Source organism: Pieris napi, chromosome 2 (assembly GCF_905475465.1).
Source record: "Pieris napi chromosome 2, ilPieNapi1.2, whole genome shotgun sequence".
Classification (NCBI taxonomy): Eukaryota; Metazoa; Arthropoda; class Insecta; order Lepidoptera; family Pieridae; genus Pieris; species Pieris napi.
Genome location: NC_062235.1, coordinates 8144365 through 8270427, shown reverse-complemented (window position 1 = coordinate 8270427; position 126063 = coordinate 8144365). Strand labels below are relative to the sequence as shown.

Sequence of the window (126063 nt, the reverse complement as noted above, 5' to 3'; positions counted from 1 at the left end):
AAGCCCCAACAGTTATTATTTTTCTAAGCTATTTTAGTATTTTTGAAACAAGAATCTTTATGACATTAATTGGTAAAGTTCTGTTATAAACCTAAGTGTTTAGAGACACTAATTGCTAAGTTCACAGTTTTTTATATAATAAACCTCTGAGTTAATAGTTTTAGGTTTACAAATTTAACTATTTACACAGCATGTAATTTCGCTAGGGATTTACTTATATACTTAGCTTAACTTACTTTTTTATGTTCATTCCTTATCTAACTACAACTAAATCTGATGGACTCTTTTCAAATTCTTTGCCCATTCTATTTAACAGACACTACAATGTAAAGTATATATAGTAGACCGGCCAGATCAATTAATAAACCCACACGTGCGATGACGCGGGGCTTTTAATATTTACCAGAGCTTAATGTTTGTAAAATTTAACAAATTTGTAAATTAGGATTTATTCAGAACAGATTCATGCCTCAATATATATATATGGTCACGAACACAAAATTGGACCTAAAGGTGCGAGTTGAGATACACAAAAAAATTGGTTATAATATAATGTAAAATAGGTGATTTGACATTTCCACTGACAAAGCTTACAAAAATTGTGGCGCTTCTAGAATAACATTAATTGCGGTTGGTAGCGAAGCATGACTCCTACACTTACGATGAAACCACGCTTGGGTGGGGTGTATACTGTATAAGTATACAAATAATATTATTGCTAAAGCAATAAATAACGCAGAATGTACATCCAAAATCAATTACATAGATTAAAATTTATAATGGATGATCCCACCCAATCCTGTTTGGCATTTGGCTAGTATACATCCAGGCGATTTTACATAATATCTTTACTACGAAAAAGATATGAGTTTGAACATCCTTTCATGATTGTGAATTTAATGTATATTAGTTATATTAACTTGTGAAATGTTTATTTTTTTTTAATCTTGCCACTTTTTGAATACATACCTACTAGACCTATCTTCTTCTTTTAGTGCCTCTCGATTACTGGAGGTTGGCCATCAGTACTTGACCTATACAGTATACAATCATTATAATCTCAATTCTTAGTATTTTCAAATTGCTGGTAAGGTCAAAAATACTTTAAGGTTCTAAGGCCTTTACTTATAGGTAGGCTTAAGTTTCTGTATTCGTTTTATATTTAATCAGTTAAAATGTGTATTTAATTGTTTGTATTCTATAGTTTTATATCACTATTTGTGTGAATAAATGATTATAAAGATTAGTTTTTTTATTAATATTGCTTATTATATTAACTACATAAATATTTGGTAGAATCCAGCATCACCACATCAATGACTTATAATGAAGATGACAGGTCTTCCCGTGAATAAAACAAATAAAATAAAACCATTTATCATTTATTTCAATCACATAAAATCAATCAACATTTACATAACCACAATTATTGTGGTAATTATCGCAATTATTCATTCACACTTAATGACAAATAAAATAATACTAAAACTGAACACATGTTTGGTAAATTTTAATTCCACCTTAAAGCCTTGTTGGACACAAGTGGACGGCATAGTACCCTACCAGCCTGAGATCAAATTTACATTTGCCGTACCTTTATTTTCTTGGTGATCAAAAAATTGTTAACCAATATAGAAAAACACCTTGTTCTTATTATGGTTAAACCTGATCATAATTATTAATATAAGTTCTTTATGTTTCTTAGTGTAATTTTAAAGAACTATATTAACTCATGACCTTATTCATGCAGTGCCAATACATGATAAACAACAATATGGTAATACATGCCTTATATGTATGAATACGATTTTAGTAAACTTATACTAGCAACCTACTAACACCAGCTAACTTAGTTTAAGGGGCATAGTAATCAGATCATATTTTTTTTTTACTTTTGGTTGTGTTAAGTCATCTGTAACTGTTTATATCATTAATGATTTTTCAAATTTAAAGCTGATACAACTTTATTAGCGAGAAAAAACCATACAGCTTAAAATGAACAATGTAATATAACATTATATGATATACCTGAAAATAAATTGCTATATATAATAAAAGATCTATTAATTATCACACTCCCTGTATGTAATCACACACTTATACTTCCCAGAAGTCATTACTATTAAATGACTAGGTCACTCACAAACTTTTAAGTGTTTAAAACAGTGTTTCAAATGTAGTGCAAGTGTACCAAACAGTAAAATCCACAAAGTGTAAAATACATTTTTCTTCACCTCATTCCCAACAATTGTTATAAATTTTTTGAAGCAGACAAACTACATAATTGTTTTCTCGTACTTTGTTTCTTGAAAGCAAATTTCAAAAAGGAAATTTTCAGATACATTTTTTTCTAAAGATGTCTTCAAACTTTCTTAGATTTTATATCACAATTGTCGTCCAGAACAAGGTAGAAATTAGTAATATGTGCTTAAAATTTTTAGTAATTGTACATGAAATAATATCACACATTTTTAAGTTTTGTACTTGAAGGAATACAAGTACTTAATAATTTAGTGCCAAAACAAATAAAATTTATGATTCAATTGTTGATTCCTCCATTATAGGCATAATCAGCTTTGTTATGCATCACAAGATGGTTGTCAACAAAGTAGAAACTGTCTGAGCAAGTTTCAAATGGGGCAGCAATCATTTCTTCAACTGAAATTAAAAAATACACTTTATAAACATTATATATTTGTCCCATATGTCTCAAGTTGGGAATTTAATAAGAATGTCTATTTCTACAATGAATTTTTTCCTTAAAAGGTATGTAAGTAATCAGTTTTCTGTTCCTAACATATCTAGGCATATCAGGTTCACAACACTTTAATTTAAATTGTATGTGGTTCTGTTAGTAGCCATACATAATTATTTATTTAGCATAAATTATTAGTCAATTATTGAGTTCTTTAGAATTTAACTCAGTCAGACAGTAATTCAGTAATTAACAGAAGTGTAAAATTTATCATATTTTATAGGATTAGGAAATAATTATCCTAGTTGTAACTAAATGTATACTACAGCTACAGTTCATATTGCTAATGTAGAACAGAAAGTCAATATCTATTACAATAAATAAAATTTTACCAAGATCATGTGGAAGAGTAGGAAACTCATAAATATGTTCACAGGTATTTCTTGAAAATGGAATACAGAACCCAAATTCAAAATCAAATGTTTTCAGTAGTGTATCCCGAAAGAAATGCTTTTCAATCATTCTGAAGTGATTAACTGGTCTTGCCCCAACAGTAAATTCAACTCTAAAAAAGAAAATTAATTTTAATAACTTGTATTTCTTTGACCTACCTATACCATACACTCAAAATTTAACTGTAAATAAACATGATAAATAAAAATATTTATGTCAAGTGATTTTTAAATAATTTCTACACTATTACATGTCATGATCTCAAGTCTAAATCTTACCCTTAGTGACTAGGGATCCTTAGGCACTGGTATTTAAATCTGTTAAGGTTTAAGGTGCCCTACAAGGGTACTAGCCTAATGCCTGGTGACAAAGCTGCTGGTTTATACTTTATATTCTTTAAAGAAATATACAATCTTGGTCCTAACTACTTACGTGGCACCAACGGTTCGCAACTTTAAAAACTGCGGCGTAAATTGGTATCGTACGAACCGCCCGGCATTGGGGTCCAACGGATCGTCAGATCCATCTTCACCGCCCTCATTATCAACACCGAAGTCTGTTGGGGGTTTAGCAATCTCGAAAAGAACCGTACCCGTTTCCAAATCACGAATTTTAAATCTCGTAAAATCTATATCGTATACGTTTGCTTCAGGGCTACATAAGTAGGTATCTGTAATTTTGTCTAGCTTCAAAACATCATCTGGTGTAACTTCACTAAGGATTTCATCTCTACTTGCTTCAACAAGGGATATTGATTCGCATTTGTTTCCTACCAAACTCATTTTCAACAAAAAAAAATTGAGAGCAATAAAAACAATAGTAACTTAAAACATATTTTTATAATTAATTAGGCTTTTTGCTTGATTTATTTATGGTAAATCTAAACGGCATAAATTTTAAATTTTTATATAAAATTCGAATTGTTTAAGCCAACTGAACTAAATAATTTGGCAAAAAAATCGACCCTACAAAATATACTTGATTCAAAAACCGAAATTATGACGTTAGTCGTTAATCGATAGGAAGTCCTCTCACCTCCACAGAACACAAATACCTAATTGCTCACCTCTGTCCTAGCCAGAAATAACCACAGATTTAGTAGAGGGAATTTCAAGTTTATATAAGTATTGACTTTGGTAGTTATTTTTTCGAATACTCTATGGCCTAGGGCTTGAGACAAACTCTCTATTCGATATTAAAGAAAGTAGTTACGTGACAAAGCGTGTATTAATATCATTCCAATACAAAACCGATTTAGCGTTAGTGGATGGTGTTTACAAAAAATTAACACGTTTCCTGTCCCAATACAAAAATGCAAAATTGGCCGATAAGTCCAATAGGTTTTTTTTTTAAATTTTTTATAGTCATGTTATGGTAGCGGTAGTATAAAGTATGCGCTACACGGTATGAAACGGCGGTTTGAAACTTTGGTTTCAAACCGTGTGGATAGTTGTTTTATGCCAAATTTCGTTTAACCTTGGTATGCCCTTGGCAGCACGCTTTGCGTTGCAAACTGCGACCAAAACCGTTGGTTTGAAACCGTCTAGCCGCTTGTTTAAAACCACGCGTTCGGCAGTCGTGCTGCGGCGGCGAGGGTAGACGCACGCGACGACGACGTTCTTCACAATGGCACAAGAAGCAATTAATGAACGTGAAGTTATTACAGAATTGCTCGAATTATACAGAGAATTGCCATGTCTTTGGGATAGGGATGTGAAAAAAAAATCTATTTTTTTTACGTGATTTTTATATTTAAAATAATCGATTATTTTTATAATTGAAATCAATCATAGTCGATTTTTTATCTGCCACCTCCCGACATTATGTCTGGAATTTTATAACCCGGACCTCGAACTATTAGGGATATTCGATATACAACGATGTTTACAATGCGATACATTGAATCCGATTCTTTGAAGATGTATTGTTTTTTTGTAAAACATCGAAAGGATGATAAAACTATAACTTAAAAGTAAAATAAATTTATTCAGCAGCAAAAGACTACATACAATTAAAAATACAACAAAAATACTGCAATGTGCTACTGAAAAGGCATACACTCAGCATTTATCAAATTTCACCTAAAATCTATCAAAACGAAATTTAGTTAATTTCGATTTTGATTATTCTTAAACGTTAATTTGTGTTTATAATTTCAATTGTTTACTTTTAATTAAAAAAACCATGAAAAATAAAAAATTAAGGGTGTTTATTTTGAAATTGATTCAAAAATTAGGAAAAAATCGATTAATAAAAAATCGATTTTTTTATGCAGAATGTCCATCCCTACGGAGACGTCTTATCAGCGCAACGTTATTTTGGACACTGTTGGTTTTAAACCGTGTAGCCGAAAAGCGCAACTCGCTTTTATTTCGTTTCAAACCGCCGTTTCATACCGTGTAGCACATGCTTTAATTTAATTTTAAAAAAAACCGGATGTAGGCTTTATTTACCTGAAGAAACACACACGGTTCATGAGCGAAGGGAGACACTTTGCTTCTGCACGTTCATGAAACACATGTGGTTCAGAGGACTTTTTTTGATTTTCAAAAGTATTTGTATGTGTAGATACTTTATTATTATTATTTATGTATTTTTTACGACATTTACACGCAAAAAACGTTTTGTTTATGCTATTTCCAAAACAAACATAATAAGAAATAGTTCAGAAATAATTTGTATTAATATATGTATTAATATTTTTTCGTATGTCCTGGCGTTATTCTTTACTATATGATCACGTCCAGTGGAATTATTCGCTTTAGACGTTGTATATGTCTCCTGACGCACATATGGCTCAGGAGCGTATTAATGCTTTTCAAGCGCACGTTTCCTGAACCAGATGTGGTTAAGTGGACAGTGAACGTGTTAAGGCCCAGGGTAATATCTTTTGTAATTTGTATTGTATCGCTGATACCGTAGTACCGAGAGGTGTTTACGCCGGCCTTTTCTCTCGGCCTTCACCCTCTGTCTTCATTGCCGATGAGTAGGGATGTCTAACGATACAAATTTAATGACGAAGAATAAGTGAAACCTCTACCTTATATTCCATAATAAGCATATGTATATTACGTTTTATTTTGATAGAGTAGATTAAGAGATAAAGTCTAAATCATAGAAACCGTGATCAAATAACAAATTTTAGCTTTAGTTCTTGTTCAACATTATTTGTCATAGGTTTTACTAGGCTTTATAAATTAATCGTAATGTAATTAAAACAAAACTACTTTAGAATAAATGACAAGTATAGTTCATAATATATATCATAGTTTAACAATGTTACAAATCGATTTGAACGCATCTCTAGCGTTGACGCAATTTCCGTTTAACACGATAGGTTGAAGTCTGAATTGAAGCATGCGCATTGTCATTTTCAGTCATTGAGTGGTCAAAGATTCATTGTTTTACAATTTACAATTATTACATTTATCAAGATAAAATAGGGCGAACGCTCAAGTGTTGAACTGTGATAAGTTAATTCTAGGTGTTAGTGAATTATCTAATGTGCATATAAGTGAAAAGTATAATATCAATATGCTTATCAAAGAATAGTAAGTATTGTAAAGGTTATATGCTCTAATTGAGAAAATAAATCGATTTTTAACAGTCAGCAAAAAATTTAGAATTGCTTTCGCAAGTGATATCATGAAAAAAATTGTTTTATACGGCTACCATCTTAAACCAGATTAAAATATAAGTACAGTGTCTTTTAACGTTTGGCTAAACTCGACAAATAATATGTACAACATTTTAAACATATGTATTGTAAGCAACTAAAAAAACGTCTTATAACTCTGATGTTCTTAAAAGTATTCTTTCTTTTTCAGTCGTGTTACACTACCATTAACAGTTGAAGAGGTAAGATTTTTACCAATTACTTAGGCTTAGCAGTTTTTTCCAGATTTCTGATTAAAATAAGTTTAAGAGTTTTCCAATTTGATTTCATACATAATTATTATTGCGCCTGCACCTTACGTGGCACAAAAAAATGTATATTTGCAGAAATTAATCATTTCAGTGATTCCACATTTAAAGTTTGGATAAGATAATGCAGTTCTAGCTAGTCACCTAAAGTAAACTACATCCTGATTTTAAAAAAATTCAGTGAGAGGAGGATAAAAAGTAGAACCTTCCAAAGAAGCTTGAGTAATTCATACTTTAATATTTATTATACAATAATTCATAATAAAATAAAATATCTATACATATTACATGTTATTTAAACATAACATAAACTATTAAACCTTAACTATGTCCTGTTTATTTTGATGGCTAAAACCACCACAAACCAATAAAAAAATATTGTGAATATAATAATTGTAAACCATTCTTATTTTACAATTTAATTTTGCATGTAGATTAGACCCAGATTACAACTTTGACATAATCTGCTTAATACTTATATATATAAAGTATATTATTTTTGTATACCTAAGTATAAAAATATTCTTAAACTTGAATGCATATGGACACTTAGTACTGGATCTCTATAAAAGTGGAAGAGTCTAGTGGGCTAGTGGCCAACATCTTGAAAGATTAGATTGGTTATGTAAGTACTCTTGTATTGATTTTCACATCTTAACTGTTTTAGAATATGTATTTTGGGATACAGTAATTAATCAGTATAAGATATGGAATTATATCCAAATATTAAAAGACTTAAGTTTACTTAGAAATATAAGAAACATAAAAAGCACAGGTTCTCATGTGCGCTTAAATTGTAAAATGAGAATGTTTTACAATTAATACACTAATAATATTTTTTTAAAGTGCAGTATCCTCTCAACTTATTTTAGTAACTATCTATATTGTTGGACTACAAATTGGCATAATTAAATGGCCTACATGGAAGTTTTTGCATATCTTGATTTTTTATTCATGTAAAGTTAATTAACATTGTAGTTTGTTAAGCTATTTTACACTTTGGGCATGAGGGTCTCTAGTTATTTGGTTATCACAAATCCCTGCAGTAAACCAAAAATTTTTTTTTTACATGAACTATTACGCACTACGCAGGTACTAATCTAAACTCTCCACGAGAAGCAGCCACTTAATTATTTAATATTTTGATTCTTCTTAAAATAGTAACCATGATTTATCAAGTGCAAAAGAAATTTACATAATAATATAGTATATAATGTATTGACAAGAATAGGAGAAATATAAAGTTCTTAACGAATTTTTAAACTTAATTCGTCTAGTATTGTCTCTAAGGTAATTAAGATTTTCCTGATTTAATCACAAAATAGATCAGAAGCAATTTTAATTATGATTATAAAATATGCACAATACAGGTTGATTCTTTTAAAAAATACTGAGTATTGTCTATCCTCTGCATTCTTTGACAATTAAGAAGTAGTTCAGTAAAGTGATGCTTTGATTAGACGCGACTTCAAAATTGTCTATTGACAAAGTTGAGTCTCATAGTCGCGGAGTAGGCTACTGCAACACTCGGTCAAGGTTGTAAGCTCCGCGAATGATATGACCCACATTCAAATATAATTAAGCAATTTTTGTAAATTGTTGACGATAAACCTGACTTCTAAGCTAAGATGTAGCAGAAGCTTTTTCTGAGAAAATAAATCATTAAATGAATACGTAGTCGCTTAATGGTAAAGTTTAGAGGTAAAGTTTTGATTTTTATGTAGTTGTATGCATATCCAAGACTCAATGTTAGTACAGTAAAAAGAAGTTAAATAAGTTATTTAAAAAAATTTCTCTTATGTAAAACCTATTTGGTAAGCAACATAAGTTCTATTCTGTTTCTTACACTTTGGACGTAATACAGACCTAGCCCTAATATTTCCTTATTACCCCTTCCCCTGTCATTTCTAAGTATTATATTACGAGTCTAGACCAGTGCCGATAATTTTTGAAACCTAAAAAAATTACAGTAGGATGAAACCCATTAGAAAAGCAGGGGAATATGATCAAAATTAAAGGAAAAATAAATTACGGTCGATCTGAGGTCGGGAAGGGGAAGGGGGGGAGTTTTAAGGGTAAAAAACGGTTTATCTCGATTTCCGGCAAAACTACAAGTCCTATTGAAGAAAGTTAAATGGCAAAGTTGGAGGTAATAAAAAGATCTAAAACTTTTGTATTCACACATTTTTCACATAACCTCAAAATTTATGTGAAAAATCCAAAAAACCAAGTTTTTGGTTTTTTATTTTTATCTTTAACAAAAATATATTTTTTTTAACGAAATTTGGTGAAAACTTACATTTTTTATGTCCCAAATACACTGTAATTTATTTGATTAAAAATATTTATTTGTTCACCTTATTTTGAATTAATATCGAAAAAACACCCTAATTTTCAATCGAAAATTCTGACGTCAAAATTTCAGCTTTTTTCAAAAAGTTGGTGTGCTTTCAGTTCTTTGAAATCTCTACTTTCCTATGGTAAAAAAATATATATATATTACCATAGTAAATCTTCTCAGAAAACGCAAAAAATCGTATGCAGTAACGCCCAGACCTGTCATCCCCTTCCTTACTTCTCTATGAAATACGAAAATTTTAGCCCATCTAAAGGCTAATTTTTTTTTTTAAGTCACTCAGGTATATATAAGTTATCTTAAAATAGTAATAAATAGGCATCTAATTATAATTTAAAGAAGATTCATAGAGAAGTAGGGAAGGGGATGACAGGTCTGGGCGTTACTGCATACGATTTTTTGCGTTTTCTGAGAAGATTTACTATGGTAATATATATATATTTTTTTACCATAGGAAAGTAGAGATTTCAACGAACTGAAAACACACCAACTTTTTGAAAAAAGCTGAAATTTTGACGTCAGAATTTTCGATTGAAAATTAGGGTGTTTTTTCGATATTAATTCAAAATAAGGTGAACAAATAAATATTTTTAATCAAATAAATTACAGTGTATTTGGGACATAGAAAGGTAAGTTTTCACCAAATTTCGTAAAAAAAAAATTTTTTTGTTAAAAATAAAAAAAAACCAAAAACTTGGTTTTTTGAATTTTTCACATAAATTTTGAGGTTATGTGAAAAATGTGTGAATACAAAAGTTTTAGATCTTTTTATTACCTCCAACTTTGCCATTTAACTTTCTTCGATAGGACTTGTAGTTTTGCCGGAAATCGAGATAAACCGTTTTTTACCCTTAAAACTCCCCCCCTTCCCCTTCCCGACCTCAGATCGACCGTAATTTATTTTTCCTTTCATTTTGATCATATTCCCCTGCTTTTCTAATGGGTTTCATCCTACTGTAATTTTTTTCACTTTTTATTTATTTTAAAGGCTATCTGCACTGGTCTAGTCGTAGGACGTGTGCTTTAAAATTTATTTATTTTATTTTCCATATTTCCTATTTTTACAGGAACTTAATACTAATACAATAGAAAGTTATTAGTATAAAAATTAAACTAAACACAATATAAACAAAACTTAAAACCTAAACCTTTTTATATCTTATTATAAATAATGCAATTCTTGTGAATTTAGCCAGGGTGCAATTAAATATAGCCGTCTCACAAGCAATATATTAGGGTGCGCAAGACGCGTAAATGGTGCTTCTCTGATTAAATTTAAATGTATTCTCAATGTAAAAAGTGATTTGATTATTAAATATTGTATTAGGTTGAAAATTAAGGGTTGTATGTATTTTTGTTTGATGTATCATAAAAAAAATTAAAATTTCGTCCAAAAATTAAAAATAAAATGTTAGGGTACGAAAAATAGATAGTTGCCGATTCTCAGACGTACTGAATATGCATATAAAATTTGATAAAAATCGGTCCAGCCGTTTCAGATTTCTGCTTCCACTGGTTTCGGTCCAGCGCGTCTCTTATGACAGACAGTGAACGTACAGTTTTGAAGACGATGAGTCTTTCACTTGATCGGTCCATCTGGTTGGTGAACGGACACGTGATCTTTTGCCTTCTGTGTTACCAACCACGATCAGTTTCTCCAAGTTATCGCCTCTGCGCATTGTATGGCCGAAAATAAATATATAGATATACTAGACAGGCGAGTCTGTATGCGGAGTTGGGTGAGGTCGATGTATTGGTGCGCTTCGTAATCGACGGTATTCTGAGCATTTGTCGCCAGCACCTCTTCTCAAATCTTTATATTAGTATGTATTATTATGAAATCAATAACTAACGGAATTAAAAAAAAAATATAATACTGCAATTACTAAAAAAATACGTAACTTAAAATTCAGAGAAGTCGTAATATATGCTCTGAGATTTAATGGAAAGTCTCTGGTCTAAAGTTCAGTATACATAATTTATGTGACGATATAAAGTTTAGTGTAAGAAGTAATCGAAAAAATAATTATATAAAAAAATATTTTTAATTAACATTATACATTTAACATAACATGCTTGAAACTTGTTTTGTCATCTCAATATTATATACCTAATGTATGGATATGATGACCATGGATTCGTCACTGCCGACCGTTACCAACTTAAAATTGTGTTGATATCTCTTTCTGGGTCGGTAGCTCATGTCTGATGTAGTTCTGGCGCGAATAATTTTCCTTCGCCAATTTCAGTCTTGCGTTTCTTTTACAACTGTGTATAATTTTTGATACACAATTGTAAAAGGACGACGAGTCTTTCACTTGAACAGTCAATGTTGGCGAACGTTCACGCAGTCCTTTGCTTTCGGTGTTGCCAATCATGATGAGCTTCTCTAGGTTGTCGCCGCCCCTACGCATTGTGTAACCAAAGTACGAAATGATGCGTTGTCGGCATATGGCTGAAAACGGGTTTTAATATGGGTGGGTAAGGATCGATGCATTGGTGTCTTTAGCGGTCCACGGTATTCTTAACATCTTTTAATATATACATTATGAATATGAATTATAAATTATATTAATTAATATAAATATATATATATATTATGTTTAAGTGTTTACAAAATATTTTCATCCACAAGACACAGTTGCGTTTTATGCTAAAAAAGCAACAACTAATTTTACGCCAACGTTTTTCACCAAGGCGCTTTCTATAGAAAAATATTATACGATTTTTAGCAGTTACGATTGCCCTTTTTGTTGTAGAACAGGAATAGCAATTTTTACTTAACAATAGTAAACATTTATAGATAGTTTCTTATAGAAAATAACTTAATTATGATTAGCGACGCCATAGCTAAATAGATGCTAGGCGTTTCTAGGCAACAGTAGGATTCATCACTAATGAATACTTTTGCTATTCTGTAAAATTATTCAAAATACTTTTGTATGAACGCAAATATTCGATCCTAAAAACTTACAGACTTGGTAACAGAAGTTCGAAAAATAATAAATTACATAGCTCTTTACAATCACGTACATAAAAAACTGTTATAAACTTTTTTTATCCATATTATTCTTATTTTTTTATTCAGCTATACTGTGGTTACGCAGACATCATAACGCTTACTTATTTTTTTCTACAGTATCAAGTGGCTCAGCTATTCTGCGTAGCTGAGGTATCAAAAAACGAAACCGGTGGAGGCGAAGGCATAGAAGTAATTAAGAATGAACCATTCAAAGACTACCCCTTGCTTGGTAAGTAACATGTTTTTCAAGGTTTGTAACACAAAGATATGATCCCCAAACGCATACTTGAAGATGTTTTTTACGTAATTACAATTTTGAAACGTTTTAGATTAAAAAAATCTAACTCTTTTATTTGAAGAATTTATGCTTCGAAATTTTAAAAATTAATACTATTTTTATGCAGGCACTTTCGGATGTTTGCTCGTTGGTACATAGTATATTATGAATTTTATTTGAAGGTTGATTTTTTTAGGTTATTTGAATATTACAAAATTATAAAGTGCGTCATAATTCGCTATTAATTATTGCTTACCTTGATAAATATTTCCTCATATTATTTTATTATGTTCTACCTCATCATAATTATTTTTAACTCCAAAAATATTTTTTGTGTAACACTTAAAATGTTTTCAGTTGCCTAAATAAAAAAATGCTGATTTCAGGATTCAAGTAATGTACTTAAGTCAGCAGTGTAATAATAATACAAAACAATAACGTATTACTTGGTTGCCAAAGCTGTAAATAAAACGATGTATACTAACTTTAATTATGATTTGGTCTAATGACATTGCTTGGTGAAATCCTGAAGGGAATTGAAGCACATTCGAAACAAAATCTGCGACCTTTCACAGGGGAATTATTTTTTTTTCTGAAATAAGAAATTGTACTTATATTGTATTTAAGTGTCTTGTTATCTATAAAATATAATCACTGGATATATATATAAGCTTATAGCTTTTAATAAATAAAAATATTAAAAAATAAAAATTTCGACTTTCGACCCATATTTGCAAACAAATTACTCTATGAGCAAAGCAATATAAGTAATAAAAAAAATGTAGTTCTTATCATACTTATCGTCGTCTTATCGTAAATGTATGTTGTATCAAAAATTACTTTATAATAATATGATATGTCATATCATTGTCTTTATTGCAAATTATTATTATCAGTAACCGGTAAAGTTTTACTAGTACTAAATAATTATCATAGATATGATAAAATATATATATATCTTAAATTAGAAAATTGCTTAAAAATAAAAATAATAAGACACCATGTGACTATTCACTCCAATTTTGACTTTAAAACTATCTAGTTCTTTCAACATCAGCTGATGGTGGCTTGCGAGCACGGAATACTGAAATTCGGAATAGCTGTTGAATTTACAGCGTAAGTCAATATAGTAACACGCAAAACTAATATCAGCGACTTTCTAGTGAATACAGAAGGCAAGGCAACCAGCTCAAAGACTGTAGAAGTTAAAGCCTTTGAAACTGAATCCTGCTCCACTTGTCCTCCTTGTGTGGATGATGGTAAAATTTTCATAACATACAGTAGTAATCGGTAGATGTACAAAGCTGTAATTAGAGAAGAAAATACAATTGGAATTACGATTTAATTACTTGATGCTATAAACACGACATTGTATTTTGATTTAAATTATACAGTAGATAATATATATTTGATATAAAATATTAATACAACAGTAATTAGACCCATTGAAATAAGAATAATTTCAAATGTTAAAGGTTTGATGAGAGCGAGCTTAGCAACACTTCTAACTTTAGAATGCGTCGATAGAGTAGTAACCTTCATGTATAGGTAATTGTTGAATCCCATCGTATATGGTATTTCGGTATGTAATTTCGTTATAGTTGTCAAAATGTCTGTAGCGCTTAAGTCGCTATTGGGAGTTACATGGTTCCGGCCCAGGAGTCACTCTTATTGTACGATAATGAATTTGTTAGGCCTCAATTGGAACCTGAATTAAACTTAGCTATTAAATTCCATCCTTTCCATTTCGACGTCTAGCGTTCCACAACTCAGCGCTTTTTAAGGCACTTTCTGCCGCGCACCACCTCTTTGTGGTACTGTCTGTCACACCAATACGACAAGAAAAGAGCGTACCTACCATCCCCCGAAAAGTCGGTAACTCACCCGCTAAACTCCGGTGTTGCAGGTGTGCATGGGCGGCGGTAATCACTTTATGACCCGCCGGCTCGTTTGCCTTTAAAAAAACTTAAGATCTGGAAACTAAATTTTCTTCGTAGGTTGCATGTTAGAGTCTTGTTACATGTCATATGTATAGAAAAAAAATGTAATTAAACCTGTACAAATTATCTTTATGTTTTACATAAGTAAAGAATATTTATTATGAAACCAAGGCCGCAATTAACTACTGTCATTAAAAACTGTGACAATCCTAAATAATTTATCCTAACCAATATTAACGCATTTACTTTTTTTGTGCCTTAGGGAAGATTTCAGATTTTTCTTCAGCACGAACTATGGTTTCCGTACGTTATAATTACGTGCCTTATACGTTATTATAGTATATCGGGCCTGGTAATTATCTACTTTACTTTTGTTATTGACATTTTTTCACTCAGTATACTTAAACGCAACCTTGAAGGTTAAATTTATATTTTCTATAATTTATTGAAAATTTCCTTTATTAATAAAAAACTAAAATAAGTACTGGAATAATGCAATTTAGATTATACAATGAACTTAGCTACAGTTATAACATAATATTTGAATATGGAACTGGATTTATATATATTTTAATGGCACTCGGTACACGTACAGCCCTGCGATTCTGTAACTCACTTCACGAACTCACACAGCGGTTTTCGGATAAACAATAAAGTACAAGCTCCCACCTTTTCAGAATGCCAAATCATAAAATGACTGCTTCACGACTGATTGGAGAGAGACCGCCGATGCGAAAACCGCTGTGTGAGTTCGTGAAGTGAGTTACAGAATCGCAGGGCAGGTCCGTGAGTGAAAACGTCTGCGTCAAATATTTGTATGAAAAATGTTACAGCTAGTTTGGTATACATTTTTTAAATATACTCAAAGACATGGTAAAGCTGTAGTTACTAATAACACGTACCTAAAAAGCCTCCCAGACGAAACCGTAGGGCTATGTATGTTTATTGAACGTATAAGGAAGGTAACAATCAAACTAAGATTCTTTAATCAATTTTAGCATGATAACATGAGTGATGGCGTCACTATAATTTGCGTTTACACAACTGCGGTCATGTTTGGTTAGGTGTTGAACAAAATCCTTTATCGCTTCCTAGACATTTATTGTTTTAACCGTTCAAAACGTTTGCCTTATAATTGAATGATTTCAAATTTCATAACGTCACTGTAGTATGATAACCTCGTATGTCAAAAAACTATATATGTATTTTTTAGTCTTAGACTCTTATGTCATTTAACTGGTATAATCATGAAGTTATACCAGTTAAATGATATTACATGAGATTAGTTTTCATCTAAAACTATGAACAAAAACACAATAATATTTTCACGAACATTGTCGAAATTAAGCATTTTTTCGTCTCCTGTAATATTTGGTTCTCTGGACATACGAAGTTATCATTCTACAGCGACTATAATATGCTATTTTCAAATACACAATTTCAGGTCCAATTAATAAAGTGAGTAGTTGATATGACGTAAATTAATAAAAAACTATAATCCTTTATTGATTTCTCAATTTATGTAAATTAATACATATAAAAAAATAAATTATAGGCATGGAGCTAAAGGTTTATCATGTCTTGAGACGCGTACGAATACCGCATAGGTTTATAATATTTATATAACACTTGAATATATTTCCTTAATAATAAGAGAGCTTCTTAATAATGATAAACAATAATTGTATGGTAATCTATGTTCATTTAAAGCTATGGCAAGCCCCATCTAGTGCTGTAATAGGTGGGAATTTGATCAAAATTCTGAAGACATTAACACATAGCATTTTACTATTTAATTTTATAATGGTTAAAATTGCGGTTCGTTTTTTCATACGTCGTCGTTAAAACGTATTATTTCATAATTTTAAACGGTATTGTATTTTCTAGGGGGTAAATACTCATCGGGGCAGTACACTTACAAGATCTACCATTTGGCGTCCAAAGTGCCGGCCTTCATCAGATTGCTGGCTCCAAAAGGTTCCCTCGAAGTTCATGAAGAGGCCTGGAATGCCTACCCATACTGTCGGACTGTTTTAACGGTAATGTTTTGATGGACTGAATTTTGCTTAAAAACGATTTGCTTAAAAATTACGTATTATATAGTGGGTGATGATGATGACGGTAGTTTGCTCCCCAAATTTAGGGGGAATTAAGATGTCGATTTAGGGAGGTACTTCGTTCAAGTTTTCAAAATTCTTTATATACGAATACAAAAAATAATCTTTAATACACGATTCTATACAATTTATATTACGTCTTGAACCCAACCAAAATGGACACCAAGCGTGGCTATAACTGAAATATAAAAAAGCTGTAATACTCCTAGATATAAATTTTATACTACTTGATGTATTTTTGTTCCATATTAGTAAATTACCTCTCATACCAAGGGTAAAGCAAAAACTTTTTGGGGGTTTTGATCGATATTAAGAGGCATTTGAAGTCGATTCTAGGGGGAATATTCTGTAGGAGTTGGCATCACTGAATTAGAGAGAACTGCCGTCGTTTCGTCTTTCCTTTCTCTTTCTCTTTTTAATTTTCTGACTCCCAGAACTCTACTTATTTGTACTGTGGACCAAGAATTATCTAATTTTAATATTATTTTCAGAATCCCGGCTATATGAAAGAGAACTTCGTTATCTGCATAGAGTCTTTGCATTTACCAGACGCGGGTGACCAATATAACGTAAGTAACAATTTGCATTTAATTATTACCGTTACAATTTCAGTATTTATATGAAACTACTTGTTCTAATTGATTCTTTACAAATTTTAATAACTAATTTCCTATTCGTTCAAGTTTTTAGTGGAAAATAGTACACGTCAATTGTTTAATAATTAATCATTTACTGACAATTTACCTTCGTAAGTTAATAAGGAATACCATGGGAACATTAAAATTACATTCAGCACATTATTAGACATTTCGAAATGAAATTTTGCTGGTGTGCACCAATGTAAATTTCAAGGTGATTTAGATTTTAGCAGAATGACAAGCTTATAAAATTTGCTGAATCAAGGAAAATTGATTTAAAATCGTTAATATTATTGTATAGATTGCGATTTGAGTTTGTTGTAAGTCAGATAGCGAATGGGTTTCAAAGAAATTGTTGATATCGAATGGGTTTCCGTCTCTTATCGCTGACTCTAAATCGTACCTAGGTCTATTAAAAAATAGTTCGCCTTACTATAATTTAAATACCCCATGAAGTGACAAACCGCGTTTGACAATAGTACCTACTTTTGCATTGCATGCATTTATAGATTAATGCTATATGTACAAAAATCGTATTCATATATTAATTAAAAGCAATTGCTGCGAATGTTATTTTTTCTATATACACAGTAATTATGATTTGCCATGTATGTGTGTGTATACAACTGTTAAATATTGTCTACAACATTAAACATACATTTATATTAGAACCAGCCAAGGATTTAATTTTAACGATCTTTAATCCTTTTGGTCTCAGTTTTATCGACGTTTAAAATGAATAAAAGTTTATTATTAATCGAGCAACATTTGGTGCTAATAATAAACATATTTGTCATCCTAATGAGGCATTGTAGCGTGAAAATTGAAATATAATAAGTTTCAAAACAATTAAGTCGGCCACACCAACCAACCTATTATTTGTGTAATTTCCGTAAAACAGTAAAAAATACTGTAATATAATTTTATATTGCTACACAAATAATTCCTTGTAAAATTTTGTAATTTAGATTACGTTACGTATCACAATCTGCAGTATATTAAATCATTGTTTGTACGCATAGCACATAGATTTTTTGCGTACGTTTAATTTATCATTTATTTAAGCCGTCTGTACTAGAAAAACATATAGTTTCGTTGGGACACGAACAGTAATGAGCACTTAACAAATTAATAAAACAATGTCTACCTAAAAATCTACGAAACGAAATAAACAAAAGAACGTTGAAACGCAACTGAAATTACACGTACGCTTAGTTAACGACTGATCTAAGTAAGATAAATACTAGTTTTAGATTCGATTAATATATGATAAACTGTATGCAGATCTAAGTATAAAGCAAGCATTAGAAAAACTGTCATACAAAATCTTTGATCCCACGGGACAGTGGAATTAACCTCAACTCCATGATTTGTATATAAAGCTTTCTCTTTTTCTTTTAGTCTCTCGATAATATTTTTCAATTTTCTGATGATTACGTATGTAAAATATTGAATTAAATTGTGGAAATAATCGTTTGAAGCGTGTCTTGACCGAGACCTATGCGTCAATTACAAGGCCAAGTACGATGAGATAATAGTACGTATATAAATGGTTACTTAAATTAATCAGCTCTTATCACTCATGTTCCTTAATTTTTTTTATATATCATTGCACGTGTTGCATTTTAAATGAACTTATTAAATTACTATTAAACTATCTCATTCGAGCATTTTTTTTTTTCTTTCGATAAAAAAAACAAAGTTAAACAAGTCTCGATATTAATTATGACAGACATTCATATTAATTGAACAGACATGTAGTACTTATCATCTCTTATTCTCCTATGACTTTTAAAAGCTGATTTTGAAGATGTGAAGTGAACGGACTTAGGAAGTAAATTCCATAGATTTAAAGCAGTCAAAAATTGGCTACCGAAATTTGTGATTAATGCTTCAAGTATAATTCTAACGAAAAAGTTGAAATTTTTGAGGTAGGAAAGTGTTTTAGAGAGACAGAAAAAATAAAGCAGTAAGCAAACATTTTGTAGATATAGGAAGATATATATGTAGAATAGAAGTTCACGGAGTTAAAAACCCTTTGAACCCACGAAACCACGGATTTCTATTCATTCATTGACGAATGTTATCAAGGACTACTAATGCCATGGTCGTGCTTTATCCAGAACGATATCCTGACTGAAACGACTCTAGTATGGAGTTTTTGTTCAAATGAAGCAATAGAAAGAAATTGCAACACATAGGAACTTGACACTATAAATAAATGATTTTGACCTGCAAATTGACGACGAATGTCAGGCTTAAGATTCTAAAAGAAACAGATGCAGCCTGAGGCCAAGACCCATAAAAAGTTGTTGACATTGGATTACTATCATTAATCTTTTAGAACGCAAAACAAGGTCGCATCTGCCAACTATTTGTCTGTGGTCTCTTGCAGTTAAAGACTAGAAAACTGAAAATTCCACAATACGCTACTGTAGGAATGCCTTAGTGAATTAATGTACCGTTTATTCTCAAATTGACTACGTTGCATTTTATTAATATCATGCCCCATTTAAATTATTATATCGCAATGAAAAGCTTATAATTTATTTCTTATGTAGGTACCTTGTATAGAGTGATTGAGATTTATTAAATACCCAGACGTATATCATTACTGTTGACTCTGCAATGAACTGAATTGAGAATATTAGGAGCATATTAACCCAAAAATGCATAGGTCAAGTGGCTTTAAGTATTTGTCTCAATCTGTACGGTGCTATTTTTGATTATGATATGTATTCACAATTTCTCAGACATTAGACAAAGTGTTTTTTATGTATACTGTTCAGTGAGCATTGTTGGCTTAGTGGCTTCAGCATGCGAATCTCATCCCAGAGGTACGACCACCGGCTTTCTAAGTGCGCATTTAATATTCGGCCGAGCGGTGAAGGAAAACATCATGAGGAAACCGGCTTGCCTTAGACCCAAAAAGTCGACGGCTTGTGTCAAGCACAGGAGGCTGATCACCTACTTGCCTATTCATGAAACAGATACAGAAACCTGAAGCCCAGACCTAAAAAGGTTGTAGCGCCACTGATGTATTGTACTGTTCCGAAACATTGATTTACGGGAAATTTAAGTTAATGACACATTTACACTTAGCCTTTTCTGATTGGGATGTGTAGCGTATCTATATAGGTCACTCGCACTGCCACTACTCATGCTGCATTTTTGAAACGTTCAGTAAAAGAGCCGAGTATGCACACTAGTGACGATATTGCAGTAAGAATTTAGGCTTATATTTAGCTGATATGTGGTATAAGTTTTCATATAATCTATGTCTCTAGAGTTGAATGGGCTAACGACCGAAACAATATACGCACGGGGCGTATAGCGTTAAATAAGGACGCCTACAATTATACAATAACAATTTCCTCTGTACCACAGTTTTATGGCATCACAGATGGCTTTGTTAGGCATAAAATTCCTATAAAACGCTTCCCGTAGTGAGTTTTTCTCTTTTAGAAGCGCGATGGCAATATTATATACGAAAGTTCATAAATAAACTTTGTTGTTTTATAACTTTGGTACTGTTAACGGTAGGAACGGGCGGTATTTCTTTGAAATTTGAAATCATGTCTTGAATTCAATAATTTAATTGTGAATTTAAAAATGTCTTGATGGACCTGAATAAGTATTAACGTCTGTACTAAGGTTGTATTTAAAGAAATAAAAATCCGATACCACAGCCAATCGAAGAAGACGACACTCTTCGTGTGTGAGTCCACGTCTAACTCAGTTTCAAAAGCGGTCAGTGTAATTGCTTTGAAAATTTATATGTGATTAACTATGAATACGGGTCTTAAATAAAATGCTTCGTTTAAGTGCAAGAAACAGTTGTGTCATAAGGAATAATTCAATTACGTAACATAGTAATGAAACTAATTGCCTTGAAACACTGTTCGAAGGTTACTAGCGGCACAAACACATAGTATTCTAATGTGAAATAAACCTATAAGAAAAAGTTTTCGTAAAATTTTGTTATAGAAGAGAATGTAGAAGAAAAATAGTTACGGTCATCATACATAAGCCCGAAAAATTAAGAGTTAATATCCAGATTTCTGACGGCCAACTTTTGTTCAATGTCGTTCCTTATGAATAAAAATTATTTAGTATTCAGTTTTTACAACAGTTTTGACGTAAAACATGTTTAAAAGAAATATAACCTTCGCAATGTTGTTGGTTTTTATAAGACACATTTATACACAACAATTTAATCAATTAATAAATTAGTATTTATTCGTCTGTATGTGAATAATTATTATTTAAAGTTTTTAAAACCTTGCATAGCATAGCTTGATTTTAATGAAATAAGTTTGATGAATAAAATACTTATTTGTATCAGTATAGACAAAACTCAACATTTAAAAGAATATAGATGCCACTTGTTAAAAACAAAGAAATAGAGATTTTTGTAAATTGATTGATGAGTGCACATACATAAAAATTAATTAATAAAAAGATTCAATAATTTACAGGTGCACGAACTGCCGCCAGAAAAGCTTAAGACGCGCGAAGTAGTCAACATAGACATTGCCAACGACCCAATGTCCCCTGCGGACTACAAGGCTGAGACCGACCCCACGAAGTTTAAGTCTACAAAGACTGGACGGGGTCCATTGGTCGCGGCAAACTGGAAGAATGAGGTCAAGCCAGTCATGACTTGCTATAAACTGGTCACCGCTGAGTTTAAGTGGTTCGGACTCCAGGTATTTAACTTTAATATGATTTATTTATAAATGTTTTTCAAAAAAATTAAATAATATTTAATTTTTTTATTTATTTATAAATACTCTCTAAACAGATTATTATTATATATTTATGTAAAATTTATTATTATCTTAGATATATAGTAGTATTTACACTTTCTTATGTAAAAATCCTTATTAGTGAACTAGGTTAGACTTAAATTACTTATTAGTCTTATGTTAGGCTAGATTGTAATGTTCCATGATGTCTTAGTAAAGACACATGTATATAAAAATAAATTTAGATATATAAGGCCTCATATACGTGACTTGACGGCTTGAATACAGTTTATAGTGTTCTTGGCGGATGTAATACGTTACCATTGGAATTAGGCAATAAAATAAAACTGTTTTTATTTTCAGAGCAAAGTTGAGAATGTGATCCAGAAATCTGAGCGACGGTTATTCACTATCTTCCACAGGTAATATATTTTTAATAACCTACGCTAACAATAAAAATACTGAATTTATAAAAATAATAGTTATTACAATTGAAGTGAAATGAAAGTTTTTGTGAAGTTTTCAAACGAGATATAATTTATTTTAAATATATATTTTTAATGAGCGGTGCTGGCCTAGTGGCTTCAGAGCGCAACTCTCATCCCTGAGGTCGTAGATTTGGTCCCCGGCTGTGCACCAATGGACTTTTAGTTGATGTGCGCTTTTAACACTCGCTCGTACGGTGAAAGAATATATTGTGAGGAATGTCTTAGACTAAAAAAATCGACAGTGTGTGTCAGGCACAGAAAGCTGATCTTGTAAAAAATTTCAAACAAACTGATACAATGTGAGGCCATACATAGACTATAGGTCTTGGGGTTGCAGGACTAAAGGGTTGCAGCGTCACTGGATTATTATTTATTAAATAAGACTATGGCTGTTCAATTCAGAACCGTTGTAAGAAACTTGAAGACGGTTTAACTGAGTGACGGCATAGCCAAGTTTATCCTTTGTCCTTCTCTAACTTCGCTAAGTCTAGCTTCTATTATTTTTGGTATGATTTTAGAGAAAACTTAACTAATCTTTATAGCCAAGCCAATAATTATTGCAAAAATTATACTATAATTTTAATATTAAGTAAAACTGCATAAATCAAACTTATAACTTGCTTATACTTAACTTAATTCATTAATATACCATAGTAAATCTCTGTAAAGTCATATGCGCGCTAATACTCGACCGTCCTATAACAATTAAATAGACATTTTTTAAATCAACTTGCCCTACATTGGTATTTATATTTAATTACAGACAAGTCTTCTGTTCTATGGACGACTGGTACGGTATGACAATGGCTGACATCCGCGCCATTGAGGACCGCACTAAGGAGGAGCTAGAGAGGCTTCGTCGTGAAGGAGAAGTGCGCGGAATGCGCGCCGACAACGAATAAATGAAGACAGCCCAAGCGCACGAGTATGTTGCTACGTGACAACCCTACGCGAGACGACTTGTGACAGCCCTAACGCTGAGACCACGTGACAGACCCGACATCCTTAAGGCGGTTGCTAACCAGTTCCTATATTTGTATTACCAATACAAAACCTACAAAACCAAGTTTATAGCTAAAATCAAATAACTGATGACAGCAATAAATTGCGATTTGTGATTACCACTTAGGACACATAACTGAGCCTTTCGCGTATTACTCGCTCAATAGCGAACGTCTCGTGTCAACTACCGTGCGCTTCCATACTGCGACAACCTTGAGCGCAAGCATTGCATAATTTTACCAAATTTGTCTAAACTCTTCCAGTTGTTAGATAATAAATATTTATTGAAATAAATATATTTATTTATACCTGCATCTTTATTGTGTAAACGTGAACGAGGTCCGTAAAAAGGCAAATTAACTTAACTGGTGGGGGCTATTCCATAATGGTACTATTAGTTATTTTAATACAATTGAAAATTTTCCTTCATCTTGACAAAATAGAGGAACTCGTCAATTTCGTAATTCTCAGTTACCATTAGTTTCGAAAGTAAACAATTATTTATATAACCCTACATGTATATTGTATTTCCGCGGTTACGATTCTAATTGTTAACCATTTCTACTGATAGTACCAAGACTCATAAATTGGGCCTTGTATGAATATAGAAACACAATAAAGTTGCAAGCAAATATAATTTGTCGTTTAAAAATATAAGGTTTGCGCTCAAAGTGTCTGCGCACAGAATGCTCGAGTCTCAATAGAGATATACATTCAGGACTGCAGGCAGCCCATTGCTTAATATTTTCAAGCAGGAGCATTTGACTCCTAACCTTGAGTTAAAATTCATACAGATTTTAGTAAAAACGTACACTAGAGACATATTTAGCTTACACAACAAAGAAAATGTCAGAACCTTATTGTGCCCATGTATATTCTCCTCGGCATTGATTTGCACTTAGTTTTTAAATATAAAATAGTACTTATTGCTCATTCTACGCATTTTTTGACAATATATCTATTAATTAATAGGTTTTAATTATCTCTATTGAGACGAGGGCATACATCCTTAGCAAAATAATTTCATTATAATGTGGTATAGATTAACTATTTAAATAAATGGATGTAGTCAGTGGTTCAAGGTAGTGTATTTGTTACCGAAAATTAAAATTAGAGTTCTTGGACAATTTATTAGCAACGAGATTTTGTGAGATACAGCATTTAGGTAAAGAAATAGTTATCTAATGTTCTATGAAATTTCCTGTGTGAAACAGGCTATGCTGTATATATATATAGGTAAAATCTGCTTATAAAAGTAGTAGTATTTCATTAACTTCATGAAATTCATAGATCTTTTGATTTCGTTGTTGTAAAATATAATGGTTGACGGTTACTCTGGGACTACTAACTGGCATCGGTCGCATTAACCGATACATGGCCGTAATGTATTATAATTTGGTTGTTCCGGGTCACGTTTAGATGTGAACCGCATTCGTGACAATGTCGCGTTCTATATCAGTATTTTGATGTGTGACATTCCAGGGGCTTGAGACAAAATCACATTGCGACAGGTGTTACCCACTAACTACAAACGTATTTTGTACGGAAATGGTCACGTGATGTAGCGTGTGCTAATGTTATTCCCATACATAATCGTTTGGCTTTATTGGGTCACGCCTTCCACACACTGATTTTGTCTCAAGCCACAGATCCCGACTATGTGAATAGTTTTGTTCCCGATGGCTCTCTGTAATTGATGAAATAGCTACATTATAGGTTGTTATCTACAATGTGTAAAGTAAATTTCAATGTGTAAAGCATTTTTCGTTCGGTTTTTCCGAGCCCTTTGGGCTGTGATAGCAATGGTTCTATTCAATATAAGTTTAACCACAACGGGGCTCTTTTCTTGACTATTGCACTTTATTTTTATTTTTTTTTTTATCATCTAAGTTGTAATAAGTTTTACATTAAATACAGCGTGATACATATATTTAAAAGTAGTCTTTTATTGGTAGAAACTAGATTCGATATTATCCCACTTCTATGTACTTATTTTCCTCGTATTCATATGAAAGTACAATAAATTGCATATTTTACAGATTTTATAGACATAATAGCTTTGTTTTTAATTTTATTGTCTTTAGTACTAGAAATTTAAATAAAACATTTATAAATTAATGCTTCTAGGACGCAAACGGCTATATTATTCACATACCTTCACTTATCGAGTGATTTTTATGAATAATTGGTAAAAATCACTCGATACATTTATACTAATAAAAACCGCGTTTATATCCTCTCGAGATTTAATTATAAAACAATTTTTTATTTTTAAATTATTTTAGAAACAATAAACTCTTATATTTTCTAAATAAAATGACATTCAGAGTACATTACAATATACAAAAAGTTTTCTTAGAATTTTCGCAGTTACTATTAATTAGGTTTATAAGTGAACTTTTCAAATTGTAGGGTTTTAATTATATTTAGTCAGAATGCTTATTTCTGCAGGCACACAATGGGCAATATAATGGGTAGTATAAAATGCAAATATTGTCAATTTTGAATATGAAATAATGAAATTTTCTTCTGCATAGAAGTATATTAATATGATTATATGGTAAATTAACATTTGTTCTAAAATGTAATATGAGTATATTGAAGGCCAATGAAATAAATAATATGACATAAAGAGTTTTTATACTTTAAGTAGCTAGTACCTTATTCCTCTTTTTGCTTCCTTTTATACTATACATCAAATTTTTCTAACTTTAATAAAACACTGTTTTAAAATTCATACTTTAATCACAGTCAATCACAAAATAACAAATGAAAAAAAAATGAGGAATGAATTTTACACCTTCAAATAATAATTCTAATTTTTAAAAAGGAAGAGGAATTGGTGGACTAGAATAATCTATAATACACAATTCATAAAGAATATATTCACATTTAACTTCCTCTATTGTATAAAAGTGTTCTTACAATATTATAATAATTATAATTATGTATTTATATCCCTTATTAATAAATATCTATATCATCAATATCTATCACTTATACTTGCAACACAATGATTGAAAAAATTATTAAAATTGTAATGTATAAATCAGGACAGTCAAAAAATATATAACAGTTTTTTTTAACAGTATTTAAAAGTCAATCATCTACCTCTAATTCTAATTCAATGTCAGCAAGGCTTATTTTCCGAAGAGTATTAATCACCATATACCTAGAGAACATTATGTATAAGTAACGAAACCATATCATCTGACTTTTGTGTTTTTTCATAGCCCGCGAGACTCTTCTGCTTTCAGTCCAACGAAGAAAATACCTAAAATAGCTTGAAATTAACATGGTGTTATTTCCCTTCATGTTAAATTTAAACACCATTAATGTTACCTTTTAGAGGACAACAAAAAACTAAGAGGCAAGTCCAGGAATCCTAAATATTTTCTTAATATATTTACAGAATCTAATGTATATACTGTACATTCTGAAACAGAAAAAAATAATTACACTATGTTTACAACACAAGTGTTTCCTATATGGTTTTGTAGGTGGAAAGAGAACCTAAGATCTCAGGTTTTGTTGTCTAAATCAATCTTTTTTACTCAAAAGGCTGATCAACTGCAAATGTGTCTCCTACATGCTCTATTGAGATATGTAGTTCCTAAAACAACATAATTATGATATCACTATCACTAAAATATATTGTGTTTGACCACAAGTGAAAACTCAAGGTATTTTCACAAAAGTGTAAAAATGGTGGTAAGTCTAGAATCCCCAAATACTGTTTCTGATTTTAATGGTAATACAATAAATCATATTTCTTCTGCAGTTCTTATTTTATAATTTTAATAATATTAAACTTACTGTCTGTCATATTCTTTTCAACAAACATATAAGCTACTGCATAAAAAACAGCAGCATGATTAGGGTGTGAAGAGACACCACCTCTGTCGAATATCACAAGGGTATCAACATTATATGCTTCTATATGATGTCCTATTAACTTAGCTATAACTGGAACTGGCCATTGTAACTTAGGGTTGTCTGGCAGTCTCGTGTCTGAGATAAGACATATATTACAATCAGGAACTCCCAATTCCTTACAGGCATTCCATAATTCTTGTTTACGAATATTTCCTTTTCCTTCATAATTTCCTAAAAATAAGATCAGCTGGGAGATTGATATGTCTCTTAAAAAAATGATAAATATGAAAAATTGTTTACCATTTTTTAAATTTAATTGTTTTAAATAAAAAAAGTTTAAGTAGTTGTAAAATGGTACAGGTGATTTATTATAATTTATTGTTAATGAAATAACTACAATATGAAGATTGTTACCGTTTGATAAGCACAAGATGTAAACTTCAGCTCCCTGTTCACATAATCTATAGATAGTAGGTCCAAAGAACATACATTCATCATCTGGATGAGCCACTACAACTAACACTCTTTTTGCTCCGAGAGCTCCACGAGTCCGAGTAGGAAGCTTTCTTGCATATTTTCTATACACAATACAACACAAGCACAAGTAACCAAATATCCACAAAGATATGTACAACACAAAATTTGTTAAATACAGCAGCGATTCAGATATAAATGTTAAGTAAAAATTGTAGAGAAATTCGACTTTGTATGGGGATTCCAAAAATAACATTTTAGTCCAAGAATATTTAAATTAGAAATTAAAGGAACTCAATTAAATTCAAAATCTTCACAATAAATATTATTGTATAAGTTTCAGACCAAATGATTGAAGTTAATTTCATATTCGAAAATAATAAGCCCCTAGACTAAACTAGCTAAACAGTTAATTGGGACTTGTGAGTTGTAACCACTGTCTACCACGGGAACACTAGGCGTTATATACTAAATACTAATTACTATACTCATAACTCAATAGTCAATACTGAATACTGAAATCTGAATAGTGAATACTGAATACTCTGATTTTTTAATCCCTACAATTCTGTCTTTTTTTTTTTTTAAATTTATTTATTAGCCGGATACAATTCTGTCATTTCATAAGTGTTGCTACTAAAAAAAAGTTTTCCACTGAAAAAGGGTCAAATATGACTTATTTGAGGGCAATAAAAAAAATACTATGTATTTTTTATGCTTTATCTACAAAAAGGTAAATCTAAATATTTACTTACTCCAGTAACCTAATACAAAAATAATAAAGATTTCAATATTACGAACAATAATATTATATTGAATTAACTTTAATTTATTTATTTTATTCTTTAGCTGGCATCACTGCCTACTTTTTTCTTTTTTTTTTTTTGGAGTTTATAGCCATTATCATAAATAATACAGCCACAGATTATGAGGAATGAACAACTTTAGCTTAAAAATGTAACACTTGTATAATAATATATAAGAAATATAAACCTTAATTTCTAGATTAATATTAATCATTATATAGTTGATCCTTTGCCCTAACCTTTGATACAAATCTAAAGACTGTAGTCTTAATTAACAGTTAGCTGTTAGAGTTATAAATTATAATTACTTAATCTGTGGTTATAAATTATAATACTCTGCCTGTACTGAAATTACAATTTGTGTTTTTTGTAAATAATACGCGAACGCTGGCTCTGATTTTAATTAATTTTCTTTGTAGTATTTCTGAAAATACAACCACCTTTTACAAAGCTAATTGTTATAACTAGGAAAATATACTCTGTATCTCGTAAGGTAAGGAAGATGATTCAACCAGACTACCCCTCAGCAATGGGTCTATTGTCCCATTTAAACTCTGATGAGCTTAAAGAAATGCTAAACGATGATGCAAAGTTTGATGTAGTACTCAAAGATGTGAAACAGGTGAGAGATGTTCCTTATTATTTAGGTTCACGTATTTCAATGAATCATTTATAGAAATACAAGTTCCTGTGTTAACTATGAGGAAAATCGAATGGATTGTTCTTTCAGATTAAAGATTGGGATACAGAAAAGGAAACTATAATAGTTAGTAACAGATCTATAGCAGAATACAACTTAAGTAAAGAACCAGAACTAGAAGGACTTAAAGCGGATGTTCAAGAAAAATCAGAAATTGGAGAAAATCTTTGTAGCCGAATTCAGGAATTACTTGATGAATATAGTGAGTTTTATATATATATTATTTTATTTTCTTTGTTTTTAGATTAAATGAATAGACTTGATAATGTGTTAATAGCAATGTGTGATGAATAATTTATGACAATACTATACAAAAGTTCCATTTCTATTTATTTCCTAGAAACAAAATCAGCTGGAATATCACCTGATACTACACTGGCATTATTACAAACAGCTGCAGCAGAAACCGAGGAACAGTCTGAAAATATTGCACAAGACTTCCTAACAGGCAAGATTGATGTTGACAAATTTCTTGAAGACTTCGAACCAATTCGGAAGTCAATGCATTTAAGGAAATTTAAAGCAGAAAAGATGAGTGACTTACTGCGGTCTGGTCAGAGTTCTTATGGTAATGATGTATCAAAACCTTATCTGCCATATCCAAGCTATGGTACACATGGTGTACCAAGTGTCCCTTATCCAATGGGTCCCTTAAACATGCCTATGCCTGGTATGTATGGTAATCATTTTTAAAGTGACTCTGTTCAGTATAACTGCAGCTACAAACTATGCAGTATCAGATTATCTAAAAAAAGAAAACCATGTGGCCATATTTATTTAAAAATTAATACACTGTTTAAATGCTTCTGAGTGAATACATAATTTTCTAATTGTCATGAATTTTTAAATTAGAATGCACTCTATTCTTTATTAGCAAAATCTAGATTTATGTCAACTGTTTCCAGCTCAAGTAATACAGTGTAAACGCATTTTATAACAGCTGTCCATTTGATATTGGTGCTTGTAAATAGGTGATCATTTACTCAATTCATAGGTAAGGAAAGTATATCTGATGGAAATAAATAAATTTTAATTATGTAAGTAATTGTTATATATAATGATTTTAACATTGTAGCTATAAATTTATTACAATTATAAATTGTTTTATCTATTAAGAGAAAAACAAAAGAAATAAAAGACAAATATTCAAATCCCGTTTTATTTGAACAAAATAGGTATTCTATTTTATGAGGTATTTACATGACATGTCTGAGATTATCAATATATGTAGATATATATAAATATTAAATTAATATAAGACAAATTTTACTATGACTAAAATATCACATGAATTGTTTTAATTAACTCTTAAGCACTTTCCGATTCAACTTTAATTTTAGTATTTTCTATTTTGTTTTCATCATAATCTGTCGTGCCATAAGCTACCAAAACAATAAATAGAAAACCAACAGCTGATATAAAGTAAACAATTGATTCCTGATGACGTGCTTGTGAATACAAATCAGCATTTTCTTTTTTTGTCCTAATAATATGTTTTGCACGCTGATTTTTCTTTAATATTTCTCCATAATGTTCTTTAGACCTAAAAATAGAGACCTTTAATAAAAATAGATATGTTTTATATTTATAAATGGTTTAAAATTGACAACCTCACATTGATTATATAAACGGTGTAAAGAATTAAAATAGATTATGCCAGAGTGAAATCCAATAGGGAGCTCTATTGTCCTAGGTTTAAAAGGTGAATATATACCATGCATCAAAGTCATATATAGGTGTCTTGCCATCAATTGTTGGTGTTATATGGCGTGTTGTCCTAGACTTGTAGAACTTTAAAGTAGGATCTGTTGGCTCAACATCAGGTTTATAGTTCATGCTAGAATAACTATCCCTTCCAACCATTAATCCTTAAAACAATAAATTTTAAATTATTTTACAAAATACATATGCAGAATGTGTAATAGGAATTACAACATAGTAAACCATTAATCAATATTATTACATTGTAATGATGCTATAACAGTCCATATGACATAATGATATTAAGGGATTGTATTTGAAATACCTTTATCATACATTTTCCTAAGATTTATATTTCCTAGAACTTCATAGGCCTCAGTGATGGCTCGAAACTTTTTAGCCGATTCTTCGTTCTATAAAAATAAAAATTCAATTTAAACATGTTATGATGTAACGAGATTTGTCTAAGAAGTTAACTTACGGTAGACAGGTCAGGATGGTACATTTTCGACAATTTATAGTAAGCAGATTTAATATCTCGCTGGGTAGCGTTTGGTGTGATCCCCAATGCATCATAGTGGCTTGTTAAGATCTTCGGCGATGTTCCAAACATTCGGAAAAAGCCGCAGACTAACCTTGATTTATTTTGACTAAGCTTTTGAATGTAGCCCATCACTGATATGTTTAAATACAAGTTATCTATGTATCTTACATTATTAAAACCTTGTTTAATTATAGAAAAGATCTCTTCATGTTTTGGTTTGGAATTTTTTAGGGCAATAAATGGCACGGATGGCAAAAAAAGTTGACATTTGATTTTGAGTTTGATGTTTATCCTAAGACTAGCATAATCTACACAATATACGACATCCAAGAAAGAAAGCACACGAGTGTAAATTAGGTGTCCCCCTTCCCACATACATGATACACGTATGATATTTAATGTTGACGGTTGAGCCAAATTGCTTCTTTAGTTAAGTGTCCACTCTTTTATAGTCTGGCTAATAAAAGAAGATAACGAAAAAGCGCGGCAACGTCAAATTTTTTTACTATGGTATCCCTAAAAGTTTGATTTATTTTGTGGATTAAACTTACTTGATACTTGATTTTATTATTTTTTACATTGATAGTAACTCTATTTCTATGAAATTAAATACTATACGTATTTAGTCTTTTACTATTGATACTTAAAATGACTAGCATTGCATGGAAAACTAAAACTATATTTATTATAAAATACAACTTTATTCGGTATAATCAAAATCAGAATCCAAAAAATCAATATGCATAGATTAATCAGAGTCATTGCTGTTATGACTGTCTCTCACATTGATTATGAAACTTTCTAAATGTTCCTCTGTAGTCCTGTCCCTTTCTTCATATTTATTTTCCACGTGTACAATATGATGAGTCATTTTCTTCCACACTTCTTCTAACTGCTCTGTAGTCAATTTAATATTTTTATTTGCTACTCTGCGTTTTGCCAGACTCCATACCAGCTCAATGGCATTAATAAGATCACAATGGTATGGAGGTAGTCTCAATACCTCATGACCATTGTGCTTTAAAATTGCATCGGCTTCATATATTGGCTCTGGTTTATACCGTTTTACTAGATATAGCAGTTCTGCTTTCGTATGGTACTCTTCGAATTGAATATTATTCAAAGTAAGCCATTCTCTTATCTCATGTTTGCGATTCTGTGTCGTAGGGGCTTTATTTACTATAACGGAATGGTAACTGGCGTTGTCCATAACAATTACACTTGGCTCATTTAAATTGGGTAGGAGCTTTTCTTCTAACCACTTATTGAAGTTGGCAGCATTCATATCATGGTGATAATCAGTCATTTTTGATTTAGTGCTAAATACTAATAATGAGTTCGGCACAGGACCTTTCTCCGACCCTGATTGTACAATTATGTACCTTTTTCCAGACGAAATATTTTCAATAGCACCACTTGTAGAGGGACCTTGCCACGATTTTTTGGGCTTGTAGTTTTTATGGACATAAGTTTCATCTAAATAAATTATTGGCTTTCTTTCTGCACGTTTCAACGATATAGATCTTACATAGTAATGTCTCCAGGCAGATATGTCATTGCACTCAATTAACAAAGAACGTTTATTTTTGCTTTTCTTAAATTCATAGCCATTAGCCAATAATATTCGGCGAAGAGTTTCCCGACATCCAGTAAATCCTATGATTTCTCTTAATTCCAGCAAAAGTGTTCTCAATGGCTAATCAACGTGAAAAAATCCTCGGAACGGTGAGGTCGCTCCGGGAAGCCTGTGAAGTGCCCAGGAGACTTCTGTGCTTCTGGAAGGAGCTAGGCTGGCTAAATTAGCCAGGACTCGTATGCACAACGGACCAATTAGGAGTCTAATTGCGGAGAAAGGAGTCCTACTACCCTAACCCTAAGTGTTCTCATTGTTGGAACTTGTTTTCTAACAATATAAAATTCATTAATTTTGTTGCGAATAGCATCCATGTTAAAATTGTCCAAATGAGACACTGTTGGTTTATGAGGTCGTTTTTTTCCAGGTGTAATCCAGACACCTTGATTTATTGCCCCTTCTTTTTTTATTCTGTGTATTGATATTACACTTACACCTGGAAAAAACAATGAAAAGGTTATTACCACACATATTTTTTTTCAAATTTACTTGAAAAGTATTGAAAATTTTACCAGTGATGGAAGCGATTTCTTTAAAGTACTGGTTCTGGGATTTTATTCTATCTTTCTACTCTAAATCAGTGAGCTTACCAATAGTTCTCACTATTGCATCGACTCCCTCTAAATCCTCCAGATTTCCTGCGAAAGAAACGAAATATTCTATCAAATAAAACAAAGTTTAGGTTATTATACCTGTTAACTATTTGGAAAAAATAAAAATGAGTAATTGCATGAAGTATCAAGACAATAAATCATACTAACCTAAATCACACAAACAATCTTGTTTTTGGTAGAATTCAGCTTTTTTCTTCTTCTTGTTTTCTTGGAATTTGGATATCATGCAGAACAAAATCTCTCGAACTCCACTTTTAATAGTTTTACTCATATAGTTTATGGCCTGGTAATAATTCAATTATCTTCTTTAATTAGCCAGACTCTAAGTATTCATCGAAATTCAAATACATACAGCTCTACGTAATATATTCCAGCTGGAATCACGCTATTGGGGGATTCCCCGACGCATAAAACAGTGTTGTCAGAAGAATAAAACGAAAATACCCTAACTTGATGAAAATAAACATTTAAATTCGCTACAATTATTATTTTAGTTAAAAGAGGATAATCGTGTATATCTACAATATTTAAAAAAAAATCGACCTTCAATGGGTGTTACGGTGTATTTTGTCACCATAATTATAATCGTACGGTAAGTGGTAGATCTTTGCTGATTACGGTGTTTTCACCGTAATTACGGTGCAGTTGGCAGCACTGCTTTAGTTCTTACACTGAGTTTTAACCTGTGGTTTGTCAGTGCACAGCGTTATGATGTCTGTGGTAAATTATTTTTATTGTATAATGTATGGAATCTGTATTCTGTATGTACTTATGAGTAATGAACTAATGACGAATGCTGAATTTGGCAAGTTAGAAATTTGAATTTATCACTTTATTATTTATTTCTACGGTAGTTGCAGGATCGTGATAATTTCGTGAGAATTTTTATTACTGTGACCAGGTGTTTCCAGTTTTTATCAAAAGTTAATACATTCGTAGGACTTATATTACGGTACTCAAATCTGGTAAGTACCTCATTTGGAATGAATTGAAACTTTGTAGTGTGTTGAGTGTTCAGACTGTTCACTGTACAGTTACATATGGTTTAGTTTATCCTTGACTACTATAAATTCATAGCCTTTTACGGAATTATGGAGTGTTTCTGATTGTGACATCAGAACTGTGTCCTACTTCGCTGGGTAATTTTAGTATAGAATGTGTTGTGAGTCATAATATTTTTCGTTAACAGACGTTGTTTTAACGTGACGTGCGTTGGGTTTATCTCTTTTTGTGCGCGTTAATTTTACATTTATTTTAAAAAAGGTTCATTTTGTTATTTCTTTTATTTTTAGTGATTCTCCTTAACATCAACCTAATGAAAGTCTTTTTATAGCTAAACATCAAAATGTCGTCGCGTAAAACAGCTGGACGTCGCGGTACTAACAAGAAGCGAGCTCAACGTGCCACTTCCAATGTCTTTGCTATGTTTGATCAGGCTCAAATATTGGAGTTCAAAGAGGCTTTTAACATGGTTGATCAAAACCGTGATGGGTTTGTAGACAAAGATGATCTTCATGACATGTTGGCGTCATTAGGTAAGTGATATAATGAAGTATATAAAATAGAGTAATTTTTGTAATTAAAATTAATAAAAAAAAGATATTATATAGTGTACATACTTTAATACTTCTGTGACAATAATAATACTATTTTGTTAAAGAACAATAACTTATTAAGTAACATTGTTTTTTTGAATTGTATTGTAGGAATCTTCATACTAATGAATAATTTGTGATTACACATATTAACTCATTTAGGTAAAAACCCTACTGAAGATTACTTGGAAGGCATGATGAATGAGGCTCCAGGACCAATAAACTTCACAATGTTCCTTACTCTATTTGGTGAACGTTTGCAAGGCACTGATCCTGAAGACGTCATAAAAAATGCTTTTGGGTAACAGCTACTTTTGTTTAAATTTTATGTTCAAGATATTTTATAAATTCAAATTTAATGACGTGGAATAAGTGATACACGTATCTTATGTTCCATAATAAACATATTTTTTTTTATTTTTTTATTATTTTAATTAAAAATGATAATATACATATATGATTTACAAACAAAAGTTGAAATTACTGTTAATGATGGTATCTGGTGATATATGGTATATATAACTTTTTTATTCCTACACAGAGAAATGTTAGAGTAAAGATTTACTAATTTTATGTTGCAGATGTTTTGATGAAGAGAACTTAGGAGTGATACAGGAGGATCGTCTAAGAGAATTGCTGACTACTATGGGGGACCGCTTTACTGATGATGATGTCGATGAAATGTTACGTGAGGCACCAATACGTGATGGCTTGTTTGACTATGTGGAGTTTACACGCATTCTTAAGCATGGAGCCAAAGATAAGGATGAACAATAAACTTGGCAGATGTGTAGCAATTTATAATCACTTATTTTGTCTTCTGCTGTTACCTAATTATGGATTTATTATATGTTATCTGAAATAGCTTGTATAAGCATTAAGTTACTTTTATGAATTCTATTAATCTCTTAGTACATTGCGGTGCTAACAATGTAGTAGGTATGTGTGGACTTAGGAAGGATTTTTGGCAAAACAATGAATCTTTTAAGGTAAAAATATGGTAAGAACTATTAGACTGTACTTCAAGTATTTGAGCATTTAAAAGTATTTAAATTATCATTCCTTTAAAAGTGACTGTTTAAAAATGCATTGTCATATAATATTAAGTTTGATATGAATTTTTCATGTATGCAACAAAAACTTTAACAATCATAAACCCAATAACCATATAAGTTTGTATTACATAATAAAGTACTAACATTAAATGTGTCTTATTCTTTTGTCCTGCCATAAAAATATTCTTAACATTTTCACTATTTCTGTAGACCAAGGTGTCTATGATGATTTTTAATGAGAGCCTATTAGCTTTGTTCTTAGAATTTAATCTCAATCTAAAAATAATCAATATTATTCATGCTATTCGATGTACTACGTAGATAACATCGTTAATCATTTTTCACTAATTAAATTGCTTAATTGAATATTCCCAAGCCTGTCCTAATTTATAAGATCATTAATGAAAAATATTTTGGGTGAAAAGCCAATTAAGATATTTACAGCAGTTTGGTTTTATGCTTCTACGTTTTTGTAAAATACACATGGCATTTTGTAGACTGGATATACGACATAATATAGAATTGCGATCTATAGGGCCAAAGGAACTGCCAATCAAAAAGGATATTTTTTTGCAAATGCAATTAGGAATGTGACGCACATTGTTTTCTTCGGTCAATGATTATCTTAATTACGATATTTTCTGTAAAATACACTAGCTATTTCAGTTTAATTTACGTTATCTTAAACCCCTGCACAACTGAATGATACGAAGGAATTCATTGAAATTAAATGAGGTCAATGTCATTTTGGATAAATTTAAATACTTGAGAGAAAAAAGCGCATTTATTTGGATAACATTATTATGAAAATTCATGTTGATAAACAATGCATTATTTAGAATTAAACTGATTTTCATAAAGGTCAGTGAGTCAACCTTAAGAGATGTTGTCGTGAACTTTTGTTTAAACCTTGACAGGAACATTTCCGTAATAGGTACTTGGAATTTGCGCACGTAATAACAGCACTCAGTAAGGTAGTTTTTTGCAACTTTCATTTATGCTCCGCTGCTAGTTCTTGTGTGACGATGTTATATAGCCTACCTTGATAGACTATCAAACACAAAAACAAATTTTCTTAATTCGGTCTAATAGTTCTTGAGATTGGCGAGTACAAATTAACAAACAAACTTCATTCTTGACGTTAAATAGTATAGAATAAACATTCCTAGTTCGAATAAGGAAAACACTAAATACGAGAGTACATAAAATTATATTATAATTTGGAAGAAGTACTTTATTGATCGCATAAGCTAGGTTTTCCTTCGATCAGCAACACGGCCCATTGCAAAACACCATCGATTCGCATGTGCGGGTTCTCATTTTTAACTGAAAAAATAATTTTTAAAATAGTCATCACCAGCAACGTCAGTGGCGTAGCTACCAAGGGGCTAGGCGGGGCAGTGCCCCGGGGCCCTCAAGCTCAGAGGGCCCCTCGAATCCTTACCAGAAATCTCGATCGTTCTGAACTTTTGGAAATTTCTCCCATTTTCAAAATTAATAGTCAACCCCATTTTAATCAAGACATTAATTTGAGAGAAATTCAAGTTATGCCTAGGGATTTCCCCTAAATTCTTTCTGTAGGTTGGCAGTGTTGTCAATTTGACGGATAGTGATATGTGCATTTTATTATTCATCGATGTACTTTTTATTGTGAATTCGAGTTAAGATTTTTTTTGAGAACGATTAAAACATTCATGCTGTATCAGGAGTAAGTAAGCTGATGTCAATAAACTTTTTTGTACTGGTCAAAATAATGGTTCAATTTTATTTGATTTTACCACTCATAAAAACACGATTTATTGACTTTAACGGACTGATGTCCGTTAAATCTAAAGATTTAGGCTACAGCTCATTGTATAACGCGAATTAGATAGCAATTGAAAACAAACCGCATCAAGCTTGGATTTAATCGAAGTCATTGATACTTTTGCAAAAACTAAAGCTAGGAAAAAATTGTAAATATAATTGTTATTTAGTCAGTTGTAGTAGGCCCGACCTTTTAGTCGCCAAACCTACACCAAGAATTAATTGTAATTTATGTTGTTACTGTTTAATATTTTTATTACATGCCCTGCACAAATAGAGCTTAAGTAGCTTAGAATTTTTAAAGTATTTGTATATTTCATATTTTTATTTGATAAAATCTTATTAGTAGTTAGTATATAGCAGTGGGGCCCCATTTTTTTATTTGCCCCAGGGCCCTTGGTCACCTAGCTACGCCACTGAGCAACGTTCTCAACGTATGTCAGCAAAAGGTTATATTTTTGTTTAAACAAAACATAAGTTCCAATTTAGCGACAGTGACCAAACAGATTAAGGAAGAGTGTATATTACCTTGTGCTCTAACAAATTGTTTTGTAGGGATGTCGGCAATTTTAATTGTTGGTCGTCCTAACTGAAAGTGAGTAGTTGTGGGTATAATTTTCTTCTTTTCCTGAAAAAGCTAAAAACTATTCCATTTCATGGTTATTCTTACTAATTATTTAAATATAAGTGCCTCTGAATTGTTTGACTCCGACTTTCCTCGTCCGTGGGTTGAGGTATGACAAAGATAGTATGTGTACTGTGTAGTCCGAGAATTGACTTCCTTTTCCACTGACGTTTTTCTAAATTCGTATAGGTACTTACCTAAGCTATAGAGAAAGGTAGGTATGAAGTATGGCCGAGTATAAGCCACAGGCGATTTCATTGGCACATCATACAAGACATACTGCGTCGTTCGCTACCTCAAATCTAAATCAGTGTTTCCCAACGTAGGGCCCACGCCTTACAGGGGGAAATTGATTGATTGTTAAGTTTAGTTTTCCATTATGTATTAAAAATTTACTTAAGTACTGTGTTTCGTTAAGAATCTCCTAGTAATTTCTTCCTTAAACCTATCATTTATGTTACTTAAGTGAACAATTCAATTTTTAATATTAAACATGTAGGTATATGGCCGCCAGTTGCCTTTCCTTTACATGTAATTATGTTAAATTTTTATATTATAATGCAACAAAGTGTAAATAAATATCTATTTAAATAAAACATAATAATATAAATAGATATTTATTTACACTTTGTTGCATTATAATATAATAGGCAATATATCTATATTGCCTAGCCATTTTAGAAAGGCTAAGGTGGTGCACGGCATATAGTCCAAGATCCCAGGGCCGCCAGACGTCACGTACTTTCTGACGGATGAAATGTTGACGATTGGGTAGTGTTAGTATGTACTATGATCGTATGCCTACCTGCTAGCTTGGTCAAACGGCCAATTTTCAGGTATCAGGTAATCAAGGTACACAAAAACATTACTTACTTCACGTAAATTCTCATGGCTGATTTTTATATATGTTTTCGAGTGTATAGTTAAAAATAAATTGTCAATACTCCCAGACACTTTCCGTCGGCCATATTGCTTGACAGACGCTTTAAGGGTCTCAAAATAATTAGTCAACTTCACGTAAATTCTGACGCTCCATTTTTATATATGTTCATCCGACAACTATTTTAAAAGCTTTGACAAGAAGACAGACCGATCCAAGGGGCCAATCATCCCCTAAACTAAATTTTAATATCTCTGTGAGTGGGAGAGCATTATCTACACGCATGAGACTGAGTGAGACCGACTGCGCTATTAAGGCCATGAAAATTACTTGAACAGATATTTTATAATTTTTAGAACTTTTGTTGACAAGTAAATTATAGCAAAAAAAATAAGAAAAAAAATTGACATATAATAAATAATACTAAAGTTAGCCGACATTTTTAATTAGAACTAAAAAATATTTTTTTTAAAATACCACTTATATTTAAATAGCAGCAATTTTTTTAATTAATTTTTTATTGGAAATTTGGAAACAAAGTGGAAAAATATTAATTCTTCAATATTTATTAAAAAAATGTATCTGTGATGTTTACAACGTTCCTGGAATAATTGATGTAGATGCTGCCAGACTACAGTTGTTTATTAATACATACATGGTATCTGATATAAATGAAGAATTCAATCGAAATAATTTAAGAAACTTCGATGCCAGTAACTTACCACCTTGTAAAAGTGAGCTTTGGCAAAAGTTTCGACGGGCTAGCTATATCGCTAGTCTTTGGAACGATGCAAGTATGAAGATGATAAATATTTTCAACCCCGAAAACAATGGCTGGACACTACAAGATGGTAAATATGATTTTCATTGGTTCGATGGAGATCAATTACCGGGTTTTGTCAGTGAGTCGCTGGAAGAACAATCAGGTAAGTAAATTATTTTCGTTTCTCATATTATTTGTATCTTTTTAGTTTTTATAGACCTTCATTGTTTAACTTATTTTTTACAGAGGAAGAAAATAAGGATAATGCTGATGATGACGATCACGATTTAGATATTCAATTTCAAGATTGGCTGGATGATGAATTATCTAATTTCAACGATGATGATAATGAAGATTAAAAGCCACTGTTAATAAATATTGAAGAATTAATATTTTTCCACTTTGTTTCCAAATTTCCAATAAAAAATTAATTAAAAAAAATTGCTGCTATTTAAATATAAGTGGTATTTTAAAAAAATATTTTTTAGTTCTAATTAAAAATGTCGGCTAACTTTAGTATTATTTATTATATGTCAATTTTTTTTCTTATTTTTTTTGCTATAATTTACTTGTCAACAAAAGTTCTAAAAATTATAAAATATCTGTTCAAGTAATTTTCATGGCCTTAATAGCGCAGTCGGTCTCACTCAGTCTCATGCGTGTAGATAATGCTCTCCCACTCACAGAGATATTAAAATTTAGTTTAGGGGATGATTGGCCCCTTGGATCGGTCTGTCTTCTTGTCAAAGCTTTTAAAATAGTTGTCGGATGAACATATATAAAAATGGAGCGTCAGAATTTACGTGAAGTTGACTAATTATTTTGAGACCCTTAAAGCGTCTGTCAAGCAATATGGCCGACGGAAAGTGTCTGGGAGTATTGACAATTTATTTTTAACTATACACTCGAAAACATATATAAAAATCAGCCATGAGAATTTACGTGAAGTAAGTAATGTTTTTGTGTACCTTGATTACCTGATACCTGGAAATTGGCCGTTTGACCAAGCTAGCAGGTAGGCATACGATCATAGTACATACTAACACTACCCAATCGTCCAGATTTCATCCGTCAGAAAATACGTGACGTCTGGCGGCCCTGGGATCTTGCTCTAATACAAAAGGTTGGGAAACACTAAATGATTGAAAAATATGTAGATATTCTCACTTGTTCCCAAATATTTTTTTTTATGATTTTGGGCTCCTGGCGATCTGATCTAGCTGATTTTGGGTTGTAGTCCGGAGGGTGGTAGAGCATATCATAAGGACATAAAGGCTCCTTTGACTCCCATTTTGTGTTAAAATATGATTCTTTCGACACTGGTATGATCATTTGAGTTATAAGTCTGTCTTCAGGCATAGACATATTAAAAGATATATTTATCACAAAAAATTTAGTATCATATTTACATTTAAAACGCTCTTATAAAATGTCACTTTAAGACAATTTAAAACAGACTTAAGCACATTGTCAGAAAGTTGTTTATTTTGTATGTTCCCTGATAATAATCGGAGAAAGGCGTTTTCGAATACAAAGGCCCGGACCGATAAAAAAAAATAGGCACACTTGAAGCTTTATTCGTATAGTCTAGTTTCATATAATTTTTTATATAGTTACTATATCTATGGTAGGTAATTACGTAATCAAAGCTCGGAACGTACGGTCTATATAAAAAAAGACATAAAAGACGTTTCCAAAAAAAGATGAGATATCTGGAGAAGAATTCCTACTTCACTTCTTGTAGTATATAATTTAGGTATATAGTATCTATATATTATAAGGAAGTAAGGAACCCATGAATCGCTTTGCGTTTATATTCCTGCCTTTATACCTTCGATGAATGCCGAGTTCCCTATAGAATTGTACTCGATATTGAAGACGATGTACCTATAGCGACTTTCAACGTCAACGATAGTTATTAATGTGGTAGCAGGTAGGTTTACCTTGACATAATAGAATGTATGTCATATAAAATAAATGCAAATATGTAGTAAGGTATATGCATTTTTTTTTATATAATAGGGGGGGGCAAACGAGCTTGCGGGACGACCAAAAAGGGCAGTCTACGCAGCCCATAGACACCCATTTTTAGTGGGTGCGTTGCCGACCTTTGAGGGAGGAGTAGACTCGCTTTTTGAACATTTGGAGGTCGTATCTCTGAGGGAAGACCGGGAATCCCGGGCCCCCCCCCCCGGGAGCCGATTCCACAGTTCGCTAGTTCGCAAAAGAAAATGCCTTGTGAAACGGACTGTGGAAGAACTCCAACCATCAAGATGATGCTGGTGATATTTAGAGGTCGTTCGGCTCTTTATATTTTCGTTGAGGAAACTTAATAAATCACGTTGCAAACTTCTGTACTAATTGTAACATTTAATATGGAAATAAAAAATCTACTTATTTAGATGGATATAGTATAGTTATTAGTTATAATCTTCACAGACTGCTACAATTATTGACTTTTTATTACAATAGTAGTTTATTATTTCACCATGAATTTTAAATGAAAAAAGAAAGTATCTTTTCGTCACTCGTCTTCCGCCGCGGGGTCGCGTCAATCATCAATGTCAATATTACAGTTGGTTTGTGACACATCTTGGTGTTGGTTGTTTTTTTTTTTCATGAAACAGGAGGCAAACGGGCAGGAGGATCACCTGATGTTAAATGATACCGCCGCCCATGGACACTCACACTGCCGGAAGGCTCGCAAGTGCGTTGCCGGCCTTTCAAGAATTGGTACGCTCTTTTCTTGAAGGACCCTAAGTCAAATTGGTTCGGAAATACTTCAGTGGGCAGCTGGTTCCACATAGTGGTGGTGCGCGGCAAAAACTGCCTTTGAAAACGCTCAGTTGTGAAACGACGGACGTCGAGGTGATACAGATGGTATTTTGCCTTGACTTCCGATGATGAAACTCAGCTGTAGATATAAGACCGAACAACTCCGCTGAACACTCTCCATTGTAAATGCGGTAGAAGATGCAGAGATACCCCACATCTCTACGCAACGCCAAAGGATCAAGCCGCACGGTAAGTGACTGGTCCTCGACGATTCGAACCGCTCTTCGTTGAATACGGTCAAATGGAAGGAGCTGGTACTGGGGAGCTTCCGCCCAGAGGTGAGAACAGTATTCCATGTTGGGCTGAATTTGCGCTTTATAGAGTTGCAAGCGGTGGCCGGGAGTGAAGTACCGTCTCGCCTTGCTGAGCACACCAATATTTTTGGAGGCTAATTTAGCCTTTCCTTCCAGATGACCACAAAACTGAACGTTATTCGATATGTCAACGCCCAGTATTCCGATGCTAGCTGAGGCTTTAAGGAGAGTGTCTTCAAAGAAGGGAGTAGCGACAAAGGGAGTTTTTTAGCGGAAAACGCGCATACTTGTCTTGGGGTTAAATTGGACTAGATTTAGTCTACTCCAGTCCGAGACTCCACGTAGAAGAGTTTCGACTTCAGATACAAGTTTATTCCGGTACTCACCGACAACAGCCCGAGAAATACCTGCCCGGCCAGTGTAAAAAGTATCCCCAGTGCTGTCGTCCGCATAGCAATGAATGTTGCTAAGCTGCAACATATCATTGATATAGTCCTTGGTTTAATCTATATCAATTTATTATTTTCCAATTACATATATACTTTTTTGGTAACGCCAAAATGATGTCACATTGTGTTAATAGATATATTTTTAGTTCTTATTAATCATTTTCATTTTTATATTTTTTTGTTATTAATAATTTTTAATTTACTTAATTATGGAGAAATATGATAATTATCGTTTTTACGGTCAGTTTAATTAGCTGTACGAATACCCATAAATACTACACATTTATTTATTTTTATTTATGTAGATTCCCTGGACTATTTGATACCACCAGTTAAGAAACAGCAGCAAAATTTAGTAAACGAGCCGAAAACATTAAAAAAATATCAGGATACCAAAGAAATTGATGTGTCTACTTATTCTTCGACTCACATTAAACGAAATAATCAAGAGGTTGTTATAATTCTTTACAGGCTTGATAGTTTAATATGTTTTAGAATTCCATAGTAACAATATAATCTCTTATTTTGCCGTTGTTTTAAATGCGACGTTATCAAATAAAACTGAGTTACTAAAGTATTGCATTGCATTGTGGATATAATTACGCAATAATTAAACTTTTTCAGAAAGTTAAAAAAAAATACCCAGCGTTAGATCCAGAAGAATATATCCTGAAATCTATTTTACCATTCGACGACATTAAACATAATAAGAAAAAATATAGTAAAAATTACAAGCCAGTTATAAAGATTACAGTAGTACCGAAATCGGTTGAGACGCAGACTTCTAAGGTTTTCAATAAAAAAATCTCAAAAAAGATAATAAAAAATAGTTGCTCTAATCACGACGGATTACACTCTAATAACGTTTGTTCTGTCTCTGGAAGGAAGCGTGAAAAAATTTTCGAAATAAAATCTTCAGAAAGCGAAAATTTCTATAAGAAACGCTTATATTTTTTTAATAAAATGGACAAAAATAACTTCAAAGATAAAAGAAAGAAAGATGGCAAGAAGGATTTTAATGACGATCTAAGAAAATGTAAAACTATCAACTGCCCAAACAAACCAGGCATACCCGATGTCAGTAGACATAGAAGCCATGTTAAAATCGTTGGTAGGTTAGGTCTGACCACAGACGACAGATATGTGTTGAATTGTGCTGCTACGATAGATGATAGACCAAGTGAGTATGCATTGAGATGTTCATAAAACTAAAGTTCGGTTTTTTGGCCATAAAACGACACTACATTCGGCTACAGTGGTTCATAAAACTATTGTAGCGACACCTACAACCACTGCGACGATGACGTCGTACCCTGAAACGCTCTAACAAAGTTATTCCAAAGGATTTTTACAATTTCTCGACCTCGGAAACTGGGGCCTTCGGGCCCCTTTAGGTTGGACAAAGAGCAGCACTTTACTTTCTCCGTACTATCTACGCTAAGAATTTTTATTTCAACATTCAATACTGTGCTTGCATCAATCATAAAACAGGGTATTCATAATTATCGTTACTCCCCACCTATTAGGCCATAAAACTCTTCTGAAACGAAATATAAGAAAGACCCATAGCGAAAGTTTTTAATTAATTTGTATTATTTTAGTTATTACGAATATCACTCAAGATGAGCCGATGAGAAACAAACATGGCGAACAACCGTAAGTATGTTTATAAAGGTTTAAAGTTTTTAATAAGTTCTTACTAATGTTATACCTACATATAATAATTAATCTCGACATAATTTAATTTAAAGAGTTTTCGAGCATAGCCGACGCTCTCGAAACTATAGTCCAAATGAATACGTTTTCAACGAGACTGCTGCTTGCAATAGTGATTGCTCAAGGTAATACAATAGATACTCAGAAATTAAATATAGTATCAGTTTTGTACCTATATCTAATAGCTAAGAAAGAAAAAACTGATTTACAGGTGATATGATGTAAGAATTCATAAAAAATTTTTTAAGGCAAGTTTAAAAAAAATTAAAGCACATTTATCTACTGATTCGTTTCAGAATGGAATCCCAAGGCATTCAAGTAAATTTATTTCAAGATTTAGAATATAAAAAAAGGAACGGGCCCATGAAAAATAAGTATAGCCAATGTGTATGTACTGGCGAAACAATTAAATCGGAAAATGAGACTGCTAAAGGATTTCAAACTCCCATTGTCGTCATTTCAGTGTATCCCAAAGAAAACGGGAGCGATGGTCATATGATCAGAGTTGAAGAAAGACAAATGTCTCCAAACATGGAAGTCCAACAAAAAGGATCAAACAAGGATAAAAAATCAACTTTCCAAAGGCTTGCATCGCCAAAAGAATTATCCCCTAATAACAAAGAGTATCTAAGAGAAACTAACAATAGTAAAATGTTTAAAAACAATCAGAAAAGTGTATCTCCAAATCGTTTTTCCAAATCTACTAGAAATCATATTCCACTTGGAAGCTCTAGAACAGACGTATTTAGTAAAAGAAGTAAAGCACAATTATCCAAAAAACAATACCAAAGTAGACAAAATACGGAAACACGCGGAGCCCAAAAAAAATTAGACACAAATCGAAGTTTGGCAAAGAAAGCTTTAGTCGACAATTATATCAATAAACTGGAAACTGAAGAAGCTAAAAATAATAGAGACATAGCAAGACATGAATATGCTCCACCAAAAGATAAAACTTCAAAGGTTACTGTGAATATTGATGGTGAATCCGAACGTTATAATTTACTTTTTAAACATGATAGACAAAATACAGATTTTTCAGTAAGAAAAACTGTCAAATCAAAGAAGAAGACACACCTTGCCTCTATGGAAAATTTATTAATTTTATCAGATAACACTAAAATCCCTGCTTCTGGGTCGTTATCACTCTCAGCCAATTCACCCGTGAGTTCAAGAAAAAATTCAAGGTCTCCTGTAAATATACCTAACCTTAACATATTGGTCATATTTTATTATTGATTGACATTATATAGGATAAATGCGTAATTTTAATACATTTCAGAATCCAGGTAAAGCAGAAAAAAATATAGATAAAAGATCTTCCAACTTAAATGTTCGAGACAGTATAGAAGTTTTTCATGGGTCGGTAGAGTTTTCTCTTTGTCGTAAAAACTACAATAACATGTTATTATAACCGAATTTTTATTTTTTATAATCATTTTAGACGAACAAGCCTTGGTAACTCTAAACAAAAAGTGGCAGAAAAAAATAACAACAATACGATTGACAATAATTATTATGAAGGTTGTAAAATTGTATTAATGTAATAATGATTATGAACTAAATATTTCATGAAAACCCCTTTTGTAGGACGGGCTAAGCATTACCGTGGGGACCCGTGCGTAATTCCAGATCCATCTGAAAGAGACAAGGAGATAAGGCAGTTGTTGGGTATTTTAACGGGGCGAAATCTAAATGAGCCTAAACCAAATTCTCGACAATCTCAGGTAAATTCTAATTCCAAAAAACCAAATTACTAATTTTTTTAGTTATTTAAATTCAAATGTTATTCCTACCTGATAAAGACATTTTTTTATAATAACTAGATTTTTATATTTAAATATTTTTAAGGAAACCTTTATTGTAAAAAACTGCGAAGAATGCTTCATCGAAAACGAATGGTTAAGTTTTTTTTCTTTTTAATTTTTTTAAGCTCATAGATAAGTAGAAATTTTTACATAGGTCATCGTAGGTTTATGCCCTAAATTAAAACAATAATAATGAGACATACCCATAGAGTCTTACTTTATGCTTATAATAATGTCCATACACATAATTACCTACTTATGTAGTATACATCATCTAATGCCTGTACATTTGTTAAATACGCTCGAGGTTTGTACCTACCTGAAAATATATAGTAGCCATAGCCAGTTCATTTGCTTGTTCATTCACAGTTTGTGACTATTCTTTTTATAAATTAAATTTGATTTTCAGCAAAAAGAAAGTAAAACTAAGTAGCAGTCTAGCTAAACTATTCCCACAAAAATTTATTACAAAACTACAATATAAATCAAAGGCTGATTTAAAACATTCCGAAGAAACAAAAAATAATGAATTGAACGACATATTTCCAATAAAAACAAAACGTAGAACAGAAGATGTTCAACCAACAATTTGTGGAGTCGCACAGCACGACAGATTATGTACAAACCATTCCACATTGTCAGGTGGCTCTAAAGATAATGTTATTTATAATAATAGAAACGTAGAAAATGGAAATGATGCCAATCTTATACTAAATAGAAATATACACGTGTTTTTAGAAGTAGAACAGTTTACAAAACAAAAACCTATAATGTTGACTCGAAAACAATATAATAAAGTTAAGAGAACGATACAAAATACTGTGTGTAAAAAGTTTAGCAATGAGAGAAAAAAGGCAAATTACTATAGTAGCGTTACAATTGGAGAAGTAAGAATAAAATCCAAATTTCAGAGAGTGGTTCGATTAAGCAAGGAGGTTCAAACTGATAATACAAATTTTAAAAAAATCAGCTCTGACACGTTATCTGACAAGTATAATGAATCTGAATGTTCGTTTAAGTGGGATATAGAAAAGAAAAATGAAATTAGCGAATCAACAACAGAGGAAAATAAAAATGCTCAGTTATTGAGTAAGCCAAGAAACATCGTTTCATCGATAGAGGTCCGATATGCTAGCGTATCACTAATGAAACATGTCACTTATTCTTCACTGGCGTGTAATAAAGACAATTCGAATTTTGTGGAACATAAGGATTCAAACTCAATTCATACTATTTTTAAAGGTGTTAAAATTTTACGTACCTATGCAACCTTCTTATCAATTAAAATACTACACAATCTTGTTAGGCGATATAGGGAATATATACAGCGCAGATGTTCATAATTATTATATAAAAAACCATTTAAAAACTTTAAAATAAATAAATCAGTGGCGCTTCAACCTTTTTAGGTCTGGGCCTCAGATTTCTGTAGCTGTTTCATGATAATTTGTCAATCTAATACGCAAATAAGAGATCAGCTTCCTGTGTCTGGCACACGCCGTTTTTCGGTCGAAGGCAAGCCGGTTTCCTCACGATGTTTTCCTTTACCGTCCGAGAGAATGTTAAATGCGTACATAGAAAGAAAATCCATTGGTGCCCATCCGGGGATCGGGCCTACTACCTCAGGGATGAGAGTCGCCCGCTGAAGCCACTAGGCCAACCCTGGCCTTCATGTTACCGTAGTACAAAATAAACTGTCAGGTCACAATCCTGAGTTGTAGGTGGATAAAATATATTTATTTATTACCATCGTTTATCAGTTTACTTGGAATTTTAATTTGAATTACCTAGTGTAAGTTAATTATAAATTAACCACTATTACTACGCATATTTTGTACAGGTCACAAGAAGTCAGTAACGCCAAACCTCGGGACATCTGCATATTCTTTGTACTCTAGCAATAGTAACCATACAAGCCTAAGCAAAGGATCTCAATTGATCGACTCAAAAAAGAAGCCGCTACTGCAGCGTTTGGTGTCGTGTCTCATAATGAGATCAAAAGTGTCAGAAATAAAAATAGGCAAACCACCTCATAAGCAACCAACTAAAAATAGCTCAATTAACTCGTATAATATCAGCACATCATTCGCGGTAGGCAATTAATAATTTAATTTTAATACCTAGTTACGTCAGCCTTATCGCTTATATAATATTGTGTCAAATAAAATTATGTATTTTGTGTTTTTTTACGATTTGGGAAAGCGATAATTATTTTGGGTATCACTTGCGTTCGTATTCGCAAACGCAACAAACACATATGTGATTTTTGCATTTATTGGGTAAATTCTAATTGCCTCTAGAATAAGTTTTACATATATAAAATACGTTTTTATCCGTATACAGTGTCTTTACCCATTAGATAGATTTATCATTAATAAATTACGTTTAGCAATATATTTATTTTGATATTGCAGGGTGTGGAAATACCATCGTCATTATATGACACGTCCGCATCTTTTTATAGTAACCATACAATTATGCCTGTGTACAAGATGAAACGAAGCTTCTTCAGTTCCGTTAAAGGATTTCTTACTCATCACCGAAATTGAAAACCTTTCATTATATATAGGTTTTTTGTCATATTAATAACACGTGTGGTTTAGTAATTTACAATATTATAGATATTATTATCAAACAATGCTAAATCATCTTACGGTGAATAATGTGAAGTTTTTTATTGACTCAGTACTGATAATAATTGGCTATTTCATGAAATGGTCAAACGTTGATTCAGGACATTGTCATGAAAATAATGAATACATAAAGTACGATTACATTCTTGTGTTTTTTTCGATGGAATAGCTATATAAATTTACATTGTGGACGAATGTTTATATTTTTATATTTTACTAGCTGGCCTGACGAACATCGTACCGCCTAAAGCCGGTTGCAGACCGAAAACTAAGCTGTGCCAAGGCTAAACTAAGCTATGCCAAGCAAGCTAGGCTAAGCTAAGCTAGAAACAAATAGCGTGCACACCAACAGCTAAGCCAAAGCTCAGTCAGTGTTGCGTGCGTACAACAAAGAACACTGGACAGCACTGGCGAAGGATGTGCAAAGGGTGTGCGGCAAGGCAAGAGGGGCTTAGCTTAGCTCGTGTAGCTGCGCATCGGCATACACAACTAACTTAGCTTCGCATATTTTAGTTAGCTCACATAACTTAGTTCGCATAGTTTGCGATCTGCACACAAGTATGGAAAATTGCGTCAGCTATGCGAGCTAAGCTAAACTAACTTAGCTTAGCTCTTGGTCTGCAACCCGTAAGGTGATGGGGGCAAAGTGCGCCATACTTTTTTCATAGTTGACTTTGGTGCAATATTACTTGTGCTTAAGTTCACGAGTGACACTAAATCATGGTACCATAAGGATCTGTGATGTTTTGCAACAACAACTAATGTCGTTTCATTAGAATCTGACGGCAAATTAATGAATTTTAGCATAAAATTTGAAAACAGTCTGACCGTGAAAAAAGTGCGCCGACTTTGCCGACAAATCGGGGAAGTGCGCCTAGTATTAATAAAACGCAGTAATAAAGCATCAGAATAAAAATAGCCCTATATTATTTTAAGAAAACAAGCAACAAAACGCATGCCATTTTTTATTTTTTCATAGCCACATTCTAGAAGAATCTATGTATTTAAAACCAAATTTCGGCTAAATGCGCCATACAATCTTAAGTCAGAGGTTATGAACCTTTTTTTTAAATATTGATAATCGAGTGTCAAGTATATTTTTTCTTTTATTTACGATGGGAATACCATGGTTTGGAACTACTTATTTGGTATCAGTATTATAAAGGGACTGAAATAAGAAGTTAGTCATTGAAATTAGTTATTAAGTGTAATAATTATTATAAATTCTTAACAAAACTAGGTAACGAAAAAAAAATCAATGAGAAACATTTCCTAAAATATATTAGTTGTAATTATTCAAAAACATTAATCAAGCAAGGCTTGTTACCCTTACAACTTAATAACTAAAGTGAAGGAGATCGACGTTCCAGAGGATGATGTAGTCCGAGTCGATGGAAATCCCCTAAGACCTATGACTTTGGTTTTTTGTGGATCACTGCAGTAACTGGTTTTATCCAAATTTTAAATTCGCTCAGGCTTGTCCTGAAGCCCTAAGTCGGCAATCACTCTGTCTAAAATATCATAAAATTCTTGGATAACAAATAGGTCTGCGGCATTCTTACTAGCAACCTCTATAGCCTGCAGTTTTTAATTGATAACTTATAACGCTTTTTGAAGATTGAAAGGTGCTTTTAGATCGTTCTGATTGACATATCCCTTAACAATATCTAGAAATTCTGTACGAGTCAGGCCGAAGCCATTTTTTTCCATTATAGGCAAACATTTTGCCATCATTTTGTCTCATATTTAAATACTGGTGGTCTGCCTAGACTTAATGATTTTTGGCCCCTTCGACCTGTGACGTGGTCCATAATAGTTTTTCTTGGGATAGCAAAGGTTGATGCGGCTGCATACCCAGACATTCTATCCGATCGAACAGCTTCAACTGCTTCATTCAAAGCCTCTCTGGACCATGAAGGACCTACAGTTTTTCTTTCATAGCGCCCCATCGTAAACAAAAATCATAAATAATAATGATTTAATAATTGTGACTTATACTAGTCTATTGTAGACACATTTTAAAAAGTTTGTAACCTCTGGATTGCGGCGAAGTGCGCCATATAATAAGTCAGTATGGCGCGCTTCCCCAACTATATAAATTTGAGGTTTGAATATTTAACTTGCAAGAAATATATATATTTTACTAGATAGGAGTGAAATAAAGTCAGAATCTAAAAGCAAAATATTTAAATTGTGCATTTACCTCACTCGTATATCGGTAAAAACTCGATTTCTTGAGATTTACGACGATGATCACGCCATAGTCATCTCTCCTCACCACTTTGAATATCAGTGAAAATAAAATGGCTCGTGTCTCAAACTCACATGACTAGAGCTATATATGAGTTTCACCAAGAACTATGATTTAGTTTGTAGCATCGATATAAGGTGTCACTACTACATAGTATCAAATCGGTAGTTTTCGAGATATTTGTGGTAGGTGCACTTGCCCGGTAGGCGCACTTTGCCACCGTCACCTTATTACAGTCGATTCTTTATTTTTTTAAATACTTATTCTGCTATTAGGGACACCGGTCTAGCTAGTAAGATAAAAAAAATATTGGTTGTTTGTAAAGTAGGTTTACGATCGAGATGTTTACGTGATAACGTCTTATTGGTGATATAAGTTTTTGGGAAGTAAGGAATTAACGAAGATAACAATTTTTTCAAATTTTTAAATTACATCTATCGTTTTTTTCACACTTTTGATGATAAATTTCGGGTGTAAAATGACAAGTTTACTTATTCGACTATGATATACATTTTTCTTCATACATTCACGGAATGACTGGCAGCGCTCGAGATGAGACGGGAGATCGGTCCGTCTCTCTCTCGTTATACCTGCGATCGCGCTCGTGAGGTTTTGGTGTGACACAAGTTTCTGAACATGTCACCCGACTAAAACGATTTTAAAGACGTTATCACGTCAAAAAAGAAAGTTGATAATACAACAAATACATTATGTCAAAAAATAAAATTTTACCTTCCCGGAACCCCTCCACTAACACTTGAACTTTATGATATGGTATTAAAGTTCAAATTGCCTTTAAATATTATTACGAAGTATATTTTGTATGGGAATATAGAAGTGTTGTTTTTAGACTTTTTCACTCAATTTTTTAAAATTTTCTCTCCGTAAGAACCATCCTCGTACTTCAAGGAATATTAAAAAAAAAGAATTAGACAAATCGGTCAAGCCGTTTTCATGTTATGTCGTGACAACGGAAAACGGGTTTAATTTTTATATATATAGATATAATAGAACCGCCCCCGTAGTTTAGTAGTTAACGAACATGAAATATTACCTAGTCAAAATAGTTAATAATGTGACCGAATCAATACAATATAGTTACAAATCGCGGTTCTTATGAAAACGTTTCTATTTTCGCATTAAATGTAAAATTTATTAATCCGTCTACCAAAGTACCGGGACAAGCTAAGTGTCTAAAAAATCCTGAACATAGTAATAAGTTTAGTATGTGAAAAGTTTACATTTCTATAAATGCAAATATGATTAAATATCCTTTATTACCTATCTACTAATAATAAATAATAATAATTTTATAATAATTAATCTATCTAATTGCACCACTATCTTGGCAAATAAAAACGTTTCATTGTTATTATTACCTACTCTATAGTAAACAAAATTATATTCCTTTTACATAGTCTGTGTGTATATGTCAGACGTCAGCCACAAATATCTAACATAGTCATGACCACAAAAGTCAAATTATGACAAATCTCAAATCTCAATTGGTATTGAATAAAGATTCAAGAATCCAAAAATTATACGCCCCTTCGGATACCTAAATTAATGAAATACACCTAATTTAATTGTTCTAAACATCGCCTAGGCTTCGCTTCGTAAAGTATCGTAAGTAATAGATTTTTGATGGTGACATATTGAGTATTTTCCTAGATGGGATGCGGCGAGTATTGATTTTTCAGATTTATTGTTATCATTAAACCTATTGGTATTTGTGTTATAGAGTAACCAGTAAGCCTAAATAAACCTGTTAAAATGACTGATTCTAAATACTTTACAACAACAAAAAAGGGAGAGATATTTGAACTCAAATCGGAACTCAATAGTGATAAAAAAGAAAAGAAAAAAGAAGCTGTTAAAAAGGTTGGTATAGGAATCCCATAGTTTGAACAGTCCACAAGAAATTAAATAGAGAATTGACTATCCCATTAACTGATGAATGTTGGGTTTTGTAGGTCATTGCTTCTATGACAGTTGGTAAGGATGTTTCTGCACTATTCCCTGATGTAGTCAACTGCATGCAGACAGACAACCTTGAACTTAAGAAATTGGTCTACTTATATCTAATGAATTATGCCAAATCACAGCCAGATATGGCTATAATGGCTGTTAATACATTTGTTAAGGTATGCATCAGTTTTTTCTTTTACTTACTAATGTTTAATTGATAATATTTTCACAATTTAATTGACAATTAAGCTTTTCATCTCCTATTATTTGCAAATATCATTAAAAAATTAAAATTAAGAGAGAAAGGACAACTATCAATGGCATTATTCAGCTTACTGAAAATCTCCATAAGTATTGCTTAATGTTATATATACAGGATAGTATTTATATTTTAACTTAAAAACTGGATTATTGTATGACAAGTAAAGTAGATTAGTTATCTATGTGAGTGACTTGTCTTTTTTGTCGTTTTAATGTCTACTGTACCATATTATGATGGGTGGAAGGATCTACCAACATACCAGCTTGTTAAGGTAAACATCTGATCCAAAAAATCAACTCATCAGCTGTAGATTTACACATTATAATAGGTGGACAGTCATGCACAAATATTGATAATACTCATCTACTATGTTGGCTACTTTTAATTTGCTAAGTGACCTGAAACAAAAGGTTTAGGTTTGATATACTCCTCTTCATCACACACACACATCAAATTTTTTTAGACTACATATTTGTAATTAAACTTAAGCTAAAAATATCACAAACAATGCCAATTACCTAATGAGCACCAGGTGGGTGAGAATATAAAACTAAAGATGAAGTTGGCTGTACATAGTAGGTGGGGTGTATAATATGCATGTATATTTCTAAGATCTGCATGATCAAACACCAGACTCATTCGGCACTGATGTGTAAATCTACATTTTCAACAAATCAGCTGAACATGTATGTTTTGATACAAGAAATCATATCTCATCATAATACTCCAGTATAGCATTGGCATTAGTTTTATATTGTATGGTAGAAAAACGTCACTAAATAAACCTAAAAATATAATATAAACCAGCAAATTTATAAAACTAAAACATTATTATGCTTGAAATAAGTATTTTTTATGAACAATTGCTAAAAATAGGTAACAAGATAAGCTAAGTAGTTAGAGATCTGGCAAATATCATACAAAATTTTGTAACCTTTACATTTTCTACCATACTTGCTTATAGTTAAATAGCTTCAGTATAATTGATGTGTTGCTTTCTTTCTCTCAAAAAAAATAAAAACTAATAATTTAAAATATTCAGGACTGTGAAGATTCGAATCCACTAATTCGTGCACTGGCCGTCCGAACTATGGGATGCATTCGGGTTGACAAAATCACAGAGTATCTTTGTGAGCCTCTGCGAAAATGCTTGAAGGATGAAGACCCATATGTGAGGAAAACTGCAGCTGTTTGTGTTGCCAAGTTGTATGATATTTCACCAAGCATGGTGGAGGATCAGGTACATTAAAATATGTTACTAGTAGTACTGATATACATATGCCATGTTACAACAATCTTTTAAACTTTTTCTATATTAGTATGTTTCTTAAGATATTTAGGAAAGTCCGAAGAACCATTAAATGACATTGACATTTATTGGAAATTTTCAGGGTTTTTTGGATCAGTTAAAGGAATTGCTTAGTGATTCAAACCCCATGGTTGTTGCTAATGCCGTGGCAGCTCTCTCTGAGATTAACGAAGCAAGTGTTTCAGGTCATCCATTAGTTGGTATGTTATGTTTATTTAAATCATTACCTTCATGTATTTATTGTGTAACATTATTTATTATTATGCTCCTGGTTTTCATGATAAATAATTTAACATTTATGTTAGAAATTTCCCCATATAATTTTTAAAGAAATAAGTGCAAAAGTAAAATTAAAAAAAAAATTAACTGCAGTGCTATCGAGCTCGCAAAAATGGTTCAATAAAAAAAATCATAATATATTTTATTTATTCACACCACTGCACACAAGATTCACTATAAATATTAAAATTGATACTAAAACTAATGGCCGCAAACCCTATACATACCAATGTTACTCAATGTGAGATGTAATAAAGCTACATAAATTCGTGCACTACAATAATCATATGATTATAATAACCTAATACCTAACCATGTGGTTAGTTAGAAGGACAGGACATAGACAAAAGGTACTTCATACATAATACCATATTTTTCAGAAATGAACGCGCCAACCATTAACAAACTACTGACAGCCCTTAATGAATGCACTGAGTGGGGTCAGGTGTTCATCCTCGATGCATTGTCAAACTACTGCCCTCGTGACTCGCGCGAGGCTCACTCCATCTGCGAGAGAATAACCCCGAGGCTGGCGCACGCTAATGCAGCTGTTGTGCTTTCCGCGGTCAAGGTTTGTATAACGGTTTAATTTTGAAACTAAGGATTTCCGGTTCCAAATTTAAAATTGTAGATCTCAATTTTTAAAACGCTGTACATTCGCTGTCGAATTTGTGTGATGTAGAATACTTGATAATTATTTTAAAAAGAAAACTGTTAGGGGCCGTTCAAGTATTACGTAAGCAGATTTACTGCAATTTATCCCCCCCTTACTCTTATCAGCAAAAGTAAGCAAAGCTCTCAAAAATAATACTACATGTACGTTTTAATTTTTTGTAGGAATCTTCGAAAATGCTTTTCGTTTTCAAGCATAGACAATGTAAGGGTAATATGTGTAAACAAGTAAATAGTAATTACTAAAAGTAATTACTGTTGACGTAATCATCACATAGGAAAATCAAAGACCCCCCTCGCCTCTATAGTGCTTACGTAATTCTTGAACGGCCCCTCAGTATCAGACTTTATTCTTATTTTTTTGTTTGATCCTACAAATATTGCAATTAAAGTTACAAGTTCTATAAATTGATTACCTTTGTGGCTGTAGTCGTCAAACTATAAATAGCCTGAAGTCCTGAGTACGTTACCGGCGAACTAAATATTGTTCTTAAATCAGAGCTGAATGTTTAAAAAAATAATCAATATAGATAGTGGGTCCTATGCCCAGGAGTGGAGTATTGGCATTACATTAGACATTTATAATCTATGTTTTTTTACCAGGTTCTTATGAAACTTATGGAAATGCTCTCTGATGAGACAGAGCTTGTTAACACCTTGTCTCGTAAACTGGCCCCACCCCTGGTTACCTTATTGAGTGCTGAACCAGAAGTCCAGTACGTGGCTCTTCGGAACATAAACCTTGTTGTGCAGAAGAGGCCGGAAATTCTTAAACATGAGATGAAGGTGAGATGTAATAAATTAGGAATTTAGTTTTCTCCATATAAATTAGTAATGTCAAATAGTGTCAGAGCAGAAAGGGGTATTGGTTTAGTAGCTTCAACGTGAGACTCATCCCTGAGGTCGTAAGTTCGATCCCCGGTCCGCCAATTAACTTTCTATGTGATCATTTAATACTCCGGCATGCCTTAGATCCAATACAGACGACGGCGTGCGTGAGGCACAGAAACGCACAAGAATTTTAGAAGAAACAAATTATCAAGAAACAGATACGGAAAATTGAGGGTAGTAGTAGTAAAATAGGTTGTTCGATTATGTTTACACTAGCTGTGTTAATCTGAGACCCATGCATATCAAAAAAATCCGTGTTTAAATTAATTTTCTAGCTTGCTACAATTTAATTCAAAACAGTAGACATGTAATGTATTATATTTGATAAGGATTACTAACATGGTTATAAAAACCTCGATGTATTTATTAGCAACAAATTTTATTATCATAGAAAGATTATAATTACCTAGACTTTAAAGATATGCGTCGCGGTTTTATTTAGAAGTTTGAAAGATAAACTATTAACAGTTATTACTATAGGAATAGTTTAACTAACGTTAGTTAAATTACATATAAATATTTTAGTTAATAATCTAATAGTTATTAACTAAAATATTTATATGTATTTATGCGTAAACGAAATGTAATCATCACACTTGAAGCCAATATTGAGTCCTTTAGTTTTTACCATATTTTTAAATTGTATTTTAACATTGTCGTTCCCGATAATGTCCGATAACATAAATGTCATTTTGATTAGTGAACCCTTAGATAAGCGAAGTTAGTTTTTTGTTAGCGTCGCAACCCGTAATTTTACGCTAGTTATAAGCTCATATTTTAAACCATTAAAGTCAGTTGTTACCCAGCTTCAAACAAAGTGTTTTATTTGAACATCTCCATACAAACACCGCCACCAAACTTAATTCATGTCAAACATGATTTGTGTGTAATTTTAACTGTTTACAAAGCGCATGCAACGGAATTTCTTAGTGTTAATATTTGATGTTTATGTTCAGAACTAAACTTTCTTCCAGGTGTTCTTTGTGAAGTACAACGACCCTATATATGTAAAGTTGGAAAAGCTGGACATCATGATACGTCTGGCGTCGCAGGCGAATATCGCGCAAGTGCTGGGTGAATTGAAGGAGTATGCTACTGAGGTGGACGTGGACTTTGTCAGGAAGGCCGTTCGGGCTATTGGTAGATGTGCTATTAAGGTATGATACAAATAATAGAAAATCTCTTATGGTTGTAACATTTTCTAACATAAAAACATTTACTAACAAATGTTGTCAATTGTTACATTTTGTTAGGAATTGTTACATGTTATAAGTGCTCCTACACTAATAGAAAATGTTTACTAATGATTATAGTATTGTCTTTTATTGACATAACCTTTACACAAAATTATGTTAAATAATTGTAAATTTAAATCTGGTATTGGTTCGTCCGCCGTCACCTTTATAAAAGGTTTACAAACAAAAGGTAACACATGTTTTATTTTGTTATAATTTGTTAACTAGTTACTAAACTATTTCTAACATGAAAACATTTGTGTTTAATTGTTTGCTAACCAATGTTTACTAAACATTTTCTAACGGCAAATTGGGAGCACCATTAACAGTATTAGATTTATATAAAACACTCATAGAAAGTTTGTATTTCTTAAATTGTTTTGTACTGAATATTTTATTATATAGACACCAGGATGTTTGCAAGTGCGTTGCCGGCTTTTAAGGAACGAACCACAAGCTCTTCTACAACCAATTTTCTGAATTACCTTTGAGAGATATATATATAAATTGAGAAATAAAAACTATATTTGTACTCATATTTAAATTATAATTTTCTTTATCTTAGGTGGAGCCATCGGCCGAACGATGCGTATCAACTTTGCTGGAGTTAATTCAAACCAAAGTGAACTATGTGGTGCAGGAAGCCATTGTTGTGATCAAAGATATATTTCGGAAGTACCCGAATAAATATGAGAGCATTATCAGCACTTTGTGTGAAAATCTTGACACCTTAGATGAGCCAGAGGCCAGGGCGTCTATGGTAACATATTATATTTATTTTAATAAAACTCTTAATATATATATGCAAAATTATCTACTACAGACTATTTGTTTAACCAACACAGTTAAAACGCTACAAAAAATTTACTGTAGGTTTTTAGAGTAGTTATCATAAATTGTGCATATTCTTAATATTTTGAAGGTTATGCAAGAATTTGAGAAAATATATAATTATATAAAATTGAGTGTTTTTGATACATATAATGAAAGAAAAAAAAGTTTAAACTTGGAAAATGGGCATTAATCTCGTAAAAGTCGATCACCTTATATAATTAAAGGTTGAAATATGAAAATCAGTTGCCTGCCATCGTAGCCAAAGGCAATTTTTTATTTATTTTGTTTCCTTTAAAAGTCAAAGTTTAAATAAATATATTTCAGGTATGGATTGTGGGCGAGTACGCGGAGCGTATCGACAACGCTGATGAGTTGTTGGATTCATTCCTCGAGGGATTCCATGATGAAAACGCTCAGGTGAATTTGTTTTTGAATGAATAATTGAATAAAATCTATAATTAATAAATATTATAATATCATTAATAATCTTCGTTAACAAGTAACATAAATTAATAAAAAAAACTGGTTACATGTTTAATTTTGACATATCATATAAAAAAAATCTAATATGAATGTCTAAACCTAAGTCCGAAACTCTAATCTTGCTCTTCAATGTTACACCACAATAATCCCAGATATATATCATGTCTATAGGTCCAACTGCAACTTCTGACAGCGGTGGTTAAGTTGTTCTTAAAACGCCCCGCTGACACTCAAGAACTCGTTCAACACGTGCTCAGTCTCGCTACACAGGACTCTGATAACCCAGACCTCAGGTAATCATTTTTAAGGTATTTGCTTGTAATTTTGCCGAAATTCCTTTAACTGCCAGCTTTTATTGCGAATGGTTCGGTATCTTGTAATTTGTATTAAAGATGTCGGACGATTGTTGATACCTACGCATGTACAGTTACATTTAATACTCATTTAATTGTTAATGAAACAGTTTTTTTACTTAATAAACGTTAATTTATTCGCCTTTCAGCTTAAGTTAAACAAAGATAACGCCATGTTTTGTTTATGTAATGTCAATGTTATGAAAAAAATGGCGCCAAAATCACAGATCACTAAAACCAAACAATAGTAACGAAAAAAAATTTCCTGTCTTCCAATATTGACCTATATTGAATGATTGACATTAAGCAAGTAGTATTATAATTATTTTCCGATATTATTTTTAAAGTAGAAATGGAATCAGTTTAAATTCAAATATCACGAGATTAGTTAAAAGTTTTTTATTACAATTTTGTAACAATTTGCAAATTTGACGTAAACAGAGACCGCGGTTTCATCTATTGGCGATTGCTATCAACTGATCCTGCTGCTGCGAAGGAAGTGGTGCTGGCAGACAAGCCTCTGATCTCAGAGGAAACGGATCTCTTGGAGCCGACGCTTTTGGATGAGCTGATCTGCCACATCAGCTCACTGGCTTCCGTCTATCATAAACCACCCACTGCCTTCGTAGAAGGTGAGTTCTTATTTATTTTAGCAACTTTACTAGTTGTTCTTGGTTCTATATAAAGAAAAAAAACTACCGTTCGGAAGTATTCATATGAATGCAGTTCTAAAAATATATTTTTTTGCACAGAAACTGTACTATACTGTATGGCCACTGGTTTTTTTTCTTTAATATCACACCCTAAAAAATATAAAATTTTACACTATCGTTTTTAATAAATATTAAATTGCCATATTTAGATAAATGTAATTTGATTTATTGAATGAGGTTGTATTCGTTGGTATATAACTTTATTGTTAATAATTTCATAAATTTTGTTACATTAAAAGTTCATAAAGAATAGATGGAATATCAATAATATCCAGGCGACCCTAAAGAAAATGAGATATTAAGGGTAAAGTGCAATAAGTGCATAACTAAATTAACAAAAATACTAACTAAAATTTAAAATTAAAACAAACTAATGCCTAATCTTAAGGTTCATGCAGAATTAACGCTAGATTTCAAAATACAATAAAAAACACATTTATTACGAAAGTGACGATTGAGCAGGATAGCATATGGTTAAGAGGTGTTACAAGGCTTGTTATTAAAGAATGTTTATTAAAAGACGTTAGAAAGGTAGTGGCGGAGATCCTAAATGACTTTCCTATAAAGGAATTTCCAAAATGCATCTATCAGAGGAGCGTAATATTTTGAATTCATTTTAATATAAGAGTTCTTTATAGTAAATGTTGTACATAAATGAAATATAAGTTATGATCTGGGTGAAGGTCGCGCGGCGGGCGTGCGCAAGTCACTTCCAGCTCGTGGTGTAACCGGAGAAGAATCAGTACCACAGGCCACTGTCATTCCTAACCAGGTATTGTTTAAATTTATTTAACTTGTTTTTTTTTTAATTTATAAAACAGGATGGAAGAGAAGTATAACGCACTATTTATTGTTTAATTTTGTAAATCAATTCTGATCTCATTTTATTTACCCAACTGTGTCTGCTGATAAAACCAATTCTAACATAAATAGTGGAACAGGATCATCAGTATGGAATAACTTACACAATCATTTATAGAAAAAAAATGCAGTAATATTTAACATATGCGCAGGAGTCGCTCATCGGTGACCTTTTGTCAATGGACATTGGCGGCGGAGCTCCAAATGCCTCTGGACCTGCACCTGCGCCGGCCTCTAATCTGGACTTGCTAGCCGGTGGATTGGACGTACTTGTAAGATTTTATTCGATTACTTCTACTAATAAATTACTTTAAATAAAATTGATTCCAGAATAATGATTGCACGTCTTTTAAGTGAGTAGGAGTAAAAACAAAAAATGGTGACAAATTTTGAACAGTCCTATTGTAATTTTGATTTTAATTTGAATGTTATTTCCTTAATATCTTGGCCATTTTTAACGTTTTAATAAAAACCCTTACTGTTGTTCAAGCGATTCTCTAAGTGTGGAGAATATTTAGAGCCGCCGGATTACTATTAATTGTCAATGAATTGACAGTTGGGCGGTGGACCGGAGCCGACTCCCGCCCCAAGTACAACTGGTCTTTTGGGAGACATATTCGGTGTGGCCGCTCCTCCAGCTTCCTTTGTGCCGCTCAAGCAGTGCTGGCTGCCCGCTGATAAGGGAAAAGGTATGACAATGCAAGTGAATAATGGAAAAATAACAGAAAATTGTGACAAAGTGCAATATAGCAACATTGATTAGATCTATAAATATAAAAATGAAACCCGTTTTCCGTTGTCACGACATAACATGAAAACGGCTTGACCGATTTGGCCAATTATTTTTTTATAATATTCTTTGAAGTACGAGGATGGTTCTTACGGAGAGAAAAATTAAAAAAAATTGAGTGAAAAAGTCTAAAAACAACACTTTTCTATATTCCCATACAAAATATTCGTAATAATATTTAAAGGCAATTTGAACTTTACTACCGTATCATAAAGTTCAAGTGTTAGTGGAGGGGTTCCGGGAAGGTAAATTTTTATTTTTTGACATAATGTATTTGTTGTCTTATCAACTTTTGTTTTATCTTACTAGCTAGATCGGTGTCCCGAATAGCAGAATAAGTATTAAAAAAAAACAAAGAATCGACTGTTAGGTGGTACGATGTTCGCCAGGCCAGCTAGTATTCAAATATAAATGCATACCCTTAAAGACGGTTGACACCCAAGCTCGTTTGCTCATAAAACATATAATTTTTCTGTTAAAAGGCCTGGAGATTTGGGGTACCTTCAGTAGGCAAGGCGGTCAGCCGCGTATTGAGATGACTTTCACCAACAAAGCCATGCAGCCCATGACAGGGTTCGCTATACAACTCAATAAGAACAGGTAAATTTCATTTAACCACGTTATTTGTATTATAAAAATAATAAGTTTAGTTTTCAAGTATTATTGTCCCTTATTTGACAAGTGCTAAATTACAAAAACTCGTTTCTGAGAAATAGGATCTAACATCTATTGTCTAGGTTAATTTGTGATTTGAATTTATTTGAACTTCTATTGAAAAATTATACAATTATGGTTGACTGGACGCTTGTTTTACCTGATTGTTTAATTTTGATTGTTTGGTATGGTAAAAAAATTAAATAAATATTATAATTGTATTGTGACTGGTTCTTATACTCTCTCCGTTTTCTCTCAAATTCGTTTTAATGTTAGTAATAAATCAGAAGTTTTTAGAAGTTAAAAATATTTTTTTTAGTTTTGGCATATACCCGGGAGGTGCGCTGTCAGTGGGCGCGGTGGGGGCAGGCGCACGTGTCGACGCACCCTTACCTCTCGCCACTGGAGGACCCGTTCAGAGGATGGAGCCACTCAACAACTTGCAGGTCTACCAATTTATTTATTTCATTATTTAAGTAATGGAGCCCTTTACTTATTAAATTAATATAATTAGTGTATTAAGTATTTTGTTATTTAGAATTATGTACCAATAAAGCTTAATAGAGCTGCGGAGTTAAAAAAATTATATGATTATAGATGTTTTTGTATTTCAAGCGGTATTTTGTTAGTCTTAGGCAATTTCTAAAACGTTTAAACATTTTTGTTGCATTGCATAATTATTTCATTTCAGGTGGCGGTCAAGAACAACATAGACGTGTTCTACTTCGCCTGCCTCATTCCAGCTCACATCCTCTTCACAGAAGACGGCCAGCTCGATAAAAGGGTCTTCCTCACCACCTGGAAAGAAATCCCAGCAGCGAACGAAGTCCAGCACACGATTAACAATCTTGTCGGCACGGCTGACACGATCGCTCACAAGATGTCGCTGAACAACGTTTTCACCATCGCCAAGAGAAACGTCGAAGGGCAAGACATGCTCTACCAGTCTCTGAAACTGACGAACAACATCTGGGTTCTTCTGGAACTGAAACTTCAACCCGGCAACCCTGAGGCTACCCTCAGCTTGAAATCCCGCACGGTAGAAGTTGCCACATGCATATTCCAGGCTTACGAAGCCATACTCAAGTCGTAATCTCGTGTTAAGTATTATGTAAGTTATCAAAAAGACTTATATGACTGTAAATTCCATTAGAAGTATTATGTTTATTTGAAATAGTTATATTATCAAGCTATTAAAATGTAATGTTTAATAAATTATGTTAAAATAAATTTCTTTTCTTTCACCAGCGTAAAACTGATCCACCACACAGGAACTAGAAAAAAATCAAATAATTATTTCAGTTGTCAAATTTTGTAATTTAAGTAAGAAAGAAGAAAGTGCAGTGAATCATCAGTTCATTTTCTACTACGACTACCCACGATTGTGTTAACTATTCGATTGTTCGTATAGTTTGTCCTGCATGTAAACTGTCATGTAGTACATTAGTTTTATTTATTTATCAATTAACATCATTGTTTTAACACAACAAAACATGTTTTTTGGACCCATTTACCACGAATAAATATACCAGAAATGGCCGTCTGTTCTTAACTGCCTTCAAGAAAGGAGCGTACCAATTCTCACAAGCCCTCTGGCATTAGGGTGTCCATGGGCGGCGGTTTCGCTTATAATCAGATGAGACTACGTTTGCCCCGTTCTATAAAAAAACAAATAAAGCGAAGGCATCGTAGTAGTATAAGTTTACATATTTTCGCGAGACTGGAAATTTAGCAAAAAAATACATTGAATCGCATATGTTTGATGTTATAATTAGTGTACCTTCCTTGTTATGATTGGAATGGATTGTTATGTTACCCTTTCCAGGGGTAAGATTTTCTCATGCATTGTTTTCTATGATGTCCGGATGAACAGGATTTTCGTGACCAATGTAACCTAGTATTAGTTAGTACCTTTATGCCTCCATCATGCCAAGGTAGCCCGCTCTATATGCATTAAGGCCCATTTACATGATGCCATTTTCTTGTACATACTAGAGCAATAATTGAATGCAATAAATGAAGCGCAATAATTGCCGTTCAAGGATTGTATGCAACTGTTTACACTTGAAAACTTGAATGCAAGTATTGTATTCAAGTATTGACAAGGAAATAATTGCACATGCCTTTTGTTTACACCAATGCAACTATTTTAAGGAGATTATTTCTTTCAAGTATTGTCTTGTCTAAACACAGGCTTGTACGTGCCTATACCATTTGATGGCGCTTTCGTGCAAGTATTGCACGTATTTGCATTGACAAATTTTTCATTCAAGTCTTAAATATTTTAGAAGAGTGTTGGAGTTTGAATATGTAAATATTAATGTAATAAAGGCAGGTAACACTTGTCACATGTAAAGAAAAAGTTTTAGTTTAGAATATAAAGAATACCTGTTTGAATTTTATATAAAAAGATAGTTTCTGTTTTTTGTTTTTAGTACTTCTATTCTAGACGCAGATAGTGTAACATCTTTGGCTCTTTATAAACATAAATTATTGTTTTTTTTAAATAGACCCTCACCACCAGAGCTCAGTCTTCTTAAAAGATTAGAACCATCCAACAGAGAGGTATGAATATGAGTAAAAAGGTGTTTAAATTCAGTTCTGCAGATATAATAAGGTTCATTGAGATTTATCGCAGTCATGAGTGTTTATGGGATACCGAAAATGTAAATTATAAGAACCGATGCACGTAATGCATTTGAAGTTGACGTTTTCGGACCGAAGGAAATAACAAACAAAATAAAAAATTAAAATAAATTAATTTTTAATTTAATTTATTTAACTTTAATTTAATTTAATTCAACACACCCTCACTCACTGCACTCATGTTTGCAAATGAAGAGATAATTGCGTACAAGAATTTATTGTACGTGCTGTTTACATCAATAATAGTTTTGAAAGGAAACTTTTCCCATTGATCAAGAATGTTACGTTCTGTTTAGACCATGCAACTCATTTATTGCGTCGATATAATTGTATGCTACAGGCAAGAAAATGGCATCATGTAAATGGGCCTTAAAGCTCATATTAACTGGGAAAATGCAATATTGCATGTATGTTAATTCTAAAAAGATTAAATAAAAAAATCAATAAGGAGAATAATTTGTGAAATATTAAAAAGTTAATGATTTATGGTGATTTATTCTCAAATAAAACAATAAATGTACTAACTTCAAATAGTTTATTTTATGTTCATGGATTTCTGTACCAATATATACATATTTTCTTGAAAAATTTTATAAAAATTACTAAATACATAAAAATAAATGTTACTTAACTGCTACTCTAACATCTATATAGTGTTCTCTGAAGAGATACACAAATTTATTTTTTATGAGACATTGCAATAAAAACAAAATAATCAAAAAATTTAAAATCTGTATAAACAAAAAATCCGCCACATAAGCGTACAAATTAACAATGAAAAGCTTTTAATTTCTCTGAAAAACTCTTAACAATGAAAAATTTACATTACTAAGTTTAAAACAAAGTCCTTTGGCAGATTAAAACGTGAATTTATTATTTTTTATTAATTCATTTACATAACATGCTTCAAGTTTACCATTGTGGTCCATTCCCCGGATAAAGAGGTTTTAAATTTAATATTAATCTGCGTGCAAACTAAAATTCAAGAAAATTTTTGTCACACGCATCACAAAATTCATCAAATATACTTTTTAAATTTAATTTAAATAAAAATCTATATGTGGTATGTACAGTAAAAACGCTTTAGAGCGCAACATTTCGCCTTATCAGTCTATTTTAACCAAAAACTCGCCAATCTCCAACTTCTGCCTCATAATAGCCGAGAGGACCACTTCAGTACTGCAAACGACATTCAATGTTTTCTCCGTCTGCAGCAAATAATACACCAAATGCAGGTCATTTGGAACCGTCAGAACGAGATAGCTGTACGGCCTCTGGTTGTGCATCTCTTGTATGGAAATATATGATCTACGGTTCTTCTCTACTCTTCCACCACAGAGCTCTATCATTTCCGTGAGACTGGCTTTCGCCGGTTTCACACATGGCGTTAAGAAGAAAGTGATGCCTTCGAAGATCTTCTTCCTTTGCTCTCCGCTGAGGAGGACCTCGTCAACGTCGCACTTGAAAGCTTTATTAAAGTCCTCGTCGCGAAGAGCATATTTCGCCTCATCAGCGAATTTGTTGAGCCTCTGACTCTCTGTCACCCATTCGGTGGTAAGTAGGTGCTTGACAGTGATGAGACAGCTGACCAATTTGCAAGTGCGGACCAGCTTCTCCATCACGAGATGAGTTGCCTCCGATGCCGATGTGACCACTAATCCTCCGAGTTGTCTGAAAAAATAAAGAGGTAAGGCACAAGCTAAATATTGTACTATGCATGCAAATTCACTCACGTTTTATAACGTGTTAAAATTAAAGTCAACTTAAAGAAATGTTCAAGAAGCGTCAATTCTAAATCATAAATACGGAAGATTTATGTCAAATGTTTATAGAGAAGGCGAGGTTGAATCTCAATGTGAGTGAAGTCGCAAGCTAAAGTTTATTTTATACTTCATACAAAATTAATTGTTAAAACCTTAACTACGAAATATTATCTACATTCAAATTGCATAAAATAGTTTAAACGAGTTTTGGTTAAATGGCCTATCTGCACATATACATGTAGATAAAATTGTAACGAAATTCTGTCCATAATGGACATCTAAGGCCATTAATTTAGAACGTCAAACTTAAATCTAGTATTGTCACTATTTTGTCTCTTTGACATATTTGATAATGCTCAGGACAAGACTTGAGTTACGAAATGGAATACAGATGACAGACACGAGGTGTCTGTGGTTATCTGCTAATGAAGAAAACATCGCAATTGCATTTAGTTTATTTTTGTCGATAGATAAGGAAAAGGAATTCGATATGAAATTAGGGTTTGTTGCCGCTCTAAAATTTAAATAAATATAAATGGAGTACCTTAAAACGGTAAACAAAGTTAGAATTAATAATTTCTAGCCAGTATTTGCGATACAAATATTCAACTCAATAAATTTACATACAAATTAGTTCCTACTTCTAATGGACAATTTCTAAGGACATTTAAGAAAAAACAACACATTTCTATTTACCCCACACCACTACTGTAACATAGAAATCTTAAAAAAACCTGTTTCTTTTTTGTTATATTCTACAGAATATTTTTCGTCAACGTTGTTCGAATTCTCGTCGATATTCAATGTGGAAACACTGAAAGTGCAAGATTCTTATTTATAAAAATATGGGGGCAAGTAAAAAGAATACTACGTAATCGATAGTATATTTAGTTTTTAAGAGTATACGGTATAAATAAAGCCATTGCTTCACCGCTGGTCACATTTATTGTTTTAAGAATGATCACTGCCTTATTGAGATTTGAGTTACTTAAATAGCAAAAATAAATTGTATTGTCAATACTGTACGCTGAGTACAGGTATTAAATTTGGTTGTTACAACAGACATACAATAAAAGCAGGTCGAATCAGGGATAAGCGATACATCTTTGTCCATACCATTGTCATGAAAATTCGCACACTTTGTCCACACACAAAAGAGTACGTACCTGACGCTGGCTGCAAGCCTAGCCTGTTGCCCGGGCGTGACGTTGGAAAAGAGCACCCTCGGGGCGAGGTGCAGAGGAGGGGGGGCAGGCGGGGCGGTGTGAGAGGGCAGGGGCGGTGGCGCGTCGAGGCGAGGCCTTTTGGCCCTGCGTTCGCCCACCGCCGCCGCCGACCGCTTCGCGCGCTCGTGAGATTCTGGCGTTATGTTTATCGGCATTTTCCACGCGTCTGTAATTAAATGAATGAATAAATGTACGAATACTGTACTTTCTGTTTATTAGTCAATATTAAAATTCGTTTTGGACCTTCGAGCCAGATATTTCCATATTGAATGTATGCAATAAAATAGAATAACCATTAACACACAAATTTCTATAACCATTTATATTTATAAGTGGTTAAAAAAATATTAACACATTTAATTTTTCTGATATAAAATATTTTCAGAAAATCGGCATAGACTATATATAGACTTCAATAACCCATGACATAGAAGTTTACAATGTATACTTACTCATAAGATGTGAAACCAAGCCGTGGTCCATTCGGAAGGGGCTTGCTAAATTAAACTGTTGATATTTTGCATTCTCAATCTGTAAAAGCGCATGTTTACGCAATTAATACATATACAATATAAAGTTTTGCCGGATCAAAGCACATCAGTTAGTTAAAAATGCTTAATTTTTTTGTATTAAGTTAAAAAAAATCTCTTTTTAGACATTAAGTAACTTTTATATTTACATATTCTTACTCGTTTTTTTTATTTTACGACCTGAAGCCACATGGGAAATATTTCATAACCTAACTCTAGACATACAGCTATTATATACTGCTATATAAAACAATCACCTTGAATGAATATTGCCAAATTTCATTTTTTTTAATAGAACACCGGATCTTAAACAATACATATATAATACTTATACTGGACATCATAAAATTCCTAAATTACCTGCGAAAGCGCAGTCATATTGCCAAGCAAGAGATCAGTGATCCAGGCTGCGCTGACCACTGGTATGGCCCACTCGCGCGCACGTCTGTACTTGTTTCCTTCCGCGCGTTTGCATATTAACACCGTGTTATCTCTCGTCATGTATGGTGTGAGCTGAATTCAAAACGTATACCGCAAATCAATTTAAAAGCGCTAGTTATATTGTTGAATGGGCAAATATATATGAAAAAATGCATGTAAAAAAAGGGTGCATGTACTTATGTACGCGCGTAAGAAGTTATACTTCTTTGGCATTATTCAAAATAGTTTTTGATTTCATGTAAATAATTAATTACAATTACAAAATCAAAGACTGGAAAAGGAATCATTATAGCCAATAAAGTTCAGTTTACATTTGAAAAATTAAATAAATAAATATTTATTATTATTCTCTTACATTAAGTGTAACATAAATTCTATTATTATTCGAATGTTGTTTTTAAATTATGTCCAATGCCGTAACATCTTCCGTGGGCAACTTCATTCTGTTAATTATGTGTCACGGTGCGCGCGCATCGTAAAATTTCACTCTCATAAAATTATCATAACGCGCTTAAAGAAGTATAACTTCAAAAAGTTTATATAATATAGACTAGATAATATAAGAATTGACTTTGAATAATAATGTAAAATTCTTTAAGACAAATTTGCGCGCCATCGTGTGTGGCAGAATATGCGAACGATTTACGATTGTATCACCTTAACATTTTGTACCATATTCTTGCAAAAAATAAATTATTATTATTATAAATGTTTCTTACCTTAGCACCAACTTGTCTCAAGCAACAAGCCAACCGGCGTCTTTCATCTCTCCTCCATCCAGAAAGCACAGCTCGATGATGTCTGGCCGGTCTCTCCCTCGCGGAGTACATAGTGGGCAAATGTATTGCTTGCCAAGGTGGCGCCACTGCCCTACGCTCCATTGTGTCAGATACCCAGTATGCTGTCACACAACGCTTGGCGTCACGGAGTGCCTGAATATGTTATGACTCATTAAGACAGCTTTGACTACTATGTCAATGGCTCATTAAGACTCATTAAGACAGCTTTGACATAGTAGTCTTATATATTATTAGGTCAGCGGCCAAATTTAAGCCAAATAAAACCTAACTTTCGCTTTCAGAAAAAAGACGCTAATTTGCAAGTACAAAAAATCGCCTTAAAATAAGATTGGCTATATATAGAATTGGTGAGTGGTAAATTATATATAAGTTGGGTTGAGATGCTTAAATCTATACTAATACTATAAGTTTGTAACTCCCTAATCTCAGGAAATGCAGGTACGAATAAAAAAAAACGGTTTTTGGCATTCCATTTATCAAGAAAGACTATATGCTACATAACATCACGCAACAACAAATAGTACCGAAGCATCAACAAGAATTATTTGCAAAACCGGAAAAAACATACCATATTGAATGCTTACGTTGCGTTCGCTGCGCAAACGGTAAAGTTATGCAAAACCATTTATAATGTGCTCCGGCCTTAAGCCAACGTACGGAAATAGCTAGTAAATAAAAAGCTAATTTAGGTTAGATTGGGACTTCGCTAGATGGCGTTAATTAATCATTAGTCTAACCATAATATCAAATATTTATTTACTTAATATGCTAGTCTGGAAGTATTGTTAACTTAGTGGCTTCAGCGTGGAACTATTATCCCTGAATCGTAAGTTCGATCCCCGGCTGTGCATCAATGGACTTTCTTTCTATGTGCGCATTTTAACATTCGCTCAAACGGTGAAGGAAAACATCGTGAGGTAACCTACCTTGACTTTTTGGGTCTAACCAAAAAGTCGACGGCGTGTGTCAGGCACAGGAGGCTTGTCACCTACTTAATAGGCAAGATTGATAAATGATAAAACAGAAATCTGAGGCCCAGACCTAAAAAGGTTGTAGCGCCACTGAGTTATTTATTATAATTTACAGTCTCACGAGTTCATATATATGTTCTATTTTCTGAAATAATAATTATCTGTGATTGTGTGTGTTAAAATATAATAAGATTAACCTGCATAACAACTCCATGTCGCTGCGTCTCGCAGAGCACGTGAGTGACTCTTGCGCAGTAGCCAGCTTCCACTTCGCCTCCCCGTCGTTGGATGGCCTCTGTCCAACGCGACACTCGCTCGCTACCCACCGACTGCTGGTATTCAACCTTGAATAAATAATACATTCATTACACTATAAAGTGCTTGTTTATTTGGTTTAATTCTATTTCATTAGCTACTTGCCGCTTAAATCCGCATTAAATAAATATTTTTTTAGAGCTTTAAATAATTCGTTATTTGATGTCTTTCTATAAGCATGATTTGAATTCTTATCTTTTGACAAGTATTAAACGCTTTGTTTATTACTTGTCTAACAAGTAGTTTTTATTTGTATAAATCTTAGCTGGCACGGGTACAAATTGACACTGATAGTGGATTTTGCTGTACTTCGGCTATAGAAAACATATTTATAACAGGGATGAAATTATTATTAGTTGAATGGGCAGTATATATATATATACGTAAGTTTTTAGCTGAATTTGTTAATAAACATGCATATTATAATTTGTAACTAATAAACAAACTCACCACATGAAAGACGCATCCCAATAGGAACAGATCGGGCGGAAGTTTGAGGTTAGGATTGTGGCCATAGAACTGGGCCCTAGGGGGCGCTGCCCTCACCCCCCCGACACCCACACTGCCGTACACTTTATTGCCTACTTGAACTGCAGTACCGACCTGAAATAAAGTACTATTTAAATAAGAGGGTAAATTTAAATGACGGCAACACACTTCAGAGTCTTCTGGCAGTCGAAGTACCCATAGGCGGCAGTATCACTTAAAATCACTTTGTCCTATTTAACGCGAATTTATTTATCGAATCGACGATACTAGCCACGATTAACATTAAAAGGACATTGAGTAATAAATGAATTCATGTTTTAACAGGTAAAGTTATATTGAAATGTGTAAGCGTGCTACAACACTATAATATACTATGATACATATGTATGTTGTTATAATATACTTTATTACATTCCTTAACGTATTCGTGAATTGTCTCTCAATAAAATTTACTAGTGTATTATTATCTTTTAACATAAGATTTTTTATCAATATTCTATTATTAATATCATTATATTTATTTTAAAAATCAGTTTTAAGATTTATTTCTTTTTTAAAGATGTTTAATCTGTACATTATTACAGCTGGCTCTTTCGTACTACCCAAACATAGTTCGTGAGGTAAGAGATGGAAGTGAGGCGTTAAAATACTTCACTTGTGTGCTTGTATTACATTTTATAATTAAACAGGAATAAAAAACATCTCAAACGTTTTTAAACATAGTTAGTCGGCCAATTGCCTTGCCATAAACAATAATTGTTCAGACATCCATTACATATTAAATACAAACAATTAAAAATAAACATAGTATCACAATTTAACAATAATAAATTAATATTATAATAATATTACACAGCATAAACATCTGCCATCTTTCTCTAATTAGATTTAAACATTAAACCCTATCATCACTAAATTCGGTTTATAAGTGAAAAAAATTAAACGTTCCATGAAACAATGTTTAATTACTAGTAGTTAAACATTGTTTAACTAGTGTTAAGCGGGGCTTCTGCGTAAGGGTGTTTTTAACTCACAGGGGTGGGCACTGTGTGCGGATGATGCGTTGCACCCAAGAGAAGCCGCGCAGGCGCTCTCACTGCCCCGCCCGCCGCGTGCGCTGCAGTCATTAACCTGTATAACATTCACACGTAAGTTAAATAGTGAATAATTCAAATCTATAGAAATATTATGAAAAGTAATTCAATTGTATTTTAAACAATGTTAACTTGTAGAAAAACACTTTTTTAACGGATTTGAAGTTATGTTTTATTATAAATTTACATAATTTTAAATAAATACAGATAACACAACTTTTTCTACAGCTGTGATACTTTTTGAAATTCAACACCTTTTGTCTTCAGTCACCGTGACCACGCACGCTGTACTGCACGCGAAACGTCGGTTAAATTTAAAATAATTGTAAATATATAATATAGAAATTTTACCTAAAAATAAAATTTGTATTATGTTTCCTAAGACGTCCGAGGTCCATTATGAGAGTACATCGTTTCCTTTTCCGCCCAAATCGCTAGTATCCGACCTTTTCTTACCACGTGACACCGCCGCCAGCGCCCAGCGTTTGAAACTGGAACTAACTTTTTATCGCGCTAAAGCAAGCCGCCAGAGTTCTTGTTCATTGTTTGTCTCATAATAAGAGAACCAGGAAGAGCTTGTTTGGACCTCGGACGTCTTAGGAAACATAATACAAATTTTATTTTTAGGTAAAATTTCTATATTATGTGTTCCGTTTGACGTCCGAGGTCCATTATGAGAGACGTGTTTGTTATCTCCTGGTGGCTTGTAAAGTTATATATTAATAACTAAAAAACGCAACAATGTGATTTGAATTATTTATATCCGATAGAATCATGATGAAATAAACAATACAAGCTAATTAAAGCCTAATAAACATAATAACAAAAATTTTATTGTTTATAATGAAGTAGAATACTTGGCTAATCATTAAGCGGCCGAAAGTACTGAGAAAGAGACTTCTGATTGAGTCTCAGCATTCTGACTATTATTATCTAGATTTCGACAATAATATATCTTTAATGTACTTTCATGACGCCAATTTGCCTAACCAAGAATATCATTTATGTTTCTAAAACAATTTAGCGAAGCAACAGCTGATCAAGTACCCCGAGATGCTTCGATACCTGATTCCAAAAGGGGTTTCTTGACCCAGCCCCCAAAAATTGTGGGCGTAGCTGGTCTTACAGGATATATGGTTGTAATAAACAAATTTGTCAAGGAGCCTCATCTATTATTAGAGACAGTTATGAGTGCCCTAAGCCAAAATAAGGGATTTAGATGTTTCTCCGGGCACGATAAAAACGTCCAACTTGACTGTCTATACGTTCCTGTATCTGTTTTAAAACCGAAACCCGGATGCAAAGTGATGGAATCACCGTTATCAATAAAATGCTGAGGCTCGAAAAAGCAAGAGAGTCAAATCATGAACTCTATGCCCAGAAGCCAATAAAATTATTGTGGCTGTGTGTTTCGAGCTATGAAATAAATTTTGCTCATCTAGTTTTAGGCTTTTCAAATAATTTATAACTTTCCCCGCTTCCCATACTGGCAATTACTGCGCGATTGGTCTAGCTATAGATAGGATTGAGCTAGCGCTTTAAAGATATGTTTTACTAATTTATTAGATAAAATTTTAACATCGCTTAGAGCCTCACAAATTGATGCTATGTCAGATTTGTGAACTAAAATAGATATATATCTATTTAGATAATAGATTTAGATATATAGATATCTATGCCAGATGATCCTTTATAAATAGGTTTGCTAAGAATCTAGCTACATCAGGAGGAGCCGGGAATCGACAGTTTATATTACTATGTTGACACCAATTTACCCATTTATACCAAATAGGGGCATATGTTTTCCTTGTTGAAGCTCTCAAACACGAGAAATAAGTTGTTTTTCGTCTCGTGTTTTCCAGCCAAAATCAGCCACGCTTCCAACTGTAATTTCTGCCCTTGAGGAGGAGGTTGACCCGTTACGGTATTTATCAGGGTTTTGTTTAGATTCCGTATTGGTAGCGAGGGTGCAAGTGCTCGGCCTTTCAAATCCGGGCGCCAAAAAGGCTTCCTCCACCTGGGTGCTATTATTATGAACTTCCCATGGGATAAGTTGAGATGGTGCAGCACTCGAGGTAGAGGCACTGGCGGTGGAAATATCCACGCTAGATCGTATCGCCAGCATTTACTGAAGGCGTGGTGAAGCAAGTGTTGGAGTCTAATAAGTCTAGCGACACATAACTTGCCACGACAAGAGCCTCTCGTGACGCGAAAAGATCTATTTCGGGGGTTCCCCATCGTCTGAATATGTCCGTGGTTGCCTCTTTCAAGAGATGCCATTCGGTGCCCCTGCGATTGCGCGAGAGGTAATCGGCTTCCACGTTGTACATTCCCGGCAAGGAAGTGAGGGATAAGTACAATATTCAAACTATCCGTCAGTGCCAGAAGATCTTTTGTCAATTTTAACAGCATTTGGGACCTTGTTCCTCCTTCGTTTTTTATGTACGATACAACAGTTTTGCTGTCGCTTTGCAGGATTACCATCGAGTTCTTTAGGACTTCGGATGTCAAAGAGATTGCTGCTACCACAGCGTGCATCTCCTTTAAATTGCAATGCCACTCAATCTGACTTCAAGAGTCCAAGAACCATTCAGGGGTTTGTTGTTGATTAGCGCTCCCCATTGTAGATCCGAGGCATCGGTGACAATGTAATTCACATGCCTTGTTTTGAAGTGAATCGGTGTTTTGTGACTGAGGTTGTGCAAACACCATACCACGTCCTGATTCACCTCTGCAAGAGAACTCGGGCAAAGAGGAGCTCTCCTAAATGCATTGCTGTGTCGCTGCAGCGTTCGGCAACGCAACCTTCCCCGGTGGGTGATGAAGGTCGCAAAATTGAGATACCCTAAGAGGCGTTGGGCCTGCTTGAGGGTCCAATTTGCCGGCTGACAAGCGTGTTATCAGGCACTGACGAATTTTGATAACTTTTTACGGGTAAGGACTTTGCATTTGATAGTGTGTCCCACGTGATACCCAGAAAATCGATCGACCTCGTTGGAGTGCATATCGACTTCTCTCGATTTATGGTCCAGCCCAGGTTCTTCAAAAAGGTCATGGCTACGAGAACCTGGGAGTTAAGAATTGTTCTGTCCTGGTGGACCAGTAAGTAATCGTTCAAGAAAACGATCACTCTTAAGCCCTGACGGCGTAATAGCTCGGCTGTCCAATTTGTCACCGAAGCAAACATTTTCGGAGCTATGGCCAACCCAATAGGTAGACAAGTCATTTGAAGGAGCCTTCCCTCGTAACTGATACGCAGAAAGCAACGATGTTCGAGGGAAATCGGTACATGATAGTAGGATTGCCTGTGATCCAGCTTCACCATCCAATCGCCTTTTTGTAGGAAATTTGGCATTTGGTGGTGATGAAACAGATGAAAAGGTTCTGGTTTCATGAACCGATTTAAAGATTTTAGGCTGAAAATGACTCGATTTTTCCGTTCTTCGTTATTATGAAATATGAACGATATGATATGATAGATATGATATGATAGATATGAACGACGGAGTCAGCGGTGCTGGCTCCAGTATATGGTCTCGAATCATGGTATGTATTTCCAAGGAAATCGAAGTTGAAACAGGTGTTTGCAACTTTTTTAGGATTTAGGACAGTACTAATAGCGGTTTTCGATTGAAAGTTATTCGAGCGGAGGTTATTATTTTAGAATGGAAAAAGGAGGTTTTAATTTCACCCAATTTTTGTGATAGTTCCTTAAAAATCCGCCCGAAAAGCCCATCGAGTCACTTATGTTGGTATTTATTTGGATTGTTTTTTTTTTTTTTTTTTTATAAAACAGGGGGCAAACGGGCAGGAGGCTCACCTGATGTTAAGTGATACCGCCGCCCATGGACACTCTCAATGCCAGAGGGCTCGCGAGTGCGTTGCCGGCCTTTCAGGAATCGGTACGCTCTTTTCTTGAAGGACCCTAAGTCGAATTGGTTCGGAAATACCTCACTGGGCAGCTGGTTCCACAAAGTGGTGGTGCGCGGCAAAAACTGCCTTGAAAAACGCTCAGTTGTGGAACGGCGGACGTCGAGGTGATACGGGTGGAATTTCGTACTCTGCCTCGACGTCCGATGACGAAACTCAGCTGCAGGTATTAATCCGAACAACTCCTCTGAACACTCTCCATGGTAAATGCGGTAGAAGATGCAGAGAGACCCCACATCTCTACGCAACGCCAAAGGATCAAGCCGCTCGGAAAGGGATTGGTCATCGACGATTCGAACCGCTCTGCGTTGAATACGGTCAAGTGGAAGGAGCTGGTACTGGGGAGCCCCCGCCCAGAGGTGAGAGCAGTACTCCATGTGGGGCCGAATTTGCGCTTTATATAGTTGCATGCGGTGGCCCGGAGTGAAGTACCGTCTCGCCTTGCTGAGCATACCAAGCTTTTTGGAGGCTAATTTAGCCTTTTCCTCCAAGTGACCGCGAAACTGAACGTCGTTCGATATGTCAACGCCAAGTATTCCAATGCTGGCTGTGGCTTTAAGAAGAGTGTTTTCGAAAAGAGGAGTAGCGACAAAGGGTGTTTTTTTAGCGGAAAACGCGCAAACTTGTGTCTTCTTGGGGTTAAATTGGACTAGGTTTAGTCTGCCCCAGTCTGAGACTCCACGTAGAAGAGTTTCGACTTCAGACACAAGTTTGTTCCGGTACTCATCGACAACTGCCCGAGAAATACCTGCCCGGCCAGTGTAAAAAGTATCCCCAGTGCTGTCATCCGCATAGCAATGAATGTTGCTAAGTTGCAACATATCGTTGATATGCAGAAGAAACAGGGTCGGGGATAGAACACAGCCTTGTGGGACCCCCGCGTTCACGGGTTTAAGGTCGGAGCATGCTCCGTCGATGACGACCTTGATGCTCCGATCGGCCAGAAAGCTGGAGATCCAATCGCATAATTTCTCGGGTAGCCCATAGGCTGGAAGCTTCGAGAGCAGTGCTCTGTGCCACACCCGATCGAAGGCTTTCGCTATGTCCAAACTAACCGCCAGCGCCTCCCCCTTGGACTCAATTGCCTCTGCCCATCTATGTGTAAGGTATACAAGAAGGTCACCAGCCGAACGACCACGACGAAAGCCGTACTGATAATCGCTTATCAGCTGGTGGCCCTCTAGATACCTCAAGAGCTGGCAGTTAACAATGGATTCCATTATTTTGGAGAACAAGGAGGTTATGGCTATTGGGCGATAGTTGGACGGATCAGAGCGATCGCCTTTTTTAGGGATCGGATGTATCGAAGCGGTTTTCCAGCACTTCGGGACAGTGCCAAGCGAGTACAGGTACCGGAAAAGGCGCGTTAAGACCGGAGCCAACTCAGGAGCACAAGTACGCAGCACAATTGGGGGGATACCATCCGGCCCGCTCGACTTATGAATGTCCAAGGAAGATAGTGCTCTGCGGACAGCACGTTGCCGGAATGTGATTTCCGGCATCGATGAATCACACCGCGAAATGGTCGGTGGTGATCTTCCTCGGTCATCCAAAGTCGAGTTGGACGCGAAGAGACAGCCTAAAAGGTCGGCCTTCTCCTTCGCAGTGTGGGCCAGCGAGTCATCCTCCCTGTGCAGTGGTGGAATAGCGGGCTGACAAAAATTCCCTTGGACAGCTTTGGCAAGAGACCAGAAGGCTCGAGTCCCTGAAGGGAGTTGGGCCAATCTCTCGCCAAATCTGGCAATGTGCTCTGACTTTGCCTTAGTGATTTCCCGTTTGAAGGACCAGGAGGCTGAGTTATATGCTTTTTTAAGTTCGCTGGTATTGGCATCACGAGATTTCGCCGCTTCCGCCCATGCCTTAAAGCATTCTCGCTTTCGACACGAGGCCGCCTTGCAAGAACGTTTAAACCAGGGCTGAGACTTGCCACCGATCGGCACCGCAGAAAATGGAATAAAGAGTTCCATGCCCTGCAGAACCACTTCGGTGACAGAGGCAGCGACGGAATCTGGAGCTTCCGACGAAAAGCACATAGGCCCCCAAGGGTAGGACGCAAAGAAAGACCGCATCCCGTCCCAATCTGCTGACTTGTAGTGCCAAATACGGCGACAACCCAAGAAGCGGGGCCGTGAAGGGCGCGTAGAAGGCACAATACTCCGGACCACACAATGATCTGATGAACCCAATGGCGGGTCAACAGAGACTTGATAGTTCTCCGGATGTGAAGTCAGCAGAAGATCCAACAAAGAGGGTTTATGACCATCCACATCAGGTATTCGCGTAATCGCAGGGACCATTTGTGTCAGGTCGTAGGCTAAAGCAAAGTCGTGAAAGGATCTTCCCGCGTGATCGGTGGTATCAGAGCCAAGCCAATCGGCATGGTGGGCGTTAAAATCGCCAAGTATCACGATTTCAGCGGTAGGAACCCTTTCGAGCAGGGAATCTGTAGCCGTTTGAATGTGCTCGATGAGTCGGTTAGTTTCGTCATTTCCGCTATGGGACCTATACAGGCACGCATAGAATCGCGGATGGTCATCCATCCATCATGTTATATTTGCGTCCCCCCTTTTGATGTGAAACATCTATAACCGCACGTAAAACCGATTTCTGGTGTGGCGGCAAATGCCGTGGCGATGCCACGCTATATGATGGTATATCACGTTTTGAAATAAATTCGTAAATTTTTTGTATTGAAATGAAAATAAATGTTTATTCAATAAATAGTCATCGTTATTTTAACAAAATAATGTCGATGTTTCACATCTGCCAGGCGTTTTTATTTTCGTGATCATCGAAGTTGTGACTCTGTTGTCCTTGTTTTGAGTTGTATCGGTTACCAAGAAAGGGCTTTTGACTAACCTGAGACGTTGAAGCTACAGGCGATTAAAAACGTATGCGTGATTTAACGCGTATTGTTTTAGATTGGTACCCGCGAACTCTGTCAATTTTGACAATACTACCAACATTTTGTAAATATTTAGATAATTTTTCAGGATTAAACAAAACTCCGAAGAGGGGTGGGAATTTTATCTAAATCTTCTATAACATGTTTTTAAAGTTTGACCAAAACATTCTTGCAATTTATTATGAATAGAATTTAAATTAAGAACCGCGTTCGACTGAAGACCACTAAAACGCTACGTAACGCTTTATTGATAAACTCATTTTTAAATCGGTAAAAGCAGGAAAAGCAACGTATTTCTTTTGTATATCAATATAACGTACACAGTTCAAATCAGAAATGTAGAAACCTCTGCATTGAAATTAATATTATAATTTATAACTCGGAGGTTCTTGAACCGACACGTCTATATGAGCAATATCATTAACTACAGCCGCATGGTTCAAAAAAGGGTCGTGTAGGTTTGCATTATTAGATTCGGTCACTTTATGTAACATGCTAGACAACGCAGCATAATTGTAAAAAAGTATTATTAAGGTGACTCACCAATTACTGCGACAATTGCTCAAACCTGAGAATAATCACGTGAATTACTGCTGTGGCGGCGGTTCTTCATCCTCTTCACTCGTACTCGAACTTTGCGAAGAACTCGGCTTGTCAGAACTTGCAGAGACAATATCTCCCGTGATATGAGACGGCCTTGTAAAGCGCCGGTGAGGCACGTTTGACCGCGTAGCCAACACATTTACACCGATTTTAGCACTTTCATTAGCCATTTTATATTTTTAACGTGAAAACCGAGTTAACCATTTTACGAAATAATTATTTCCACTTTGAAAATAAATTTTAGGTCGATATAACTTTGAATATACGGATTCGTTTTTAAGTGTGCACTAGCGACTGTGCAAGACGAAAAACGACGCAACAATGAACAAGAACTCTGGCGGCTTGCTTTAGCGCGATAAAAAGTTAGTTCCAGTTTCAAACGCTGGGCGCTGGCGGCGGTGTCACGTGGTAAGAAAAGGTCGGATACTAGCGATTTGGGCGGAAAAGGAAACGATGTACTCTCATAATGGACCTCGGACGTCAAACGGAACACATAATAAAACATAACTTCAAATCTGTTAAAAAAGTATTTTACTGTTTTTCTATTTCTAAAAGTTATCAGTCAAAAAAAGACAATATAAAATGTTAACATGTGTCCGCACACAAAAGCATAGCTTGGACTGTGTGTCGCAACATAGGGTTTGATTCATAAAAAACGATTAAATAGAAAAGGAAATTCATTTTAATATTTCCAAAGATGACGTTTCAACACCAGGAGGTTAGTGACAGACTACCACAATAAGATATGATTAGATATTAGTGATTTAGTTACATTGCTATATACATATATTGTTAAAAAAAACTTATCGGTACATTCAGATGTGTTTTATATCGAACTAAGAGGACTAAAAAAATATACCTGTATATAAAAGAATAGTAAATTTTATGAACAATTCACCGAATTTGGCAAATACCAAGTTCGCAATAGATTGTGTAATTATGGCAACTCAAAGTAAGCTTTTCAACCTGTTGTCTGTCAACTTTATGTGCAAATTTAAAATTTTACATCCAAAATGATTACATTCTCATTTATATCCGTCCGAAGTTTGATTTCAAAAATTTTAGACTTTTGAGGAGGCTTAGACCTGTGAAAGGGGTTCCTACTAATATTTTTTCTTTTCTTTATTAATAATTATATTTAATCATTATTTTTTTATCTTTGTAATAAAGGTATTTTTATTTTATTTATTTAACTATTGCGTAGTTAGGTATCACTGTCACGTTAATTACAAGAAGTTAAAAGTATGTAGAGTATATTTACATTGTCAAATAAAGTTTAAAATCCATCAACCTTTGAAAAGAAAAACTGTGGTACATAGTATGTATTTATGATTTACCAAATAGAAGCTTACCTAAGCGTCCCAGCGGCAGATGGTTCATGCTCGTTGGGAGGTGCTGTACCCTGTAGACGGATAGACAGCATGTTGGCCAGAGCCGTTTTAGTTTTCGGATTTACTAACAGTGCTCCTGCGCCTACGAAAATGAATCATAAATATCGGGTCTGGGGCGAGAATTTAAAGTGAGACAGTATTAAATAAAATAAAATGATGGCGCGTTTTATTGTGTATCATTAAATCCTATAACACAATGTTTACGCCGGCTCCACATGTGGGTCCCAACGCTCGTACCAACGTTGGATTGCAAACTCGGTGAGGCGTACACACGTTGGCTAATAAACTAGTTCTGTCCCGTCAAGGCCAATGTGAAGATGTCCGATACAGAAATCATATTTATTTGATTTATATTTGTTACTGAGAAATTTATTTTCAATTAATTTATTGCTTTATCATAAATCGGAGAAAGAAAAATATCATCTGTTGATGATCCAGATCGAGTAGAGTCACTAATTTTCTTTCTGTAAAGGCGATATGTGCTCATTAACGATTCTCGCTTTTTTTTTTAAATCTTCAATTGAGAAATTCATTCCCATATTTTGTTGAATGGTGCGCCATGCATCAGCTATTAAATTTTTATTTTTATGATCCATCATATTATTGGATGTGCTTGATAAAGGTCAATTAATTCTATTACTTTTTCATTTGTCCATGCCGGTGGCGATTTTGTGGATGAGGAAGCCATTCTCGTTCGACGTACGCACTCGCTGCGTGTTGTAACAGAACTGAGCAAAGCGCCAACGTGTGGATAGATCGCGAGCATTGGCGCAGATTCCTTTGATGAAACCGACACGAGCCGGCCAACTACCAACACTCGCCCCAACGTTGGGACCAATGCCATTTTCTAGATCCACACGTTGGACGAATAGCGTTGGGGCCAATATTGGGGCCAACGTGTGGAGCCGGCCTTAGTATAATAAGGATCTGTTAGTTACTGCCAATGCATTAATATGCAATATTTACATTTATTAAATAATGATTTAAATCGTCAAGTCCAAGAGGCAGAACCATTTGGAGGACATATTCGGCGCTTGCACATTTGAACATGCGATACATTATTTTAGTCAGATGTGAACTTTCATGTTTTCTGATTTCTCTATTACAACGTGCGGCTAAAATTGCATTTTCTATCATAAGTTTTAAAATTATAGAAATAAACTGTAAATAATTAGTACACGAGTTTAACAAGGAGAAATCTGCGCAAATTATACCTTGCTGATCAGGAGTGGTGGGCGTGAGGATGGCATCAACTTGTTGTTCCTGAAGAGGCGTTACGACATGCTGAGAAACTGGCACCACCTGTAATATTCATAACTAAGTCCGTAATACCAAAAGTTTTATTTATATGGAACAGGGGCAAAGGCGCTTTTGTTGAGCGCCCTCAAGACTCATCGGTTTCTCCCCTTTGGTGAACTTTTCATAAATAATGTTTCCGCTAACCTGCTTGGCTGCCTGATGATGGGCGTGTTCCCTCTGCGCCTGTAACTGCTGCAACCTGTATTGTTGCTGACGTTGCAACTGCTGAATTTGCGTCTCCACCACACCTACATTTGCAGCCCCACCTACCGCACCTACAGTTCCGCCCACCGCACCAACTGAAGAATGTCCAACGATTGATATTAAACGCGTTGTACGGAATATAAATTGAATGAACGAATTCGATTTTGGATTAAGTCGTATAAGATCAAAACTGTCAAAAGCTGTATTACTTTCCACGTCATAATGTTGACTAAATAATAATTCTGTAAGAATACCTTCATTTGTTATATTAACTTAATATATCCTTTCATACAAAACGAATGTTGTTATTTAATGAATACACATATATATGTCACAATTCTTCAATAGCAAAAATTTACGAACCTTATTCAAACAGGTCTTAAAATATACGAGTTGAGCAAGATTTTTATTAAAAACCAAAATATTAAAATGCTTAAGTTAAAACTTACAGTCAATATCATCTAAATCCATGGTTCAATTTAAACTGCACTTCATATACTTGAATAGGAACTTTAATAAGTCCTTTTAAGTCAGAGTTGTCAACGTGAAATGGTAACTCGATTCAAATTCTCGAGAATACTTAGAATATGAGGTGAATTGAAATTATAATGTGGTTTCGTTGACGTTGAGCATTTGAATAACAAAATTTGAAAAGTGATATTTGAATAATTTAAAAACGCTATGCTTTTCTCGTTTCATTTGCTTTAATTTTAAGGTTTGTTATTTTAACAAACTTCAATTTTCAACATTGTCCTTATTGACTTGGATAATTTATGAATTCACTATTAAATTGTGTTTTTTGACACTTTTCTAACTGATTAAGAATCCGTAGGATTGTTTTGTTTTCAAGTGGATCATATCTGACAAAACTATAAAATTTTATCACTATGAATACTAAATTCTATTCAGTATAAATATTAATTTTGATAGTATTGTCAAAATTATGATATAATATTATATAACAATACACGAGTCTTGTTTGAATTTTCTAATTTTTTTATATGATTTAAAAAAATATTAGATAATTTTGTTTTAAGTATTATAATAGCGGCTTCGATGGACGGAGAAATTCTGACGAACTTGTGTTCCACCATCACATAAATTTCTGTATTTTTAAATACATTTAAAATAATAATTAATATATCAACCTCTTGATTGTAATAAAGAAAATCTAATCGCATTATTTTCTATTAGTGTTTACTAAGTTAAGTTGATTTGAAATTCCGATATTGTAATAAAGCATTGCAAATTCATATATTTATTTCCACGTTGTTTTGCCAATCATTTTAATGCTAAAAAACTATAACCTAGAAGTAATGCTAGTTAACGCTGTATTTATAGTGTAGCCAATATTACCTGGTGATTGTGGTGTCTGTGTAGGCGTGGCGGCAGGTAAAGTGGCCGTTCGAATCCCTGGTTGTTGAACTTGCCATTGTATCTGAGAATTGGTATATTATGTATGACGACTTTTGTTTTGAAAGAAACTGACATCTCTTAGACCCCGACATGTGTCAATACAACCGTTTATTCCGAAACCAAAACCATTTGTCCATGACAGCAATGAGGGACAAAAATATTCCTAATTCTGGTTACAAATCATTACATATGGTCCATTGAAATGTTACATTTTTTAGAGGACGCAATTTTATTTATGGAACAAGTAGGGGGGGGGGGGGGCAATACAAGCTTAAACCCAAGTTTGTGTGGTTGGCGACCCTGTAACCCGGCCGCCATCTTGGAAACGTGAAAACACGTTTTTGGCTATATCTTCTAAACTATTCATCGTACAAAAAATTTGTGAAGACATAATATTTTGTAGAAAATCGCTTTGCCTACACTTATGTCTATATTATATTATTCTCATGATTATGTAAAATATTACATTATTGCGATTTGCTAAGTAGAAACCATTTTAGGGTGACATAGATACAAAATGTGAGAGTTAAAAACTAAACTAAATATTTATTAAAAAATACCTGTTGTTGTTGTTGATTAAGTCCAGGCGGTAATGGGCTTCGTATGAATGTCACGTTCTGAGTCGCAGGCGCACCCGAAACTACCGGTTGCTGTAAATTTATTTTATTGATACAAAATATTTACTAAAAGTACGTTAATTCTTTTAAAAAATATTTTTATAGCATAAGCATAAAATATAGCTATAATAAAAAGCTATGTAGAAGAATGAATAGTTACGGAAAAATGGTCTCCATTGGATAAAGTAGTCAGGTATTTTATAGTCAAGTGGCACCATATATAAACTACTATATGTATAATTGAAATTAAATAATCTATCATTAGATGGAATAGACATATACTAAGTATAGCCATATTAGCTGCTCACTGATTTGAGATTGAACTTGTTTTTATCCATCTACAATTATGCAATTAATTACAGCACTATTCAACTTGGTAATAATTCATACATTTTAATTATGTATTAAAATCGATAATAAATAGATATAATCTATTTGGCATTTGATTTATGTTATAATATATTATATACATTATTAATTTTTAATAAATAAATAACCTGTTGTTGAGCCAAAGCCCTCTGTATATGAAGTTGGCGTCGTTTCTGCAATTGCGAAACAAACATGGCGCGTTGTTGGGGGTCCATTTGCTGCAACTGCGCGTGCGTCTGCGCATCCAAATGTATGAGCTGACGACCACCGCCCCCCGCAGTCCAAGAGACTTGAAGAGGCTGAAAAAGCAATTTTGACAACATGAGAAGGAACTATAAGAACAAAATCTGTTGACCGGGATTATTGTAATGCAACTCTTTGATATATTTTTATGTAAAACTGCAAAATGTTAGTATAATAGCAACCAGTACAGTGAAAGTACTCATTGGACTTTCTTTAACAAATTTAGAAGGAGACAATCCTATACCAAGCATAGCTGGATTTTACTTTAATTCTTTTTTGCTATCAGAATATCACAACAAAATCCTAAAATTACCCTTTGTCCCACTCCAGCGGGTTGTCCAATAGTTTGCCTTTGTTGTATGTACTGCTGCTGTTGCCAGGAAACATTCTGTCCACCTGGGACAATTTGTTGTCCTCCCGGTGAAACTATCTGTTGACCGCCGCCATGGGTTATTATTTGCTGGATACCCCCACTTCCTATCTGGCTAGGCTGAGGTGATTGGGGCACTTGAGATAAAACTTGCTGGCCTTGTCCAACATTTTGTCCAATAATTTGCTGCCCAGGTTGCTGTGACACAATTTGCTGAGATGACTGAGCTATCACTACCTGATGCTGCTGCCCCTGCTGCGAGATTACATGCTGGCCGCCTTGAGCTAGAACTTGCTGTGTACCTTGGCTTAGAATCTGCCCTCCTTGGTTCACCAGTTGCCCGCCTTGGTGAACAATTTGACTTTGAGAAACTATTTGCTGCCCTCCTTGCAATGTTACTTGCTGGTTCCCGTGAACTAATATTTGCTGATGCCCCGTGTGTTGGTTAATTAACACTTGCTGAGGAGCTTGAACAAGCTGCTGTTGCCCCCCACTATTTAGTAACTGCTGTTTTTGAACTAATATTTGGTGATGTGTTTGATTTATTGATTGCCCTTGAGAGCCAATAGAATGTTGTAAAATCTGTTGTGATTGTTGAACACCATGTTGTGGACTCAATTGAGATTGTTGGTTGTTTAGAAGAGATTGTTGCTGAGTTTGCATTATCTGCTGCTGCAATATAACTTGGTTTTGCGAATTTCTAGATTGCACTAAGGGACTTCTAATAATTTGATGCTGGCCTTGGACATTTTGAACCATTTGAATATTCTGCTGTCTCCATGATCCCTGAACGGACATATTTGTACTCTGTTGTCCTTGAATTGATTGTTGAATTTGCTGACCAATAACTGACTGCTGAGATGTGTTACTGACGAGTTGATTTAACTGCCCTTGTGGTTGAGCTTGAGATGTAACAAGACCCTGCTGAACACCCATGTTCAAGTTTTGTTGTTGATTTGTGAGAGATTGAACAGTTTGCTGTTGCATCATTCCTTGGTTTTGTGATGCATGTTGCTGTCCAGAATTGATCAACTGTTGTTGATTTATAACTTGACCTTGGCCAAGGTTTTGATTTAGTTTAGCATTTTGGAGGCTCTGTTGTAAATTTTGAGTAGATTGAGCTAATTCTTGTGCAATATTTTGGACTGCACTTTGTTGACTCAATGTTAAACTCTGTTTCATAGCCATATTTTGCTGATTGAGTTGGGCCTGTTGCAAGTTATTTGCACTTTGACTTAACATTTGACTAATATTCTCAATTTGTTGTTGGGCCGATGTCATTGTTGTATTTTGTTGTTGTTGTTGCTGTACAGTTTGAGATTGTTGGACATGGTGTTGGTTTGGTTGTAAGTGCTGTTGTATTTGCTTAGATATATTTTGATTAATTTGTGATACATTTGGCTGTGTAAATCCTTGTTGCAACATTTGCATCCTAAGTTGATGTTGTTGCAGTAATTTCTGTTGTTGTATTTGAATAGCCGATAATCCATGTGGTTGTTGGGTTTGTTGAACCTGAGAGTAACCTTGCTGAATATTAATTTGTTGATTTTGAACAATATTTGCTTGGGGCATATTAGAGTTTTGGCCAAATTTTTGCAATAACTGTGAATTATTAGCCTGTCCACCTTGTATTTGTACATTTTGTGATACAATTCCTTGTGGCAAGGACTTAGTTACAATGCTACTTGTATTCACAGCATTAGTGTATCCCATAGAACTAACATTACTTGCACATACAGTTGAAGAATTTGCTGTGGAAGGGTTGTGGTTCCAAGGCATTCTTTGTTTCAATTTATCTAGTAGTGCTTTAGTGTCATCATTTTTATTTTCCGACATGTTTTGTGTGGGAACTTCGTTCTTAGCAATACCTTCCTCAAAATCAAAACCTGTGATTGCACTAATGCGATCCATGGGTTTAAGAGGTTTTGGCACAACTAATAACTTAGGGTGAAAATTGTCACTCTCTATAAGTTGTCTTGCTTGTAGACTCTCTAAAACCCAATCTGGAGTAACAATTTTCACTTTGTTACTAAAAGATATTGCACCAATGTATTTTTTACCACTTGTTGAACCACAAATTAAATGAGTACACTTACTATCCAAATTTAACTTAATTTTGCCACCATGGTAAGTTATCACTGCAAATAAAGCCTTCGCGTCGGAAGGACTCACTTTGGATACACAAGCAACAACATTTGTAAATATTTTGTTCTTGCTAGGGCAGTAAGGATTTGGATTTGCCAACTTCTTCAATCTGGCAGAAGCCCAGACCCAATATTCAGTCACAGCAGGAATCTGGTAGATGTCACCAGCTTCATCGATGTCTGTATCAGCAGCATTTTGACCACAAATTAGATGAGTAACGTAGTCAGAAAAATATTTCGTGCTTTCACCTCCACCCGACTGAAGTAACTGCATAGTCTGTAATAACAATTCACAAGACCAGTTATACCACATATTCAAGGTTTCAATAAAAATAAAAACAAGAAAAATACAAAAACAAACCCTTTCCGAAACATCGCCAGAGAGGTAATATTTGACATCTTTAAAAATCGCCTCTTGAACCGTTAAAAAGTCTAAATCATCAACAATCGTTACCATTTTCTGTTTTACTAAACTAATAAAAACTTCATTCAAATAAACATTTTTATTTCATCTTGCGCCGAAAATAAAAACCCTACGCTAAAACGTCCATCATGGAAATTCAGACTTCAGTGTTCTGTGTTACCAACGCTAAAAAAATATTTACCCCCCAGCCTTATAGAGTCTGGCTAATGCAAGAAGATAACGAAAAAGCGCGGTAAATTTAAAAAAAAATAGTATGGTATCCCTAAAAGTTATATATTTTGTGGATTAAACTTACTTGATACTTGATTTTATTTTATTATTTTTTATTACATTGATAGTAACTGTAATTCTAAGAAATTAAATACTATACGTACTTAATCTTTTACTATTGATACTTAAAATGAGCATTGCCTGGAAAACTAAAACTATATTTATTATAAAACACAACTTTATTCGGAATAATCAAATCCTGCGAAAGAAACGAAATATTCTATCAAATAAAACAAAGTTTAGGCTATTATGCCTGTTAACTATTCGGAAAAAATATATATTAGAAATAAAAATGAGTAATTTCATGAAGTATCAAGACAATAAATCATACTAACCAAAGAAATTCAATTTTTTTTAAATTTATTTATTAGCCGGATACAAAGTCCATTGGCACTAAGAAATTCAATGACATTCTGTGTTGCCATCCGAAAGTTTTCAAATAATTCAATTATCTTCTTTAATTAGCCAGACTCTAGTACTTTATAAACCTGCTTAAGTCCTTAAGTGGGCACTTTATGCCTCGGCTACACAGGTGCATCACAGAATTATGAAAAAAAACCAACTCATTATCGTAATAAAAGAACACAAAATATTAACTATCGGTGACTAGAATGTTTGTATGTAATCGTAGTCAAATACAGCAAATCCAATTACAGTGAGTAGTAGTGAATATAAGTTTCAGCATTTACAAAAACCTACATTTCTTTTTTATTAAGTTACCGTTTTCTTAATGGCGTTCCTTCCAAATGCGAGTTTGTGGAATTTTTACATTAAAAAATAGTTCACCTCGTGACGTAACATATTCTAAGTAAGTTTCGAAGTTAGGAATTGTTTCCTAGTTACCGATTATTTAGGCTGATAACAAAAAAAAACCGTCGATTCTCTCAAGAAATTATGGGTTTCTTCTTCTTTTCCAATTAAGAAAAATCGGCAAACTTTTAAGGAATACTGTGATAGCTGTACTGTGCATAAACTAAAGTATAGTGCTTTTCATGAAAGAAGTCCCGCGGTGATTTTTGGAACTAAATTTGACAGGTCGGCAAAGTTGTCATTAGTCGATGTTATCAAGTTCGTTTGTTGTGGCAGATTTTTGTGAATTTTTAACTAGCTTAGTGCATTTTAAAGATTGATTACAATGCCAAAAGTTGTAAAAAGTTCGGCTCGAGAAATGATATTAAAGGTGAAAGAGTTCTGTGAAGCAGAACATAAGAATCAAGGTGTTTTAATACCACTAAACAATCTTCGGAAGCGAGTTGCCGCCATAACAGGTACTTTTTAGAGTTGCCATTTAATAATTTTTTGCTGTATTGATGACTTTTATGATATAAATTTGTTTTTGCGACAAAATTGAATAAATACATAACGTGAGGAAACTAGGTAACTGAAATTAAAACATATATTACATATTACATAAGCATTATAAACTTAAAGTTACTATTATTTTTAATTGTTCATAATTTAATTGCAGGTGTGTCAGAGAAAACTATAACAAGAATTACAAACGAAGGTATAACAGCGGCGTGTACTTCGAAAAAAATTGTAACCCAACAATTATGCAATAAAACTCTGAATAAAAAATTGTATTGCTTTTCTTTACCCTACTTTCTCATCATTTCCCTGTAAGTAGGTAGAACACCGCTAATATAAGTAAATAAAAATATACTTTTTACATATTACAGAAATATTGTTTCATCGAAGTATGCAGAAAATAATATTATTTGTTAAATTACATCTGCTAAATGTAAATAAAATAGGTAAATTTTTTACTCATAAATGGCAACATTACGTCATGCGATTGCAGCGCCGCGTCTGGGGGACTTCTTTCATGAAAAGGACTATAAAAAGAATAATAAGTCTAAAAATGCATTGGATCAAGTAGAGTTCCTACGAGGTATACGTTTCTTTCCAAGCAGCAAGTTGTTAGTAACTAGCATGTTAACTGTATAATTTTTATATTTAGTTGTTTGCCTTCACAATGTTTGATGACAGAGAGTTTGTTGTTTCAATAAACATTTGGTTTTGGCATTTTGTCCGGATGAAAATTTACTATTATTGTGGTGCCTGTGGTACTTAAGCTGCGTATAAATTAAGCGCGGCAAACCATCGAACATTGGCGCGCGCGGCGGCCGCGCTCTATGTAGACGGGATCGCACGCGCGGCGACTCGAACATTGCCGCGCTCGAACGTGCCGCGGGTCGATCCGCTCGCTGTCGGTTTTTGAGACCGCATCAAAGGAGCTTACTTTACGTTACTAGTTGGCTCGCGCGCAGTTGGGACGGTTATAGTTTTGGTGATTTGGCTCGCGCGGCGAATACGTAAAAAAGGGTGCGTACATATATAAAGTTGGATTTAAATATTGATGACAAAGCTATAACTTATAAAGTAACTAATATGACAATTATATATTAATTACATACAAAAAATGGGTGCGTGTACTTATGTACGCGTGTAAGAAGTTATACTTCTCTGGCATTATTAAAAATAGTTTTTGATTGCATGCAAATAATTAATTACATACAATTAAATAATCAAAGACTGGAAAAGGAGTCATTATAGTATAATGAAAGCGGCAGCCGCCCGAACACGCGCGTCCATACTCGCAGGTTTACAAGAGTGAACTGGTCTGACTATCCGCCGCGGTCTGTTCGTGATGGATCGCCTGCCGCGTGCGGCAGTCACGTCCAACTAAATTTATATCTACATATTGGCTCGCGCGGCAAATGAACGTCAACTCTGGTCGAACATTGGCTCGCGCGGCTGCAGCGCTTAATTTATACGCAGCTTTATTCTATGGCCATGCTTGTAAATATGATACTGCTAGGCTTAAAAGTAGCATCGAATGAAATCAAGTAAGTCTTATAGTTTTAACTTTTGATCTTTCATTGACAAGAAGCTAGATAGTAGTATAATGAAAAAAATAATAATTAAATAAATTGTTTAATACTTATTTTGTATATCTTTGATTGTATGACACTGGTATTATCAAGACTATTGTTAAGTGTTCATATAACTCTGATGTAATTAAATAGCTACAAATATATGTATTTACTAACAATTAGGTATATATTATACCTAGGTTACGACTACAAATTATAAATATCTAATTATTTCTACAAAATAGCTTTCACCATCACATATTAGAAATAATATGAATAATAACTTGAGTATTGAGGCAATTATTGATGCACGTTTTTTAAGTAATAAAATAATGTGGTTACTATTTTAGAAGTTTTTCATTGATGAGTCAAAGACTGTCAAATAACCACCAAAAATACCCTCGCTAATATGTATAAATAATAAAAAGCGGGTTTTAGATTGGTTTACCGCGTCATAAAAAAAACTGTTGTTCAGACAAGAAATAACCTTATGTCCAGTGTAAGTCGGTCCAAGGTCTTGAAAAGACGTACTAAAGCTCTTAAATTTATATAAAGACGATACCTATTTAAATTACCGTTATTATTATTAATATTAATTATGTCTCGAGAAAGGAACATAGTGTTCTTAGCGATATTTTTTGAGTTCTTATGTGTGTGTGGTCAGTACATTCAATCTCCATGCCCGAATATTTTTGAATATAAGTCAGATAATTCGGGACCTTATGGTGAAATAAATTTGCCTTCTATTGGACAAGTGACGTCGGTAACGGTAAAAGTTAATTTGACAATTGCCGCGAGATTACCTAGTGTGAGTATTAAGTACCTACTTTTTATTTACTTATTTAAAACTATTGTGCCGCCCCGAATTTGCAATTATTGTGTTGCACTAAAAAAAACGTGGTTGAAATTGGCGGATAGAGATCGATCTGTTACTTTTTATCCGATGATTAACGTCTTTATGCATGCCAAAAATATTTTAAATTCAAATCTCGCAAATATACCGTCGCGTAAAGACCGCGTTAGAATATGAGTCATAATATTATTAATATTACCCAGACGCGTATCTCAAATATTTTTTTTAACAAATTTAATTACTTAATATATGTATAGATATTAGCAAGAAACGCATTCGTTGATGTTTTTTACCTGACCAGTTAAGGTGACATTGGTCGAAAGGCATTAGGCAGTCTTTCTGTTGTATACCTTTTTTTAAAAATTGGTATTGACTTTAGTTTCTCAGAATTATTAAAGTCAGTCATGTCTGAGTTGCCCACCCGTCGATAAGAAAATTAGTATGTAACACTAGATTCAGCGGATTAAGATGAAGATCTCAACAAACAACTATATACTATGTTTGCTTTGCATGCAGATAAATATTGCTAAGAATGTTTCCTTATATTAAAACTGGTTTAATTATAAAGACTAGAAAATTATTTTTTTGTTACGCCTTAGACAACCGAGTAGTTTTATAGTGAGAAATAAAAGTATAATACAAAACGTAGTTTTTAATTTTGTCGGCAGCAACAAACGGTTCATTCATAATAGAATATGAATGAAATATGCTATACCTAACTAAATCTCAATATTTCTTAAACTTATTATATAACATGAGTTCAATCTGTTTTTTATAGTATTCCTTACAACACAACAAGGAAAAATCTTTATAAAACTCACAAGAACCTGTGTTTTTATATAACATCGGCATTATTATTACATATTTGAAATATTTGCGTAAATAGCGACGCGACGGTGAGAATTCCCACTCTGATTTATCTGCGTCACACTATGTCGCGTGTACACTTGTAGTTTATAGGTGATTTTCATAAGCGTACTGTCTGCCGTAGGCAAACCTGTATCAAGTTATAAAAAAATAGCCACATTATTGGCAAAATCAACCAAGAAGAACGTAGGATACTAATTAAACTTAACAAATAATATTGGTATACCTACTCTTTCATAAAAAAAGTCTTTGACGATCTAAGCGATTCTATTCAGGGTCGTATTACAAACTTGTTTCGTTCAGTTACATAGAAACAAGCTGTTTTTGTATTATGTATATAATTTTTCAACACTTGATTTGTGTTCAGTCAGACTGATTAACACATAAAAACAGACATACACAAAAGGTCTATTCCGTCGTCTTATTAAAGCGCCATAATTACAGACAATTCGTTATTAATATCGTCTCCAGCAGATAAGCGGATGTAGATGTATCTCCAGGTTCAGATTTTCTTCGCCACTTCACTTTTTCGAAAACTTAACGACAAGTCTTACAAAAATAATCGATGGTACATAAACTTCTCTAATGTGGGATACGGAACTTAAAAAAATTAGTTACTGACATATGGTAGCTTAGCGCTCTTTATAATAAAAGCATTTATACCTAATTAAAATAATTGAAAGTCATGTCTTACATCTTTATTAACCTGTTTATATAAGTTTGCCTACTTACTATTAGAGCAAACAATACCATTACTGTTCATGTATTAACTAAACGTCTTTGGTGAGCACTTAATAAAGTGTTAAAGGATTTCATAAGCATCGACTCTTTAAGTTAATATGCATTAACTTATGCTAACAGTAAGTTATGATAATGATCTCGTATTTTCCTCAACGGGGCGGGCCCCTCGATCATCGCGGCCAAGACAATGAACTTGTAAGAAACCTGTATCTGTTGAGGCTGCAATATGCATGCTATTTAAGTGAAAGCTAAGTAAAATTGGCACACTTTTTTAATTTATTCATTGGCATCTCTTTTTTATACAATTTTAATTTGTTAAGACATAGAATGACTAATGATAAAGTAAACTGAGTTTTAGTTCTCATGTAGTATACTGTATAATATAAGATAGGTATCTGAAAGTTCCATTCATATTTTTTAACAACAACTTATGAATATGATCCGAATTAAGCAGTAGAACATCGTGCGAACAAATACGAAATTATATGAATATGATAAAAATATTTAATTTAAGTGATCTAATAATATAATGCAAAATAAAGGAGGTGTTCACAAAAAATAATATATTGTAGCATTGTATATAATCTTGACGATGTCGGTTTTCAAGTTACTTAGTTAAGAAAATAAAAATATCTTACTTTGATATTCCTATATCATGATTATAAAATTATAAATAAAAACATATACTTGTGTACATATCCAAGTAGAGTTACAGTTATTAAGGAATTTACCACTTTCGAAAATCATTTCCTCAGTCGATTTAAACTTAGCGATTCTTGTACTTGACCCTTATAGAGTCACGGAAGAGTATATACTATCATCAACAAAATATACGTATGTGTATATATAAAATAACATACATCATATAACATTAATATGCCAAGCAACGGGTTTTGATAAATAGCTACATATGTATATATAATGAGATCTTATAAAATAATCCAAGTCGATTAATTTCTTAAGATTTTTATTATAAATTAAAGGACTTGGGCCTCCTGTGGCGATACGAATAAAATATCCAAAAGATCGCTATGGACCATGTATACGTATGCCCAAATTTAATATGATAGCTGTAAAGTTAGCTTTTGTATGTGTGAATTATATACAATTGAATATGATTCTATCACCCATTTTGGTACATTGTGCTGTTTTCTTGCTATTTTTAATTATGTATGCTGGAAATTTACTTTCAGAATTATGTAGGCAACATTCAACATAATGGCGGAGAACTAAACCTCCTTCAAGACTATAATAGCGGGGTTCCTTTGCAATATCGTGTGAATTTTCCTGTCAGCTCGCCTTTACCGAGACTCACATCAATATCAGCTAACGATGTCCCGCTATGCTTTGCATCTGGAGGTGGGTTATATCTAATGTAGAGCTCAATAATTAAGAGATTGAAATAACGTTTGTCGAGTTACATGTAAATTGTAGAGTTAAATGCTTGGTGCACTCGTTGGTAGTGAAATTTTGACACTGAATTGAAATTTAATCGACACATGCTTTTGCCGTCATATATTTTATTAAAAGTTATATGGTTTATAGATGTCCCAGGTCCCGGTCAATACGTGACTACAGTTACTCTGCAGCATTCATTATTTCTCCGAAACAACTTCAATGGAATTGGTTCACCTCAACCCAGTTTTAAGCCAGGTATGATTTTGACACGCATTTAAAATGTTTCATTTGATATGAAAAACCTGTTTTTCAAAACGGAACGTTGCCTTGGATTGAAATTTACTAATCTTCGCCCATAGTCTTACCTTTATTATGGAAGGTGGTAATAATATTATAGGAGTGACGGATCAACTGGCTTGCGATTCTGTAACTCACTTTTCGAACTCTCACTATATAAGGAGGGAGCTTGTAGTTTACTGTTTATCAGAATGCCAAATCGTAAAATAACTGCTTCACGACTGATTTGAGTGCGACCGCCGCTGTGAAAACCGCTGTGCGAGTTCGAAAAGTGAGTTACAGAATCGCAAGGCAGTAGTTAAAATTATATGTGCTTGTCCGGTAGATCGTTTGGTGAAAATACCTGTATCCCAAAACACATAACCAAATTTAATGTTCTTAATCTTTTCCGGTTTTTCGATTTATTTGGGCAACATTCGTTACTAAATTGCGATCATCCTTTGAAATCTGAGCGTTAGAAGTTGGCATCTCCATTTTATTACAACTCACTCAAGCGACAACAAAGATTTGGTATGCATGTAACATCCCAGAGAAACAGGTTTTCTCATAAGCCATAAGTGATATTTTCCGTATACTGCGTAGTTGTTGGAAAACCCAAAGAAAATTTATTGACATATATTCGAGAACAACGAGAATTATTTTAACCTAGACTAGCGTACATATGCGGTTTCATTTACAGTCAATCTGCAAAGCTTAAATAACGAAACAACACGAAACGCGTAGTAAATTATAATCCATAGTCAATTTCATGAATCCTTTCGATTACTTTTTGATAATTACATATAATACGTAGTACCTCCTAAACATTTCACTCTTCACCCTGGGAGACGGACCCATGATCTGCATAAAATTGTCCTGAGCGGTACAAATCAAATCCTATTACAGGTGGACCACAAAACGTACAGTTCTCACGCCCTCCCTACCGTCAACCTAATTATGAAGTGTATCAAGTTTTAGAACCGGCAAAGCCAGCGCAAGTGCCACCTCAAGTGTATCCCCAAGATGTTTACCCTCAAAGAGTCCCCGAACGTCGTCCACAAAACGTACAGTTCACACGCCCTCCCTACCGTCAACCTGATTATGAAGTGTATCAAGTTTTAGAACCGGCAAAGCCAGCGCAAGTGCCACCTCAAGTGTATCCCCAAGATGTTTACCCTCAAAGAGTCCCCGAACGTCGTCCACAAACCACGAAGCCACCAAGACCCCCGCCAGCATATTCCGAGCCAGAAGTTTATAATGACTATCTCAACCAAAATCAGTATTCAAACGAAGATGTTAGGCCGATACAGCCCGTTACGCCTCCTAGACGTACACAAAAGCCTACAACTAGGTAAATTTATAATCAATGTATTTTAAATTTAAAACAAATTGTGTGGCGTATCACATGTCTGAGCAGTGTTGGCCTTGTGACTTCCGCATGCGACTCTGAGGTCATACCTGATGTCGTAGGTTCGATTCCCGGCTGCACGAATGGACTTTCTTTCTATGTGCGCATTTAACATTTGCTCAACGGTGAAGGAAAACATCGTGAGGAAACCGACATGTCTTAGACCCAAAAAGTCGACGGCGTGTGTCAGGCACTGGAGGCTGATCACCTACTTGCCTATTAAGACTTAAAGAGGTAGCGCCACTGATTTATTTTTATCACGTCTGATGCAAAAAGAGTAGTTAGTTTAATTGATAACACTGAAACAAACAATAACATTCTAAGCTAAAAGGATTCTATTTGTTTAAAGGCATGTATCAAAAGTTATAGAATTAGATAATATTTCATATCATTACAAAATATCAATTACAGCCGAATTTATAATATTTTTCATTTTACCATGTTTTCAGACCACCGCCAGCTCCTGAACCGTTAAATAGAGACGAAACCGAATCCAAACAATGTGGCGTGTCGTCAATTAACACTGTGCCCCTGATATTCCAAGGCAGCAGTTATCAGCGGGGAGAGTGGCCTTGGCTTGTTGCCATCTACAAGAAGAGAGCGAGCAGCATTTCTTACATATGTTCAGGGACATTGGTTTCGGATCAACATGTGGTAACAGGTAATGCATACTATTTTTAGGCAAATACATTTATCCGCAAGTTCTTTTAGGTGGTATACCAATCTTTAAAAATTATATTTCATTTGGGAAATCAAATAAGATTAAATTTTGTTAGACAACGGGAATTTAATTATCTTTATAAAAAAATATTATAGCGGCACATTGTATGCATGGGCAGTCCAGAAAGACAGACATAATCGTTAAAGTTGGCGTGTTTAACTTGGAAGACGATTGGGGAGACGATACCACAGTTACCAGGAAGCTGAGTGACGCCGCCATACACGAGGGATACAATAAGACAACTCTTGCTAGTAAGTAATGATTTTAACAATAATAAGTTGAGTGCGAGATAAACAACTTCCTTCATACATTTTTTAGTGTTGCAAAGTACATCTATTATTACAAACTTCCTTGCGTGAATATATGTTAACTTTGAATTCATATTTATTGATAACAATTATAATATTACGTAATCGATATTTTAAATGGATAATTCTCCCTGGATTTTTGGTCCATCTTTGTGACACGTTTGAATCCTACTAAAACATAAATGGGATTTTAGATAAAAGTTCATGCTTTAATAAAATTATTTTTTAGATGACCTCCTGGTAATGACATTAGAGCGAGCTGTGACTTTTAACACTAACATAAAACCAGCGTGTCTTTGGAGTGGAAATACGGATCTCAACAGAATAGTTGGCACCACAGGTGTGGTAAGATAATTCATACTACCTATTACGTATCAAGAAAACGAATATTTGTGTATTATTAGAATTTCAGCTTCAATTCAAATAGGTTTCGCGCTTGAGTGTGCAATTAAACTAGTAAAGCGCTTTAATGTTTCTGGTAAGGATGAGCAGTTTGTTATTACAGAATTATGAAAAGTTTTTTGGGGTAAAAGTACCGTGAATGTAATGTTACATTGAAATCTCACGAAATGTCAACAAGTTAAACATTTTAACAACTTTCAAAATTAGAATAAGTACTGGCTAGTACAGCCCCTCTTTGAACGTAATACACATAAGCCTTAAACAACTCTTGTATGTTCTGTAATAGCGCAACAACTCTATAACTCTTTACGTCAGATTGCATCTTTTTCTATAATCTTTCCATATACCATATGAGTTCAGGATGGAATGCCATATACTTAAACTACTAAGTCTCCTCTTTGCCTTATAAATGAGCATTAGTATATAGCATAATAAATAATCTTGTGAGTTGTCACTAGGTGGCTGGTTGGGGAGCGAATGAACAAGGCGCTGGCGGTACTGGCGAGCCTCTTATGGTCCGTATTCCAGTTGTCAGCACAAAGGAGTGTCGAGCTAGTAAACCAGAATTCCACAGATTGACATCACAGAAAACTCTATGTGCAGGTATGTTTTGCAATAAAAAAAATATTGGTTGTTTGTAAAGTAGGTTTACGATCGAGATGTTTACGTGATAACGTCTTATTGGTGATATAAGTTTTTGGGAAGTAAGGAATTAATGAAGATAACAATTTTTTCAAATTTTAAATTACATCTATCGTTTTATTCACACTTTTGATGATAAATTTCGGGTGTAAAATGACAAGTTTACTTATTCGACTATGATATACATTTTTCTTCATACATTCACGGAATGACTGGCAGCGCTCGAGATGAGACGGGAGATCGGTCCATCTCTCTCTCGTTATACCTGCGATCGCGCTCGTGAGGTTTTGGTGTGACACAAGTTTCTGAACATGTCACCCGACTAAAACGATTTTAAAGACGTTATCACGTCAAAAAAATTGCTTATTTGATGCTGGCAAAAACACTGAAAACGAAAATATAATTTATCATGTCTGACCCTGTGGACTAAATGTTGATTGTTTTTGGTTTTTATGTTTCGTATGTCTATTATAATAAATTACCAGAGATTTATTAAATTCATTCTCGTCATATAAATTTAGGTAAATTATTCGAATCACAATTCTAGGCCGCAGATACGCACATAGTTCGGTCACATATGTCTGTTAATCGGGATAAACTTGATGCCGTATTTAATTCGTAAAAAAATCACGCTGGTTTCATAACCTATAAAAGTAAAATAAATGGCGCTGCAACCTTTTAAAGTCTGGGCCTCAGATTTTTGTATCTGTTTCATGATCAGTTGTCAACCTAATAGGAAAGTAGGTGATCTTCCACACACTTCTGACACACGCCGTCGAGTTTTTGGGTCTAAGCCAAGCTGGTTTTCTCATGATTTCCTTCACAAATCAAGCGAGCATGTTAAATGCGCACATAGAAAGAAAGTCTATTGATGTACAGCCGGGGATCGAACCTACGACCTCAGGGATGAGAGTCGCACGCTGAAGCCACTAGGCCAACACTGTAATCACGTAAAAATTAATAGGTATTATAATTTGCTGTGCTTTTTCTTTCAGGTGATAAGAAAGGATCCGGGCCTTGTTTAGGAGATTCTGGTGGTGGACTTTATATCTTGGACAATGGTCGCTGGAAGTTACGTGGTGTTGTATCGCTAGCCCTCCTTTCACAGAATGGAGATGCGACTTGTGATCTTAATGAATATGTAGTGTTTACTGATGCTGCTCAATATCTTCCATGGATTAAAGATAAAATGTCTAAATTAAGTAGTAATTAACTTATTATTAAGTTATTTTTAGATAGGCTTGCCATTTTATTATATATATTTATAATATTAATAAACGATTAATTTAAAATAGCCTTAATTTAATTTATTTATATTTTAATAAGTAAAATAAAATTTAAAGGAAAATCGGCAAACTGCACTGTTATTTTCTACATAAGTGTATAGGTAGGTACTATACAACCAGAGTGTAGCGCAGGTAGCGCCGGACGTATCAGTTATTTACAACACGAATCAAATACAGGTAGCTAGGAATCAACGAGTTACCTAAAAGTACGTAAGTGATTACTGTGGAACTAACATTTACGTTTTGTGTCCTAAAACTGGGAACATGGTCAATTTGTCCTTACGGTAATGACGGTAGGTACTGCGGGGATGTCAAAGTTCAAAAATATGATTATACCCGTTACATTTAACTATGTTCCTGTTCTATTTACGTATTACACCCATCTTTATGTTAAATTTTTCTTAATTTTTAAAAATATGATTACAAAAATCCAAAGGAAAATTGCACATGAATTTTTTTTTCCTGACACCTCTTGTAGTAGGTCAATTAATACAAATGTTATAAAAAATTTCTTTAATACTTTTAAATTTGATGGCAGTTATTTTTCTTTTGTTAAAAAGAAATATCTTTAATAGAGAACGCAATCAACAAACTAAACCAAATATAAACTCCAAGCCTGGCTACAGCTTAAATATCGAAAAACAATAATTTAATCCGAACGAATATTAATGGCTAAATAATGTATGAAAAGAAAATGACGAAAAGGCAAAAAATTGTCTGCCAAGAAACGTTAAGAAAAGTTGAATTTGAAGAAAGAAAAGTTAAGAAATAAAAAAAACTACGGGTTGCTCTCCGGGAGTGCCGGCACAAGTGAAAACTTGTATATCAATGTTGTGCGTTTTTGATACTTTGGAATGGTTAGGGAATTATATTGCACGAATTGCTTTAATTATCAGTATAAAAGTACTATGATTTATGTGGTAGAATACCAAATCACTTCTAAGTTCTAACCGAATTTAAAAATCGATATATTATATCAAAATCGATATATGTATTTTTTTTTGTTGACAACACTGTTACCGACTGTCATTTTAGCTCGACAGTATTCATCTTGATATTAACTATAAAAATATAAATTGTTTAAAAAATTATATTAGTTCGCATAACCACCACGCCGATTATCTTTTCTATCATTGTATAAGTGATATTATGTTTGTCCTGATAAAATTAGTTTCAGTTATTTTGCCTTACATTGAACTACTCTTCAATGTTCAGTAACTGTCGACTGTCGAGTGTCAACATCTGACATCACTGCGTCCGTGCGGCGTTTTGGCTTTTGGCGCGCATTCGCTCTTAAGCGTCTATTTGTTTACATGATATTTTAATTAACTATCATCAGTGCTAGGGGTTATTTTTTTGTGAAGTATTATAAAATAGTCTTGTGTGTTTGAAAACAGAATTTAACATAGTCCTTATGAAATAAAATGTTAAGTCCAATGTCGTGGAATAAAATTCCTATTAAAAATCGTGAGCTTCAACTGATCGGTACATTAAACGGAGGCCAAAGTTTTAGGTAATGCTTCCATGTAAACTCAGCTATATTTGAAATCTTAAATCCTAAAGTATCACTATTTTCCAGGTGGACTTTTGACAGAAATGAAAATATATGGACTGGTATTTTCGCAAAAACTGTATGGAGACTCCAAGAGGAAGATGATTGTTTGAAGTACATAGTTCTTGGATCATTATTAAAAAAAACAGATATGGAAGGAATCAGGCATGTGGATGTTTACAAGAACTTGTTACAAAAATATTTCCGTCTGGATGTTGATTTAAGTAACTATTATAAAACATGGTCAGAAAAGGATGACTTGTTTAAATCCGCTTGTGTACAGTTTTATGGGATTAGAATGTTAGCTCAAGAGCCAGTAGAGAATCTATTTTCTTTTATTTGTAGTCAAAATAACCATATATCAAGGTAAATTCAATGTCAATAGTATAATAATAAAATGTTATTATAATAGTATATAATAGAATAATAGTAGAATCTAAACTATTTCAGGATATCAAGTATGGTAGAAAAGTTATGTACACATTATGGTGAGAAAATTTGTGAAGTTAATGACATATCATATTATTCTTTTCCTGATGTAGATAAATTAGCACAGCCAAAGGTAACAAGAATGAAATTGACTTTATTTATACTTTGGAATAACTAGGATTAACTCAATAATAATAATAACAATCTAGGTTGAGTCACAACTTCGAGAACTAGGATTTGGATATAGAGCCAAATTTATAAAGAAATCAGCTGATCAAATAGTTGAATGGGGTGGTGAAGAATGGTTTAAGGGTTTACAGGTAAAGATGTATAAGGATGCTAGAGCAGAGCTTATGAAGCTATGTGGAATTGGACCTAAGGTAAAAATATCCTAAAAAATACTTTGTTTCTTGCTTACCTCTTGGATAAACATACTCCATGATACTTCATACATGTTATTATAATACTTATATACAAAAAAAACTTATAGTTGTACATTAATTTGCTTTTCAGGTTGCAGATTGCATTTGTTTAATGTCATTAAATCATTTAGATGCACTGCCAGTTGATACGCATGTTTACCAAATAGCTGCTCAAAACTATCTCCCTCATTTGAAGGGTAAGAAAAGTGTTACTGAAAAAATTTACACAGAAATTGGTGATCACTTTAGAAGTTTATATGGAGATATGGCTGGCTGGGCGCACACGGTAATTTTGCACCTATTTGTTTTCATAATTAATCTTAAAATAAAATTAGAAAGTAAAAAAATCTTTTCAATTATTCAGAAAATATTAATTATTAAGTAAGGGATAATATATCTTTTTAATGTTGAAATAAATTTTGAATTTTGTCCAGTGGTTTTCAAGTTTATGAGTTATACAAAACTCTCCTTTTTAAAATATGTATAATATAATATATAGTAAAGAGTTTACTATTATTTACAGGTGCTGTTTTGTGCAGATCTAAAGAAATTTCAACAAAATGATGAAGACATACCTCAAAAACGAAAGAAAAGGTAACAATAAAAACTTCCATATGAATACATGGTTTTATTTTCTATTATTGAGATGCTTATATAGAAGTGATATATTTTATTAATAGTAAATTGTAAAATAATCCTGAAATTCTTACAAATTAATAAAAATTTAAGTGGATACTAAGTCAAAATACTTTGACAACTTTAAGATCTAACTACAATGTAAAATAAACAATATAATTTATTTGGTATCAAAGATGATAACAATTATTGAGACTATTTATTATTATAATATATTTGTGGGCAATATTCAATAAGGGCTTGAAGTGCTCGAATTTCAAAAGACAAGTCAGTGATTCCAGGGGGTGTAGCAACTAATGTTGGAGCAAATACTGTGCTAAGGTTGTGTGCAGACATCTTATTTACTTCTGCATGTTGAGATACTCTGTAATATTATTATTTTTATATTACTTTTCATAATGATAAAACATAAATGGCTAAGTGGAGCTTATTTGATTGAATTGCATTGTGCTTAGACGATAGTAATATTTCATTAAAAATATCTGAATTTCTGAATAACATATAAAAAAATAAAAAACAAAATGTAATCTATATGCAAATCCTTTATATATCACAGATTACTTTTAATTTCCAATCTAATTCTCTTGGGTTTTCACTCACCTATGTAAATGCTGGACCATGTACTGCAAGCAGTTAAAATGTGCAGATGGCAAAGAATCCAGACACTCTCGTAACGCTGATACTTGAACAGTCGGTGTTTTCTTCATTTCTAAAAGTAATAGAAATTATTTCATACCAAGGGATTATTAATTAATTTTTTACATTAATTATAGAAGATAAACTTCAAATATTGGGCATGAAAACGAAAGCAAAGCTACAACAGGCATATACATTAAAAAATTAGGCAATTAAATTGGTAGATTTACCAAATGTTTTAAATCACGTGAATTATCTTTTTCTCTTGAAGAGAGAAACAAGAAACACATCAGTCCTTTTTTACGTTTGGGTAGTGAGGACCAACATTAATTGTAATGCTCCTCTAAACAGATCTCTATCTGCAGTAAATGTCGCTTTGAGTACATACGAGGCTGATCCATTTTATGAATGTCATGTTGTCATGTAAGATGCTGCAGCTATTGTTGTTCCGTCACCAATAATAACAATTGCAAAGTGGAAACATATTAAATAATTGCATATTTGTAATTCTTAATCTAGTTTATTTTTATTGTATAATTTCTTTTCTCTTTTATCATTTTAATGTTTCCCTTTAAATATTGTGCACACCTGTGATTGATGCACATGCATGTATAGTGTTTTTATACGTTATGTGTTCTATGTTTTGCATAGTCCAATAGCAATGAAAACACTGGTTGCAAAGAAGAAAGACTATAGTTTTATAATTATATATATACTTACGAATTGCTGTAATAAGTTTTGGATGGACTTCATAAGTGATGAGAGGAACTGGTAAAAGTCTTAAGTACAATTTGAGTGTTCCAGCGACCACATTTATATTACTGTATACACTTAAATCCGCTGCCTCACCATCTAATGAATATATCATTATATTACAATATTTTTTCAAACATTTGTAAAAATTTTATAAATTTTATGCTATAAACTTTTGATGCAATTAATCCGAGTGTTATTTTTAGTTAAAGAATACATACATACATAACATTTAATTAATTTGTTATAATAATCCCATGCTTATGCAAAGACAAATTATACTTATAAATTTATAAAAAATAAAACCTACCTTTATCAAACGCTAATTTCAGTGCTTCAATCTCATCTGCAAAGCCTGATACTCGATAAATACCCTCTGAATCTATTCCCCTACTTTCAATCTCATTAACACATTTCTTTACAACAAATGGTAAAGTGCTTGAATGAGCATTAAGTAATGTTGTCAAATCTATTCCAAATACACCTCTGAGTTTCTTTAAATCTGGAACACAGTGGCTTGGAACTCTTTCTGAACATTTTGAATGTGCTATAAAGCCACAATCTGAAAGTGAAACAAATCCATAGAATGCTTTTCCTTTTAAAAAGGACTTCACTAACCAATTTTTTTTAATTGATTTTGGCTCAGGTCAAACATGCCTTTTATTATAAAAAGAAAACTCAGTCTTTAGTGAAATCACACTTTACCTTCACATTTTACACCCTGGGCAGTAAAGCCCCACAAAAAATTTGCACAAAATTCACACCAATTAAGCCCTTTGAAGGTATGTACTTTAAAACTATGTGACTTGGAATATTTATATAATGGTGGTGGATCCTCTAATGTTGGTGTCAGGTTGAACAGTGGCTTGATAATTAGCTCTGTAGTTAATTTTTCAGCTCTTTGTATTATGGGGCTAGATTTGTTTGATGCCCTGTTGTAATAGGTTAGTTGGTCAAATAAACAATTAATAACTATGGTAAAATATGAAACAATGTTTAATTTGTAACATATAATATGAAATTAATAACATGATCAGTGATAACTTTTACTATACTTATTATATGAAGGGTCAATTATTCTGCACATAGTGCTACTATACACTTAAAGTCAGTTTAGCAGTTTAAAATGTAATAATATATCTACAAAATTAGCATTTATAATGTTGTTTGTACTTACTGATGCATTTGAGATAATGTTTTTAATTTTTTTCTGTTTAATGTGACATAAGGACTTTCAGTATAATTAGCATTTGAATTTATCATTTCAAGAATATGATGAGCTTTCAATTCCATGTGACATGTAATAAGCCCATCAGCAACTAAATCATAGATTGTGTCATATCGTTTATCTCTAATATAGTGGCTTCCATCATAGTATAACTTATAATGATGTATTTTATCATTAAATCTGCAAATCAATTTAGCACATATTAATAGTAATTTTGTTAATGTACTTTCATAGATTAGTAGAAGCTCCTGTTGAGTGATGTTACCTCCAAGTGAGTGTATAAAAATCATTAAATTCATTGCCTTTTCTTATAAGGAAAGTACCATTGGGCTCGTCTTGTAAAATAGCTGTAGCTTCCTTGTGTCCCATGATACCATGATATTCCTTACCATAAAACTCTGGCCGGTCAGGGTATTTCTCACAAATGATACGCTTTGGCTGTGGAGCTTCTATTTGAATACGATATACTGAAAATATACACAATAACAAAAAATAAAAAAGTACTTTCACAATTCATAATAATTGTATATACACATACACTCTGGCTTCCATATATTTTTCAGATTCTCCATTTTGAATAGCAATATTTAAGTTTTCAATTTCAACTGCAAATGTATTACGTTAATTATAATATCATAATAAATTATTGCTTATGTAGTTAAGCATTAAAGATTTAATAATAAACAATAAATGAAAATTCTGCGATAACTTGACAGCGACATGTGTAAACAATCAAGCAATTGACAATTGTTGAGTGGTGACATTTGCTGATGGCTTTTTAATTATTAGATTTTTTTATATTGTGGCAATAGTTTTAACCTAACCTAACCTAAGTTTCAAGTAGGAAATACAGGGATAAGCTTCTTCTTCTCTTCTTTTAGTGCCTCTCCATTACTGGAGGTTGGCCGAATCTTGAAGCGTGTCTTCTCCTGTATCAGATGCAGCAACTCTTCCGCAGTTGCAATACCCGTCCATTCTCGAACGTTGCGAAGACATGATTTCTTCCTCCTACCAACACGCCGTTTACCCTAGATTTTACCCATTATAATTAATTGAAGGAGGTGGTAACGGTCATGGCGCAACACGTGGCCCAGGTACGCAACTTTCCGTTGTTTAATGTTCTGCAAAAGTTTTTCACATTCCACATTCCACCTCGTTTCAGTACCTTCTCGTTAGAGACCTTCTGGATCTAGCTTATTCGAAGCATGCGACGATAGCACCACATCTCAAATGCTTCTAAACGCTGGCGGGTATCTTCCTTAATTGTCCAAGCTTCACAGCCGTACGCCGTACATAACAATTGGCCATATGTAACAAAGGAGAAGTTGGACTCGGAGTTTAATGGTCAAGTGACGGCAGCACAAAACTTTCTTCATTTTGTTGAAAGATCCTCGGGCAATTTCGATTCCAGACCTAATTTCCTGATCAGGGTTCCACTCGTTTGTAACCCAAGTTCCCAAATACTTGTACCTATTGCCGCACCCGTTCCAACATTACTACAGCTACGGATAAATTAGGACCCAAAGTGTCGTTTCGAGAAATGACCATCACCTTCGTCTTTACTGCATTAATAGTCAGACCAGTCAAAAATAACTTTAGCACGTGGCCCATAAGACTAATTGCACGATATTCGTCGCATTTTCGAGCGTTTTTCTTTTTCGGGAGGGTAATAAACGTAGATTTTAGCCATTCGGTTGGAAGGTCGCCTATGTCATAAATGTGATTGAATAATTGTTTCAGTAAGTTTATGTTCTCCGGGCTTCCAAGAGTTTTACGACCTCTACTGGGATGTTATCTGGACCTGGGGTTCTGCCCAATTTAGCCGATTTTAACGCATATAAAATTTCTGCTTTTATTATGGGTGGGCCAGTATCATTACCAGTTAAGGACATTGCGAGTTGTCTTGTTGGGTCTTCAAACATTTTTTAAATGTATTCCAACCATCTATCCTTCTTGGCCTCAATACTAAAAAGTAGCTGCCCGTTTGTATCGGCTAAGCTAGTTAAAAACAAAATATTATGTACATAACATTACATCTTAATATTATTGTAGATTATGAAAGAAGCTAACACATTATAATACAATAAAGAATAAAGCAAAAGACAGGAGATTTTAGTCGGAAACGGAACATGAAGTGATTGTAAGGAATTCAGAAAGGAGGTGCGGTCATATTGGGAACAAGAAAAGAAAATATGATCGAGGTCACCAATATCTTCTCCACACTCACAAATATTACTATCAACAATACGAAGCCTTGCTAAATGATAAGGTGTACAAACATGTCCTAATATAAGGATAGTATTCATATAGTTGGGGTGGGAAGTTGGGGATGGTGTTGGTGGGAATCGCTGATGGAGTGAGGTCAGCATTGCCTAGAAAAAGCCAAATAAAACCAGCTGCTGTGTTTTGTAGTGGAACACTAGTTTAAGCAGAACCCCGGCCAGTCCGAGTCATCCACGTCCTAGTCGTCCACCCTGGGACCTACTGCAGCCACGCTTTCGCGTGCCCACTACCTAGAGCTGCAGTTGAGCTGAGGATGCAGGGCAAAAGGCGAATATTCTGCGCCTTAAAACAGAATCTACTCACTAGGGAGGTAACCCGCATAAAACCGAGCTTGTCTGGAAGCTCTAAAGTGGCAGCCCCACTATCAGACTAGGGCACAGTGGGCTAATCTCCTGCTTGCCTGAAAAACCATCAATGATTCAAGAAACCGAAACAGTGAGAAACCGGACCGATCTTTTACCGACGACCTTTGGCATTAAATCACGGACACGAATTGCTTTTTGGAATGTAAAAACGCTTAGCAACGACACTCGACTAGCACAAGCAGAAGCAGAAATGCTTAGATACAATCTGCAAATACTGGGCTTAAGCGAAGTGCGTAGAAATGGTTTTGGCGAACTGAGAACGTCCAAAGGCCTAACTCTTCTATACTCCGGGAAGGAAAATGAGGATGACGACCTTGAATATGGTGTCGCTTTCCTCCTCTCTAACTCCGCAAAGAAAAGCCTTTTGGACTGGAAACCGATCTCAGACCGAATCATTTGGGCCCGTTTCAACTCAAGAGCCCGGAAGATCTCCATTGTGCAGTGTTACGCTCCCACCAACACGTCTGCGGAAGACACCAAGGATGACTTTTATAACACTCTAAATGCCACACTTAAAGGTATTAAGAAACAAGACATTGTGATCGTCATGGGGGATCTTAACGCAAAGGTTGGAAGCGAAAACAGCAACTGTGAGCGTAACATGGGAAAACACGGACTTGGTGCGCGAAACGAGAATGGTGAACGGTTTATAGAGTTTTGCCAACACCATGACCTGACCATCGGTGGGACACTTTTCATTCATAGAGATGTACATAAGTACACATGGAACTCCCCTGATGGCTTAACGAAAAACCAAATTGACCACCTTGCTATCAGTTCGAACTGGCGCTCGTCGCTCCTTGATGTCCGAAACCGAAGAGGCGCTGATATTGACAGCGACCACCATCTGGTTGTTGCCGAAATGCGACTTAAGGTTGCGGTTGCGCGACCAGCCGGTGTTCCTGGTAGGGCTGGAAGAAGGTTTGACGTCACTAAACTGCGAGACCCTGAAACTATGAATAAGTTCAGGCTTGAACTTCGTAACCGCTTCACAGGACTGCATGCTGACGATGACTCAATAGACGAAGAGTGGAAACGCATCAAAGTGGCCTACACAGAGACCAGCTCATTCGTCTTAGGTCACACTAAGCACCCGCGCGAGGATTGGATGTCACAAACCACTTGGCAGTTGATAAACGACCGTAGGGAACTCCACCTAAAACTGCTAGGAACCAACGACGAGCTACTACAAGCCGACCTCAGGCAGCAGTATCGACAGATTCGTAAGAAAATCTATCGCAGCTCGCGTAATGACAGAAGGTTGTGGGTTGACGGTATTGCTGACCACGCTCAAACTGCCGCTAACACCGGCAACATGAGAGAACTTTATAAAGCTACTAATATCTTGGCAGGGAAGAGAAGTCAGCGTAAGAAGCCTCTAAAATCAAAAGATGGTCAGCTTATCGTAACTTCAGAAGGGCAACTACGACGCTGGCGTGAGCACTTTGAGGAAACCTTTCGGCCCACAGCTTTGTCTACGTCAGATGCCCCGCAATATACTTCTCCACCACCCAGGCTACTTGACATCGACGTCGAACCACCCACACGTGATGAGGTAGCGAGAGCGGTCATGGGTCTTAAGACTGGTAAAGCACCAGGTCTCGACTTAATAGCTGCAGAAATGTTAAAAGCGGACTTGGCTACCACAGTCGACACGCTAACACCTTTGATTGGCAAAATCTGGACCAGCGAGAAGCTTCCGGAGGACTGGAACAGGGGCCTTCTTATAACTGTGCCCAAAAAAGGTGATCTAAGCCAATGCAGCAATTGGAGAGGTATCACCTTGCTCTCTGCCCCTTCCAAGGTTTTCTGCAGAATTATCTTGGACAGGTTGTCTGGAGCCGTCGAGCCTCTCCTTCGCATAGAACAAGCTGGCTTCCGGCCTAATCGCTCGTGTACTGACCAAATTAATACTCTTCGTATCATTCTCGAACAGGCATCAGAATGGCAGAGGGAGATTTATCTTACCTTTGTTGATTTCGAAAAAGCTTTCGATACGCTGAGATGGAGCAGCATATGGTCGCGACTCTCTAACATTGGTGTCCCGCCAAAGATAATTAACCTAATAAAGGCCAGCTATCGGAACTATTCTTGTAGAGTGACTCACGACGGCCTCGTTTCAGACGATATTCAAGTGCATGCGGGCGTCCGTCAAGGCTGCTTACTCTCGCCACTACTTTTCCTGGTTGTTCTCGACGGGATTATGCATCGCACACATCAGAACAAGCGCCGCGGAATAGAGTGGGGATTAACCAACATCTTGGAAGATTTGGATTATGCCGATGACCTATGTCTGTTAAGTCACACGCACCGCGACATGCAATCTAAGTTGGACGACCTGGAACGCGAGGCGGGAATTGCGGGACTCAAAATCAACACCCGGAAAACGAAAGAAATGCGTGTTGGAGTTGAGAACCGCACCCCATTGCGGATGGGTGTAGAGGACGTAGAAAGCGTTCAAAAGTTTGTTTACCTCGGAAGCGTCGTGTCTGAAACTGGAGGTACAGAAGAGGACATCACTTCACGCATTGCCAAGGCCCGAGCAACCTTTGCACAACTTCGGCCTGTATGGCAGTCACGGATGTTGACGCGTCGAATCAAGTTTAAAATATTCGGATCCAACGTCAAGTCTGTGCTGCTCTATGGGTGTGAAACGTGGAAGGTCACCAAAGACATCTCGCACCGACTCCAAGTCTTCGTCAACCGCTGTCTTCGCCGTATTCTGGGCATCTACTGGCCTGAAAAAATCTCTAACGAGCAACTTTGGGAGCGCTGCCGAGAAACCCCGATCAGCCAGCAGATCAAACGACGCAAGTGGAATTGGATAGGCCATACACTCCGAAGGGATCCCAATCATATTCCCAAGCAGGCGCTTGATTGGAACCCGCAAGGAAAGCGGAAACGTGGCCGTCCCAAGCAAACCTGGCGCCGTACAGTCGCAGACGAGGCAAAGAGAGCCGGAAAGACTTGGAGTGAGGTAAAATACGAGGCTCAAGACAGAACGCGATGGAGACTCACTGTGGACGCCCTCTGCCCCAACTAGGGGTTATAGGACATTAAGTCAAGTCAATTCATATAGTTCAGCATTAGCCACAGGGGTCGTCAGGCCGGCAAGTCAGTGGTTAGGCTGGTCGAGAATCCTCCTTTTAAGTCGAAGGAAGCGCACATCCTTCATCTACACTTATATAATAAATGAAACGTTTACACTAGAATTTATATACGCGCTATCTCAACACTAAATCCCTGAATGACGACATAAACTAGGTAGCTAGATACTTTGTATTCGAAATAGCTATTTCATTTAGTTTGTAAATAAATTTTCAGTTTAGACTGCCACTGTGTTAAGGAACGCGTCGGCGAAATATATTTTAATTATTTAGGAACTGAATGCTACAAATAAGATCATCCTATCGTAGGCTGTACGAAAATTCAAACCGGGTATGTATATGTAATTGAAGCCTCCTTGTTAAACATTCATGATTCAACTACAAGATGAGATAAATAGTGTACTAAAATATTTAAATTTATAGAATTTGTTTACAACTTTATATTACAAATATCTTAAATACACGCTAGATGACACCAAGGAACCTGTTTATAAGTGGTTCCACGTTCCTTACTAGGTATAATTGAATAACTTGAAGATACATCTTAATTTTGTTTTTTGCTTATTTTTATTTTATCAGTCACGCTAATAGCTATTCCCTTTTATTAATATATTACCTACCTTAATTTTACCATGGCTCACATTTTTGAAATAAACTACAAACATATTGATAAGCTATAGATATCAACTAGTGTCAGGCCGCAGGCGGCGATTGTGTCGGATGTCGGAAGGTCAGATTTCTTAAACGAGGAAGAGTTTTCCGCAAAGGCAATACTTCTGAAATAATATGTATATGCTCTAAAATACTCAGCCCAATACGCTTCAATCTCATACTGCCCTACCTCGATAATGTCTAAATTAGGAATTAGAGGAAAGGGTGACATTCCCGAAAGGGAGGAGAGGATTTCGCAATGACATTTACTAATGGTAGATAAGGTCTCGAAAAGTGAGTTACAGGATCGCAGGGCAGGCCACAACCAAAGTCACTCATCCCATTTATAATTAGTTTGAAGTAAAAACAATGGATAATATATATTGATTCACTCAATATGACTTTAATTGTTAACTCTAACTAAATACACAATATAAATTCCTCGATACAAAAAAAAGTCAGTCACTTTTGACTAATTTCGTTTTTATTCAATCATGGCGAATATTATGGAGTCGAAAGTTGATTGAATCACAGCATATTAGTTTGGCCGAGGGCTGTTACTCTAGCGGATTTATTAAATATTCTATGTTTTACGAATTATTTAAATAAAAAGCATAAGGCGTTCACTTCATTTTTGTTACGCAAAACATTGTATCGTCGCAATGTCGAAGCGTGACATTCCTTCTGGTCTGGCACTTGTGTCACATGCTGGTTCATGTCTGACCGGGGAGCACTGCGGGTGTCCTAAGCTCAACTCCGCAGGCACAGTGAAGTACTTGGGAGTCATGCTAGATTCCTATCTAAATTTCCAAGCTCATATTGACCTACTTGCAGGTAGAATTAGAAAACTGATTTATGTATTCAAAATTTTGAGGCACATTGCTAATAACACAATTATAAAAACTGTCTACCTGTCGCTAGGTCAATCCATTCTGAGCTATTCCATCTCTTCTTGGGGTGGCTCAGCAAAAACCCACCTTCTGAAAATAGAGAGAGCTCAGAGGGCAATACTCAAGGTTAGTGCCTCCCTTCCCTTCATTTGTCCCCAGTCCCACCACAGAGGTATACAGACATTGGAAGGTACTCTCTGTGCGTCAAATGTTCATTCTTGCCACAATTTTACGCAAGCACTCACTTATCAATTTTGACCAACACCTTAAAGATAACAAGCGTAGAAAAGGCATAGTGTGCACTTCAAAGCCCTTTCGCACAAGTTTTGCCCAGAAATTCTTCTGTTTTTTGGTCCTGTTTTTTGGTCTGATATCCTCTAACAAAACATGAGTGCAAGAAGGCGGTTGCACTGTGGCTACTGGACCTCAACTATGAGGAAACAGAAAAAATGCTGACAATAATTAAAAAGTTGAGTTTAAAGTTGATTCTAATCTTTGTTAATAATAGGGAATAAATTTTTAGAATAATAGTTTTAGCTTTATTAGATTAACACTTAAGTAATAAAATATAAAATATAAAACATACACAGACACACACCCACACACATACACATAATTTACACATACAGACATACCCCATGTGGTTTCCTCTATATATTGTAATGTATTGTATTGTATAAGATCTTCTGTCGATCCGAAGTGGTGGAGGCCTGATGACCTGTAACACAGGTACTCTTACCTTTAGCAGGCATCAGTCTCACACAGACTAGCTTTATCCATAAACAGAAGTAAGAATATAACTGTCACTTGCTTATGTTCCAAGTTTAAGTCTTTGTGAGAAAAATAAATAAATAAATTAATAAAAATTGTATCGTCCGTTTCATGTTTCGTATTTGTAATATTAGTAAGAATATATAATCACAAAAAAATATATTACCTACATTTTGCTAGCAGCCTACTCTAAAAAAATAATCTAGGTATCCCCTACAAAAAACTGATTTCAAACGTTTCGGGTCACTTTCACCTCGACATCAGTATCCCACTTAACACCGTTTTCCCGAGCCGTTCAATTTCAGGTTGAATGGAACTTTACTATACTACTGGGCGATACTTTCAGCTATTTTGATTTTTACTACAACCCCAATCAATTCTAATATAAAAATAAACTCTGAAATAAACAATCTCAAACTTTTGTCAAAACAACAAATTTCTCTCTCAAACAGATCTCTTATGGTTAAGCATAGTCGTATTCTAGGAAGCAGGTGAAAAGTTCCAGATTTCATAATTTTTCCTATATCCCCGACCTTACAAGTGTTCAAAACCATTTTCCAGCATAGCGCTGGTTACTCCAAATCATTCAGTTTAATTTCGAAAACTTCACATGGACATACTACCCCCTATCACCGCTCTAAGTGCTGCCTTACTAAATAGAAGATGCCTTGCCAAATTTCAGGGAGAAAGGTCTTCTTTTTTGAAAAGAAAAATATGCACCGTTTATAATGCAATCACAGCGATTCGGTTATCAGCACTCCATGTTAACATCGCAAAATAATAAATGTTCGCCAAAATGAGAAAATTCAACGAATAGTCTTATAAGTAACATGACAGATTCCAAATTCAAATGAAATATTTTGTTTACTTTTAAATGTTACAGTATTTATGGCAAGACTAAGTATATCTAAATGTATAAAGCAAAGCCGTGTTAGTTACACCGCTTATAACTTAAGATCGGCTGGACCGACGTTAGTTTTCTCTTTTTTGGTAGATTCTTCTACGCTCCCGATAGCAGAATAAATAATAAAATATCGGATAAGTTATCGAATAACAAAAAATAATTAATTAATTTTACGAACGCAAACAGCATGTGGTGCCATCTGCTGACAAACTTTTTCATCGAATTCGTTTCAGTTCAAGAAATCTTGAGGTTAATGAGGAGATGCATAACCAGGCTTTGATCTTGATCGAATTAAAAAAAATTGAAAAAATTGTAAATCAAAAAGTGCTTTAACATGCAGTATCCCAATGTTGGCGCTAGAGAGTAGCGTAAAACTGCAAACTTTCGCAATGGCAAGCAATAAAATATTTCTGTATTTGGAAAAAAACTTGAATTTTTAGAAAGACATTATTAGAAAGTAAGGTAAGGTGGAACGAAGCTCGCCGGGTCCGCTAGAATAAATATAAAAATAGACTGTGCCTAGGTAAAGAACATTTCAATCAAATATTATACTGTTCTATTGCCTGTTTGGACAGATAAAAAATTCTCCTGACAGTTTCATCGTCATATCAATATTGAAAATTAGCAGTATACAGATAAAGGTGAGTATATATTATAATGTTCTTGCATTTAGATAAAGGAAAATTATATAAAGGTACACTGCCACAAGGACAAAACTTTTTAAACGTGTTTTGATGTTCTTTTTATTGTGATGTCATCATTATTTTAAATAATTATTGATTAACCACACATTAAAAAAAAGTTAATTGCATTTTTTACCTACTTTCTTTATAAAACATCGACTATTTTTTTTATAATTTATTTTTCTTATCTGAATACATTGGATGTTGCAAGTTTTAGCGATAATAATTATATTTAACGAAATGCTCAAACTGAGTATTGGTATTGTTTGATTAACTTATACTCAATAAATTCTATAATATTGCCATAATTTTAATGACAATTAAAATTATGGCAATATTATATAATATAAATTATTATTATCAACTATGAAGGAGCTGCAGAAGAACTAAAGCTGGAAATAAGAACTAAGACTGGAAACACCTCTATGATATCAAAGAGATAATAGCGCAGTTGAAACCTTTAACGATACGCTGATTATTGCCATCTTAAAACATACCATCATACAACCAGCAAGCAACTCCAAAACCATCAGGAAACCATGGATGACCGCTGGTCTCCTAAAATGTGCAAGACGTCGAGACATTCTTCACAAAACCGCTAGAAAACATCCCAAAGATCTTGAACTATAGGATAAATATGTAAAATATCGAAACTTCTGCAATAATCTTCTAAAGAAACTTAAAGACAACTTCGAAAAAAGCACGATTAGGCAGAACAGACATAACACCAAAAAACAATGGGAGTCAGTTTTCCACTGACCTACTTCAAATAACTTCCGATCCTGAGGTATCTCTAAATAAAGTCAACGACTTTTTTAAAAACATAGGCAATAGTTTAGCGGAAACGACTATCACATACTTACACACATCTAAGTAACAGCTAGCAAAAAATATAGATAAGCCAATCAATCCAAACTAATTTTTCGTACATCCAACAGACGAAGAGGAAATACGTGCAACTATCATAAACTTAAAAGCAACTCAGCTGGAGGTTGGGACAACATACGAAGCGAATTAAATATGACCAGATTTTCTTTGGATCTTTCTTTAACGATGTTTGTATTTTTTGCATATATAAATTAAAACATTTTTTTTGGATAGCCTTTTGTCTTGCACGAAGTAAAGAAAACTCATCATAATCTCGTGGGTTTCTTCTTGCTTTCCAACGAGAGTGAGCGGTTCGTTTGTCACGTATTATATATGTATGAGCGACTTAGAATACCAGACCGGATATTTGTTAGAAGCATAAAAGGTAGTCTTAGGCACATACTGTTCAATTGCACGGTGGAGGATTGAATAAAATTTCTGCACAATTTTGTCAATGGTGTCGCCTCTTAGTGAGTAATTCCAATCTATACCGTTAAGATATTCATTTAATTTATAGTAGCCTTCGTGAAGTTATATCTTATCTCTCTATCTTATTTTTAATTTAATACTAGGCGTCATCAATTCCGACACTTTCAGTTCCAGGCATGGATGGCTTGGGTCTTCTTTAACGAGATAACTGCAAGATTTAGACACCTCAATGTATGTTTCACTAAATATTAAGTCTAGTATATTTCTAGAGGAGTTTTTATGAAAATTGTACTGACTGAAGCCAAAACTACTGCATGATTCAACAAGCTTTGCACCCGCATTTTGTAGATTTACAGTTCCACGCCTAAGGAAGGTAGGATCAAAGGTAGGAGACCAGCCTATGTGGGGTAGATTTAAATCGCCAGCTATGATCATTTGGGTGTAATGAGAAAATATATAGTAGAAAGTCTGTAAACGCTGTAAGTCTTACAGACTGCAAATCGTCTGGTGGTATGTATACAATACTTATATAATAGCTTATGCTTATTATCGCATCGAGACCGCATGTTTTACTATTCAAGAGTTATATAAAAGACGACACTGTCTATGCAATAGGTACTCGATTAGCTAGAACAGTAACAATTTTTAAAATGTTAAAAATTTTCTTTCTCTTTGTTGCTATACAAAGTGTTGTTTGCTGGAAAAGGAAACCCGGTGTTCATTCCGAGACACTATGGAAAGCTATAAATCCCTCGGCTAGCGAAAAGGATCCCGTACCAAAAGAAAGCTTCATATATCCTGGTAGATATCACTTTCTTTACTTTTTTCAGCCACGTGAAACATTTCTTCTCTTGTGCCAGGTGCAGCAACTTTTCCGCAGCCGAAACACCCGCCCAATCTCTAACATTTTGCATCCGTGATTTCTTACGTGCGAAGATATCCTTTTAGCGAGCTTAAAAACGAAACCCAATGGTGCCTTTGATCGTGGTTACCACGATGAGAAGATTAGAACCACGATGATCTCGGTAAAGAAGTAGAAGCAGACAAGTGCTGCCGTGCCCACGATTTCTGCCCAGACTACATAGCAGCCGGAGAATCAAAACATAACCTAACAAATGGAGCTTCCTATACTCGGTATATTTTTCCTATATCTTTATTTCAAAATGCATTTGGAGCGTCTCTTATAACATGTAGTACAATCAAAACGATGACGTCACACTCAAACTCGCTAACAAAGCTGTCCCTGCTAAGACTCCTTAGGATATATACAACTTAGCCACGGGAGCCTTCGGGCCGGCCAGGGAGTTGTTCATGGTCGAAGGATGCCCACATTCTTCTAAAGAATATTCTTTACGTCTGCCTTAAGTATATTTTTAATTAAATGTTTATATAGGAATTTCACATACGCGCTATCTCCATACATGTTGAATGACGACATAAACTAGATATAACATACTTTGTATACGATTCAGCTATTTCATTTTAAATTAGAAAATAAATTTTCAGTTTAGACTGCCACTGCGATATGGAATTCCGTGATTGCTTACACAAAGCTAACACAACTACGGCATCAGACGTCGGCGGAATATATTTTGATTATTTAGGAACTCAATGCTACAAAAAGGATTAAGGAACATCCCATCGTGGGCTGTAAGAAAATGAAAACCGGGTATGTATCTGTAATTGAAGCCTCCTTGTTAAATATTCAAATAGAAGATGAAATAAAAAGTACCTACTAATATATTTTAATTTATAGACTTTGGAGCAACAAATGTCTGGAATACGAGCTAGACGACACCAAGGAATCTGTCTATCAGTGGTTCGATGTTCCTAACTATAATTGAATAATTTGATTAAATAGTCAATTTAATTCACCTTTTCTTTTTGTTTTATTTTTATCACACATATAACATTCAAACCGCTTAGTATATGTTAGTCTGGCACTTGTTAAGTATACCACATACTAATATGTGTCTTGTATTGGGCGGTATCACTTGACATCAGGTGAGCCTCCTGTCCGTTTGCCTCCTATTACATAATAAAAAACAACCCATTTCGATATGTTAAGGTTAAGCTTCGTCGTTTTCAGGGATATACTGTATGAAAAGTTCCAGATTTCATAATTCAGTTTATGTTTTGGTCTGAATTCATAAAATTCAAAAATGGTACAGCTGTAAGTAGCTGATCAAAATTTATCCACTGCACTCGCCATCGTTTGCGCCATAGACTTTTTCCGATGTGCTGCCTAGCCAAATAGAATTGACAAATTTCAGCGTTAAAGTTCCAAAAACGGCGATGTTGCCAAGGATGTCGGCCATCTTTTTTATTATCAGAAATTAAATCAATGTTTACCGAATTTTTCAAGCTAGAAAATATTATGTCAGCCACACGAAAGGTTAATTTCTCAATTCAATTCTAGTCAATTACATTGTTACCAAGTTTATGTCTTTATGGTTTCAAGTTCCAAAACATTCGACAAATAAATAAGGTTGCTTATTTATTTGTCGTTGCTTGTTGGTCAAAGAAAATGTTTCATTACAAATATTTATATTATAATAGTTTTACTCAATGTATAGTTTTGAGTATTTACAATATTATGGGTAGTCGGTAATAAAATTTACTGTGAGTCCTTATAAGTAATCGATTCAAATTAATTTCACTTTTCATCTTAAATTGAAATGACAGGATAAAGGATTTTAAAGCAATCTAATTCATACTCTTTATTAATTAAATTAAAGATAAAAAAAACATCTCAAAGTTCTCTTGATTATAAAAAATGTGTGCGTGCACTAGGTGTACACACGTAAGAAGTGTAACTTCTTTATGACCTTATTTTTCGAAAAATGATCTACTATATGCAACTTAACGAAATTGGTTAAATAAAGTTTAGCAAAAGGCTTTGATTATCATAGACATGAATACAAATACAATTATTTCATTTTACCTTATTACTACTAAGATTCGTTCGTTGCGGGTAGGCGCAAGTTGAATATCGAGTCCTCACAAAATAACCAATCAAAAATAGAAATAAGTGAGAATACACAATAAAAAGTAAATATCAAACTGAACCAGGAGAAGATATACCACAGGCAAACGTATCTGCCTCATTATTAGTGTAAAAAATAGAACATTTTCACGTTTTAATTTGTGTTATTGCAACGGTGACTTTTCGTTTTGACTAAAACAATTAAAAGTGCGTGTACAAATCTAGTGCAAGTGACTTGGAACAAGGATCAGTAAATTTTTGTTGATATTACTACAAAAAGAAGAAAAAACTACGACTTTGTAACAGTGATGTTAAACGGGTATACGTGACTTGCAGCGACCTAATATTACATTAGTCACTCCTTGCAAACGTCACTCAAGAAAGAAACTGTTCAAGTAATTCGTCCTCTTTGTCATACAGTATCTCGGCGTCGCAGATAAGCTGTGTTCCTGAATCGAACATTTGTATCGGCCCGAGTTCAAACCTAGACACGGAATATTGACACTTCAATTAATTTCGAATTTTTGTTTTTATAATTTTACTTGAAGATATCTAATCTATTTCTAACGGATAGAATATAAAAGGAAAAATAATTCTGTAATAAAAAAAAATAAAAAAAATTAGAAACAACATTTCAAAGTATGGACAAAAAAGAAATGGAATACCTTATAGAATCGATACACCAAAAGCTGTGCGAAAAGTTGGAAGATCAGACGAGAATTATAACAGAAAGTGTAACAAAGTCCGTCGTAAGCAGTATAAATGTGAAGTTAGCAGAATTAACTGAAGAAAACAAGAAACTTAAATCGGAGATCGTCGTTCTAAAAGACAAAGTAAAATTCCTTGAAGATGGGAAAAGGAAAAATAATTTAGTATTTTTTGGCATACATGAAAACCAACAAGAAGAACCTAACCTGCTTACACACATGCTGAAGTTGATAAATAATTCAACTGGTTTATCCTTGGACCCTAAAGAGCTAAGCTCAGCTTATAGACTGGGCAAAAAGAGTGAAAATCCTCGCCCAGTCCTCGTTAACTTCACTAGCCTTTGGAGAAAATACGAGGTACTGAAAAATGGAAACAAACTCCCATCTAACATGTATGTAAAAGAAGATTTTTCCAAAGAAGTATTAGAAAAAAGAAAACTATTACAAACCGAACTAAAAGCTGAACGTGCTAAAGGGAAAACTTGCCACATTAAAAAAGATAAGCTCGTTATATACGAGAATACGCGTGAGAAATCTGAAAAAAGAAAGAGAAACTTCTCAGAATCTCCGAAACAATATCAACCCCAATCAACAAGTAAAAAAAATAAACTTACTTGATTACTACGAAGCGCACGGCTCGAATTCAACGCCGAAACAGCAAAAAAACTAGTATGCGCCACTGACCGCTCGAACCAACATAATTCTTTCAAACACAACAACAAAAGACAAAACGCACTAACCACCCCAAGCCGGCTGGTCACCGTGGGGGCTGTCGACCACTCCCTTCCAGCTCAGAAACGAGATGAGAAGATTCACAAAAACATTACAAGTTCCATCACTCCAAGCCGAATCGAAAATAAGATACTTTATATCGCCACTCTGAACTGTCTATCATTGAGAACACACGAAAAACTTACCGAGCTAGAGTTAGCTCTTTTAAAGATAAACTGGGACATATTAGGATTAAGCGAAATAAGAAGAATAGGCGAAAGTATTGAAGATCATAAAGAGTATATCTTCTATTATAAAGGCGAAATAAAAGGATCCCATGGAGTAGGCTTTATGGTTAAAAAATACTTACAGCCAAATATAGAAGAATTTAAGGGCATATCAGATAGAATAGCCATTCTTAATATAAATTTTCCAGGTTTCAAGGACAAATGGTCAATTATACAAATTTATGCACCTACTGAAAATCATGAAGAACATATCAAAGATAAGTTTTACAACCAATTGACTACAGTTTTACAAAATACTTACAAAAACATCATAGTTATGGGCGATTTCAATGGAAGAATAGGACGCAGACGTCCTGGTGAAGAGAACATCATAGGCGACTTCGGCTTCGGCCCAAGGAGCAAAAATGGAGAACGAATGCTCAATCTCGCTCTCGAAAATAATTTAGCATTCATGAACAGTTTCTTCAAAAAAGTTACGGCGAAGAAGTGGACATGGATATCACCGGACGGACGCCACAAAAATGAAATCGACTACATCGGAACCAACAATAGGAAACCCTTCCAGAACGTTAGTGTATTAAATCAACTCAACTTCAACACCAATCATCGATTAGTAAGAGCCACCATAAAATGTATCGAACCAAAGAAAAGTAGAAATAAATACAACACAAAAACAAAGCTAATGATAGTAAAACAAATCCCTGACAATGAAGTCAAAAACCAGATAGAAGGAAAATATATCAATGAAGTAAATGAAATACTTGGAACTCTAAGTCGCAATCCCCCAAAAACTAACAAGAAACAAATTGGAAAAGAAACTCAAAAGCTAATGGAAGAAAGAAAACAGCTCTTAAAACTTGGAAAAAACAAGCAAAATCTAAAATCGATATCAGAAGTAAGTAAGAAAATTAGTAACAATATTAAGAAAGAAAGAACCAAAAGAAGAATAGAAGCACTTAATTACCACATAACCAAGACAGGAGGAGTTAAAAAAGCTCTAAAAGAACTCGTAGAAACGAAACAATGGATACCGAACATTAAGAACTACGTAGGCAAACAACAGACAAAAAGAAAAGATATATTGAAAACTGCAACAGACTTCTATAGAAACCTCTACTCACTAGAGACTGATAATACCTCACAGAATTCAGTAAATCTTGAACAAGACGAAGAAGAGGTACCTAAATTTCTCCTTTCAGAAACGGAGCATGCTATCAAAAGCCTAAAAAATGGAAAAGCGCCTGGACCAGATCACATAACTAATGAGATGATCAAAGTATCATCAGCAGCACCAGGGAACCTAAGAAAACTTACTGAACTATTCAACACCATACTAAAAACGGAATACATACCTTCTCAATGGACGAAGAACATAATCACACTGCTCCACAAAAAGGGTGACAGGAACATCATAGAAAACTATAGACCTATAAGCCTTATGTCCAACATGTATAAAGTTTTCTCCAAAATGATCCTGCGAAGAATAACGAAGGTAATGGATGAACAACAACCCATGGAACAAGCTGGATTCAGATCCGGATTCTCAACTGTAGATCATATACATGTTATGAAACAGCTAATACAAAAGTGCAAAGAATACGGAAAAGCACTATACATCGCTTTTGTAGACTACAGTAAAGCATTCGACTCTATAAAGCACGATTCCCTCTGGAGAGCCTTAATACAACAAGGTATACCAAAAAAATACATACGTATAATTAGAAATATATATACAAGTAGCACGGCTTATATCAAACTAGAGACAACGGGTGAAGAATTTCCTATAGCCAGGGGTGTGAGACAGGGCGATCCTTTGTCCCCAAAACTCTTCTCAGCCATTTTGGAGAGTTTATTTAGAAATTTAGAATGGGATAAGGTCGGCATAAACATAAACGGCAGACAACTGAACCACCTAAGATTCGCAGACGATTTAGTGATCATTTCAGATAACGCAAAGACGCTTCAAACTATGCTGCAACAGCTGACAGAAGCAAGCAAGATAGTTGGGCTTTCTATGAACAAATCTAAAACGAAAATAATGACAAATAGAGAAACTATTATGATACAAATAGGAGGAGATGCTATCGAATATGTAGATCACTACGTATATTTAGGGCAAATAATATCATTTCATGACCAAATGGATCTTGAGATAGAAAGAAGAGTGTCTAGCGCCTGGAAGAGATTTTGGTCACTCAAGGAAGTACTTAAAAGTAAAGACTTCCCAATAGTAGCTAAGAAAAAGGTGTTCAATCTATGTATCCTACCATGTGTTACATACGGCTGCGAGACTTGGGCTTTATCTCAGAAACATCTTCTAAAGTTGAGAACATGCCAAAGAGGAATGGAAAGAAGCATGGTGGGTGTAACACTGAGACATCGAAAAAGAGCAGAAGAGATCAGATCAACGACCAAAGTAGAAGACATTATAAAGAAAATAAGGCAGTTGAAATGGCGCTGGACTGGGCACATGACGAGAGATAGCAGGTTGAAATGGACAAAAATAATTACAGAATGGCAACCACGTGATGGAAAAAGGAAAAGAGGAAGACCGACCAAGAGATGGGCAGACGATATTAAGATAA

At 34.1% G+C, this 126063-nt stretch overlaps 13 protein-coding genes and 3 long non-coding RNA genes across 40 annotated transcripts in view; 9 read left to right on the top strand and 7 right to left on the bottom strand.

Annotated features, from left to right (window-relative positions):
- LOC125057989 overlaps nucleotides 1–1243 on the top strand; it is an 8316-nt gene extending 7073 nt beyond the window's left edge. For all 14 annotated transcript variants that reach the window (XR_007118312.1, XR_007118309.1, XR_007118310.1 and 11 more), the window contains one exon: nucleotides 1–1243. This exon is cut by the window's left edge and continues 903 nt beyond it. The gene's annotated coding sequence lies outside the window, so the exon portion shown is untranslated.
- A 123-nt stretch (nucleotides 1244–1366) lies between these two features.
- Nucleotides 1367–4197, bottom strand: LOC125058058 (protein unc-119 homolog). The gene is made up of 3 exons (XM_047662076.1): nucleotides 3581–4197; nucleotides 3088–3260; nucleotides 1367–2658 (listed from the first exon to the last, which is right to left on the bottom strand). The coding sequence occupies exons 1-3, from the start codon at nucleotides 3928–3930 to the stop codon at nucleotides 2540–2542; spliced, it is 642 nt and encodes a 213-aa protein (XP_047518032.1). The 5' UTR covers nucleotides 3931–4197; the 3' UTR covers nucleotides 1367–2539.
- A 2314-nt stretch (nucleotides 4198–6511) lies between these two features.
- Nucleotides 6512–23968, top strand: LOC125056770 (phosphatidylinositol transfer protein alpha isoform). Its single transcript, XM_047660057.1, has 8 exons — nucleotides 6512–6699; nucleotides 6976–7006; nucleotides 12568–12679; nucleotides 16555–16706; nucleotides 17276–17353; nucleotides 21901–22131; nucleotides 22534–22592; nucleotides 23422–23968. Exons 1-8 carry the CDS (start codon nucleotides 6683–6685, stop codon nucleotides 23558–23560), a joined length of 819 nt encoding a protein of 272 aa, XP_047516013.1. The 5' UTR covers nucleotides 6512–6682; the 3' UTR covers nucleotides 23561–23968.
- Nucleotides 23969–24615: 647 nt separating this feature from the next.
- On the bottom strand, nucleotides 24616–28556 carry LOC125056756 (N-acetylglucosaminyl-phosphatidylinositol de-N-acetylase). Of its 2 annotated transcripts, none has more exons than XM_047660038.1 (4): nucleotides 27951–28556; nucleotides 27477–27767; nucleotides 27003–27096; nucleotides 24616–26943 (listed from the first exon to the last, which is right to left on the bottom strand). In XM_047660038.1, the coding sequence occupies exons 1-4, from the start codon at nucleotides 28264–28266 to the stop codon at nucleotides 26760–26762; spliced, it is 885 nt and encodes a 294-aa protein (XP_047515994.1). In that variant the 5' UTR covers nucleotides 28267–28556; the 3' UTR covers nucleotides 24616–26759. The 2 variants fall into 2 exon arrangements, with proteins under 2 accessions (XP_047515994.1, XP_047516001.1); XM_047660045.1 differs by having other exon boundaries at nucleotides 24616–26934; nucleotides 27951–28553.
- A 572-nt stretch (nucleotides 28557–29128) lies between these two features.
- Nucleotides 29129–30459, top strand: LOC125060003 (vacuolar protein sorting-associated protein 37B). Its single transcript, XM_047664749.1, has 3 exons — nucleotides 29129–29438; nucleotides 29547–29718; nucleotides 29857–30459. The coding sequence occupies exons 1-3, from the start codon at nucleotides 29319–29321 to the stop codon at nucleotides 30207–30209; spliced, it is 645 nt and encodes a 214-aa protein (XP_047520705.1). The 5' UTR covers nucleotides 29129–29318; the 3' UTR covers nucleotides 30210–30459.
- A 202-nt stretch (nucleotides 30460–30661) lies between these two features.
- Nucleotides 30662–32148, bottom strand: LOC125059997 (dnaJ homolog subfamily C member 30, mitochondrial). Its single transcript, XM_047664734.1, has 4 exons — nucleotides 31699–32148; nucleotides 31543–31630; nucleotides 31231–31384; nucleotides 30662–31059 (listed from the first exon to the last, which is right to left on the bottom strand). Exons 1-4 carry the CDS (start codon nucleotides 32134–32136, stop codon nucleotides 30825–30827), a joined length of 915 nt encoding a protein of 304 aa, XP_047520690.1. The 5' UTR covers nucleotides 32137–32148; the 3' UTR covers nucleotides 30662–30824.
- A 315-nt stretch (nucleotides 32149–32463) lies between these two features.
- Nucleotides 32464–34275, bottom strand: LOC125059017. The gene is made up of 3 exons (XR_007118599.1): nucleotides 34156–34275; nucleotides 33907–34032; nucleotides 32464–33830 (listed from the first exon to the last, which is right to left on the bottom strand). It is a non-coding gene; the product is annotated as an uncharacterized LOC125059017 (long non-coding RNA).
- Nucleotides 34276–34764: 489 nt separating this feature from the next.
- On the top strand, nucleotides 34765–36808 carry LOC125059014 (myosin regulatory light chain sqh). Of its 3 annotated transcripts, none has more exons than XM_047663103.1 (4): nucleotides 34765–34973; nucleotides 35342–35543; nucleotides 35766–35904; nucleotides 36185–36808. In XM_047663103.1, the coding sequence occupies exons 2-4, from the start codon at nucleotides 35354–35356 to the stop codon at nucleotides 36378–36380; spliced, it is 525 nt and encodes a 174-aa protein (XP_047519059.1). In that variant the 5' UTR covers nucleotides 34765–34973; nucleotides 35342–35353; the 3' UTR covers nucleotides 36381–36808. The 3 variants fall into 3 exon arrangements, with proteins under 3 accessions (XP_047519059.1, XP_047519080.1, XP_047519069.1); XM_047663124.1 differs by lacking the exon at nucleotides 34765–34973 and adding an exon at nucleotides 35017–35147; XM_047663113.1 differs by lacking the exon at nucleotides 34765–34973 and adding an exon at nucleotides 35139–35271.
- A 1041-nt stretch (nucleotides 36809–37849) lies between these two features.
- On the bottom strand, nucleotides 37850–42027 carry LOC125059020. 2 transcript variants are annotated; one of them, XR_007118601.1, is made up of 3 exons: nucleotides 41900–42027; nucleotides 38993–39101; nucleotides 37850–37984 (listed from the first exon to the last, which is right to left on the bottom strand). It is a non-coding gene; the product is annotated as an uncharacterized LOC125059020 (long non-coding RNA). The 2 variants fall into 2 exon arrangements; XR_007118600.1 differs by lacking the exon at nucleotides 41900–42027 and having other exon boundaries at nucleotides 38993–39474.
- Nucleotides 42028–44436: 2409 nt separating this feature from the next.
- On the top strand, nucleotides 44437–50427 carry LOC125063058. 5 transcript variants are annotated; one of them, XM_047669292.1, is made up of 13 exons: nucleotides 44437–44510; nucleotides 44576–44721; nucleotides 44895–45450; nucleotides 45872–45926; nucleotides 46022–46111; nucleotides 46283–47150; nucleotides 47269–47348; nucleotides 47431–47510; nucleotides 47577–47713; nucleotides 47838–47887; nucleotides 48204–49036; nucleotides 49635–49885; nucleotides 50209–50427. In XM_047669292.1, the coding sequence occupies exons 1-13, from the start codon at nucleotides 44480–44482 to the stop codon at nucleotides 50341–50343; spliced, it is 3312 nt and encodes a 1103-aa protein (XP_047525248.1). In that variant the 5' UTR covers nucleotides 44437–44479; the 3' UTR covers nucleotides 50344–50427. The 5 variants fall into 5 exon arrangements, with proteins under 5 accessions (XP_047525248.1, XP_047525247.1, XP_047525249.1 ...); XM_047669291.1 differs by having other exon boundaries at nucleotides 46283–47180; XM_047669293.1 differs by lacking the exons at nucleotides 47431–47510; nucleotides 47577–47713; nucleotides 47838–47887; ... (1 more) ...; nucleotides 49635–49885; nucleotides 50209–50427 and having other exon boundaries at nucleotides 46283–47173.
- A 3723-nt stretch (nucleotides 50428–54150) lies between these two features.
- LOC125059144 (AP-1 complex subunit beta-1) lies at nucleotides 54151–65212 on the top strand. Of its 2 annotated transcripts, XM_047663403.1 has the most exons (19): nucleotides 54151–54304; nucleotides 54420–54559; nucleotides 54652–54822; nucleotides 55153–55179; nucleotides 55951–56148; nucleotides 56300–56417; nucleotides 56877–57067; nucleotides 57772–57954; nucleotides 59034–59216; nucleotides 59860–60054; nucleotides 60453–60545; nucleotides 60783–60904; nucleotides 61406–61596; nucleotides 62361–62449; nucleotides 62691–62810; nucleotides 63095–63227; nucleotides 63811–63928; nucleotides 64302–64428; nucleotides 64674–65212. In XM_047663403.1, the coding sequence occupies exons 2-19, from the start codon at nucleotides 54452–54454 to the stop codon at nucleotides 65073–65075; spliced, it is 2769 nt and encodes a 922-aa protein (XP_047519359.1). In that variant the 5' UTR covers nucleotides 54151–54304; nucleotides 54420–54451; the 3' UTR covers nucleotides 65076–65212. The 2 variants fall into 2 exon arrangements, with proteins under 2 accessions (XP_047519359.1, XP_047519370.1); XM_047663414.1 differs by lacking the exon at nucleotides 55153–55179.
- A 1949-nt stretch (nucleotides 65213–67161) lies between these two features.
- Nucleotides 67162–90330, bottom strand: LOC125056397 (PAX-interacting protein 1-like). Its single transcript, XM_047659462.1, has 16 exons — nucleotides 90110–90330; nucleotides 87548–90025; nucleotides 87120–87290; nucleotides 86566–86655; nucleotides 85946–86027; nucleotides 84530–84684; nucleotides 84301–84388; nucleotides 83048–83168; nucleotides 74198–74294; nucleotides 73125–73277; nucleotides 72557–72703; nucleotides 71308–71520; nucleotides 70508–70660; nucleotides 70070–70148; nucleotides 69558–69783; nucleotides 67162–68299 (listed from the first exon to the last, which is right to left on the bottom strand). Exons 1-16 carry the CDS (start codon nucleotides 90203–90205, stop codon nucleotides 67735–67737), a joined length of 4914 nt encoding a protein of 1637 aa, XP_047515418.1. The 5' UTR covers nucleotides 90206–90330; the 3' UTR covers nucleotides 67162–67734.
- A 3471-nt stretch (nucleotides 90331–93801) lies between these two features.
- On the top strand, nucleotides 93802–102215 carry LOC125057019 (serine protease gd-like). Of its 3 annotated transcripts, none has more exons than XM_047660436.1 (9): nucleotides 93802–94126; nucleotides 96973–97138; nucleotides 97325–97432; nucleotides 98360–98804; nucleotides 99311–99522; nucleotides 99678–99833; nucleotides 100120–100235; nucleotides 100751–100895; nucleotides 101930–102215. In XM_047660436.1, exons 1-9 carry the CDS (start codon nucleotides 93917–93919, stop codon nucleotides 102145–102147), a joined length of 1776 nt encoding a protein of 591 aa, XP_047516392.1. In that variant the 5' UTR covers nucleotides 93802–93916; the 3' UTR covers nucleotides 102148–102215. The 3 variants fall into 3 exon arrangements, with proteins under 3 accessions (XP_047516392.1, XP_047516407.1, XP_047516399.1); XM_047660451.1 differs by having other exon boundaries at nucleotides 93803–94126; nucleotides 98432–98804; XM_047660443.1 differs by having other exon boundaries at nucleotides 93803–94126; nucleotides 98426–98804.
- Nucleotides 102216–103237: 1022 nt separating this feature from the next.
- LOC125057043 (N-glycosylase/DNA lyase) lies at nucleotides 103238–105242 on the top strand. Its single transcript, XM_047660475.1, has 6 exons — nucleotides 103238–103733; nucleotides 103800–104138; nucleotides 104223–104334; nucleotides 104411–104581; nucleotides 104715–104909; nucleotides 105147–105242. Exons 1-6 carry the CDS (start codon nucleotides 103645–103647, stop codon nucleotides 105219–105221), a joined length of 981 nt encoding a protein of 326 aa, XP_047516431.1. The 5' UTR covers nucleotides 103238–103644; the 3' UTR covers nucleotides 105222–105242.
- Nucleotides 105243–105418: 176 nt separating this feature from the next.
- Nucleotides 105419–108583, bottom strand: LOC125057039 (N-chimaerin). Its single transcript, XM_047660462.1, has 8 exons — nucleotides 108415–108583; nucleotides 108142–108343; nucleotides 107826–108056; nucleotides 107354–107580; nucleotides 106959–107210; nucleotides 106616–106747; nucleotides 105860–105968; nucleotides 105419–105623 (listed from the first exon to the last, which is right to left on the bottom strand). Exons 1-8 carry the CDS (start codon nucleotides 108446–108448, stop codon nucleotides 105455–105457), a joined length of 1356 nt encoding a protein of 451 aa, XP_047516418.1. The 5' UTR covers nucleotides 108449–108583; the 3' UTR covers nucleotides 105419–105454.
- An 11256-nt stretch (nucleotides 108584–119839) lies between these two features.
- LOC125062101 lies at nucleotides 119840–120705 on the top strand. The gene is made up of 3 exons (XR_007119184.1): nucleotides 119840–119960; nucleotides 120333–120495; nucleotides 120583–120705. It is a non-coding gene; the product is annotated as an uncharacterized LOC125062101 (long non-coding RNA).
- Nucleotides 120706–126063: the final 5358 nt, after the last annotated feature.

Excerpts from the sequence above, each read along its gene's own strand:
- LOC125058058 (XM_047662076.1), bottom strand. The coding sequence starts at position 3,930 with ATGAGTTTGGTAGGAAACAAATGCGAATCAATATCCCTTGTTGAAGCA. Across the intron at positions 3,261-3,580 it reads TTGCGAACCGTTGGTGCCAC|AGTTGAATTTACTGTTGGGG; the intron begins GTAAGTAGTTAG and ends TTTCTTTTTTAG. Across the intron at positions 2,659-3,087 it reads TACTCTTCCACATGATCTTG|TTGAAGAAATGATTGCTGCC; the intron begins GTAAAATTTTAT and ends TTTTAATTTCAG.
- LOC125056770 (XM_047660057.1), top strand. Across the intron at positions 7,007-12,567 it reads TACCATTAACAGTTGAAGAG|TATCAAGTGGCTCAGCTATT; the intron begins GTAAGATTTTTA and ends TTTTTTCTACAG. Across the intron at positions 12,680-16,554 it reads CAAAGACTACCCCTTGCTTG|GGGGTAAATACTCATCGGGG; the intron begins GTAAGTAACATG and ends TGTATTTTCTAG.
- LOC125056756 (XM_047660038.1), bottom strand. The coding sequence starts at position 28,266 with ATGTTATTTTTGGAATCCCCATACAAAGTCGAATTTCTCTACAATTTT. Across the intron at positions 27,097-27,476 it reads TGAAAAGAATATGACAGACA|AATGTACAGTATATACATTA; the intron begins GTAAGTTTAATA and ends TTTCTGTTTCAG. Across the intron at positions 26,944-27,002 it reads TTTTTGTTGTCCTCTAAAAG|CTATTTTAGGTATTTTCTTC; the intron begins GTAACATTAATG and ends GTTAATTTCAAG.
- LOC125060003 (XM_047664749.1), top strand. The coding sequence starts at position 29,319 with ATGATTCAACCAGACTACCCCTCAGCAATGGGTCTATTGTCCCATTTA. Across the intron at positions 29,439-29,546 it reads TACTCAAAGATGTGAAACAG|ATTAAAGATTGGGATACAGA; the intron begins GTGAGAGATGTT and ends TTGTTCTTTCAG. Across the intron at positions 29,719-29,856 it reads GGAATTACTTGATGAATATA|AAACAAAATCAGCTGGAATA; the intron begins GTGAGTTTTATA and ends TTTATTTCCTAG.
- LOC125059997 (XM_047664734.1), bottom strand. The coding sequence starts at position 32,136 with ATGTGGGAAGGGGGACACCTAATTTACACTCGTGTGCTTTCTTTCTTG. Across the intron at positions 31,631-31,698 it reads ACCATCCTGACCTGTCTACC|AACGAAGAATCGGCTAAAAA; the intron begins GTAAGTTAACTT and ends TTATTTTTATAG. Across the intron at positions 31,385-31,542 it reads TAGGAAAATGTATGATAAAG|GATTAATGGTTGGAAGGGAT; the intron begins GTATTTCAAATA and ends TATTGTTTTAAG.
- LOC125059014 (XM_047663103.1), top strand. The coding sequence starts at position 35,354 with ATGTCGTCGCGTAAAACAGCTGGACGTCGCGGTACTAACAAGAAGCGA. Across the intron at positions 35,544-35,765 it reads TGACATGTTGGCGTCATTAG|GTAAAAACCCTACTGAAGAT; the intron begins GTAAGTGATATA and ends TAACTCATTTAG. Across the intron at positions 35,905-36,184 it reads GTCATAAAAAATGCTTTTGG|ATGTTTTGATGAAGAGAACT; the intron begins GTAACAGCTACT and ends TTTATGTTGCAG.
- LOC125063058 (XM_047669291.1), top strand. The coding sequence starts at position 44,480 with ATGGAGAAATATGATAATTATCGTTTTTACG. Across the intron at positions 44,511-44,575 it reads TGATAATTATCGTTTTTACG|ATTCCCTGGACTATTTGATA; the intron begins GTCAGTTTAATT and ends TTATTTATGTAG. Across the intron at positions 45,927-46,021 it reads AACAAACATGGCGAACAACC|AGTTTTCGAGCATAGCCGAC; the intron begins GTAAGTATGTTT and ends TTTAATTTAAAG.
- LOC125059144 (XM_047663403.1), top strand. The coding sequence starts at position 54,452 with ATGACTGATTCTAAATACTTTACAACAACAAAAAAGGGAGAGATATTT. Across the intron at positions 62,450-62,690 it reads CCACTGTCATTCCTAACCAG|GAGTCGCTCATCGGTGACCT; the intron begins GTATTGTTTAAA and ends ACATATGCGCAG. Across the intron at positions 63,228-63,810 it reads GCCCGCTGATAAGGGAAAAG|GCCTGGAGATTTGGGGTACC; the intron begins GTATGACAATGC and ends TTCTGTTAAAAG.
- LOC125056397 (XM_047659462.1), bottom strand. The coding sequence starts at position 90,205 with ATGGTAACGATTGTTGATGATTTAGACTTTTTAACGGTTCAAGAGGCG. Across the intron at positions 71,521-72,556 it reads GACATGGAGTTGTTATGCAG|GCACTCCGTGACGCCAAGCG; the intron begins GTTAATCTTATT and ends TAACATATTCAG. Across the intron at positions 70,149-70,507 it reads ATATGACTGCGCTTTCGCAG|ATTGAGAATGCAAAATATCA; the intron begins GTAATTTAGGAA and ends GCGCTTTTACAG.
- LOC125057019 (XM_047660436.1), top strand. The coding sequence starts at position 93,917 with ATGTCTCGAGAAAGGAACATAGTGTTCTTAGCGATATTTTTTGAGTTC. Across the intron at positions 98,805-99,310 it reads ACACAAAAGCCTACAACTAG|ACCACCGCCAGCTCCTGAAC; the intron begins GTAAATTTATAA and ends CCATGTTTTCAG. Across the intron at positions 100,236-100,750 it reads TAGTTGGCACCACAGGTGTG|GTGGCTGGTTGGGGAGCGAA; the intron begins GTAAGATAATTC and ends AGTTGTCACTAG.
- LOC125057043 (XM_047660475.1), top strand. The coding sequence starts at position 103,645 with ATGTTAAGTCCAATGTCGTGGAATAAAATTCCTATTAAAAATCGTGAG. Across the intron at positions 104,582-104,714 it reads TATGTGGAATTGGACCTAAG|GTTGCAGATTGCATTTGTTT; the intron begins GTAAAAATATCC and ends TTTGCTTTTCAG. Across the intron at positions 104,910-105,146 it reads TGGCTGGCTGGGCGCACACG|GTGCTGTTTTGTGCAGATCT; the intron begins GTAATTTTGCAC and ends TATTATTTACAG.
- LOC125057039 (XM_047660462.1), bottom strand. The coding sequence starts at position 108,448 with ATGGAGAATCTGAAAAATATATGGAAGCCAGAGT. Across the intron at positions 108,344-108,414 it reads AAATATATGGAAGCCAGAGT|TATATCGTATTCAAATAGAA; the intron begins GTATGTGTATAT and ends GTATATTTTCAG. Across the intron at positions 108,057-108,141 it reads TTTTATACACTCACTTGGAG|ATTTAATGATAAAATACATC; the intron begins GTAACATCACTC and ends ATTGATTTGCAG.